This window comes from Gastrolobium bilobum, unplaced genomic scaffold, assembly GCF_033153095.1.
Source record: "Gastrolobium bilobum isolate Gb01-03AN ecotype WA unplaced genomic scaffold, APGP_CSIRO_Gbil_v1 utg13468, whole genome shotgun sequence".
NCBI lineage: Eukaryota > Viridiplantae > Streptophyta > Magnoliopsida > Fabales > Fabaceae > Gastrolobium > Gastrolobium bilobum.
In genome coordinates this window covers 354-133,250 of record NW_026898617.1, presented here as the reverse complement: position 1 = coordinate 133,250, position 132,897 = coordinate 354, and the positions used below count along the sequence as shown (strand labels likewise).

Sequence of the window (132,897 nt, the reverse complement as noted above, 5' to 3'; positions counted from 1 at the left end):
ATGTCTTAAAGTTGAATAAAAAATGATAAAAACCTTTTTTTTTAAGTTCTCAATGTTTTATCAAAGTTTCTCCTTGATATCAAATGTCTTTTTTTTAATACATTTATATCATAAACGTTATTTTTCGTTTTAATGTCATCCTAACATCGCCTAAATTACTAATGGCAGGTGGCGACATAAGCCTACTTGTCGCATCAACAGCTTTGAGAGAAGCTGCCAAAAGTATCTAAATCAAAGCGACAAAACCAACCAATAATATCTGCTAAAATAATTTCCAAGAAATAATGTCCCGACACTATATTAATAATATAATATTGTATCAAACAAATCAAAAATTATCGAAATATGCATAATCCCATTTATTTTAACATGTGCAAAAAATCTGTTTTTTGATTCCTTTGTTTCCAAGAATTTGAACTTGGGGTTCAAGGTAAAAATAAAACAGGACCAGAATGTGAACTTTCTTCAAACGCAAGCTGTATGCATATTGGACTTGTCATGTTTATGCATACTTTTTCCTTTATTCCTAGTTGATTTTGAAAGCTGCTATCATTGAAGCACAAGTCATTTATATTTGAAGTATAAATAATTTTTATTAGAATATTTTCATTACATTTATTTTTAGTTTAGAACGAGTGATTATAAATTGCCCATTAATATATTGACAAAGTTGTTATTGCAATTGTTATATATTGACAAAATTGTTCTTGCAATTTAAGTGTTAGATCAAGACTGAGTCAGTGATAATTGAACCGTAAAATTACTTTAGAAAAAGGCTCTAGTATACCGTAAATTACTTTGTACCGTTATTTGGTACAAATCGTATTACTCAAGTAGATCGAAACTTTTGTTTTGGCTAGCAATTGATGTTTCGGTGATAAGTTCTATTAAATGACTTGGTCGTTGAAAGAAAAATCTGCAAATTAAACAAGTAGATCACGGATGATCTTAAAATGGTTTTGAAAATAAAATCGCGTGGTTTAAGCCGTTCTTGATGTTGGACTAAGGAGTAACGGATAAAATGGTCCCACTCCCAAGGATTTTGTAGGATTAATATTCAGTTTCTGTAAATTGTAAACAAAGCGCGGGGAATCGTGCTTTTGAATTGCTGACTGTGAAGGTTCGAACTATTTGACGTTTGAACCTTTCAAATGTTGATAGTTCCTCTGCTACCACCAAAAAAAGGTCTGAAGAGTGGCATATTAATTGTTGAATCAATTCCAACAGCATTGAGCCAAGTTAAGACAGAAGAAGAACCCGTAATGGTAGCATGAACGAGTCTATGAAGAAGCAAAATTAAAGTTGGAATTGATGGCTGAAAGAGACTTCCTTTTGCTGTTTTCTTATATTAGCTACCAAATTCCAATCCAAATGGTTAAGCTAAAGAATAATTATACTTTCTACAGTCCTACATAAACTTAAATTCATTTTATTTTTATTATTTTGATTCCATAACCCTAATTATAAGACTAATCACGAGTTGAACAGTATGACAATTATCCAATGCTAGCCTCAAAGTTTCTTTTCAGGATTCAAACCTACTTTTTTTACCGTTCATCTATTATGAGACTCATATTGTGACTTGAGCTAACCCTCGTGTAGTTAAGGTTAATTAGAATTAACAAATTTCACTTATACCCAACAGTTGGGATTGTTTCCAATTGTGTACCTCATATGTATTTACCTTTATGGAATTTATGGAATTGAAATTATCGCAACAATCTGAGAGGTATTGCGGCTCAAAGGCAAAAAAGTATGACCAATTCATAAATAAAAGCAGAAGCCTGGCCTGTCTGGCTGGCCTTCATCAAATAATATCACTTTTAAGATTCTAATCGTCTAATTAAATTCAAATTGAGATTAAAGTCACAAATTGCAGTCTATATTTATTTAGGGGGTGTATTGGATTGAGATTTTAAAAAAATTTAATGGATTATTTTTGGACAAAAAATTCATTGGTATTCGATTAGGATTTTAAAAGACTGAAAAAAGAAGTCACGTGGTATTCGATTAGGATTTTAAAAGATTATTTTCGAGTTCATCTAAATCTGTTGGTATTCAATCAGAATTTTAAACAATGGAAAAACAATCTTGTGGTATTCAAAAATCTGACGATTTTAATGGATTTTCTATTGGTGTGGATTTCGTGAGACTTTTTAGTGAGAAATATAAATAGGATGACTCTCTTACAATTTCACCCTAACCCCTAGGATTTCTTGAGATTTCTCTATTGCAGTGTTTTTTTTTTCCTTTGGTGGGTTGACTCACTCAAAATCAGATTCCGCCGTGGAAGCTTCGTCAAAGCTCAAAAACAGCAGAATTTTGAGTGATTTTTATCACAAATCAACCCAGAAAAAACAAATCAACAAGATTCTAATATAATCCATATCAAAAACATCAGATTTTTGAGAGCTTTTGAAAGTTTAAAAAATAATTTTTCAAGCTATGGGTCGCGATTTTTTTTGGCACAAAAATGTATGATTTTTGTATTAAAAATAACATAAAATTCTCAAACCAATTTTTCGTTTTACATTAATGAAACAAGATCAATTTAAAGAAAGATTGAAACTTTCATAATATAAATCCTATATTTCGTAACAATACATTCATGAACGAAATTTCTTCGCTATAGAAAACGACTTCAAACAATTTTTGTATCAATAGATAACTTAAAATTTATTTTTGAAAAGCCCCAAAACAATTTACGGTTTTAATGTATCGATTGAAAATAATTTGAGAACTTTTCTAAACTTTCATGTAATAAAACTCAGAAATTCAAATTCGAAATTTTCGTAGAATACTCAATGAAAACATGCATATGATATATGGTTAGGAAACTCTCATCACGTTGAACAAAAACCCCAAGGTTTCCAAGATCAATTGCAAAAAATTCTAAATGAAATTTTATCATGAACTTTAGGTTCTATATGTAAATTTAGAATTATTTTAATAAATAAATAAAAATTGAGTCTTATAATCATATTGTATAGCTTTGATACCAAATGAAGAAGATAATTTTTAACTCATTGGTCAAATCCAAGAGCACGAATAAGAAAATGCTAATAATGCATTGAGGACTAGTATAATTTTAGACATGTGAAGAATTGTTGCTAATAAGTAATTTTGAATGTTTGTTAAAAATTATATTATGTTTTATTGATTGAGAAAGTTATATTAGGGTTTACTTTTTTATTAATATAATTATATTTCTTTATTATTTTTTTATTGACTCTTGTAATTTTGAATATTTGTTAAAAATCCATATAGTTTTTTAAAATCTTATAAAATTCATATTGTCCTTTCAAATCTTATAAATTCTATTAAAATCCTTTAAAATCCAAACTTATGAAATCTTGATTGTAAAAAAATGTCTTTTAAAAAAGTCTTTAAAGTCCGTCCAATTCTAAATAGTCTTTTAAAATCTATAAAAAAAAATTATCTCAAAAAGATCTTCCAAAATCCTAATCCAATACACACCCTTAGTAATATATACTAATATCAATTTATAAACATAAAAAGACAAAATATATACTTTATATTATTAAAAAAGTTAAGATTAAGAAAAAAGCTATGAAACTTTTAAAAAAAGGATAAATAAATCTCATGTTGTAAGAATAACCATCTCTCATGTCATTGAGAGCTCGATTTCCGTGTTAATATTTTCTTTCATTTTCTTTTTTTATTTAAACTAGTGGGTCCACTTGATTGTGTGTGTAGGAGAAAAGTTCATCTCATGTTGCATGAGAAAATGCAACCCATTTAAAAAATGCCATATATATGAAATTTAAACAACATTCCCATCTTGAAATTCTTTGTGCAGCTCATGGTGTAAACTGAAATCATCGTGACCTGACTTGAAAACTCAACTTTCAAAATCAATTATATTGACTTATATCCTTTTCCCTTTACTCGTTCTTTGTCGGGAAAATGAATGGTTGAAGCCGTTAGGGCCTCAAACTACGAGGAATTTAATATTTCTTTTTGTTGATTGTATCATTAAACTATTACTTTTACATAAACTCATATCTCATATTCTATCATTTCGAAAATCACACCTTTTTTTTTAGTGGTGGGTCCCACTTGAATTCTCTCTACAGCATGAGAGAATTACTCTCATGTAACATGAGAGTAATATTTTCTCACATTTAATATTAAAATATATCTGTCAAGTGAAAATATCACCTGAAAACAATCTTTCCTTCGAACTCCACCCAAGTTAAATCAGACGCGCCCATTCTGCCATCTAGTTAAAAGGTGTCTGCACTGCAATACACTATATCGTTATCCGCCTATACCAACTCTGACAGTTTTCTACCAAAAACAAAAAACTTGATAGTTACAACTTACAACTCAGGAATGTACCAAAAGAAAATTTAGACGGACCAGTCTTCTATGCAGTGTGCAAACGTGCTACAATCTTATAATATATATCAGATGAATAATAAAACACATTTTAATTTTATCAAGTCATACAAATATAAAACAATGTATGCCAAGCTATATTCATCATCTAAATACTTAATTGATAATGTTGATTTAAAAATAATAGTAATGAAGAGGACAATTAGATGAAGAATACAAGCAACACCTGTATTATCTCACAAGAGGTTTAGCTATAAGCTTGGTGGACCCAGATGACAAGTTAATTTGTCGTCTTTTTTAAAAGCTTCCATCTTAATTAGTTCAAAAATCAGTAGCACATAGTTTACTATATTATTTGAGACGAGTAATATTGCTATATTTTTTAACATAATTTATTAACAGTCTTTTAGTTATTTAAAACAGAAAAACATATTTTCACAACAACAAAAAAGAAAAATATTAAATGATAAAATAAATGTATTTTGCATCCTAAAAACCTAAAAAGCATTTCATTGATATTTTCTTCTTTTATTAATTATTTTTTTAAGAAATAATATAATTCGGGACAAAGATCCCTAGAATTTTAAAATATAGGGGAAAAATATATTATCTAATTAGTACAGTAACCATAACACTTTCATCATTGATTTTTGGCGGGAACTATTTAACACCATTAATTATCAGTTTTTGATTTTAGACCACTTTAATTATCAGTTTTTGATTTTAGACCACTGCTTTGTTGAACATTCTCTATTATTTTCGTATACTCGCATGTAATGTAATAAGGCCACGTAGAAAAATGAAGTGTGTGTGAGAGAGAGAATAGAGTGTAAATGAGTGAGGTCAAACTTTAGCCTAAATGAGTTAGGCATGTATACATTATTTCAAGTTTAGCTTAGCTTATTATATAGTCTCATATAAGCCGTATTATAAATTTGGTCCGATTTATTTTTAAAAAATACAAGATTTGGTCTGACTTATCAATCATACCAAGTCTTCAAAAATAATATATTGTACTTTGTAAATCATATGTTATAATTATTTTGTACAATAGTTGAACATAACCCAAAATATTAACCATTTAACTATGTTATTGAAAATAAAAAATAATTAATTGAATCGAATTGTATTGATTTTTATTACAAAATTAAATTTTAATTTAATTAAAATAAATTAAAATTTTACACATGCACATACACACATATATATATATATATATAATGAGCACAAAAGTATTTATTTTAAGATTAAACAAACATGATATTTTAACATAAGAGAAGCAACTACCAAATAAGGGAAAGCCAATCAAACTAGACTAATAAAAAGAATATCCCACCCAAAAATAGTTAAATAAATAAAGAGAAAGAAATAAAACAAATCACACATACACATATGTGTAACAAATTGAGCTCATTAAAAAGCTTGTTTAAAAATCAAGCCACAAACTTATTTTAGCAGGCTTGACCTCTAATCCTTTAAACATGGCTCGTACTTTTCAATAATTAATATTTTATTTTATTATTAATAAAATAATATCTTGTTATTTTTTAATAAAATAATATCCTATATTTTTTTATTTTTCTAACTTTTTACAATCTTTTATCTTCTCACTCGGCAAACGTATTTTTCTTAACCCTAAATTCCTTCGTTGCCACCGATTTTTTCTCCTCCGCCAAGTTTCGTTACTCTTTTGTCCCCTTTACAAATTCTCATACCTTCCAAATCATCTACCGACTCTCAAGACTTTCACAGTTAATACTTAATACTAAGTCCTTATTCTTTGTACTTTTTCCCTTTTGTTTGTCTCATTGACAAAATTATCTCTTTTCAAAATTTCCATTAAAAAAATAACATATTATTTGACTTATAAGTGTTGTATGCATTTACATATCTTGTTCTTGTTTGTTAAACATGTGTTTTTTTTTAATATTTCAATCGATTCATCGCTTCGAATAGTGACAAGTCCGATTCAGGGCAAACCTTTACTATTTTTAAAATAAGTCAAGCCAAGTCAGGCCAAAGGAAGGCCAAATTATAGGGTCCTGACGATCCACCTATCCAATTTTACACCCCTATTAATGAGTACCAAACTCTTAGGGTGTGCATGACAACCTTCTTAGAATCAGTTTTTTTTTGTTTTAATTTCTTATCTCAGAAACAGAAATAGATAGAAAACTTATTTGGTAAAATCAATTTATTTTTTTTGTTCTCAGGATGAACCGATTTAATTTTTGTGATGAAGAAAAAAGAATAAATTTTTTTTTGCTTTTTTGTTCCTGGGCACAAAATGAGAAACACTTGTCTTTTTCAATCACTTTCCACCACTACCATCATCACATGCAACCACCACCATCGTCGTTATTTAAAATCTCAATTTATCACTACGATTTTATGTTTTTATGATTTTTTTCATCAAAATGATTTTACCAATATTCCAAATGGTTTTACGTTTTTACGATTTTTTTACATTACAATTTTACGTTTTATGATTTCTTATACCCCTTTCGATTTTACGCAAAATCTCAATTTTAACAACCTTACTCGTACACCTATCGCCACCATCATTACCACTATGCCACCATCACCGCCACCACCACCACCATCATCGCAGTCATTGTCATCACCATGCCACCGCCATCACCACGACCACTACCTGTCAGGCGGGTCCAGGGGGAAGCCCGTGGCGGGGAGCCACCACCAATGAGTTAAGGCTACACCAACCGTAGCAAGTGGATCCGACACCATATCTCAACCCAAAACCTTAAGGTATTGGGTTCATGTTCCACTTATATACTCTTCACTTAGCCCATTACCAACCAATGTGTGACTCATCACACTTGAATATCCCAACAATCTCCCCCTCAAGTGTGAAACCCACCATTGGTATGCTCCCCCTCAACCGAGTACCCCAAGCACAAAGTACTCGACCCGCCTCCTAGCCAATCATCAGGCTAGCTCGAGCCCAACCCGACTCTGATACCAATGTCAGGCGGGTCCAGGGGGAAGCCCGTGGCGGGGAGCCACCACCAATGAGCTAAGGCTACACCAAACGTAACAAGTGGATCCGACACCATGTCTCAACCCAAAATCTTAAGGCATTGGGTTCATGGGTCCTTCCACTTATATACTCTTCATTTAGCCCATTACCAACCAATGTGGGACTCATCACACTTGAATATCTCAACACTACCATCTCCGCCACCATCACTATCATCGTCACCAACCACCATTATCATTGTCGCTTCTTTATGGGTATTATACGAACACTATATTCAAATATAAAAAAATATCATATGATATAGAACATGAAAAAGTTTACTAAATTTAAAATATTATATCAAAATTTAAATAAAATATGTATCGTCGACGGTGAGGATATATAGCTAAGCATGTCTCGTTTGAGGGCCCCACGAACCAACCCTTAAATTTCCAACAAAATTGATGACCATGTCAGCGGATGTGTGTCGCCGATCATCGCATGTAGCAATTAAAAAAAAAAAACAGGGACACGCACTTACGTGTTTGAAGGACAAGTACATCAGCTCCAAATATGGTTTCCACAGTGGGTCAGAAAATTCAAACTCTTTTACTCTTTTTGTTCTATGCGTTCTCCATTCAAATACCAAGTATTTTCTTGAGTCCACCATATACCCGCCGGACTTCCCCGTTGAAATTAAAGGCCGAAAGTTTAAAAAATATTGGGTCTTAAATGAAGGCCTTTTTCTCCAAAATTTACATTATATATACGAGTATACACACCCATCTTTGTCCCTCAACAATTAAAAACCCTCCTCCCCCACCACAAAATACACGAAACACAATTAAGAGACAAACAAGTTTCATTTGCAAAATACCAAAAAAAACAAAACAACATTAAGGTAACTTGTTGAAGGAGCCATGCAGCGTTTGCCAGCCATGTTGTGCCGCAAAGTTGTTCGTCCATCATGCGACGTCTTCATAAATCACCGTGGGATCGACACAAAGAGGAACATCGCGGGTTTGCTTTACGATAGTCTAACGAGGATGGGAGTGAGGTCCTTCTTAGACAGCATGAACATGAAACCAGGGGACAGGCTCTTTGACCATATTGACAAGGCCATTCTTGGATGCAAGGTTGGTGTCGCTGTCTTCTCTCCTCGTTATTGTGACTCATATTTCTGTCTCCATGAGCTCGCTCTTCTCATGGAGTCCAACAAGAGGGTTGTCCCTATCTTCTACGATGTGAAGCCGTCACAGCTTCTGGTCAAAGACAACGGAACATGCTCTGCTAAAGAGCTTCAAAGGTTCACTTTAGCACTCCAAGAAGCTAAAAACACTGTGGGATTAACCTTCGATTCCTTGAATGGGTATTCTTCTATTTCTTTTTTGGTTAATGTTTCCTCGTGGTTTAATTATGAACTTTATTTGAATTTAATTTTTATGGTTTTTCAGGGATTGGTCGGAGCTGCTAAGGGATGCTTCGGAAGCAGTGATCGTGAACTTGCTGGAGGTGAAGGAAGAAGAAAAGCGAATGAGGAAGTAACATGCAGTGAATACTTCAATGTTCATCATTGGATAACTATATAACATAAATTAATTCGTTTAATTTTTTATTTATTTTTTCGTATGTGGGATCTAATTGAAGATACCATACGCTCCCTTTAACATCACTCAATTTTTTGGCCTGAATTAGCTTAATCAATCGGTTCAGGCTTCAATTCATTTGTATTACTAGCTAATTAAATTCTCTTTTTTCTGCTTAAATTCAATAAATTGTAATTTATTTACATTCTCCGACATTTATTAATATATTTGTTTGCTGAGTACAATGAGAAATGTTGCAAAGTACAATCACAATTCACAACTAATATATTTGTTCAACATTTAATAGAAGCATATACATACATTTTATAATTGTCTGCTCCGAAGAATATTTCGTAAAATGCTGTATCAATACTGATATAAAAATAGAAACTAAATTATCAATTTAAACCCGTTATTCAAAATCGATTTCAACTGTTAAATTTGATGAATCGCATTTTTTTGCTTGTTCAATTACGAGTTTTTTTTTTTTTTTTTTTGGGGCGGGGGGCGGGGGCAGTTAAAGCTTCAAAACTGTTGCCATTAAAAATGAAAGTATGAAATGCAAACAATCAAACAATCTCTCTGCTGTTGACTGGTGTACGATTACGTGAATGTTTATAATTTATTATAAACGAATAATTATTTTTTAAAACCTTTCTGAAAAATTAAAAAAAAAATTAAAAAAAAAAGGTTTTCGTTTTATCGTTTAACATAACATAACAAATTTTCCTACCCTCACAACATTTTGTGGGGCCCACACTTTTTAAAACAAAAAAATAAATAAAAAATTATGGCACGCAAAACGAATCTCTATAACATTACACAATCACTTTTCCTACAACATAACTCTTATAAAACCCAAAAAAAATAGTCCAAACATGTACTGAGTTGTAAAATAAAAAATAGTTAAAACAGAGGGCGATTCATTAACGACAAATATCACGTATAACTTACGGGATTAATTACTTAACTCACAAGAAACCATCATTTGACGTTGCTTTGGTGAGTTTCTCGTAGTTACGAGTTACTACTTTTGTTACTAAATTCATATTTCTGTTCAGCTAAATCTTGTGGATTCAGATGAATCAAACAATAATTTTTTATTTTTAATTCCTTTTTCTTGTTAACATAGATTTTCAATCAAACTTCAATGTTTTTTTTTGGAATAAAAAAAACACATATTCCCCCCCGCCCATTTAATAAAGTCCAAGAAGTTTAATTTCTTTTAATAAAAAAAACTTGGGAGGTAAAATATATATCAACCAATTAAAGTTTAAAGAATTTCTTTTTCTGCATTTCTTACTCTTAAAAAATTGATTTCTCAATTAAAGAAAGAGTGAGGATATTTTTACTACCAAAAATTCGTATGTGTACTAATAAAGCCCGACATAGTTGGTAGATAGTTGAGTTTTTCAAGCATGCTGACTGACAGGGGTTCGATCCCTGATCGTGTGTATAGAAAAAGCTTTGTTGGGAGAGGCTATATCCACGATCGCGTGACCATTTCAGTTTGAATTTTTTTTCAAATCTGATCCGATCCGATCCAATCCAATTTTTTTGGTTTGGATTGAATCGTTTTTCGGTTTTTTGAAAATCCTAAAATTTGTTTCATAATTATTGTGCAAATAACATCTTTTATATATATTGACATTTGTAAAAAAAAATTGAAATACGAAAGCATCAGTAAATGATAATATAATTTTTTTTTGGCAATAAGATATGAAACTCTACACAAATGAAATTTTGTTAAATGAGATGTGACTAGATTTTTTTTTGGATTTAGTTAATGGGTCTTGGGTTTAGAAATATTTGGGCTATGGTTGGAGAAAGACTCAAGTAGATAGAGGGGAATTAATATATTAGATCGGTTTGGATTGGATCGATTTTCATCAACCAATCCGAAAACCGATCCAATCCAATTAAAATTTGCAATTTTTTTCGGTTTTTGATTTATTCGGTTATCGATTTTTCGGTTCGGTCACCGCGGTTTGAATCGGTTGATAAACATCCCTAATTAGTACTTGACTTTTGGCTAGAGATACCCTTTAAACAATTTCCAAAAAAACAAAAATTCGTATGTGCCTTTTATTTTCTAAGATTAGTGTACCGAATAATTAAAACTCTTCGACTCTTACACATAATTTAGAGGTAGAAAAATGGCAGCCCAAATCTGCAATTTAGAAATGGTTTGAAAATATCAATACACCCTATTTTATCGCAGCTTGGCCGGACAATCTATTTAAATAATAAAAAATCAAAAACTTAAAATAAATCTTATTTTATGAGTTTTATAGTGTTATCTAATTTCAACTCCACTCTCATTCATTTTGTCAATTCCCAATCTAAATATTTGTTAATACTTAGTTTGACAGTTTTTAAGAACTCATTTTTACAGCCATAAATGAATAACATTGATTATAAATCAAGTGTTTTTTTCTTTATCTTTTGTAAAGGAAGATAAAATCTTAAATATCACGGAAGTTTGGCATGACAAAAAAAATGCTACCTTACACTAAAAAAGATTGCGAGTTGCCGCACTTTAATCCGCCTTAATACGAGACAAATTGTTGAGCTTGTGGATCAAAATGGTCAACTCAATCTTTCAAAATAAGTGAGTTAAAAAAATTTCCCGATAAATCAGGCTCGTTTTGCCACTCTTACACAAAGTTTAAAACCGGTTAGGTCAGGCCAAATTTTACCTTAAATGGACCTAACTTATTTTTAAAATATTGATTTACATTTTAAACACAAAATATATAAGCCTTGTCTATTTATTTTATATAGGTATTTTAAGGCTTGACTTAATTTTTTTAAAGGTTCACCTAACCTGAAAGCCTATTTATGTATATTTCATGGTAAAACCTTTAAGAATATGTATGATAATATATTTATATTTTTAATATAGAAAATAAAAATGGTTAAAATTTATATTTGATTAAATTGGTTTTATTTTATTTTAAATAATAAATTGGTTGTCGAGAAATAATTTTTTCTTAAAAAAACAAATTTTTGTAATTTCTTGTTCTGACACTGAAATCACTTGTTTTTTAATATATAAAAATAAAAGTAACCTTTTAAGAAAAACTTCGAAGATGAGCTTCCAATTTTTAACTTTTATCTTCTTCTTTTTTGGGTAAACAATAGGGTCAGGGGCCCAAGCACAAAGCAAACAAGCAATAAAATCAAAAAAAAAAAACTAACACCACCCTAACAAGAGTAAACTACCATACAATCTCTACCCACAGTAGCAAGGTCTGCTAGATATAAGAAATGAATACAATATAAAGGTTCAAGAAAAATGATTTCCTCTCTTTGATCCTTGTCATCTAGAATGAAGTTAGCCATCCAATCTGCACATATATTTCCTTCTCTATATGTGTTCTGAAAATGAACATTCCAGTTCCTGTTTAGCCATGTCCGTATACGAGAGACAAGATGAATCTCACAAACTGTTGCAATGTCAGAAGTGAGTATAGTGATTACACTACAAGAATCACTTTCAATAATTATATTTTTGATACCCTTCATTCAAAGCCAGTTCCAGGCCTTGAAGAATGCCCTAGAGCTTGGCCTTGAAAGACGAACAAACACTAATATGACGGGCAAAGCCTCCAAACTAATTTCCCCTTGAATCACGAAAAACACCCCTACACGTCGCTATTCCGAGATTGCCACGAGTTGCTCAATCAGTGTTGATTTTAATAAATCCCTCCTCCGGAAACTGCCAACAAATATTAGTAAGAATAGTTCCCATACCAGACAACTTACGAACCATACTATCATTCACTTTCCCACTTCCATTGTCAAATCCTTAATCACCTGAACCTTAACTTCCAAAGGAGGAACCCCACCACTACGCTGAACAGCATTCCTCCAATACCATATTTTCTAGCAAGTTAAAATAAACATTGATAGCCAAGAAACCAAAGTTTGTCCTAGAGAAATCTTATAAAGGTTCTCACCTATCCAATGAAATAAGTCTCCTCGGAAGAAACATAACACTTGAAGATTAGGTTTAAGAATCAACAAGATTTAAGACGCTCATTCACAATCTCTTAGAGCATGTACAATGGATTCATCTTCTAGCGCGCAGCATATTTACCCACCGAGAGATCTTTAGTCTTGTTGGCAACCTGTTATGGAGAATTTTTAACATATGTATCTTTGATTTTTGAGGGCCTTTCCAAGCCCACAGCCGATTCCACACATTCCTCGCCTCTACCTCAACGTTTACTTGGCTAGCTAAACAGTGATAGATATGATGCTTACCGAAACATTGGAGGCATCAGTAAAGCACCACATCCTTTTGTCGGGATCATCTTCAGGAGATGGAGGAAGAGTGCTTCGCAATGTTTCGATTACATTCTCAAGCAGCTGCTCCCTGAATACTTCAAAATTCCATGCACCAAATGGAGTGATCATGTCAGCCACCCTAATATTATCATCCAGAACCAGGCCATCCAATATAACTATCTCACCAAGCGAACCAAAACCAAGTAACCACATGTCCTTTCAGAAGCCGATCTCTTTCTCGTTGCCAAGAGCATAGGTTAGATGTCCTTCCAAAGTAGACCATATTTTACATAAGTTTCTCCACAAATTGGAGTCACCTATCCAAGATTCAAAAAGAGAAGAACTGTTTCTACTGTCCAAGTATTTTGTATTCAGAAATTGGGCCCAAAGATGTTTAGGCTCAGAATAAAAATTACATGCTCTCTTGGCTAAGAAGGAGTTATTCATCATATCCAATCTAAGTATACCCATACCTTCAACTGACTTTTGAGAGGTGATAACATCCCAGCTAATTAAATGTTGTTTCCTATGATTTTCATTGTCACCCGAGATGAAACTTCTTTGTATCCTATCAATGTCTTTCCAAACTAACAAAGGAATCTTGCAGCTCTGCATTTGGAAGAACGAGATTGCAGCCATCACCGATTGGGTAAGCATCCTTATGCATATCTTGAACTTGCTTAGGAGCGTTAAGGCAAGCATTCGTGTTATGACCATACATGCCACAACCATAGCAAATGAAATGCAACCCTTCATACTCAACCTGTTTATATTTCCCCTCTACATAATATTTTGCTTTCAAGGGTTGGATAAGATCTAACTCAACACAAGTTATTGCAAACTTACCTATTGTTAGGTTTGTTATGGCAGTATCCAGTTTTATAAACTTTCCCAGCCAGTTTCCTAAGCTCTTGATCATTGGCATATGTACATACTCTATTGGAAAACCAGGCAACCTCACCCAGGCAGTAACTCGAGCAATGGATGATTGTAAGGCCTAAAAATCAGGTTCCCACGTGCAGATCACCAGATAGTGATAAAAAATAATTCACAGAACAGCCAACAATGCAAACTTCATATCATATTTATGTTCGAATCGCACTAGAAAGAAATCATTCTCAATGTCAGTCGCAAAGATCTTACCTTCTCTTCCCCACATATTCTCCAGCCTTTTCTTCATGAAGTTCACCGAAAGTTTCTTGCCCAAGAGTTTAACAATCAAAGATTATTTTCGAGGTTTCCATGTCTTTCTCTTGAAATCATCCGAGAGCTTGAAATTTGTCTTCACATCCTCCTTAGTTTCAAGAGTAACCTCCTCGAGGTACTTTGTATCATCCTGACACCCCTGTTGTTCTCCTTCTACCGTCATTCCATCAACAACCTATATATCATTTTCCTCATCCGAATTCCATTCCTCATTGTGCCTCATCAGAATTTCCTTGAAACTTTTTTGGCCATCTATCTATGGCTCATCTCAGTGCACCAGAGTGTGTTCATTGGAAAAGACAGATTCTCCTCCCTTGTACTTCTTCGTGCTTCTCTGTGAATTATCTATTTCCTCCTCCGACATAGGATCGTGTTCTTCAGGTTCATTCATGGTTAGGACACACAACGTGAAATCCTAGCAGAACTTTTGTCTTATTCTAATAAATACACATGTTATTCATGTGATCATTTTCTCTGTCCACTCTAAATCATTTAGGTATTATGCCCAAGTGGTTAAATATTTTTATTTTTTAATATATTAATTTTTGAAGAATTTTAAGAAGAATTTACTTATATAAATAAGTATTTAATAAATAAAAATTTGATATATTAACATGCAAACATATTCTTTGTTTTTAATATATTAAAAAATAATATTTTTTATTTATTTAAAATTTTATTTTTAAATAATATTTATATTTATATAAATTATTTTACTAAATAACTTATTTATCACTTGAACATTCAAATAATTTTTAAGATAGAAGATAAAAAATCATATAATTATCAAATAACTTTAAATTTATTTTGTAAACTCTTGTTTTTGTTTTTAGTTTTATTTTTAATAATTATTAAGCTAAAAACATAATCAAACACACTCTAAATGAGGTAAAGAGTATTATATATTTTAAAAAAGAGAGTATAATATACATGCTTGCAAAAATATATCTTTAAATAGATCAACAAATAATAATTTATTTATTTATTTGTTTAAATAAACTGACCTATAAAGCAGTCCTTTAATGACTTAAAAGTTAGCTTTTTTTAGAAAAATAATTTTTAAAAAATCTTTGATCTAACTTATATGATAAACAAGTACGCTACGAGGCAAAAAAAAATTAAAAAAATTATTATTTTATTAAAAAAATTATGAAAATATTATTGTTCTGAATCATTTTACGAATTTATTACAGCGGGTCTCGCCCAAATAAGACGAGTTTTCCCCATGGAACTCGCCCAAATAAGGTGAGACCTGGCACACTAAGCTGTCTTTTTTTGACGAGACCAAGCCCCTTAAACTGCCTAATTTGGGAGAGATAGGTCTAGTTGTCCCCCATTTAAATCCCTCCACTCTCCACACTCTTCATAACTCTTCTTCATCACAAACACTCACTACAAGATACATTATCACTTGCTTATTCATACTTTCTTTTGTATTTTTTTATTTATATACTTAAAAATAAGTTCACATTTTGATTCTGTTCATGTTGTTCTATAGTATAATTATAGGAAAGTGGAAGGCCGACATGGTGTAGTTTTTGAAGGCGTGAAAAAGCCAACAAGTATCAAGCACAACTGAACTATTGACGAACTGTATCAAAAAATTCGTCAAAAATTAGCACTTGAAGGTAAGTAATGTATCACTCTAGTCACAACAAGAATATGGTGCGAAGAACAATACATTAGTGTGCAAGTTGTGGATGATGAAGACATAGATATGGTAATAGGAGATTTCTTCATTCAGACAAGGAAAGATTTCTCAGAGTTGTACGTGGATATTGCCGGAGCAGAGGATGTTATTTTACCCATAAGGTCAGTTGCTTTCAATTCTCCACATGATGCATCATCATCTGCTGCTCCAGTTGTTAATCTGTCTATGGAAGATGAACATGACCCTACTTGGGCTATAGATAACAATGATAATGATGACAATAATGAAAATATTGCAATGGTAGATCGTTTTCTTGCCAAGAATGCTAGTGCTTGGGATAATGACGAGGAACATGGTGTGCCCGCAACTCAAATAGAAAAATATCATGATGAGGGGGAGTCTCATTTCCTGGAACATCATGCATGACATGGCCTCGACTCAATTACCATAACATTTCGAACGTAAATTAGTATACATATGATCTGGCATGTGTTCCTACTGAGGGGGCTCATAATACATGGGCTGAGTGTCGTATGTATGATCTATCGCCGGAGGCCTGTAATATCTAGTCGTGCGTGGACCAGGTCATTGAATAGGCTCTGGAACTGGTTGCATAGGTTGCCGACGAAGACCTAACCCGTGTCCCTTCTGTTTACCACGCGGAATGTCAAGAGACAACTGAGGCTCATCCTAAAGCTGGGATGGGGGTGCATGCGGTCCTGCCTCCTCCACCCTAGATGTCTTTCTGAAAATTGCCAATATCTGACCAATCTCCTCATGGATCCAGTCAATAGAGTACCCTGAGAGGTTCTCAGGAGCGGCCACGTAGTACAACATCTCCATCCCATCAATCTATATAACTCACAACATAAATACATAAGGCAAACAAAACAAATAAAAAACAAATAATAATATAAACTTAAATAACTTACATCGTGTCCCAGCCTCGTTGCCCTCTTTGACACGTAGTGCTTGCCTCTCATCTTGTACCAATCCATATATTCATGGTTGGGTGACAGCAAACCCAAAAGTAGAGGGGGAAAATCTATGTATCGATCTCTAATCTGCCATCTATGTATAAAAGGGCCTCAGCTTACGAACCCAATCATCATCTTTTTTTACCTCTAAGAGTATGATCATGTACACATCTGAGCTTCCTAGGCCTTTTTGGTATCGACCGATCCCTCCCAAACTATCGCATGCATCTATCGGGTTGTCAATACTCAACTGTGTGAAAACAGATGAACAGAGTCATAGCCATCCACAAATGTTGTTCACGATTAGATGCATGTAAGAAGTGGTAATCTTTGTATGGTTGCCAAACCACCTACAAAAAAAAATAACCACACAGTCAATACTTACTATCGTATGTAAATAATTTTTGAAATTTAAAAAATAAATAACATACCTCAACCTTACACAGCGAATCTAATATGTACCGATACCATAACTGCTCATGAGGTATGAAACGGGCTAAAGCATTAAACCTGATTTCCAAATGTGCACATAAATATTAATTATAATACTCATAAGAAGATACTAAAAATGTCTAGTACAAAACGCACATGTCGTTGTCCGTAGTGCCACTCCAACTATATAGGAAGAAGAATATGGGGAGCAATGAGTGGGAATCTGATTCATGCCCAGATCTGAAGCAAAACGTGACACCCACTAATGTCACATTTGCTCGGGTCTGTACACTCGCACATCTGTCTAAACAAATGTGCTAGAATAGCAGAACCCCAACTATAGCTGTCAATCTCCTCAAAGCCACCTACGAGCAATGGAATGTAGCGACATACAATAGTGCTATCCTCGATCTATCGCACATTAGCATGACCATAATATATGCCCAATGTGCACCCTAGTGTAAAAAATCACTTGCTCGGGAAGCGCAGCTACCGGACCCATTGCGCATACATTCTATCAAAATAATCAAGTCATAGATTGCCACCCTTGAGCTTAATGACCTCGTCAAGCAAATGACCAAAAACCTATTCACAGGCGGCCGCCCAATCCAAGGAGGTAGAATCAGTAACCACTTGCCCGTCAGTAGCCAATCCTAGGATACCAGCCAAATCCAGCAAGGTAATAATCATCTCGCCCTGCGTCATGTGAAATATGTGAGTATCTGGTCTTCACCCTCGACCAAAGCACTGATAAGGGCAGCATCAATCTGAAATACATAAGATAATTATCTGTTCATTTATAAGCAATACACTAATTTACAAAGATTATAATCGCTAACAAAATAATATATTACATTCTAAAATACATACCTAAAGATGTCGCATGCATGCGACATGTATGAATTCGGCCTGAGTAAGATAGTATGCGACCATATCTCGAATGTCATAAGGAGTTGATCCCCCTGTAGTCTACATCGTCGAGTCTTCAGCCCTCGAATCTTGTTCTCATTCCACACTGCCTGTGAAATGTGTGTGCTATGTCCGCCTACGCAGGATGTCCCAATCGTATGGTGTGGGAAGAACGTGTGTGGTCGATAAACTCACACTCGTGGTCAAATGAAGACCGAGGAGACTCAAATGATGACGACTCAGCCATATTAATAAACTATACAAAAATTATAAATTCATTGCTATAATTAATTTAAATTCAAATAATTTACATGTCTAGTACAATATTTACAAAAATTATTAAATTACATTTATTTTTTTAATTTTAATTTATTCGTCATGTATACCCTAAGTTACTACACAAAATAAATTAGACTAACTACGATCATAATTAATAGCCATCTTAAAAGTATGTGTGCATAATCTAATTTATTAACCATGGATAAAAATTCTGGTGCATATATTATAAGTTACTATAATTCTCCTAAGTCACTAATTATAACCTAAATCACTAAGGATGTTATAACCTACGTCATTAAAGATTGAATAAGTCACTAACAATTTCCTAGGTCACTAATAACTTCCTAAGTCACTAACAATTTCCTAGGTTATTAACAATTTTCTAAGTCACTAGCAATGTCCTAGGTCACTAGTATAACATATCTATTGTTGTAATTAAATAATATAGAAAGCAGATATAAGGACTTACTTGACTGACAGAACTTCGCTGCAAAAAACACTCAAGAAGAAATCTAGAGAAAAGTCTTAGAGAGATGATGTGAAATGATAAAAAGTTAACAAATATGGTAAATATAGACCAACCAGGTCTTGCCTTATTTGGGTCAGTTCCAGGGGGAAAACTCGCCTTATTTAGGTGAGAGTGGTCTCGCCTAATTTAGACGAGACCCACTGCAATAGATTTGTAAAATGATTCAAAACGATAATATTTTTTTAATTTTTATTAAAATAATAATATTTTAATTTTTTTGCAATGGCTTTGACATGACAATTTTTGTCTTTCCTTTTTGTACCTTAGGTTTTTTTTAATAAATCACATATATTCTTCATAACAGACATTTCTGATCGAATAGAAAATATCTACAACATTATGGTGGGCCAACTCTCTTAAATGAAATTTTTTGCATTCACAATAATTTGAACCCAAAATCTTATTCAAGCGGAATCAAATATATATCACTTGAAATAACCTCCTTTTTCACAAACAATTATGATAACTAAATGTGGGTATGATACGGCTATGGGAATCCATAAACATAGCCAAACCAAAAGGAAAGTTTCAACCAATTTTCCTAAAATGTTGCGAGTTTGTATATGGTATAGCATTAGGAAGATTTAACACCGTCCTCTGAGTCTCTGACAAGTGACAACAAGGATATCAATGTCACGAAGTTCACTTTGTATATTCTGGGCTACTTCTTAAAGATAATTTAATTAAAAAGAAAAGTGGTTTTTTTTTTGAAAACGGAAAGTGGGTTTCTAATTCTATATTGGGGATGAGATTTAATATTATTTAAGGTTGCAGAAACACGCTAACACATGGGCAAGTTCAGCTGATTCGCATGTCATTATGAGAAAAAAGAAATCTACAACCAAACATATGATATGCGCGATAATAACATTTGTTATTGAACGAGCACAATGATTTTGTTTTGGCCAATTGGATGTGTGTTGAGGTAAGTTGAAATTTCGATAAAAATCATAGATTTTTTTATTTAGATTAGATATCCTTTCGCAACTAAAAACGTTTTAATTGTAATAATATAGTATTAGGGCCGGTAATCGTTTTTCGCACAACACGAAATAAAGTTAATTTAAAAAAAATTACGAAGTATTTTAAAAAAATTTATAATATAAAAATAAAATAAATTTTTTTTAAAATGTTAAAAAAAATTTCCTAAACCTCAAAATGACGGCATTTTGTATCATAGGAAATAACTTTATCTTCTGTTACAAGAGAAATAATTTTCCTTAGTATTATTACAATAATATTTAGGGTTCACTTTTTTTTGCAGTAAATGTAAATAAGTTATTTACATTAAACTCAAAACGATGTCTTTTTGAGATAAAAATTATGGTATTTTTATAATTATAATTTATTTCAGGGTTATAATAATCTTTCTCATTATAATTTTTTAACCTTTCAACCCAAAAGAACGTGATTTTAGGAGTGAATGTAGATAATTTATCTATATTCTCTGTAGAACCATTAAAGCCTAATATTTATTTATCTGAAAGGCCTAATAATTAACAAAAAAATTAATAATAAATTTGATGTATATTAAAAAGAAAATAATTAATTTTTATTATTTTAGTTACTATTTATCTAATAATATCATCTAATATCTTTTTATTTTTATGTACCAAGTACGCTGTTGTTCTCACACCAAACAGGCCCTTATAGTTTATGCAACATTCTAGGTGAGTGGGGAAATTGTCGATTCATATATATATATATATATATATATATATATATATATATATGAGTTTACATTTCTGCAGCTGCTGTACGTGCAACAATCAAATACTTGTCATATATATGTTTTAAAGCATTAAATGCGGGGAATCATAACCATACGAAGAATGAAAGCATTAAATGTGGGAAATCATAACCATACACCTATTGTTGTTGTACGTAAAGCGGTTGCAGAAATAATTTTACCATATATATATATATATATGGGTAAATATTTTTACAGCCACTTTAGATAAAGTTATCTACGGCTACCCCTAAAACAACGTCGTTTTGATTAATGAATGGTGTTTCTATAATTTTAGGTGAATTAATGAAGGGTATTTTTGTAATTTTTTATTTTTTTTATAATATACATTTTACTAAAATACCCTTCATTAATTCACCTAAAATTACAGAAATACCCTTCATTAATCAAAATGATGTAGATAACCTTATATAAAGTGATTGTATAAATATTTTTTCTATATATATATATATATATTTAAAAAAACAGAAACTTCCAAATCTTGCATATATCACTAACGGACTGATGATTATCTATAGTCATAAAAGCATTTCATTGCATAAAACTATAGTTACCATATAGTTGATAATTTGTTTTTTTTTTTTTTATAAAATACAACTTTTTGATATATATTAATAGGTGTTCAAGAATGATTAATTCGATCTTGGGTTTAAAGTTTAAACTTTTGTTATAAAAAAAAAAAAAGTTTAAACTTTGGGAAAAAGTATTTCTGAACTCAAAATAACATCATCTTTGAGTTATAAGATTAAAAAATTATAATGATAAAGACTAATATAATCATGTAATATATTAGAATTATAAAAATACATTGATTTTTGTCCCAAAATGATGTCATTTTGAATTAATCGGAGATAACTTATCTCTATTAAATTGGAGAAATCATTTACCCTTAAACTTTTCCTCCTTCCGCAAGAATTGTCTCAATAATCAACCTATTAGGTTAAGATTGTTTACGATTTTCAGAGAACTGTAAATAATTTGAATTCATATTAAACATAAAACGCATAGAAAAGTTGACTTATAAGATTATTGTCTATTAAAATTTTATCTTTAATTAGATGTGTCGAGTTGAAATTTTGAAAAACGAGAAATTGTGGTGGACGAGGGTTTGGGTTCCCTTATGGGAATTTGATAATGTTCAAACCGGTTGTGAAAAAAAAAATCATATTATCTTGCATAATAATTTATTGTTAGATGTTTAACTTTTAAATTTCTATTGCTATAGATAAGCAATTTAAGATGAGTTTTCATTAATATATAATAATGGAATTCAAGTTTTAATTTTTATTTTATGTTCAAAATTTTAATTCTTTTTATATTTCCATACATGGCACAAGTGTTAACTATTTATTTTATAAAACGAAGTTAATATAAGTAAGATTAATGTCATATGTTAATCATTTAAGAATTTTTTCTCTCTCTAAATTCACCCTTTAATATAATCCTATTCTTTTTTATATGTATTTTGACTAAAATATGCTCAAATTAATTTTAAATTTCACCCCTGTAAAGAACCTTGAGGTCACCACCCCAAAAGCTAGCTCAAAGGGTAGGAGTGCCCAAGACCTTATAAACTTCACATTAGTTGCACATACAACCAATGTGGGACTATATATCTCAACACGCCCCCTCACACGAGAGCCCTTTGGGCTTGAAGCGTGGATTATGCACAGACCCAATTTTTGGTTTAGCTTTTGTGCTTTTTTTTTTTTTTAATTCCACTTTAAAGTGGGGGACGGTGAGACTCTGATACCATGTAAAGAACCTCGAGGTCACCACCCCAAAAGCTAGCTCAAAGGGTGGGAGTGCTCAAGACTTTATAAACTTCACATTAGTTGCACATAGGACTATATATCTCAACAACCCCCATAACTTATTTGATTTAACTTAAGTAATTAAATACACGATAGAAACTCAACGTATTGAACGAAATATATTAGAGAACCTACTTCTCTAGCCGATAAGATTCTCAATCTTGTTTAACAAAATGAATAATCTCATGAGTATAGTTGTTAAAATCATGATTTATCAGTACGATTTTACGTTTTTACGATTTTTTTTCACCAAAACGATTTCATCAATATTTCAAACGCTTTTACGTTTTATAATTTTTTTATATTATAATTTTATATTTTACGATTTTTTAATCTCTCTCTGATTTGACTTAAAATTTCAATTTTAACAACATTGCTCATGAGTTATTCGGGACTCAAGTTTATTTATACAAGTAGTCAATATTAATTACCGACTAGCACCCTAACTAATAATAAGTTAATAACTATTCATGAATAACCACACACACACAAAAACAAGTCAACAACAACTATTGAACCAATACTAAGTACTTACAAATTACAATCATATGAATATTTTTTTGTTATCTCCCTAATATAATTGAATATTAATTACATTCACTTTTTAAATTTTGAAATAATTCAAATATGAATTGGACTGATTAATTTTTTATTTATTTCTTATTTTTTCATATGAATACTAATTTACTATCTATTTATATTCATTATAATTATGATTAATGAATAATAATTCTGCCAAAAAGTAAAATTTTCAGTTAATATTTCAGCCATATTAATTTTATATAAGTGATAAAATATTTCTGAATCTCATTTATAATACATCATTTAATTATTTTGATTTTTAAAATTTAAAATCAAAACCCAATAATAAATTGGCGTAATAGTATGACAAAAATGAGAAACATAAAATTTAGTCCTATATAATTGTTATTTGTGTTTTTTTTTTTTTGGCAAGCTGTGTTTCTTTTATTATTACACTAACAATTACAAATATTTTAATTCAATGATATTATAAAATAAAATAAAAAATTGGGCACACAAATATTAAATATTTCTCCTATAAAATCTATCTCTCACAAATTAACCTTATATATAAGCTAAGGGTGATAGTGCTAAGAGAGAAAAAAATTATAATACTATTTTTTCTCTACCTTATTTAAAAATTTGTTGAATTTAAAGTTGATATATAACCAAATTAAGATACATCCATGATTAATAAAACATACAAATATTATACAAAGACAATTTTTTAAAATTTTATCATTTATTTATTATTTATTTACTTTTGCATATTATTTAGTGCCCGGTAAGGATATTAATTACGCAATTTATCATAAAAATTAAAGTACACTGAGTAACTAAATATAGTCAATTAATTTGATATATACTAAAAATAGTTTTACAAATGATGGAGTGAAATTAGATAGTTAAAAATAAAAAAATTATATAAATTACTGTCTTTTTTCGACATACAAAAGTGAACAATTGTGGAGTAATATTTGAGCATGAAATTAAATATGTAGACCATATAATGTTTAAAATTAATTGTAACATTTTTTTTATAAATGTAATAAATTGTCTCTCCGTGTTTTTTCATAATAATATTAAGATTGTGAGGTACACGAATGGAAGTATACGCGCAAAGAAACCACGGTAGGTAGTGCTATAACCACAACTGCGATGTATTGAATTGAGTGTATATATGTGTTGGTGATTGACATTTTGTTATGATTATTGATTAGTGACTTGGATGGGTTGAAAATTCCGTGGTTTTTTCGGTTTAATCCATGATATCACCCCGACCGACCAGCCATTAACCAACAGGAAAACGCATCCATAATTTCACTTTTCAATCAATTTGTTCTTGAATAACTCACAGACACTGGTTGTGTACACAAAAGAAGAGAAACTTTATGGTTAAAAGGCAGTTCGGCATATTTACAAAAAAAAAAAAAAAAAAAGGCAGTTCGGCATAATTATTAAAATTAGGGATTAAATAATAACTTAATCTTTCTTTCCATAAACTATATACTAAGTTTTTAAGTGGCATAATTATTAAAATTAGGGATTAAATAATAACTTAATCTTTCTTTCCATGAACTATATACTAAGTTTTTAAGTGAAACTTTGAAGCAAAACAAACGAACATAACACTCCTAATTTTGACAAAGCTAAAAGGGCGGTACTTAGTGACTAGATCAATAATCATATTATATAGTTTAATTTTTTCACTTTTCTATATTTATAACAATCTCGTAAGATGTGAAAGGACCATGTAGAGGCTTCCATAAAATAATAATGTAGTAATAACTTAAAACTGCATCAACCGATAAAATTGTTTATTAGAAGAGAATACAATTATTTTATTTATTTATTTTTTTTGTAGATGAGGGGAAAACAATTTAAACTCATATAAATCATGCTCAGTAATTATATGCAGTTGAAGTTTGTTATTAACTATAGAGTTGTCCCGGTAATTGATAGTTGATACCAATTGTTTGATATACCTATTTCATCACAGTTTTATGATTGCTTTATGCAAGTAGCATGAAAGTTTAAATAAATAATTGTACAGAAGCTTGAGTCCCGCGAACTAAGTCAGCTGTGCCTATATAAGTTAGGTTGGACTTTAGCTTAAATAATGTAAGTCTATATAAAATATTTTAGGTCTAGCCTGGCCTGTTAGTCTCATATAAGCTCAAATTATAATTTTAATTTTATCTATATTTAAGAAATAAAAGTCTTGGCCTATATCTGTTAGTCTGTTTAAATTTAAAATAATTTAAATAATATTACTTTATTATTCAAAATTATTAAGATAATAATTTTTATTATTTTTTTAAAAACAAATGATATGAAATAGGCTGACCTGTAGGCTTATAGTCACGACATATAAAAGAAAGCTTATGACATGTTTTTTAAATAACTTTTTTAAAAGTCTAGGTTTGCTTTATTTGACATATTGAATAGGCTGAGCCTGACCTGATATATATTAGGTCGTAAACCTCTGTAGATCGGTCTAATCCATTTATACCCCTAGTTATTTTTGCTTTATCATTTGATAGAGATCAGAGTAACCCAATTCTAAGATAAGATAATAAGATTATAATAGAATATGAATTTATATTCTTTTTACAGATGAATTTTTATAAAAGGGTAAACCAATTATTTTGGTGCATAAAAAGTTAGAGAAAAGATAACAAATTCTATTTTAAAATAAGATATATCTTTTTAATAAATATTTATATTTAATATTTGAAACCGTTTAAGTTTTAACAAAGATTTTGATTAATTTGAGCAGAACAAATTTTTTTATAAAGATTTTGAAAGTAAATTATTTAAAATATAAAATAAATTCATTCAAAACATTAACTATTAGCTCTAAATATTTTAAGTGAATTATTTTAATTTTTACTGTCGAATTTAACAATTATACTATAAAATGAAGTCTCAATTTACTGAACTAAAATATTCATAAAAAATTTCGTATGAATTTCGTATTCAAAATATCCTTTTGATAGAATATAATAAATATATTACATTTCAGAGCTCCATCAAAACCTAAACATATCCTTATGAATCCATCTCCTTCTCTTGAACAGTTTAGCAATCATCAAAATTCTCCTTCATAGAGAATGTCTGCCAGGCATACTTAAGTTCCTCTAAGCATTGGTACAATTCGAAACTCCATTCCAATTTCTCTGCAATGCAAATTTGAGAAAAAGGGGTTTGCCTAATTTTGTTGATTTTTATTTTGCTTTCAAGATTTTGCAGCTCGAATCATTCTTAATACAATACAAGACTGTGGGCCCATGATTTTTCCTCCTCAAATGCTTATGGGTCTGTGTTTTCTTTTCTTTTTTTGTAAATATATGGGTCTGTGTTTTCAATGCAATGTGAATAATGCCGAAGGTGTTATTAAGTACCTACATGACATGACACTTCTATCAACTTCATTTTTGTCTGTTGTTTCCCTGTGTCCAATTCAGTAGTAAAAGTTCAGAGTAGCATTCCTGATCTAAGTAACCTTTAAAAAAGGGAAGAAAACTTCTATGGCATTTCTTCCCTATTGTGGTCAGTCCACATTCACATATTGGACCTTGAATCTTTGAGGAGGTGATTTTTATTTGGTTATGCAAGCTGAGTCTAATTCAACACATACATTACCTCTTAACCGTCTTTTACTTAAGCAGAGACTACCCACGGAACTTCCCCATTAGGTTCCTTTTCAAACAATTAGTCAAACTGGATGTAAGAATAGTATCCTCTTATTATATTTACGATCCCAAGAACATGACCGGATATGTCATATGCATAAATATTTTGCTCATGCCCATGGACAAGTTCCCACATTCACATAAACCTTTGATATTTGTTTTATGTTTTCAACGTGTTTGTGAAACTTGTGCATGATGGGTCTATATTATTAATCTATGTTTAGAATATAAGCAAGTCCTAATTGGGCCGTCACAACTGGCTTGCAATTGTTGCTCACCGGGCCAGCCATCAATGTGACCCAATCCAAATCCAACCAGAGAAAGAGGAGTGCTTAGGTGCAGCCAAGGCCCAAGAAGGATGTCTATATCCTCTGCTTATCTACATTTCAAAGGCATTCTTGTCCAAATGTTCCATAAGTCAGCAGATCTAAACAAACTAGTATTTTAAGTAATATAGCCTAATCGTGGACATGATCTGAGCAGGGATATATATGTGCATACATCGACATATAGTCCCAACTTTAATTTCAATGGTTGACATCTATCAAATTCAACCTGTTTTAAATTACACTTGCAATTGAGTTACGGCTCATGCGACCCAATTACGACTTGTACGATCCGCAATCATAGTCTGAATGATGCAGTTGCGGGCCACCACAACTCAGATGTGATTCAATCCTAAAATTGGACTAATTTTAGCCATATGTGATTAAAGGGAGGTGGTTGGGATGGATAAGGATTTGGTCGAACTTATATATGTAAATTAAAATAATGACTTCTGAATTCTGGTATACCAAACAACAAAAAAGACTAACGCTTATATTTTAAGTTTTGTGATTGAAATTCTTCATTATCTAATCTCGTCCACTTTGCCACTTTCTCAAAACCAACAGGAGAAAAAAAAAATTAAATATAAGACACTATTAACCCATAGAAGTATTGATACGACTTTACACATAAATTTTAAATATAATCAAATGATGTAAAAGGAATTTATTTATTTTTTAATTGTTTTGTTTTGGTGTGTGGATAAAATTAATTTTATATACATAAGAGATAGAGGCAGCTGCCTCATTGTCAAACAATCACAATTAATCTAATAATTTTATACAATTGTCGTCTCTTTTAGGGATGGCAAAAACGAGCCAACCCGTCAGGTTGGCTCGCAACCCGTCTTAAATGAGTCGGGTTAGGTTGGCTTAAATGAGCTGCCAACCTGACTCAACCCGAACCGATACAACCCAGACCCAAACGAGTCAGCCCGCGGGTCAAACGGGCCAGCTCGCGGGTTGGGTATTTATTTTTTAATTAAAAAAATAATAATATGACTGTATTAAAAAAATAATAATAATAATATGAAAACTCCAAAACTGTCATACGCTCACATCGTCGTCACTCGTCACTTTCCTTAACTCTAAGATTTTTCTGCCCTCTTAGATAGCTTGTTCACCCTGTTACCATTAACCTTGCATCTTCAGGTCTATTGGCCTATTCTCTTGACAAACGCAATCCACTACTCCCAAGGTGCAATACCCTTTTCTCTATATTTCTCATCTTTCTTTTTTATTTTTTCCCAATATATATATGAAAATGGATTCATTGTTCTTATTCGATGTTGTTGACATTATAAGATTTGTTACTTCAATCTTTTTTCTTTTTCCAATCTGGGTACCTTTGAAGAGATCAAAGTTGGAACCTTTTGGCAGTGTTGATAATTTTAGCAGTGTTGGAGAACAAATAAGACTAGTTCCACAAAAATCAATTTTTTTGAGCCAACCCGTGAACCAACCCGTGAGCCAACCCGCGAGCTGATTATCGAGCCAACCCTAACCCGGCTCGGGTCAGGCTGGGTTGGGTTTTCTGGCTCGTTTATTTTTTCGGGTCAACCCTAACCCAATCCGTTTTTTACGGGTTAGACCGGGTCGAGCCGGGTTGGCCCGTTTTGCCAACCTAGTCTCTTTGATACAGTTTTTAAGTATTTCCAGACATTTATTATATGAACGATGTTATCTAGTGGACTGCCGCTCTGTAAACATACAAGAATTGAAGATTAATATATAATATTAAACTACCATATCTTTAAACATTCTAGCAAGATTCGGATTATATTAATCAGAGATCAGAAATGCATAATAAATGCTTGTGGTATAGTGCTTTATGGCAAACCAGTTGCGTAATGACACGGGACGAATGGTGTAGAGGGATTCCACATGGGCAATGATGGATAACGTCAGCCCCCTTTTGGAGTTTTGTTAGATCGTTAAGACATGCCAAGTAGACTAGGGGTGGCAATTTGGGTTGACCCGCCCCGACCTGCCCCGCCCCGCAACTAACCCGCCAAAAACGGGGCGGGGCGGGTTGACCCGCCAAAAAATATAGGTTGTAAAAATGAACCCATCCCGTTTTATGGTGGGTTGGCGGGTCAACCCACCAACCCGCCAATTAAAAAAAAATTAATTAAAATTCAAAAATAAATTATATTTTATGAATTTTTTTAATATTATTTTATTTTATTTTATTTCACACTTCTCTATATTTTTTTTAGTCTCAATCTTAAATGTATACTAATATTTGTCAAACATTCTTTAGGAATTTATAAATAGATAACATTTGTTATAAATAAAATTGTTATTCTTTATTTTTTCTAGAAAGTACTAAGATAAAAAAAAATTGAATATCACAAGAATTTAAGTACTAATGAAATATTACTTAATTGTAAAAAAATAATAAAAATAATAAAAAAATTTAAAACCCGGCGGGTCAACCCGCCCCGCGACGGGTTGAACCCGTTTTGACCCACTTCTAGGCGGGGCGGGTTGAGGTGGGTTGGTGGGTTGAAAATCTCAACCCAACCCGCCCCGTTTTGGCGGGTTGGCGGGTTGACCCGCCGGGCTCAACCCATATTGCCACCCCTACACATAGTGCAATGCAGAAAGCACTAGGAAGAAATCGAACTGTCTATGTGCGCATGCAATTTAATTGTATTGATTCTGCATACTCAATGGCCTCCTTTTAATTTGTTTTGTTGATCGTGATGGTTCTACAATCATATAGCTAAAGGAAGGGATGAAAATGGATGGAGGAAAATAGAAGTCAAACTGGTTGTATATTTAGTTAGGCTTTCAGCATTTGCATTATACGTTTGGCAAATTGGCATGTGTTTGTTGAGGTAGGATATTTTTAATGTTAAATATTTTTACTACAAATCTATTATCATTTAATTACCGTTCAATATCACTTTTCAATTCACAATTTCTGAAAAATTTATGAAGAAAAAAAAATAGTTTTTAATGTATTTCTCGATATTAAAGTGATAATAAATTGATAGTAAAAATATAGTAAAAATATTCTACCTCATGTTTGTAGTAGTATTTATGCTGCTTTATGCAATCAAAATATATAACTTATCACATGTAGAAAATAATGTCAAAAACTAAATAAACTAGCGCACAATAGGTCATCTGATTTTTCATTGTCTATCCTAAACGGAAATGGATCCTCTCATGTGGAAAAAAAACATGATATGGTCATGTGGAAGATTACAACCATACAAAGGTAAATCAACGGTTATGATTTCGTAACTATCTATTTTAACAAATTGTACTTATCATGTATAATTATATAATTAATTATAATTTGACCCAGTCTAAAATTATAATTTGGCCTGGGCTAACATTTGTAATTTGGCCCTATCAAAAAAAAAATATTTGGTGAAAGATTTGGATAAGTTGTATTAAGTTATGTGTTCCATTTCTATTTATATAAAAAAAATTAAAATATAGGAAAAATTTCAAAAAAAACCCTTATAATTTTTTTCATAATCATTTACCCTCTCTCCAAAATTTTGAATCATTTATTCCCTTAATTTAAAGTTTTTTTATCATTTAGCCCCTAACTTAGTGAGGTACGTGATAAAAAAATTTAAATAAGGATGTAAATATTTTAAAAAAATTGTGAGGGAGTAAGTGATAATTAAAAAAATCAATAAGATTTTTTTGAAGTTTTCCCTAAAATATATTCAATAAAATTCAAAAATATTTAATAAAATTATAATTCTTTTTCATGCTTCCTGCTCAAGTAAAAAAATAAATACACATATTATTTTTTAGCCCGGACTCCGCCACTGGAGAACATAGAGTACTTTATAAGAATTTGTAAACAAAAAAATTTGTAAATATATTACTAAAAACATATTGATTTAAAATAAAAAGAAAACAAACTAAATACGTCGCTTTCGTTCAAAGTGGCAGAGTTACTTAATTAGTGGGCATATTTACCTTTTCGAAAAAATATATTATGTTGACAAGCCGAAACAATAGAACCCCCCACATGTTTTCTGTCTGTTTCCTCGCTATGCAACTTTTGATGTTCTATGCGATAGAGCTGCTGCAAGCCTGCAAGCGCTTGCGTAATCATCAAATTCGCAGTATGTGCTTATTTAACCGTCGTTTATTGTATAAATTAAAAAGAAATTAATAAAAGCAAAATATTTTAGTTTCGAATTTTCTTTACAACAAATTTGCATTAACATCAAGAAATAATCAGAATCACTTGCTATCAAGTGGGTAAGATATTTGAACCAAACAATATAAAAATGGCAGAGATGTGAGAAAATTAGGGACTTAGGTTTAGAGAAGGAAGAAAAATGATGACAGCATGTGTGAGTTTTGTCCATTTTTATATATTATATTTTGTATTTTTTATATAAAAAAAAACTCAACCCGCCCCGTTTGACCTGCAAGTTGGCTCATTTGACCTGCAAGTTTACTTATTTTTTCACCAGCTAGCTCGGGTTGACAACTCATTTTTGATAACTCAACCCGACTCATTTTTGATAGGTTATGAGTCAACTCGACGAACTGACTCATTTTTGCCGACCCTAGACAATATTTCCGGTTGCACTTGTAAAGTCTAAACCTTCATGACTAGAGGACAAATTAGGAGCACAAACTAATTGTACTTCCTTTCGTTTCCCCTCCCTTTTTGAGTAAAACTATTAATGGCTAGTTAGGTATGATGAAGCACATATGTTAAAGTTTGAAACAGATTATGAAACCAGAGTTATACCTTTAACAAACTTCCAGTTTTTTCTGGCTTATTTTCATAAAGCACATGGATTACCCGTTAATTTAAGCTTTCGTGATCTTGACAACTGGATGTAGTTAAAAAGCATCATCTTCTGCCCTGTAAGATAAGGGCTGATCGAATACCATGGTTGCCACTTTCCAAAATGATTGAAGATTCTTCAAGGATTTGAACTTGTTTTGTCTGCAACCCCTTGTTTTGCACAAGGTCTATTGAAATAATAATAACAAACTCCTTTTAACATTTTCTATATTTTTAAGTAAAACTTTATGTTGATTATAGTCTTTATTAGTGAGGTCAGTATAAAATTTACGTAAGAATAATAAAAATATCAAAAAGTATATTATTAATGACTTAAACTTTATTAAAAAATTTGTTTCAGGTGCAATTATGAAAGGTGATAATTATATATATGCCCTGATTTTATTTCCTTCTGTGGGGACTTATGTTACTGCACTTTACTTTTTAAAAGGTTTCAACTCACAAATTAGTCCTTAAACTTTAGAATCCGAAATGATAGAACTCTAACGTAATTTACTTTTTTTTGGATATTTTATAAAAATATAAAACTGTTTTTATTTAATGACTTAAACTTTTGGTATAATTAGATTTATGACAAAATATTGAAGCTGTTATGGCCATGTGCCCATGTGATTTAAAGCTTGCTTGATTAATTCTTTTTTGAAAGATAATGGAAATGAAAAAGGCCTAAGTACAGAATCTAGCCCAGCGAACACTTACAGTGTCGCTGTATAAACTTTGAAGACAGCCAGGAGGAGGGTCATCAAAGACTTGCACATCCCATGGAAAGCTATACGCATGTGAAGCTAAGAAATCAGCTACTTTGTTTCCATCACGATGGACATGAGAAATCTGCACCTGCCAACATCTTTGCAACATTCCTCTAATACGTTGCACCAAGCTCGACGAAGGGTGATCCTGATGACACCCATTAGATATAATCTGTTGGGCTGACAGGGAATATCCTTCCAGCCACACTTTTCTAAATCCTTTATCCCAAGCTAAACGCAAACCTTCCAATCAAGCCTATAATTCTACATGCAAAACACAGCTACTTTGCTTGATTAATTCTTATTGCTTCTATTTGTCGCAGTTATATATTGTTAAAGCTTCACTTCCGAAATCCAAACTACTTTTAAGTAAGGGAATTCTAATAAAGCAATTAATTAATATTTAAGATTTAATATATTTATTAAAATAAAAAGGTAAATATCCATTCTTTATTAAAACACTTTAATTACTTAAAAATATAAAAAAAATTAAATATTAATTACTAATATAAAATTTCATTTTAATATTTTTTAAAGTATAAGAAAGCATATGTTAACAAAATCTTATTAAAAAATGACATAGCCATTAATATTAGTAAAAACGAGTCAATTTTATCCGAAAATTATCTTTAAATTATGCGTTGTATCCAAACATTCCGAATCAAATTGTTTTTGGGCTAATAGCTTTGTGATAATCGTTTCTGTTTTTTTGTTTCCTGCGATTGATGTTGGCTACATGCACTAATACAATATGAACCATAAAATCGGAGTGTGCTTCCCACGACCTTATATGCCAATGAATTAAAAACAGAACGACTAAATTCTTTCAAGTCGCTATCATGGCATTATCTTTTATGTGCACAAGCTGTGAATGATAAATAATCTTGGTGTTTCTACAAAATATTCAGATAAAACCAAACAGCGACGAAAGGCATCTAATGAACTTATTGACATCATACTATTCGTACTTATGCACAAATTAAATATATATATATATATAGGAGGGTTTCCATAGTATCCAATTTTTTTTCCTTTAGTGAGTGTCCACTAATTATTTTTATGGTTAGTTATTAGTATTTCTTTGTATATATAACTCACTTGAAATATAAATATAATAAAATATTTTGGTATCAATATTTTAATTAAATAAAATATATGATTAAATATTTAATCTGCTGGCCATTGGAAACCTTACGTCATCTACCACATTCTCACTCTCCCAAGTCCAAACAAGTATTTTATGGAAAGCCATAATCTACACCACAATACAATTACCCAAGAGTAGAAGAACAAATGAAGACAACCTAAGTATTGCAATATGTAATCAAAGCAGAAAAGCACGTGCACACGTGCCATACAGTCTCTCTCTCTCTCTTGATTTTTGGTTGGGACCATGTCTGTTTGTGTGAGCAGTGTGGGTCATGAGGTTCCTTTGTCTGCATAAGAAAAGCATGACATCAAAAAATGTATTGGCAGTTCCAAACTCCCTCCTCACAAAACCAGCCCTCCATCCTCATTCTCGTGTCGTTGTTGTCCCTACACGTGTCGAACCATCTCTCCCTCGTGTCCACGTGTCACATAACAATGGGATCGGTTTGGTACATTTATCTTACCCAACTCTACTCTTCTCTCTCAATTAAAACCCAAATCCTCACCATATGTTTGTTCATACCCCTCTCTCTCTCTCTCTCTCTCTCTCTCTCTGAAATGCTTCAATCTTAGTGCCTTCTACTCTTTTCAACGTTTATACATCAAATAAAAAAAAAAAAAAAAAAGAACGAGAAGCAAAAGAAAAGGCTAAAAAAGTTGTAGTGTGTATGCATGTGTGAGAAGAGAAGGAGGGTAATTGAAGACTTGTGAACATGTACAGCATGGATTCATCTTCAGGCTCTCACTCTCAGCAACCACAGCTTCCTCCAGGGTTTCGGTTCCACCCCACAGATGAAGAACTACTCGTTCATTACCTCAAGAGAAAAACAGATTCTGCTCCTCTTCCTGTTGCAATCATCGCAGAGGTTGATCTCTACAAGTTCGATCCCTGGGAGCTCCCAAGTATATATGCAACCTAACTCATCATCATCATCATAGTTCCATCTTTTCTTTTCCTTATGTTATGTATGAACATGTTATGAGCTGCAATTTTTTTACTTTTATTTTTTTGTTTGGGTGTGATTTTTAGGTAAAGCAACGTTTGGTGAGCAAGAGTGGTACTTTTTCAGCCCAAGGGATAGGAAATACCCAAATGGGGCAAGGCCAAACAGGGCAGCAACTTCTGGGTATTGGAAAGCAACTGGAACTGACAAGCCTATATTGGCATCTGATGGACACCACAAAGTTGGAGTCAAGAAAGCCCTTGTCTTTTATGGTGGGAAGCCTCCCAAAGGTGTTAAAACCGATTGGATCATGCACGAGTATAGGCTTCTTGACAAGTCCTTCAATTCTATCTCAAAGCCTCCTGATCCTCCAAATACTACCAATAAGAAGAACAACTCTCTCAGGGTATGCATAATCCGGAACGGTGACCATTTTGTCACATTTGGACAAAAAAATTACCAGACTGTCACGCCAACACAGTAAATTTTGTCAAAATGTCACGTGGCATAATTCGCTACACAGTGTAGCGAATTATGCATGCAAGTAATTCGCTACACAGTGTAGCGAAATATGCTATCTCAGAACTCCAAATTTTGATAAATTCGCTGCATGTGTAACAAATTTCTCAAAATTTGACACGTGACGTTATTTTTGGTTCTGACGTGGTATATTTCGCTACACTGTGTAGCGAATTACTTGCATGCATAATTTGTTACATTGTGTAGCGAATTACGCTGCGTGACATTTTGGCAAAATTTACTGTTGGTGTGACAGTCTGATAATTTTTTTGTCCAAACGTGTCATTTTATAACTGTCCCGCATAATCCCATCTATATTCATTTTTGTTTAATATTTTTATTTTTATTTTATTGAATTTGGCTTTTTTATTTATTTTTTTTGGGTATTAGCTTGACGATTGGGTTTTGTGCCGAATATACAAGAAAAGCAACAATACTAGCCTGCCAAGGCTACCTTTGATGGAACAGGATAAGGAGCTTTCTACAGAGAGTATGCTACCAACGATGTCAACTTTGTCAATGGCTAATACGTATCAGAATTCCCAACCCGCATCTTCGAGAAGCGCGAGTTATGGACCGCTGGGACTCGAAAATGACGACAACTTCTTCGATGGAATCTTAGCATCTGATCAGAGCATGCAAAATGGTTCTGATTCTCACCAACTCTCTTCGAACTCTAAGGGAAACGCTAACTTCCCTATGATACGAGCACTGCCTTCACAGTTTTGGAATGACAGTACTGGATCTTCTTCATCTGCCAGGAGATTCCATTGTGACCTTAATAGTGGAAGCGCTACCGCTGAGGAAAACAATTCCTTTGTTTCTCTGCTTAGCCAGCTTCCGCAGAACACGAGTTTACAACCAAATGGGCATCTTGGCCCTGTTGCTGATGGTGTATTGAGGCAACAGTTTCAACTTCCAAACATAAATTGGAACGCTTAGTGTGGTTTGGCTTTGGTTAGATACCGTCTGTGATAATGTAGCTGCCATTTTAGGTCTATTAAGTTTAATAATTAGGTCTTATTATTTTGCTCTTCATGCTGTAACCATAAAGTAACCAACCACGAGAGAGATCATAACAATACGCCTGTATTAATTTGTGACTTTGGTATTTGAAGCTTATACTAAATTGAATACAAAATAGAATATTTTATATATATGGGAAGAAAATTAGATAGACTGATGGGGGAGAAGAAAAGAGGAATACAAAGGAGACCCAGTTCATGGATAGTTTGTTAGCTTATTTTGAATATAAGAGAAATTGGGTGACCACGGTGCCTCTAATGTTTCTCGATCCTTTTGTTTACAACCATGCACTGATCAAAGCCACATGAAATGTATGCAGTGGAAAAAGTATGCATTTATGTAACATCTGATATATGTAACCGCCTCACTTCGTAATCTTCTCGTCATTTAATACTTTAAGAAAAATATATATAGGAAAGAAAGAAAGAAAAGATTCTTATAAATACTCAACACGTTGATAGACGATATTCGATAGCATCTCCAAAAGTTAAAATTAAGTCAACTGCTTAAAGTTGTTGGGATCATTATGACAATATATATTCCAATGATGAGATTAAATTCCTACTTCAAAGAGTGTTGAATAAATAGTTTTTTGACACGAAAGTTACAATTTGACGTATTTTTATAATTAAACTTATTCAAGTTATATATAAGTGAAGTTTATTATTCTGGCCATTAGATCGTATTGAACTCTTCAATTTTTATGAAACAGCACAAAAGTTTTTACAAAAACACTGCATGGACCGTGACTTCGCATAAATTGTGTTTTAAGTGGGAATCTTGACATAGCTTTGCTACACTGATGCCGCGGCCACCAAATCAAGTCGAGAAATACTTTTTAGTTAGTGGATTGATTGACGAGTTAAATTAGTCATATTCGTGTCATTAGTTTCAGACAATCATGTCAGATACGACATCGCATGGTACTTTAAATCTTGATGAATTTAACTATTCAAATTTTGTTGCGTTGTGTACATATTATGTCTCAAGTTTGTATCAAATAACAATGCATTTCTTGTAGTTTTTATTTGTTTGGTGAAATATCATAAGACTTTTTAAATTTGACTAATTATTATATGAATTAAAAACCAACAATAATTAAACCAACTCTTAAATTAATAGCTAGGGAACTCAAAAAGTGATTGTATATTATGCATGATAATTCTGTCAGGTGGGTCCAAAGAAAGCCCGTAGCCGGGAATCACATACCAATGGGTTAAGTGGATCAAATACATCAAGGGAGTCCGACACCACATCTCAACCCAAAACCTTAAGGCATCGGGTTCATGGATCCTCTTATTTATATACACTTTATTTAACCCATTATCAACCAAGGTAGGATTTATCACACTTGAATATTCCAACAATTTCTCTCTCAAGTGTGAAACTCACAATTGATATACTCTCCTTCAACCGAGTATTCCAGGATCCAGGTACTTAACCCGCCTTCTAGCCAAACATCTGGCTAGCTTGAGTCCAACCCAACTTTAATTTGTTACTACTGTCAGGTGGGTCTAGAAGAAGCCCGTGGCCGGGGACCACAACCTATGGGCTAAGTGGATCAAAAACACCAAGTGGGTCCGACACCACTTCTCAACCAAAAACCTTAAGGCATTGAGTTCATGGATCCTCTCACTTATACACACTTTACTCAGCCCATTATAAACCAACATGGGAATCATCACACTTGAATAACCCAACAAATTCAAGTTATTGTCTCATATTTACAATGGCGGGAAATTTTGTAAAAAGTGGTGAAGGAAGCAAAATTTACGATAATTTAGCCAAGATAACATGACAGGGGCTCAATACATAGCTAAATTTTAAGAACTCTCCAAATTTTCTTCATACCTAAGAAATAATAAAGACAAAAGCTCAAAGACTGAGCTTGAGGGGTGGGGCGAATTTATATTAAACTATTTTTCTAGTCAGTCTGAATAAAGTAATATAAAGGTTTGCACCAACTTGAAAGGGGTGATTGCCCTTCCTAATCCTAACCGCTTCCTGACTCTATCATTCAGTGGGATACATTCAGCAGGTGCCTTGACACTTATTTGTTTTAAAAATTTTTACTTATTATATATAATTATATAATTAATTATAATTAACTAAGGTTGAAATTATAATTTGGCACCACCTAAATAGAAAATCAAATACTCAATACAAAGTAACAACAAATCATCTAAACGCAAACAAATGATAAGGAACGTGTACAGTATGGTTATTTTTTGTGTTTCATCTTTTTTTTTATCTTGTATATTTATTTATTTTTTTCACTTTATTCTAATCAATTATGTTATTTCTTCTTATTCTTATTATTTAAAAAAAAAGACTTTTAAACTTAACCGCAAAAATAATTAGTTGACCAATTTCAAAATTTGACCCAACTAAACCAAATAAGCCCATTTAAAAGTAACAATCATGAAACCAAATGTATAACAGGTCTATAGTTATAGAATATGAAAGTCCATTTAACTATTGTGTTTTGGGTTATTTCACATACAAAGAATAGTGAAAAATCTAATTCTCAAATGTGAAAACTTTCCATTGTGCGTATGGCCGTTGAAATGCTTATCAGCAAGGTTAGTACCTTTTTATAGTTTGCTTTATATATAATCATTGGCAATTATTTATGTGACATTATTTAGTACATAATTTAGATAACTATGCTAGAATTCATAGTAAACTTTTTTTCTGATAAATTTGTGTAATTATGATAAATATTTTAATAATTTGTTATGTCAAATTTTTGATACCATCTAAATTTTTGGACCGACTCTGCCGCTGCTATCATTATGTATTTATCTTTATCATTATCTTAACTTTATATTCTATCATTAATTGTTTAGGGTGAAGTGTAAGATTTTTTTCTCTCGTGTGTATTGATAATTTACTTTAATCCGAGTTAAATAAGTAGAATATTATTCAAGACTGAGCAACTTATTTCACACCTTATTCAATAACAATATTTGAAAACAAAATATGTGGCCAACTCAAAAAAAAAACGAAAAACAAAAATGTGGAGAGTATATATGCAGCCAAATATCTAAACAGGATTTTAAAATATGACAGAAGAAAATCATTTGTGCCTCACTTTTCTATCTGATGACGTCTCATTATTCCAAGTCAATTTGATTTAATTGATTGTATGCAAAGGTTCGATATTTTGATTAAAGCCAAATCTTCACTATGAAATGTTGTGCATCATTTTTCCTGTTTAGCTCTAATGTATCGCCATGGCATTGGCTCCTCAGAAAGCACCAAACTTAGTTGTCATGTTATCCCTTTCGTTGAAATTTAAGTATAACCACGATGTATCAACTTGTTATTGGCTACTACAAAAGCACCAAATTTATATTTAATGGTGCAGTATAACACTATATATAGAGAGAGAACCAATTTACAGATCAATACTATCAACTTAGAAACCAATTATTATTGAGTTCAAATTAATTATTGGACGATATATGAACTTAATTAATCAAAATCACAAAGATTATTTTATCAAAAAATTATAAAAAACTATGGCACATCAAATTTTTTTAAAAAACCAAGTAGCTCCCTAGGCTTTACTCAAGATCATGACCGAAAGACATTCACTAGAATTGATTTTTCTAAAGTTTGAACTTTTGATTGGGAAAAAGACTCGTTTATCATCGCACTTAATCTTTGTTCATATTCACAATGTTTTCATTAAAATTTAAATTATGTTCATATTCACAAAGTTAAATAATGGGCGTTAGAAGATTCTGTCTTATGACAATGTTGGCGGAAATATCTTGACGCAGACAAAATAATAATAATAATAATAATAATAATAATAATAATAATAGTTAAGTTAAATGTTTGCTCAACGAATATTTTATTTTATTCTATTTAAATCAAGTTCACTCATTAATTGTTATGTATATGTCGATCCTCATTTAAGTTGATTTGGCGAAAACAAGCTGATTACGTTTTTTTATTATTGTTATTATTATTTTTTACCGATTACGTTAATTCAAAATTCATTCTTAATAAAGAATGACAATAAAAAATTTTTATATACATAAGGCTTACAAGTATAATAATCCAAACAATTAAATTGTGAATTTTGAAATTAATTATGGGTTAAAAGAGGATGGTTGTGCAAAAGCTTTTAGCATGACTATGTCCTATTATTGGTATCCATCCTAAAGTATGTGGTGGTATGTGCTAGGCATAAAGTAAGGATAAACATTGTACTTGATATATGAATAGTATGCAAAGTAAGAGTAAAGAAATGAGTATGCATAGGCATACGTTTTGTCTGAAGACTATGGGAAAACTCAGAAGGTTGTTATCTCAGAATACAACTAGAGTTATAGGATAGATCTTAACTCACTTTTACTAGTGTCTGAAGTATGGTAAAGAGTGATATGTTTAATGAATGCTATGTGCCATGTGTGATAAGGGTTATTTAAGTTAATTCGAAGACAGTGGAATGTACTACTTAATGATCAATTGATGTTGAGATCCTAAGGTATTCCAGCTGCAAAAGGTGGGATCTCACAGGGAAAAAAGTTTGTGTAGAGCTGGATGACTCATATACTTAGGAGATTTGTTGATATATGTATACGTAATTAGATTTTGGAGGAACAACATATGATGTGATGTAGTTTTGAGGAGATTGCAATATGGCCATGTATTTTGTAAAAACTTGATGTTTATTTGATTAGAAGATTATGCACGCATATGTAATCTTAAAGCTCCCATGATGTAAATGTATAATTTGTGAGATTGAACAATCTTGTTTATGTATGAGAAGTACAATTGCATATACCATGACGGTAATGTGTATGTGATCACATTTGTAAATCAAAGTACTTGAGTTATAAGCATAAGTATCATGATGTTGTATAATGAGACTTTTTGATGTAGTTACATAAGAGACTATCTAGGTAATGCAAATATGAGACCAAGATGGTTGAACATTATTAATTGTCTGTGGAGGGTATAAGTCGACACCAAACCTTGAATGGATATTTATGTATGGAAGATGTCATATTGTCAAGTTATTATAGTTGATAAACAAATAACTATGAATATGTATATGATTGGAAAAATGATTGTGTAATTAGGATAGAGAATGAAGAATGAATGTATGTAAACATTTGAAGTATCATGAAAACGACCAAATGATTCATTATGTGGAGGAGTGGAGAAAAGGTCTATGGTTTAGGCTTAAAATACAAAATGGATGCATGTTGTTGTTGTTCTGGCACATTAAAACGCACTATATGGACGTTTTAACGCCCAAAATAGCGGAAAACGAGAATTGGCTACTGCCTTAGCGCATTAAAACACAAGATATCTAGCTTAACATAGTAAAATATTGGTGTTTTAACGCATGATATCTAATCTCGATTCTAATTTGAAGTTGCTGCCCTGTTTTCGGAACTCTGATTTGTAAACAGATGGCTTGTGACATATGTAACTTGAGTTATACAAATCCAATTGAGCCTTATAATATGTCGTTGAAAAGCTCAAGATATTTAGTTTAACATATTAAAATATTAGAATTAATGGTAAGGTGGTGTAGTACCAATTTTAAAAATGATGAGGATGGTTCAGTGCCGAGCATGTCAATAGATGTCGTTTCTTGGATTGTTCTTCAATATAAGGACTTATGAACTCTATTGTGCTAGCAAATGATGTTTTAAGGGTATGAGACCCTAAGGGATATAGATAGTCTCTCCCATTATGATTTAGAGTATTAATGTGAATACACTCATCATCTATGAGTTAGTAAGCTTTAAGCAGTTATATGATTATTTAAAGTATGAAAAATTTGAATTGAGTTTAGTGCCATATCTAAGAAAAGAAAAAGTTAACCCACATTTCTACATATAATAAGGAATTGTTTAAATTACAAGTATAGATACACAAGCGTTGAGGTAATTCATTTGTTGTTTTCTTTAGTATTTGTGTTATGTTTAATACCATAATTGAGTTAATACATTGATGTACACGGGGTGTTACAACAAGAATTTGGGTAAATTGATCGGTGGTTTGAACGGATTAGGAATTACCTTAAAATAAGTTTGTACTTTTAGAATCGTTAACATAAAAAATTGTTTTAATTATGTTATATATATAAATAATTATTTGAAAATAATCAAAGTTAGAAAAATTATTAAGTTTATAGAATATTAGCCTGGTTATATTTATATTTGTAATTGATTAATAAAATATTTTTATAATTCTATATTTAGTTATAAATTAATAAATAAGTAATTACTGTGGATTTTTTTAAAAATGGAATATCAAAGAAAAAAATTTCTTTATAATTGTACATAACTACCACTACAGCAAAACCGGTTTTTTACGTCGGTTTAATAATGGTGGTTCAATTAACCGCCTCGGATACTTTAATTTTCTGCATTCGCTCCGGTTATAGCTTGGTCTTACTTTCTACTCAATATACATCATCTCATTACTGTGATCTTTCTCGTCTAACTTCTCATCTTTCCATTTTCATTAAATGTTCCCTTAAATAAAAACTTCTTTGGTTTCCTCACATTTTTAGATCAGATCTCACTCTCTTTCTCTCAACCTTAAAGATACCTAGCTTTCTCTCTCTAGAATTCGTCAATGGTGGCATCTCCCTAGCTACAACAATGGCAACGATGGACTCTCATCCCTGTCATTCTCCACACACTCTCAACTGTCATCATCTTCTATTTCTAGGTACTTTATATCCACCCTTTAGAGAGGGCAACACCTTAAAGTTAATTTTTCTGTATAAATTATCTTTGCACCTTTGATTTCTCACTTGTTTTCCGTTAATTTCTCTGTTCCAAACAGATCAATATCTTTGATTCTTTGTTTTTTCTTTTTTTAATTGGATTTGCTCGAGATTTATACTTTAGTTGAAACCCCAATTTCATTTAGAACTTTTTGTGTATTTTAGATTTTACTCCTATTTGTTTCAATATCAGCACAGATGGATTTTGAGGTAACTTGTATTCTCATTTTGGCATAAATGAAATGTAGCGTTGAGTACATTTAATTTGCTTTAATTAGGCTTATTTCAAATCCGACGTTGAGTGTATTTAATATGCTTATGTCAGTTTGTACAAGCTCCCAAGATTCAGAAGGTAAGTTGATCTGGGTTACCCTCCAGGATGTTTTTTCTCTGTCATCTTTTCAGTTCATGATATTTGTGTTATGTATTCAGGGGCTTTCCAAGTTTTGCAGCTTCTTAAGGAGGCTCGACTTGAACCTGATTGCAAACTTTATACTACTCTGATATCAACTTGTGCTAAGAGTGGGAAAGTTGATCTGATGTTTGAAGTACAATAGTTCTCTTCTTGGATTTGTCAATTGAATTGTTATAGCATGATATTATTATGTTTAATATATTTTTCTCTATATTCCATATCTAGTAAAAATGTTAATCTGTTTGCTTAGGTGTTCCATAAGATGGTTAATTCTGGAGTGGAACTGAATGTTCTTACCTATGGGGCACTTATTGATGGTTGTGCTAGAGTTGGGCAAGTAGCTAAAGCATTTGGTGTTTATGGGATAATGAGGTCCAAGGTACAATAATTGAAACATGTCTTTCTAGAGAATTATATTGTCCATAGTGTTATGTGTTTCCTGTCTCTTTTCATTAAGCTTTGTTTGAAATCTATTTAATGCTTAAAAATGATGTGTTTTCCACAGGTTGAACGAGCACGAGAGGTGTATAAGATGATACAAAAGTATAACATAAAGGGATCTCCAGAAGTTTATACCATTGCCATTAATTATTGCAGCCGCCAAACTGGAGATTGAGATTTTGCACTTAGTGTATACAATGACATGACCAGGAAAGGGGTGCTCCCTGATGAGATTTTTTTTTATATAATTTTCTTGGTGATATGAATTATTAAAATACGCGGTTTTTGTGGATTTTAAAACATAAAAATACCTCTTCTGTTTGTATAGTGGTTTCTAGAATTGATTCTTGCATTTAAAGTTCCGTCCTTTTTTACCATTGTTTGCTTACAGAAGTTATTGACTTAATATGCAGATGTTTCTTAGTGCACTAATAGACGTTGCTGGACATGCTAAAAAGCTGGATGATGCCTTTGATGTCCTTCAAGAAGCCCGTAAAGGAGGAATACGTGTTGGGATAATGTCATATAGCTCATTGATGGGTGCTTGTAGCAATGTATGTGAGGTCAAGTAATATGATTTAAAGGGGAAAAAATTTGGCATGCTTGAAAATGAAGACAACAATGAATCTAGTTTTACCCATAGCAATTTTTTAGTCATGCAACCCAAAAAATTGGGTAATGGATTTTTCAGAGTTAAATTATGGGTTGTATGGAAGGTAATGGAATTGAAATGGATTGAATAGAGTGGATTTGAATTATGTATTTAAAAACAGTTAATAAGAAAATATTTTATGTTTTGAATAATTAGTCATTAATTTAGGAAAATTTAATTCAGTTAAATGGCTGTTATTAAGTTTTGTACTTGGGGATGTATTACAACTATTATGGTTTTCACTTTAATTATCAGGTTTTTCTAGCATTCTTGCTATTGATTTTAGATAAGAATGTATGATATTATCGTCTTATTGTAATATCTAAGGATTTTGTGTTCTAGTAGATGATCTTGAATCTAAAAACCAAAAATAATGAATCTAAACTTATTACATCTGAGAACCCTAAACTAAATACTTAGATAAATTAATATAGAATATGAAAGTACAAGTATGACCTAAGACTTATGTCATGGTTTATGTTTCTTTTCCATTTAAGTTATGTTTTTCCAATTCTTTTGCGGCCTGCACTGAGTTCACCATTCTGAAAAATGTTTTACTAACTAGTGGCAAATGCTTGTTTTAGGCAAGAAATTGGCAGAAAGCATTGGAGCTATACGATTATCTTAAGTCTCGTAACTTTGACCTTGGACTAGTCAAAGTTAGGGGACCAAGAGTCCACAAGTGAAGGCAAGGGAACTAGCTACTATTTACACAAATAAATAACCCCCAACAAAGTACTAATAAAACCCCAAATCCAAAGCTTATACATAGACTCTAAATACTTAAATTCAAAACCTGATTGTAAAGTACTAAAATACCCTGTGATAATGTACTTTTAACCAAGGCAATAACTCTAATAAATTGTCAAATATGATGACTATAATTCAGAACTGAGAAAAGTAGAGAGAGAATAAGAACGTAGAGATGGAAAGAAAGTGTGAGAGAAACAGAGAGAAGAGAGATAAATTTTATAAAATTGGTAATGTGCCTGAACTCCTTTACATTAGTTTTACCTGAAATATGTATACTTCCAACTTCGTTTTCAATTTTATGGCTGCTGTAATTTTTTTCCCCACTGATCCATGGAGTTGCATCCATTAAGTATAGCTGTTTAATGGGAAAATTGGAGTTCAAAACATTGTAAGAGTTCTATACATATGATGGAGATCAATTTCAGAAGGCTTTGGAGGTTCTATCTGAAATGAAAGGATTAGGATTGTCCCCTAACAGTATCACATTCTCAATACTTATAGTGGCAAGTGAGAAGTATGTGAACTAAGAAGATTTTGTTGTTGATTTAATGATTTAGTTTACGTTCTTTCTTGACCAGTTTTCTATTTTGCCTGCCTTTGTATAAAGGATGATATGGAAGCAGCTCAAATGCTCCTTTCTCAAGCCAAAAAGGATGGTGATGCCCCTAATCTCATCATGTGCTGATGCATAATTGGTGTGTCATTGGATTTTGTTAGTTTTTAATTCTTTATGTTGCTATCTTTTCTTTCATACTGCTTTGAAAAATACCTTTTGGTTATATATATTGTCACAATGCAAGAAGAAATTTAATTTCAAGCTCAAGTTTTATGAATAATTGTAATATCTTATAATAACGGAGGCTTTCTTTGATCTTCCTTGGAAACTTGTCTTGTATTCATGTTAAAAATATTGAAGATACTATTATCTTTAGAATAAAAAACACCCCTTAAGCTTTTTTTTAATCAGTAATATCTCTATGGTATGAGTGTTTAATCAAAAATACTATTTTAGAGAAAAAAAAATACCCCTTCACTTCATAGTCATCTACATCAGATTCAAGCGACGACATAAACTCTTATACGTAAACTTAGGTACCCAAAAGGTTCGTAGCGTTTGCTAGCATACTCATGCATGCTTATTGCATTGGCTCACCTTAATATGGTTTTTATAGTACTGCTTGACCAAAGGGATTGTAAAGAAGTCTTCTTCGTCGCTAACATACTGGCCATCTTCCTTTGCCAATTCCACATACTGATTTTTACCACCAAAATCTTTCCAGTTGTTCACTAAGCTCAGTATCAGCCGCACACCATATTTTCCTGCTTCAGATATCACAAAATCCAATCCCTACGCCAATAAAGAACCAACATAACGTGTTAAATATAAACATAGATAGGTTAAATATAAAAAAAATAACTTTGTCATATCGTAATAATACAAAATAATATTATTAAATATTGAAGATGCAATACCCTGAAGACTTTCTCATCATAGATACCGGGAGAAACCTGAAGGGCTCTATAACCTCCATCACTGAAAGCCCAAGTTCTTGCAACACTTAAACCATGTTGGGAAGCTTGTTGTAAAGTGGTAGTGACCTTGGACCTTGTGGATGGGTCAGATGCCGTATACATTAACCAGTAGGCGTTGAATCCTTCGAAAGATATTTTAACATGCTACTCCTGAACTATTTTGCATATGTACTTTTCAAAGTTAATATTACCTGCTGTCTCACAACTCACTCATCAATATTTTTACTCATCTTTAATCAATGTGTTGCTATTCGGGAGGAGGATAAGACAAGATTGGTGCAGGAAATGGGTTTGCAATTAAAACAGATCAATAATTGGTTTATCAATCAAAGGAAGAGGAACTGGTACAGCAATCCTTCAACTTCTACTGTCTTGAAGAGCAAGCGCAAAAGGTATTAATATTAAAAGATGTCCTTTAATGTGCATGAGCTTAGCACCAATCCTAATTTAAAAAGAAGCAGTGCAGGTGATAATAGTATTGATCGTTACATGTAAATGGTGGAAAACTCGAGAACCAATCCCTGATTTAAATCCTGTCGAGACTAATTATTGGTACGAGACTCTGTCGTCATGAGTAGTCTCCTCTAATTTAAATCCTTGCATGTCCCCGAATATAAATTTGATTAGTTGACATTGAATAATCATTGAGATTGGTCATTCTCTTGATTGTACTATTGGAGAGGTGTCTGCCTTAAAATATGAATGAATTTTTTTCCTAATCATTTTGTTATTATTATAAGCTTAAAAATTGTATATGTATCTTGTAATATTGGCCAAAACGGTTCTGTCACCACTAGTATCTCTTGTTCTGTTTGTGGATGAAGGAAAATTTTTGGTTGCATTGAAAAATCTGTTGCTTTTACTATATATATATATATACATATATACACACACACATATATATATATATACACACATATATATATATATATAATTTTTAATGCATTTACTAAAAATGTTATTATTTTTTTTAATGCAGGCAGCGGAGTTCAATCCTCGTGATCAACCTTCTTCACATTCTGCAACTCATCAACCCTAATAAATTGTTTAGGTTTAAATTTTTGTAGTTTTATTGTTACTTTGATTCTGGTTAGGTTTAATTTGCAAGATTACTCAGGTTTAAACATTTGTAGTATTATTGATACCTTGATTTCATTTATGTTATTTTTGCAAAGCACATTTACATTAATTTATCATGTATTTGGATCTATTAATTTTTAATGGTGAGAAATTTTTAATTTGTTATCACAATTTGTATTTATTTTAGATTATATTTAATTATGTATAAATTTATTGATAATAGAATCAGAGGTTTAAATGTTTAATGAGTTAATAATATGTTTTTTATAATAATATAAATAATTATAAGATAAAAGGTGAGGGAGTGAATATTCCAAAAAAAAAAAAAAAACAACAGCAAATAAAAAAAAGGCAATGTAGATTAGCGGGGGTTCACAACCGCCGCTAAAATATTACAATTTTATTAAATTATTTATTTTAACGTCGGTTATTTCTAACGTCGGTTATTTCGTTGGTTGTGTTAAACCGACGCTGAAATATTTAATGGCGGAAATTTCCACGTCAGTTTTATAAAGGCCATGATTTTTTTTTGCGGCGGTTGAAACCGGCGCTAAGACTAAGAAATACCGCCGCTAAAACATGTTTTTGTTGTAGTGTACATATTGTTAATATCTATATATATTATAAAAGTCCTTCACTAAAGTTGTTATATGGAAAAAAAATATAGATTTTAATATTGGTTTTCTTTTGTTTATATTTTGCTTTATTATTTTTATTATTTTCAATATTTTTAAATTTTTACTTTTAAAAAAAATTAAATCATATATATTTTAATAAATTAAAAATATACATACTTTATTATAAAAATATACATCATTAAAATATCATACAAATTATTTTGCATATTTATAAATCTCTTCTTTCAATCTCAATCGTGCAAGTTTTAACGGCAGAATAAGATCCTCTGAGACAACTTTTGGTGACTGTGAGAAAATGCAAACAATTTTAAATCTTCTTCTAATACAATTTATCCTTTTCCATCATATTACTCCTTCCCCTCTGTGGGCTTTCTCAAGACCCGGGTATATACGACGGATTATTTTTATAAATAAAAAAAAATATTTGAATACTATATATATATATATATATATATATATATATATATATATATATATATATATCATTAATGCTATATTTTTGTTCGATTTATATTTGATACATTTGCATAAGACATGCCAAAGATTTTGTAACGATTATGTGTTTATGCAGTTACAAGATGAAGTTAAAAAATTATTTTATAAAATAAAAAAGATATAAAGTAATAATTATAAATATTTTATATCCATAAAATTAAATTAACAAGTCAAAATAAATGTAATACATTTTTTATTTAAATTATGTATAAAAATAAAAATACGTGTAAATATAATTGCAAAAAATAAAACAAAATCAACTCATATAACAATCAAATTTTAAATATGAATTGTCATATTAGATTTTATGAAAAAATATTCTTAACTAATTATTACCTCCAAATAATTTTATTTTATTGGGTAAAATAAAACTATTTGATCATCAACGAGATGATTACGACTTTGGCAATCTTCGCCCCTATAACCATATATAAACGACAAATTTCTTAGTCCAATAAATTATGGAAACATCTTCTCATTGGATCAATGGTTCAAACCTAAACATTTGAGTCAAATACTGTTTGATCTTACCATTACCTCATCCAATCTCTTCGGCCCAATAATTACTTGAAATCTTACTTCAAAGCAGTGAGCTATAGTAATGGCACATCTTGAAAGGATGGGCCCATATGAGGTTAAGTGTGGACTGTGGACATTGTAAGAGTCTGGGTAAAGCATATAGGCCCAACAAATATGTGCAGCTGCAAACATCATAACCTTTTATTGAATGAAGGGAGAAGACAATTCCACACTGCTTGAATCTCATCGGAAGTTATGCCACTATATATGGAAAATTGGATTGTCGTATCACATCATATAATTTCTTTTTCCTACATATTTAAAAAGGTACGAGACCCACTCAAATTTTTTTCTCTTTTTTTTTTATATAGTGGGACCCACAATATTTATGTATCTATGATATGACACAAAAAGTGAGGTGTAATATTATATTCATAAAATCCTCTATATATATATATATATATATATATAGGACTTATCATTTCTCACGTTGCTTGAGATAATTTTATCTTCGGCTACTAAATCATAACCGTACAAAAATCAATCAATGGTGTTAAAAGATGAGAGAGAAAAAGAGAATCATAACCATTCAAAGGTAAATCAATTAATATAAGAAAATAAATAAATAAAACGACGTAGTTTAATATTTTATATTTATTTTCACCTTTGTATAGTTATGATTGCTCATATTTAATGCTTTCACATTAAATATGATGAATCATAACCATACAAAGATGAAAATAAATATAACCGTTGGATCAACATAATCGATCTAACGGTGAAATTGATTGGTAGTAACATTGGTAGTAATACTAATTGATTGTTACAATATCCTATGGAACCAATGCTCTCTACGTAACGAATATAAAGGTTCAACGATTTTGATGATAACAAACAAGCATGGAAAGAAAGATTCAAAGTGCAACCATCAAAAAGAAGTCTAAAGAATATCAAGACTAGTGGCGGAGCCACATACCTCCTGGGTGTGGCCTCGGCCCGGGCTAAATTTTAACAAATTATACGTATTATATATAATTATATAATTAATTATAATTTAGTCCGGGTTAAAATTATAATTTGGCCCGGGCTACAATTTTTAATTTGGCCCTATCTAAAACTTAAAATATTTTTGGTAAGAGATTTGGGTAAGTTGTATTAGGTTATGTGTTCAATTTTTTAGTAAAATTATAATTTTTCTTGGTACGGCCTACTCAGGTGCTCTGTATTTAATCTAATTTAAATGGGAACTACACTATGTACTTTCCAGAAAAGTTACACTATGTACTTCCGGGAGTATATAATATAATTTGCAAAAAAATTTAAAAAATATTTGTAAACGGATCCTTTCCCAATTTAAATATATTATGATATGAACTAATTAAAATTTAAAAAAAAAAAATCGTATAATTTTTTTGGCCCGGGCTCAATTTTGAGCCCCGCTCCGCCACTGATCAAGACTCAAGCTTTAAGAGAAGACTCTAAGTCCAAGCAATCTCAAAGTAACATATCATAGGACTTGGGATTATTTAAAAGGGCAATTGATTCCTTGTGTGAACGAAGCTCAAAGTATTTTTCAAACACATGCATTAAATCATCGTTTAACATTCAAATACATTCCTAGCATGAAAATATATTTTTCAATGTTTATCAAATGTTTAAAAAATATTTGAAACTGATTTGGATCAAGAGAAAACTATTTTGGGTTGAAATCCAACCTTTCAACAGGTTGGTAATCGATTACCTAAGTAATGGTAATCGATTACCCTTCATGGTAATCGATTACTCACACAATGGTAATTGATTACCTACTGTGCAGAAGACAAAATAACAGATATAAAACGGTTAGTTTGCTAAAATGAGTAGAAAAACACCCATGAGGGCCATCTATAAACAGAGACTACTGTTCCGTTCATTAGACTACACTTCTTGATCATTATTACTCATTTATATCATACTACTTGTATTATTCTTGTCTTTTTTTTATCTTAAATCCTCTTTGAGCTTTATTCTTGTGAGAGTGTCATCCACCATTGTTCTTCAACTTGTATTATTTGTACTTTAAGAGTACTTAGCCATTATTAAACACCTCCATTTAATTTCTTGAATAGTTAGGGGAGTGAACCATATACACTAGAGAGGTCACCAAATTCCTAAGAAAAATTTAGAGTGAAAAATTGTAAGGCATCAAAAGCCCAAAGTCTTGAAAGGTTGTAGTGATTTGTCAAGCACCCTCAAACTTGATAGTTAGTGAAAAAGTTTGATCGAACGATTTCAGTCTGGACGTAGGTCACGGTGGTGGTGACCGAACCATGATACATCTAATTTGCAATTTCTCCAACCTTAAACTCTTTAATTTAGTATTGAAATTGCTATTTTTGATTGTGTCTATCTATTTGTTTGCTTACTTTATTGATCACACACTTTCTCTCACACTTAGACTTTTCCTTATTAAATCATTTTATTGAAGAAACAAACACTCGTTAAAATATCAAAGGAGACACTTTGTGAAAATTTTTTGTAAAACTCAATTCACCCCCTCTTAAGTATTGAAGTCATTTGTCCAACATACCCTACCCCTTATTTTTATATGTTGGATATTTAGTTTTTGACTTTAATGTTTCTACCGTGAATGTTAATAAGTTATCTATATTTGCTTTCGAAACGACTTCGTTTTGCATTGAAAAATTAAAAAATTATAATGAAAAAGACTATTATAACCCTGAAATAAATTTTAATTACAAAAATATTTTTATTTTCGCCTCAAAATAACGTCATTTTGAACTTAATATAGATAAATTATCTATATTACTTTAAAAAAAACGAACCCTTAGTTTTTATTAGTATGAAATAGACTTTTATGTTTTATTTACGTTTTTACAATTTTGTTCATCCCTATCATTTCTACATAGATTCATTCTACGTTTTAACAACAATGAACATGTACATCATCAGTTATACCTTATTTTAATTTATAGGATTAATATTTCTTATATATTACAAAATAAAATTATTTTCTATACACATATAAAAATATATAAAACTTATATTAAAAAAAAATATATAAAACTATGTAAAGAGAAAAAAAATATAAATTATGTACACTTTTATATATGTATATAAAATAAAATTATCGTTGTAACATTAAATTCACTTATCCCTTAATTTATTTGAATAATTAAAGACATGAATATATATTTTTTTTCCTAATATTATTGACGAGGTAATTTGTTTGTCCCCTAGATAAAAGGGAAAAACAGAACATAAACACACAAGCTGTCAGCCAGTTGAATCGGAGATTTGTGGATAAAAAAAAAAAAATGTGCAGCCTGGAGAAGCGTGGCAACCTGTGGGTATTGACCCTCACCGGCGACAACCAGCACCGCCTCAGCCCCACCCTCATCGACTCCCTCCTCTCAACCCTTAACCAAGTCGCCTCTCAAGCCACCCCTGGCTCCGTCCTCCTCACCACCGCTAACGGCAGATTCTTCTCCAACGGCTTTGACCTAGCCTATGCCCGTGCCGCCGGCTCCGAATCCGCCGCCGCGGATCGGCTTCACTTCATGGTCGAGTCCCTCAAGCCAGTCGTGGCAGCGCTCATGTCCCTCCACATGCCCACCATCGCCGCCGTCAACGGTCACGTCGCCGCCGCCGGGTTCATACTGGCGATCAGCCACGATTACGTCCTCATGAGGAGTGACCGCGGAGTGCTGTACATGCCGGAGGTGGACCTCGGGCTGCCGCTGCCGGATTACTTCGCCGCCGCGATGAGGGAGAAGATCAGGTCTCCGGCGGCGCTGCGGGACGTGTTGCTGGGCGGCGTGAAGGCAAAGGCGGCGGATGGGGTGAAGATGGGCATCGTGGATTCGGCGCACGATAGCGCGGAGAGTACAGTGGAGGCTGCGATGCGCCTGGGGGAACAGCTGGCACGGAGGAAGTGGAATGGCGAAGTGTACGCAGATATAAGGAAGAGTTTGTACCCACAACTGTGTGGCGTTTTGGGATTGACTCAGAAAGTTATCATATCCAAGATCTGAATCTCATCACTTGTTTTTATTTCTGTTTTCTATATCCTTTGTAAAGGATACTGCTAATAAATAATAAAATAATAGTCTTTTCTTCTACATCGAATGCTTAAAAATAGAAAAGTTATCTTATTTTGACATTGCACCTCTGCATCCTTTGTATCAACCAATCTATTGCACCTCAAGCTTGAAAAAATAAAAAATAAAAATGAAACATCTACGAAGTTACTTGTCCAGGATATCTTTGGTACAAAGACAATTACGAGGCTTTGATGAAGGGTTAATTTTAAATTTCCGAAAAAACTGATTGAGAATCCTATTTATTCGTATGAATTGTTAAATGTTTTTAAATATTAAAGAAAACAGAGAGAAAGAAAGGATTGAGAAAGAGAAAGAACTGCTCTGAATAATACTTTGTGTATTTTCATATCGAATCAAAGTACACTATGACCACTATTTATACAATACTGAAGTAACTCTTATATCAAAAAACTGAAAATAACTAACATAACTACAATACAGTTGAACCGACAAAATTGATATGATAATACCCTCCCTTCAAGTTGGAAGGTTGATGTCAAGCAATCCCTTGTTAATGAGAGTATGAAATTGTGATGGCTGCAAGGCTTTAGTAAAAGTGTCTGCAAGTTGATGCCTGGTGGAGATAGGAAGGAGATGAATGAGACTAGCTTGAATCTTTTCCCTAGTAATATGACAATCTAACTCTATATGTTTACGTCGCTCATGAAAAGTGGGATTATGAGCTAAATATATAGCCGTCTGATTATCACAAAAGACAGAAGCTGGTTGAGAAATGGAAATGTGGAGGTCATGAAGTATAAATTGAAGTCACTGAAGTTCACACGTAACTTGTGCAATTGCCCGATATTCTGCTTCTGAAGATGATCTAGAAACTGTGGTTTGCTTCTTCAATTTCCAGGATATTAGAGATGATCCTAGAAATATACAGAAACCAGATATCGACCTCCTGGTGTCAAGGCAAGATGCCCAATCTGAATCTGTAAAAGCAGATATGTGAAATTCGTTTGTGGTAGGGAAAAATAGACCTTTTGATGGAGATCCTTTTATATATCGAAGAACATGACAAGCATCATTGTAATGACTATCCATAGGATTAGAAACATATTGGTTGAGTTGTTGAATGGCATGAGAGATATCGGGGCGTGTGATGGCGAGGTATAACAGTCTTCCAATGAGTCTGCGATACTCTGGAATATCATGATAGGGAGTGCCTTGATGTTTTTGAAGTTTGTGAGCTGGATCTAAAGGAGTTGAGGCAGGTTTAGCAGCCAGGAAACCTGTATCAGATAATAACTCCAATGCATATTTTCTTCCCACGTTTGGATCTAGCAATTTCTAAACCAAGGAAAAATATTAAAGGACCCGGATCTTTGATACTGAATTGTTGATGAAGAGAAGATTTAACCATGGAAATTTCAACTTGATCATTTCCAGTTAAAACAATGTCGTCCACATAAACAAGTAAGGCAGTGAATGAGTTTTCTTTGTGTTTAACAAATAGTGAGTAGTCAGCTAAAGATTGAGTATAACCCAAAGCAAGTGGTGCAGATGTAAGCTTGGCATTCCACTGCCTACTAGCCTGCTTTAAACCATATAAAGATTTCTGCAATTTACATACTTGAGATGGAGAGGAAGCATGAAGACCTGGGGGAAACACCATGTAAACTTCTTCATTCAAATCACCATGAAGAAAGGCATTGTTTATATCTAGTTGTTCAATGAGCCAGTTTCGGGAAGTAGCAATTGCAACCAGAGTTCTCACTGTTGTAAGTTTAACAACAAGTGAAAAAGTGTCTAAATAGTCAATACCTTCCAATTGAGTGAAACATTTAGCCACTAGACGAGCTTTGTATCGATCTATATTTCCATCAGCTTTATGTTTTATTTTGTATACCTATTTGCAGCCAATGGGTTGTTTGTTAGCTGGTAAGTCCACAAGAATCCATGTTTTGTTCCTATCTAAAGCCTGTATTTCATCCTTCATTGCTTGCTGCCAATATGGGTTAGATGCAGCTTGTTTGTATGTGTGTGGTTCAGAATAAGATGAGATATTATGACAAAAAGAAGTATGAGAGGGAGAATAATGATCATAAGATAAAACTGAAGTCAAAGGATAAGGGGTTAAATGAGTACCTGAGGATGCAGTCGTTGCAGCATGTGCAGTAGGTAAGTTATAGTGAAAATTATTGAGATATTTTGGTAAATTCTTTTTTCTTGATGATGTCCTTGAAGTGGTCTGAGTTTGAGGATTACTGTTTGTAGCAGAAGGGTGATGGATATCTATATCATATATTGAATTTTGAGGTTGGGATAAGGTTGGTTGAGTTGAATTGGGTATAGGATCATCATATGTAGGTGTATTTTGGTGAGATGAAGTGGTAATATGTAAAGGATTTTGCTGATCTAATTTGGCAAATGGAAAAATGGATTCATAAAAGATAACATTTCTAGAAACAAAAGTGTTATGAGTTGACAGATCATAAAGAAGGTAGCCTTTAGATCTAACTTTATATCCAAGAAAAATAGCTTTTCTGGCTCGATGATCAAATTTTGTGCGACCAACAGAGAGAGTAGAGGCATAACATAGACATCCAAAGACTTTAAGGTGAATTAACAGAGGAAGTTCATTATGTAATAGTTCATAAGGGCTATTGTTTTTGAGATTGGGAGAAGGTAATCTATTTATGATGTGTACTGCATGAGTGATGCAGTAGTTCCAGAAAGTTTTTGGAATTTTTGATTGAAAGAGAAGGGATCTGGCCGCATTGAGAATGTGTTGATGTTTTCTTTCAACAACATCATTCTGATGTGGAGACTCTACACATGTGGTTTGATGTATAATGCCTTTTGAATTGAAGAATGTTGACATTAAAAATTTAGGTCCATTGTCACTGCGAATGGTTTTTATGGTAGTTTGGAATTGATTTTCAATGAGTTTTATGAAACTCTGGAGATGATCACGTGTTTCTGATTTAGTTTTCATTAGAATAACCCAACAAAATCTAGAATAGTCATCAATTAAGGTTAAAAAGTATCAATGACCAGAAGTAGAAGGTATACTATATGGTCCCCAAATGTCAGCATGAACTAAATCAAAAATATCGCAAGATAAAGAACTAGAGGTAAAAGGCAATTTTCTTTGTTTGGAAAAATGACAGGTATCACAAGGAATGACAATATTATTGCTGATAAAAGGGGATTTTGTACATATGGTCTGCATAATAGATTGAGAGCAGTGACCAAGTCTAAAATGCCATAAAGATTGACTAGTTACATTCTTCACAATATTGCAGTGATTGATTTTTGTGGATTTTTGTCTTCTAGGAGATTCTTGATTAAGCACACATAACCCACCCACTTGTTTAGCTGAACCAATTATCCTCTGGTTGATATTCTGCATAATATGACAGGTATGCTCATTAAAAGTGATGGAAAATTTTGAATCACGTAAAAGTTTAGTGATTGATATAAGATTGACACGAAATGATTCTACATACAGAACATCATTTAATATGAGTAAAACAGAAATATGAACTACTCCAGAATAAAAGGCTTGTACTTAGGATCCATTTGGAAGGTTTATGGATATTGGTTTGATGGGTTTAATAGAGATGAACAGGTTAGAATTGTAAGAAATGTGATCAGTGGCACCAGTATCTAATATCCATTGAGTATTTGGATTACCTGTCTGAGAGGAATTTGTACTGAATATGTTGGTATGTACGGGATTTGAAGCATGATTGGAACTGATTTTTTGTTTGCTGCAGCAAGTCTAAAAGACTATTATATTGTTCTTTAGAGAAGGTATAACCTTGTTGATGAGGTTTCTGAGATTGTTCTTCAAAAAATTCATCAAGATTTGCATCATTTTCTTCTTGTGACACTGCATTTGCCTTACGAGAGAAACCTTGTTTGTAACCAGGTGGGTAGCCATGTTTCTTGTAGCAAGTCTCTATAGTGTGGTTAGTTCTACCACAGTGAGTACATATCTTGTTTATGTTTCCACGTCCTCTTCCAGCAAAAGTACGACCTCTTCCTCTTGTAAATTGTCCACCTCCTCGTGTGTATTGATGAGTGGTGACATTTAACAAAGCCTTGGGCTCATTTTCAATTTCATTTTCAACATTATCTGCATTCAATTGACGTTCTTGCTGAATGATTAGTGAGAAAACTTGATTCATGCCTGGCAAAGGTTGCATGAGCATTATCTGGGATCTTGCTTGTGAATATCTCTCATTGAGTCCTCTCAAGAAATGAATTATATGATTTCTTTCTTTGGTGGCCTTTATTTGTACTGAAGCTCCACAAGAATAATCGAGTGAAGGCTCAAGACTGTCAAGCTCGTCCCATAGGATCTTTAACTTAGTGAAATATTTTGATATTGGCCTTGTCCCTTGTTGCAATCGAAAGATGTCTTCTTGAAGATCAACAATGCGAAAAGTATTTGATTGGGAGAGTCTCTCACGTAAATCTTTCAAAACTTGTGAAGCCTGCTCCATACAAAGAACAAATTGGGCTATATTTTTTGTAATTGAATGACTGATCCATGAAAGAACCATCATGTTGCATCGCTCCCATGCATAATGCAAAGTATCTGTTTCAGCTGGAATGGGTATACTGCCATCCACAAAACCAAGCTTGTTCTTGGATCGTAATGCTCTTGTCATTGTTCGAAACAACGAGTGATAATTTTTGCCATTAAGAAGAGTAGGAACAAGAACCAAAGAGGGATTCTCATTTGGGTGAAGAAAGAAAGGACTCATTTGATTATCTGGTGATGAACTCTGGTTCGCCATTGTAGAAAATTAGAGAAAGTAAGAAGAAATTGAGTAAAGAAGACAACAACGAATACCCGAGCTCAATAGAGCTCTGATACCATGTTATCAAAGAAAACAGAGAGAAAGAAAGTATTGAGAAAGAGAAAGAAATGCTCTGAATAATACTTTATGTATTTTCATATCGAATCAAAGTACACTATGACTACTATTTATACAATACAGAATTAACTGTTATATCAAGAAACTAAAAATAACTAACATAACTACAATACAGTTAAGCTGATAAAACTGATATGATAATATAGATTATCGGGATTTTATTTTGTGAAGCAAAATTTTAATTTAAAATATCATTGCTGGATGAGTGGTATTTTTGGATTCTCACATGTATCCTTCTAGAAATTAATATTTTTTTAGATATTTCAATCGGTTCATCTTTTAATAACTTGTTCGATTCAGAACAGGTTTCAGATTAAAACTTTAAATCTCTTGTAAGAAGTTCATTTTGTGAATAGTCCTCCTGTGAGCAAAGGATGTCATCGAATTGCAAGTGGAAATTTTACATTTTGGTCGAGTAAAGCCTAACCTGGCTTTGTAGCCCAAGCAAGCCCCAGCTAGATTGAGATTGGTTTATAACATTTTGTCCTTTTTAATAGTTTTATATCTTTAAGTGAAATAAATTCAAGGGTTTAATATTTTTCCTACTATTAAATAATGGTAGCTTAATTGGTATTAGAGAATTGAGTAGGTGGGGGTAAGAGCATATGTTTGATCCTCTCCAATACCATATTTGGAAGGAATTTAAAGTCTTAATCTCAGGACCTGCTTCGATTCGGACTAATCACGAAGCAATATACCGAATGATATATCCACAAAAAAATATTTTTCCCATTTATTTCTTATTATCCCAAAATGATAATATTTTAGAGTATGGAGAAAAGTATTTTTATAATTTTTATATATTTTAATATTATATTAACTTTTTATTATATATTTCTCTCTCAATCCTAAAGTGCTATTAATTTGAAGTAACAGAAAATACTACAGGATAAACATTACGTCAAACTTAAAATTTATAAAAAAAAAATCATATATAGAAATTAGTTATGTAATTTTATTCAACCGGCTTGGAGCGAAATTTATAATTAGAAAAAAGGGTCAAATATATTGGCAGTTGAAAAGTCTTGAAATTCATATATATTTTTTTTTTTGGAAATTCTATTCAACCGCACTAGGGCGTGGCTTATCACAAACGCAGACAAAACCCCTAACCACAATACTTTGCCATTTCAACTCGTCCTCGTCGTTTCCTGTAATATCGAAGTTAGCTTCAGTTTGATAAGCCTCATCCAAGACTTTCACACTGGTATAACATGAAGAAGACGACGCCACCACCGGGTCTACCCAACTTCGTGCCAAGAAGCGTTCTTTAGTTCGAACAGCCGCCATTAGTCAACAGTTTATCCACAAGTCCAACCTGGGAGCGAGAAATACAAAGTCAAACACCAAACACTTCAACCGACGCCAGGCAGGCCACACAAAATCAAAACCCATACCTCCAAACCACCCAACGCCTACACTCTGAACCACCAAAATTCCCTCACCAATAACTTAACCAAAAACATTTCAAAACACAAGAACTTACCACCAGATCAAAAGATTCTGAAGAGCTGGATGTATAAAAATCTGAATAGCTTAAGGGAGAAGGCCACCAAGCAGGCGGTAACTTATACAACGCTAAATTTTCGTAAATGGTGTCCCATACACCATACGTTATAAGGCGAGCGCCCTCCGGATGGTACCTACCTAATCAGTTATCAATGGACTCGTCATATTTACGGCGATGGAAAGATTGGGAAATTTTAGGAAGATGGCCAACAGACGTGCATAAGGCAACTGGACGGCTGATAGTAATGCTCTAATGGGCGATGTTGAGGCAGGCGATTAATGGAAGATAAAGGACAAATAAGTCGCCCCACTCTAAGATCCGAACGCCGTGAAGTATGACGACGGAAACCTGCCCTATGACCACAGAACGGTCAGAAAGACCCGTTTCGACTCCTTTGGGGAAGGTGTGATCCCACACCTTCGCTTTGTTCACCTAATTCACGCCCCCTAGACCCAGTGAGCCGATGCCTATCAGATCTGGCAATCCTCCCACCGGTCACAGCTTGGCGCCCACTATGGCTGCGAGAACCAGAAGACTCACCAGAATAAGGGACCACGGGCCCCAAAGCCCTCTCTGGCAAGAGAGTTTGAATCTTGCTCACTAAAACCAAGAAGTTCTGGTACCCTCCCGTGGTGAGTGAGCGAAAAGGAGGGACACTGCTACCTTCCCCACCACGACTAGCAAGAAACTCTCGCATAGCCGGGCCAACTGTACAATCTTCTCCCAGATCAAATGCTTCGTCGAATTCCTCCTTTTTAATGTCAACCTCAGGCAAGACCAAACCAGGCAAACCCCTCAACCCGACCATCACGAGAAAGAAGGAAAGAGAAGCAAAGCTAAAGGAAAGTAAAGAAAGGAGAAGTTACAAGCTAGAAATACTATACCTGAGATAACAAAAATTGTAGAGGAGCGAAGAATGGGAGCAAAGAAGACCAGTGTGTAACCACTCACGCGGAAGAGAGAAAACCAGAGAGAATGAAGCAAGAATGCAAAGGGCCAAGACAGTGGCGTGGAGGGAAAATGCCCCCTTTAAATAAGAGGAGAGAGATGGGAGTAGCGTACACATGTATCAAATCCACGACCCTAACCGTAGGATGATACAACCGTCAAATAGTAGGCGGTTGCGATCGAGGGCCCTATGGTAATTGCAGGGGGACAAGACACCTTTCGTATCACATAAATGCGCCACACGTCTTGATGCTTGATTTCCTGCAGGTAATGATGCGGGGACCCATCATTACTGCATCTCGAAAACTGAACATCCACCTTTGCCTGTCAGAGACAGGTGAGTGGCTGAATAAGTGCATCACAAGCCAATGAGGTCGCCCACTAAAAAGAACCCGCTCCAAAAGCCAAACTCGCATGATTCCAAACCCACACTAAAAAGCTAGGCGACATAGAACGATAACCTTGGCGCCAGCCCAAGGTTAGGACCCAAACCTTTTCCACGTTACCCCCATCAGCCTGTCGTGACAGGGAACCCATCATAATGGTGCTCCCCAATGAAGACACCAAAACGTCTCATCTAGGGACCATGACCCTAAAACAGACCGCCCCAAGTGCCGTAAGAGGCGACTGCTATTAGCCCCATCCTGGCAATCGCCAAGCACTGGGAATTCATCACGGCTATCAAGGCAGTGCCTACCACCCTTAGCAGTGTCTGTTGCCCTCGACGGAAACCAAGATGGCCCAACGCCTTTTTACCTTGCCAACCACACAGATCGCTAGCAAGGTGTCGCCTAAGACATTTACCTTGGCACCAACCTATGCTTGCTACCAAGCTGGGGGGCTCCTGTTCCGGATGGCCCAACAATTGACGGCCCAATGGTTCAGGCCCAACTTTAGCCTCCTGCCCACGTCAGCCCTAAGAGCTGTTAAAGATCCCCCCCAATCCCCAACGCAACGGTTGACCCTAGGAGAAGCACCAAAATATCCTGTCTTGGGACCCTAACCCCCAAAGGTGACTGCCGCAGATACCATAAAGGGAAACTGCCCTTTGTCCCACGCTGACACCGCCAGACGCTGAGGGGGCACCGCTGCTATCATAGCAGCGCCTGCCACGCCCCAACGCTGCCACCGGTTGTGAATCTCAAGGAGGGTTGACCCCCTCGTCACCAACCCATACCAAGTGCACACCACCTTCCCTTATAAAGAGCCCCTTGGGCATACCATAATCTTATCTTATGTATCGTTATTCTGCCCATTTACATTGAGTCACACATACAAACACCAAACCTCATTATTGATTGCTATCTTGTACTTGGAACAATGCCTTTTAGCTTGGTCGTTACCTGTGCTAAGGGTATCATCCATACAGTGACTCCATCCCCTAAGGGAACATAGTGGGCTTATAGATTTCAACGGTACAGAAATTTTTCAATCGGTTTATTGCTTCACAATTAATCTGATTCGGGGCGGCTCCAGGATTAAGACTTTAAACCTCTCCCAATGATGGTACTGAGAGATTCGAACACATACTCTCATTCCCACCTGCTTAGTATATGAAAAAGGAAAAGTTGAATAAAAATCTAAATAAACGATTTGATATAATAAATTCTAAAGTAAATTGAGTCTGAAGCAATAATCAAATCGGCTGTACGTAATTACCGTTTAATCCACTAAGTTAGAGGACATTAATGCAAATGGTAATGTTCCTTGCATCTTTTTTCTTTCTTATAATTCTTGTGACATTATTTATGTTATATGTTCTTTTCTTTATTTACTATCAATGGCCCACTTTATTTATTTTTTTGGTACACTCAATGGCCCACTTTAATTTATGTACCAAGTATCATTTCGGTAAATACAAGGACGCCAACAAGGACTTTGATTTGTAGTCTGTAGAAGTGTCCGGATTAAATTAGCCTATGGTTCACATTACAAAAACAAATTAAAAAAAATAGTCTCTGGATCAACATCATTGAAGTAGCTGGACAAAAGAAAAGAAATTGCCCAATAATGCCATGCCTTAAGCAGAAGTTCAGTTAACCTGCACAAACAAAGAGCCTTCTTGATTTCTCTGTCCCTACATTCACATCACTAAACTAGTCACTCTGTTGACGGAAGTCGTCTTGTTCAAAACTGTACACCAGCTGTAAAATATAATTTAAAATATTGAATGGACCGATCGGTTTAGCTGAAAATTTAATAATAATATTAAGGGCTTGAATTTATAATATTAACTGAATTTATAACCAAAAAAAAAAAAAAATCATGTGTGAATAACGCCTTCGACAAAGGGCGAGTCATATATAATACGTGCAAAGGAAAAAAAATCTTAATTGTATGGAGTGTACTCTAATATCTATAAGTTAAAATATTAATCGTATGGATGAGTGTTTAAAAATTCGGTCCCAATTATAACTACAAGTCAATATTATACAACCTAATTAAAGTATTAAGATACCAAAATACAAAACTCATGTTCTAATGGAGTTAATAAAAAGTACCATCAAATTCAGGCTCTTCTGTCCTTTTCCACTATTGCCATCCAAACCTTGAGGAACATTACTTCCATTTTGGGGTACAACGGTCATATGAGATTCATCCTCTACATCATCCTCATCTAAATTCAATTCATCTACAATAACATATTATATGTAAGTTAATAAATAATATAACGTGATCAAATTATCAAATTAAACAATAGAATTATAATCATAAAGAAACATACCAATACTATCTATAATTGGTTCAATGGTATTATTCCTTAAAGATCAATGGTATTATTCCTTAAATATCTTGCCTCTTCATTGGTTAATAATGGTGGTGACTTCTCAAAAACTCAACTAGTAGAATGATCATCCTTTGTTTTCAAATTAATTGGGTCATAATTTTGGTACTTCAATTGATTCCTCTTTTTTCCAATATTCAACATCAACAAATATAGACATATGCTTGTCTAAAAGAAAATAAATAATTAATGTATGTATAAATTATAGGAAAATCATACTCTTATGTTGCATGAGATTGATCTCCCATGTTACTTTCACTTCGAAAAATATGTCTTTTTTTTTTCCTAAAAATTAGTGGGACTCACTTTATTTGTCTCTTAACATGAGATAACTTCTCTCATACTACATGAGATAAGTAATCCCCTAAATTATAATAACTTTTGAGAAGGTCCCTGATAAAGAAAAATTTAAAGAAAGTAAGAATGGATTTTTGTTTTCCATCGACGACCGTAAAGATTTCATTTGAATAGGTAAAATTCTTACCTTTTCTAGAGATTCACGGCAGCGAGGTGAAGATTGAAGACGTCTAGTTAGCTGAGAGAGAAGAGAACGATTAGATTTAGGTTTGCAAGCATTTTTATTTTATTTTTTTAATAAAATGATGTTATTTCATGGATTTTTTTTTTAAAAAAAAAAAACATGCAATGACCCTTCTGATTCGGAAGTCACTAAAATCCGACCAAATTTTGAGAGTTGGATAGGCCCATATACATATAAAGTCCAACTTGCGACCCTAACTCTCAGAGTAAAAATCAAAATTGACGTGAATCAACCCGAAAGATCTGATGAAGTTTTAAAATACTGGTACGGAGTTGTTTCACTTTAATCCCCTCGTGCAACTTGCTAGCCACTGTAGTCATTAGAATCGGTGGAAGTCCTCTAAGCCAGAATGCCCACCAGCTATATATGTGGAATGTGTGATGGTGAATCTGACCATGTCATAAATTGCACAAATCATTTAGAACACGCAAGCACGCAGGCAATGACACAGGAAGTACTTGGAACAGTCCTACGTCTTTCATGCCCAAGTATGGACATGCATAAAGTCTACATAGACATTCAAATTAATCTGCTCAAACAACAGTCGTTTGAGGGGTTTTTGACCACTATAGCTTTTTTTTAATAATTAATTACTAAATTAACCTTATTTATAAACTATTTCAAAAATTTAACCTCTCCAGAAAACATAACACCAATTTGCCCCTGTTTGACCGTTGACCATGAAGCCTACCCGGGTACACCCCTACCTACCCGGGTAAATTTTAAAATTTTTTACCTACCCGGGTACACCCCTCCCTACCCGGGTATATTTCTTGAATCTGGAAAATGTTTGAATTATTTATCCGGGTAGGGAGGGGTGTACCCGGGTAAATAATCATAAACTGGTTGTGTGCGCCCATCCTCTTTGTGTGAACAGCAAATGAAAATCTCTAAATTGAAGGACTAACGCATGGAGAACAAAATCTGAAAACAGGTTATTGATGAAAGATATTCCACTGGATCATATGCCTGAGATTAGTGAAGCAAATAATCAAGGTTCTGCTCCAACAAAGGATGCTATTACATGTCACCAGTCAGACAATTCAAAAAAATGTTCAGAATTAGAGGTGAAGGAATTGGGCGTTGACAAGCTTGAGTTGTGGAAAACTGTAAAAGAGACAACTGAAGATGGCAAGAGGAAGATGTTGGAGAGGGTTGTCTCAGATGCTCAGAAATTGGCCATTCTTAAAATGACTCTGCAAGGTTTGAAAAAGAAACCAGAAACAAAGAAGAAAAGCAAGAAGAGAAAAGCTTGAGTTATGATTATTTACCCGGGTACACCCCTCTCTACCCGGGTAAATAATTCAAACATTTTCCAGATTCAAGAAATATACCCGGGTAGGTAAAAAATTTTAAAATTTACCCGGGTAGGTAGGGGTGTACCCGGGTAGGCTTCATGGTCAACGGTCAAACAGGGGTAGATTGGTGTTATGTTTTCTGGAGAGGTTAAATTTTTGAAATAGTTTATAAATAAGGTCAATTTGGTAATTAATTATTAAAAAAAGGCTATAGTGGTCAAAAAGCCGTCGTTTGAGAGCTTAAAGGAGATTTTGTCATTGTTTTTGTTTTTGTTTTTATAAAAGATTTTGTCATTGTTTTTATATATGTTGGCAAGGAAAAAATTTATAATGCACTAAAACTTGATTCTTGATTTAAAAATATTTTATTTTATTTTCTCTCTTCTATCTTATCAGTTTTTTCTGTCTCTTATTCTTTTGCTACACTGAATATTATATGCTCCAGGAACATTAGATATGGTCTCGTTGGCAAGTGTGAAAATATATAAGAAAAATCAAGGAGGCGTAATGTAATTTTAAAAAATTGGTTAAAACGGGAGAGGATCTACAGAAGAGCAGCTTCCCCCACACCACAAAAACAACATATTTCAATATTTTTACTAATATATCATTTACAATTTTGTCTAATATATGTTTGAAACTCAAACTTTCACTCAGGCCCTCTTACATTTTTTAAGTAAATAGTTTTTCCCTTGGTTGTTAAATTTGTGATATAAAAAAATAAAATAACTAGTGCCCCGAATTATTTGAGGAAAAAATATTATAAATTCAAATTTGAGGTATATATAAAAGTGTATTTTCTGAAATTTTCAGATATGTCTTGAAACTAATTTGTTTTATGACACACACACATACAAAAACCAATTAAGAGGATATATACTTAAAATTTTGTTAAATATTTTATTTAAACTCATTAGAAAATTGCACCTTTTAAATGAACTAAAAGTTCTTACTAGAGTTTTCTATCTTAATTTAAACAAAAAGGGGTTTGTCTTTTACAATGGCTGAAACTTCATTTTACTACTAAACAAGAAGTAACCTTTTGCGAACTTGCGCTACGTCCACTGATGGGAGTCAGAGGATTTTTTTATTTTTTTTATTTTTTGATTTGATGGATTCTTTTAGTTTATATTTTTCTTGTAACGTGAAATTCAGTTAAATATATTTTTATAAAGGTTTTATTATAATTTTTTTGTATAAATAAAAAGAAAAGAAAAAGAAAATAGAATCTCCCATCTTTTTTTCAAGTTCTTCTTTTTTCTTCTAATTATGCTCTTATTTTAAAATTGTATTTACAAATTTTTTATTCTAACGACAAATAATTTGATCTCCTCCAACCCTCCAAAATCTGAAGATGTCACCAATAAGAAGGAATAAATTATATTATTCATCCTTGGATCATTTTTCCCTTTAAAGTCTCCGCTTTTAAAATTTTTCTTTTATTTCTTATCGTATTTATTTTTATATAAATAATAGAGGTTTCTACTGCCCTTTATGATAATTTTAAATAGAAACAGAGTTATGAAAATTATTACCAAATTAATAATTTATTTTGAACTTGAGCTTTAATGTAATTTGTAAGCAAATTTTTTTACATAATCACAAATAATTTTTAGTTTTATTTTTTAAATTATTATTTTTAACTTTAGCTCAAAATAACTTTTATTTAAAAAAAAAGATATGTGTAAAAATATTTTATGCATAAAAAAGATGTGAAAATATATTTATTACTATGTGATAATGAAAACTCATGCAACATTTATGAGAAGTATGTTTACGGAGGTGAAGGTTGTTGAATCGCAATACGTATGGTATATTATTTGATCCAATGTTTATATCATGTAATATGAATCGTAAAATACAAAAATATAATAAAAAACAATTTAAAAATATATATTAAAATATTTATTTAATTATTTCTTTATTTAATACATATTTTTAATATTGATTTTTGAGTTTAAATTCTAAATCAAATATTTTTTTTTATTAATAATAATTTTTATATATTTTTTAATTTAAATCATAAATAAAAATTTATATATTTTTATATTAAAAATTAAAAATTTAATTTTTATTTCGTATCATGTGATACACAATAGATATTGTATCATAAAATATAATATCGTATCGTTTGATATAAACTTATTTTTAATACTTCTCATGATATATATGGTTGTACTTGTTAATCATATTGTATCGTATGAATATATCATATGCTATACGATTCAAATAACTATGATGGAAGCAGCTTTCGAGATAATGGAAATATATTTAGATAGATGTTTAAAATCTAACAAATGCATGAAAATTTCAATATTATAACTCATCAGGACATCAACATGCTAAAAATGTCTTACGTTCCAATTTTTATTGGGTTGAGTTCTGTTGAAAGGTACTGCAGTTTGCAGCATTGGATTTTTAAAAGACCCTGAGCTAGGGGCTGACCTAGGGCTAGGGCTAGGGCCAGGACATCGACATGCTAAAAATGACTTACGTTCCAATCATGTCGCGTCATATTTGCTGATGGGAGTTATCCCTTTGAATGACATCTTTGAATACTTCTTTTTTTTATAATAAAATTTTTAAGTGAAGTTAGATATGAGTATCCTACTAAGGTTAAGGAAGATCTCTAACTTTTTTGAGAATTTCTGAAAGGAATTAAATACTATCCATCAACAAAATTCTCACATCGGTCATCGAAATTTGAACTCACGCCCTGTAAAAATCAAATCATTAGCCAACTGTGCCCACCTTTATTAGCAAATCTTTGAATACTTTACTATAGGATAACTTCTCTAAGATGCCTTGAACATGACAACTTTTTGAAAAAAGTTCTAGTACAGTGCTTTTGTCATAATTTTTTTTGGAGGAAAGCATCATTTTAAAATTTTTGAGCAAAAGAATTGTTCAGTTAAAGTTGATTGGATAAGTTTTTCTAAAGTAATGCAGTCAAACATGTCACATATGCTGACGGTACTAGTCCCGTCACTGACACTGACGGGACTCGTGCCACGTCAGCGCCACGTAGGCAGTCCCATTATCGTAAAACTTCGGAAGGTCATAACTTGGGACTCGGGTATCCAAATCAGATAATGTTTTTTTTATTTTACATAAATTTTCGAGATCTACTCAATAACACCTAATTTGACATATTTTATCTCCCACAAACATAGTTTGAAGATCTTCTGAATTTAAACGCGTGATTGTGGTACAATTGTTACCAATTCAAATTATGTTCGTGTGTGATAAAATATGTCAAATGAGATGTCATTGCGTAGATTTCAAAAATTTATATGAAATCAAAAAAAAATCATCTGATTTGGATACCCGAGTCACAAGTTATGGTCTTCTGAAGTTTTATGGTAACAAAACTGCCTACGTGGCTCTGACGTGGCACGAGTCCCGTCAGTGTCAGTGACGAGACTAGTCCCGTCAGCATATGTGACATGTTTGACTGCATTACTTTAGAAAAACTTATCCAATCAACTTTAACTGAGCGATTCTTTTGCTCAAAAATTTTAAAATGGTACTTTTCCCTAATTTTTTGTAAAGGGTTTGTTTTCTTCGTGTATAAGATAACAATCTCTTTCTATATATATTATAAAAAGGTGTGTTATTTTTTTTTATATTTTATTTTTGTAAAATAGATAGGTTCCATATTTGATGTATTTATGATATAAGATTAGGATTTTTTTACAACATAAGATTTATTTTCCCTTTTTTGTAATTCATAAAATTTCTATGGATGTTTATTTTTTAATAAGGGTCATTATTTTTAAGACTTGAAATATGATCCATACTTTTTAAAATTAAAAATAGCCCTAAAAGAAAAAATATATATTATAACAATGATAATTATATTTGCCGAGTACGAGTTAAAAGTAATAAAATGAAATAAAACAATAATATAGACCGTGCAATAGCAAATGACATTTTTTGTGATTATATATTTAAAAATAATTTTAATTAAAATTCTTTCAATAGTTACTCTGGAAAAGTAACTATTCACCTAAGAATTTTTAAACATAAGTTATGTCGATTGAAATTCATTTCTTGTCAAAATCAAGATCGTAATCATTCCGTCGTGTATAAATGGAATTTGCCATTGGAATGAACGTCGTCCGTATTAATAACGAATTCCAAATGGGACTCAGAATAACGTGGGCTCTTTATCTAACGGGCCAAATAGCAGCATTTAATATGAGAAATGAACATCGTCCGTGTTACCAAGGGTAGACCCAAGGTAGGTGTTGGTGGGCCTAGGGTGAGCCCCCCCAAGTTAAGGTTATGGGGGAGACAAAAAAACGATAGTCAAGGAAATTGGAAGAGTCTTCAACAGATTATGTTTGAATCCTCCTCTGATTAAGGAGAATATTTTTATTCCTTAGTAACCGAATTTTTAATGTATCTTTCACTCACAATATGATAAGTGTCTTATTTTTATCAAATTATTAATAAATAATTTATTTAAAAATCAAGTAAGAGAATAATTTGATATTAAGTAAGACATCTGTCACTAGGGGTGAAACTGGGCCGGGCTGGCTTACAGGGGCCTACGACTCGGCCTACATCAGGCCAGACCTGACCTAGTATATTTTGTATAATAGGTCGGGCTTGGGCCTTAAAAAAGCATGTTTAATAAAAAGGTCGTAGGCCCACTTTCAAAAGGCCGGGCGTATAATCTTACAGGCCGGCCTATATTGTACTATTTATTTTAAATAAAATAGAGTAAGTATTGAAGAAAAAACAAAAGATATAAATTTAATCAATTACAATTATTTATAACTTAATTATATTCGATTATATTTTAATAGAAATCTTACTTTATTTCTTATATAATAGGAACCAACATCTCAACATGTTAGATTATGTATATGAATATATTAAAAGATTTTTGGGAGAAGTTATACTTACTACAAACATCATGATGTGTTTGTTGGATTCATGTAGTTATTTTAATTCATGTAGTTATTTTAATTTACGTAATATGGATTTGTTTGTTGGATCTGATGAAATATATGTTATTTAGTTTGAACATTTTGCTTTTGAAAATGACTTAAATGCATATTGTATGAGTTTTGTTATAATTCAAGATTCTGTTTGGACGTTGAAATTATGATTTTTGGTGTATCAACAGAATTTGAATACTTTGTAAAGTTGATTCATGGTTCTGCTTGGAAGTTAAAAATTAACAGGCTAACAGACCAAGCTAGGCCATTTGTTTTTTTTATAAACGGGTCAAGCCAGGCTAACCGTTATACTCATACTAGACTTGGATCAGGTCAAATTGAAATTTTTTGACGTAGGCTTGGGTTTTTCGGAGCAAAGCTTGACCCAGCCCAGCCCACTCTCATCACTGTGTGTCACATTATGAATGAAAGATGCACCGAAAACTCGGTGCACCCATATAACTAAAGAAATTTTCTTGATTAAAGTAGTATTAGGCACAATTATCTCCTCAAAATGGAAGTTTTACCTGAAGCTTGTGACTTTATTGCTACCATGTGCCTTTTCCTTTAGGCTACTGTCTCAATTATTTGTTCTTTTATCAGTTTCTTGCTTTATTTGATACGCGGTACATAAGAAAAAGAAAACAAGCAGTCCCTCTTTTTACTTTTATTAATAGCAATAATAAATAAAAGATTTGATGTTTGTCATTTTAAATGACATAAGTTATATCATTTTAGGAGAGAGATACACACAGAAAAGTGAAAATCATGAGAGAGAGAGAAAGTGAGTGATTTTTTTAAATTTTAAAATGTAAATAATTTTTTTTTATGTCTATCTCTCTCTTAAAATGACATAACTTTATGTCATTTAAAATGACAAACATTTTTTCCATAAATAAAACTTTAGAAAGTGTGATCATGTGGTTAATAAAACTATAAAGGAAATGTAAACTTGGCCTTAGAGTCACTTATCAGAAGAGAATATAAGCAGAAAAAAATAGTTCAGATTACAAACCAAAAAAGCTTATTCATCCAATAATGATGGGCATAGAAGTTAATATTCACCCAATAATCAGCATATAAGTGATGGGAAACTTGTAACTAAGCACCCCAGCTCTATCCAATCTCTAAAAGAGGCGTTTGGTTCAAGACTTTGGAATAGTTTCTTGTGCATATGATATTGGCAATCTATGACATCCATATTTGGTACATAGTTTCAAAATATTTTCCCATCCATTGTATTTGCATAGCAATTTAGAAAATGTTGTGAAAGGCAAGCATAATTAACTGTTGTGAAAGACAAGTTGGGCATGATATTGTGTATTTAGCCGGCTAAATGAAAACATGGGCGATCAAAAGTAGACCAAAATTATTATGAGATTACTTTTGTGTTGTGTTGTCATGTGCATGGCCACTTGTTTTAATATTAAAAATTTATTATGGGGTTACTTTTGTAATTTTATATCATTTACCTATCAATATTTTATTCACAACCAAATATAAATTTCAAGAACTTTAATCAATTTGCCTAGTAATATTTGGCCCAACTAAATAACTTTTTTTTTAACTTTTTCACCTAACTAACTTTTCTTGCACGTTCCTGATAATTACATTTCTATGGTAAGAAAATTTTTCACCTGAAACAAACGGCCCTTTGATAAAATGGTGAGACTAAAAAACTAGTTTGGAAATACAATTATGTTATTTTTAAAGGGAAACAATACCCAACTAACTTTTATACTCGAATGAATTTTTATGCAAAATTCTGTGTAGGAAAACTAGTATTTTCCTTTGGTTTGGATCAAAATTCTTTCAACTTTTATTTAATTTATCAAATCTCAAATTTCTCCTGATACCATCTTATAACAAGAAACCAGAACCAAAGAACTGAACGAGTCTTCAATTGATTCAAATAGTAAATTCGTACATCACGTTTATTAAAGAGAGCAATACGGAGATCAGAAAAATCATCAAGAAGTGGAGAAAAGGTCAAGTAAGTCTGCCACCTATCAACCTAACTATAGTTACAATCAGTAAAACAAATTCACTAACCAAGGTTACTACTAACTGTAGTTAGTACAAAAACTAATTAAATAATAATATGCTTATTAGCATATACAAAAGCCACAGCTTTGAGAGAGAGGTACTGGATCAGGCTATTTTCTCAACTCTGCAGGAAAGTGAGGAAACTGTTGAGAGATTTGCTGGCTTTGGAATAATTACATTGCTTCATGCTTTCAAGCAAACAAATCCCAAAATCTGCTAAACCTCATACTTGCTTTTATTCTCTTCTCAAATTTTACAAATATTTGATTTTTTGTCTTTTATAAAAAAAATTTCTTGAATCTGCCACTGCGATGCTACACTAGTCTCCATATGAGAAATTAATAAATTTATATATTTGTCATTTACTTATTTAGTGGGAAATTTGTAGTTCAATTTTTTTTTGCCATTCCTTTAAATTCTGGGATAGACAAAACATGTCTTTAAAATAAAAATAATAATAAATAAAGTTAGAATTCTTTTGTCATAAGTCACTAATATTGGTCTAGTAGTATGGAGTTTGAGTATGTTAATATTAGATTATGTGAGGGGTTTATTTAAAAAAAAAAAATCTTTTGTCATGATGTAATTAGTGACATCATCACATAATTAATGATCTGAGTAAGCCAAAATATGACTTGTTGAGTGCTCCCCCCGAGTCCTAAGTTCATATTCGAGTAAAGAGACATGTGATGACTTTTTTTTTTTTTTTTTTGATAGACCTGTGACGACTTTCTGCATGTAGAGTTATGAAGCCAACGTGCAACACGAGACAAAACAAAATTCATGCATTGCAAATCATTATAAATACAACATTTTGCTTAAAAATATTACTCAAACTATAGATTAGCGAGCAAAACTTCGGCTTTCTAATTCCTTATACTCCTATGTCTTTGAATATTTGAAATGGAATTTCCTTTATCCTCCATTGAGAGTGGAGTTCAAAAGATCAAGAGAAACATATTCTCCTCGGACTTTGATCTCTACTCCTTTGTATGTCCTTCTGCTTATGATACTGCATGGTTAGCGTTAATACCTAACCCCCAATATCCTTCCCAACCTATGTTTAAGAATTTCTTGGAGTGGTTGCTGAACAACCAGAAACCGGAAGGGTTTTGGGGAGAGAGTGACACCTTTGGTAAACCCACCATTGAATCCCTTCCTGCAACCCTTGTTTCCATGGTTGCACTCACAAATTGGAAAACTGGCGCGTCAATGGTAGAGAAAGGTATATATATATAACAATCCAAAATAAAAGGATCTGGAAAAAAAAAAATACAAGATATTTTAAAAAAAATTTATTTTTCTTTTTATATTATAGATTTTACTAAAATTCTTGTATTTTTTTTTCAAATTCTAAAATTACGTTATTTTAGAGTTGTAGAAAAAATGTTAACTTATTTATATTATTTCAGCTTCCCAAAATATATTATTATTTTATTAATATTCTAAATTAGTAGTATAGTTATCAATAGCGATTACTGTTTAAAAGTAACAATGCATGTCCTCCATGCACAAACCTAAAACAATATTTATTTTTCACAAATTCTGATTTTTATACAACTTTTTAATATTAACAATTGATCTTTTGCCCAAGGATCCTTTCACGTAATAAAGATACTTTCAAAAATTTGAGAGGGCTTGCTGTATCTTGTTGGATGTGCATTTTTGTTTGACAGAAATCTCCACGTAATAAAGATACTCTGAAAACAGATTACCAAAAAAAAAAGAAGGGAAAAACTAATATTATGTTGTAGGAAAGTTCTTAGGTCATGTCATAGAGACAAGAGATTGAGGGGTCCACTATTTTTAAAATAAAAGAAAAGTAAAAGAATTGATGGGCCCACTTTTATGTTTGTGTAAGAAGATTGCTTGTGTCATGTAAAAGGAGGAAAACATTACCAAAAAAAAAAATACTCTGAAAACGGTGCGGACTAGAATTAAGAATTTTCGTGGATTTACATACGCATATTTTATTGTTGAAAGATTCCTTCCGTGAGTAACCCCTTTGAAAAACCGTTAATTGATGGCCGTCAATATTTCCGTGAGTATTTTTTATGGACAAAATTCGGTTAAAAACATAGATTGGTAAATACGAATTTTTTTAGAGATTTGCATTTGTCATTTAACATGACACAACAAACTTTCTTACACACACAATATTTTGTGGGGCTCACATTTTTTGAAGAAAAAAGGAAAAAAAAAAATTATAGCACGCAAAACGAATCTCTATAACATTACACAATTACTTTTCCTACAACATAACTTTTATAAAACTCTAGGGGAATATATGTTTCATATCTTATAAGATAACTAATTTATTGGTTATTTATATGGTTATCGCTCGGCGTTACATAACTAACTAATTTAGTTATTTAAGTTGATTAGAATATGGTTTAATTTTTTGAACTTGTAGGACGGTCATTTATTGGTGCAAATGCGGATAAGCTACTCAGTGAAGTCAAAGATGCTTGCCCTCGTTGGTTCGCTATTGTGCTGCCTGCCATGGTTGAACTTGCCGATACAACGGGTTTGGATGTTGTCCTCCCAGAAGCCGCAAAGGATACGATGTCGTACATCATTAGCTGTCGGAAAAGTTTTCTTAACAAGTACATATACATCTATATACTCGTATTTCGAAATGCTTATTAATTAACTTGAAATTTTTAGATAAGAAAATGCACTAAAAATACTGTACAATTAATTGCTTAAACATGTAGGGAGCTGGAAGTAGGGGATTTACATTGTTACCCTCCAATACTCTCGTACCTTGAAGCTTTGCCTCCGTCATATGTTAGCGAAGAGGATATATGTAGCAATTTGAGCAGAGATGGCTCATTGTTCCAATCTCCCTCTGCCACTGCAAAAGCATTCATGGCTACTGGGAAGAAAGAATGCCTCACGTATTTACAGTCCTTAGCACAAAAATGTCCAAACGGAGGTTTATATATAGCTTTAATTATATATATGTTCTATCTAAAGATATTTAATAATTAAATCAAGGAGCTCGGAAAGTAAGAAGTTTTCTTCTTGTTCATTTTGACCTTTTTTAAAATTAAAAAAATTAAAAAAATTCCCCTGCAGTTCCACAAGCTTATCCCATGGATGAGAACCTTATAAAGCTCTGCATCGTCAACCAATTACAGAAGTTGGGGTTGAGCGAGTACTTCGCAGGAGAGATTGAAGTACTTTTGGCACAAGTTTATAGGTAAAACCCATATCAAATTTGACCAGTCCTATTTGCATGAAATTAGAGTAATAATAATTAATTTGATAAGGTCATACAAAAATACTACTTGATTCTTAAACTGAGATAAATTTATCTTAAAAAAATAATTCTATAAAAGGCAATACATATTTTTTTAATAATTTTTCTGACTACCCAAATTAAATTTGTCATTTTTTGCTTTTTTTAGAAATTACAAGGAGCAAAATTCAAGGGAAAAAGCATCCAATTATAATGCGGCGCAGCTTCTTCACAAGGATTCTCTCGCATTTCAGCTCCTGCGCACGCATGGATACAAAGTATCACCATGTATGGCCTTTATATTGGCGTTATTTTTTTAATTTTTTTTTGGATATAAAAAGTTTATCAGTATCTCACCAGGGGCAGAAAAAAATCCTCAATCTCTCTAAGAATAATTTTCAGAAGAGATTACATATCATCTATCAATAAAATTCTGATATCGACCAGGAGAGTTTGAACCCACACCCTTAACCAAACTCTTAGCCAATTGTGATGATTGTGTTGGCTCTGCGTTATTTAATTACAAACGACTAAGCTTTAACTTGTTAGGGTCAATTTGGTATGGAGACAAAATGCGGCCAAACAATTTCTGGTTTAGTTTTTAGGGAAAATTTCAAAAATTCTCTTACAAGTTTTTTCAAAATCATTTAACTCTCTTCTCGAAATTTTTAATCGTTTACCTCCTTACTTAATTTTTTTTAACACTTACCCCTAATTTAATTTTTCATCCAAAATTTTGTTAACAGAGTTAAATTTTTAAAAAAATATCAAATCACCCTTAATAGAAAAAAAGAAAAACATAATATCTTCACTGACACAATTTTAGACGAACTCACGGAATGTTTTCTTTAAGGTAGCCTTGTTAGAATTAGTAATTATTAAAATTATTTTCTACAAATTTCATTCCTATTAAACACCGTACTCACAATTGTTGGTGCCGTTGTTCAAATAAAATGATTAAAGAGGCATCATCTCAGCAGATTTAGATCTTCTCTTTTCTGTTATAAGTTTTTCTGCTATTATATGAACAACAAATATGACTTTAGGCAAATTCTCAATCTGAATCTAGGTTTATGTTCGAATTCCAGGAACCCACAAGCAATACAACTTCCAAAATCGTATTTCATGTATAAAATTAAAAACTTAATAAAACCAGTATGCCAAATTCTTGTAAGTCATTATACATGGGCTAAAAATATCAACGAGTTGATTGCAAAGAAACCAACATGATACTCAATAGAATCGTCCACTAATAACTCCCTAAGATGTAAATCATTCACAATATCAAGTATTATCAAAACGAAAAAAACTTGCCACCGCTTAAAAGTAATAGTTTTAAGGGAAAACTTAAAAAAAACTCCTATAAGTTTACTCAAAATCACTTAACCCCTCCCTTGAAATTTTTAATCATTTTATTTGAACAACAGCACCAACAATTATGAGTACGGTGTTTAATAGCAATGAGATTTGCAGGAAACAATTTTAATAATTACTAATTCTAACAAGGCTATCTTAAAGAAAATATTCCGTGAATTCGTCTAAAATTGTGTTGGAGAAGAAATTATGTTTTTCTTTTTTCTATTAAGGGTAATTTTGGTATTTTTTTTTTTTAAATTCAATCTTTTAACAAAATTTTGGATGAAAAATCAAATTAGGGAAGTAAGTGATAAAAAAAAAATTAAGTAAAGGGGTAAATGATTAAAAATTTTAGGGAGGGGGTTAAGTGATTTTGAGGAAACTTGTAGGGTAGTGTTTGGTTCGGGAGAAATTTTTTTTTACTAGGGAAATGTAATTGATAGAAAAATGGTTGGAAAGTGAGTTTGATAGGAAAATATAAAAAAAGTTGTTTGGTTGACCTAAATATTACCAGGGAAATTTATTTAAATATGCAAAATCTATGTTTGGGAGAAACTTTGCACCTGTTTTTTCACTTCCCCAGTCATCTCACAATACCACATCTCAAGTGGTATTCTGTAACAGTGAATTTCATCCAAAAATCAACTCAAAAGTCATTTTCTCATCTATCCTATTTGTCTGGTATTTCTTGAAAAAACCTGAACCAAACGTGGTATTTTCCAATATCCACCTACACTTTCCCATCAATCCTAAAATAAACCTTCAACCAAACACTACCTAGGGTTTTTTTGAAATTTTCCCCAGTTTTTAATACAAATTTCCTTTAAAAAAAACTTATTTTCAAATATTTGACTCTTATTTTTACCCACATACCAAACTGACTTTAATTAAAAAATTTGTTTTATATGCAGTAAGCTTTTGTTGGTTTCTAAGTCACGATGAAATTCGAGGTCAAGTTGAGAAAGATTATGAGCATTTCTCAAGTACAATGCTTCATGTCTTTAGAGCCTCAAACCTAATGTTCAGTGGAGAATACGAACTCGAGGAAGCTAAAAACTTTTCAAGGAAAATTCTTGAGAAAATCGTTTCAGCAAGAAATGGAGACCGACGACAGGTCAATTTGTTCAACCTTACACAAAATAGTCCAAGTTCTATTTGCTGACCATTTATGTCCGAATTTATAACACCAGTCATTTTATTCGAACTTTGTATACAATTTGGATTTTGTTTCTGTGTGAACCTTTGCATGACTTTTATATAATTTCTGTTGAAGTTTAATGTTTTCTTCGGTAAATAGTTTTAATGGACAAAATTGAAATAGAAGGATGTGGAGAGTTCACCTCTTAAATTTTTGCAGAGACAAAAAAAGAAAAATGGAATATATATGATTATTTTCTTAATTAACGAAACATTAAAGTGATTAGGTTTGCAATAACAAACTCATCATTTTTAATTCTTTAAGAATTGCAACCACTTAGATAGTAGTGGAGCCAGAAAAATTGGAAAGCCAGTGCCAAAAGTCAGTCAACTATGTAAGAAGCTAGTGCCAAAATCAGTAACTATGGAGGAAGCAAATCATTTACAGTCACTGAAGATTAAAAAAGCTTCTGATTTTGAAAACCAATCAGTGCCAAGACACTTGCTGGAACACTTAGACTTCATAGATAGTCATCCTAACGAAATTTTTGTTGAATATCTTGAGATTGATGTTATAAGTCATTCCATTTAAGCTACTTTTGTTAAAAGATTTATTCCTTCACAACCTATACCTTTATAGTAATAATATATGGAGAAGGATCCGTTTACAAACTTTTTTTACAAATACACTATGTTATCCCGGGAGAAAATAGTGTAACCTAGTGTTCTCCTAGAAGAGCATAGTGTTTGTAAATAAAAAAGTTTGTAAATATAACCTTTCTCATAATATATACAGTAATAAAAATTCCAACTTTAAGACAGTCATGCTTGCTTTTGTAGATGGAGCATGAATTGAATCTCCCATGGTTTGCTCGCCTGGATCATTTAGAGCATAGAATGTGGATAGAAGAAAAAGAAGCCAATGCTCTGTGGAAAGGAAAGGCATCATATAATAGGTATGCATATAAATGCATATATACAGTTCCACTTCTACTTATTTATTTCCCACTTTAACATATTGGGATGAGACAATTCTCTATTTGTAGGGTATCATATTTCTATAACAATCAACTGCTACAGCTTGCCACTCAAAACTTTGATTTTAAGCAATCAGTATACAAAAATGAGCTGAAGGAACTGAAGAGGTCTAGTACAATTTCTGTTATTTTATTTTATTTTATCAAGAAATCACTATTTTCAAAATTTGAATATAATTACGTAATTGGCTTTTGGTGGTGCCTTGCATTTGACTTTTGATATATAGGTGGTGTGAAAACTGTGGGATAAGTAATATGGGATTTGGCAGAGAGAAAACCACTTATTGTTACTTTGCTATTGCTGCTAGCACATCCCTCCCTCATGACTCTTACATACGAATGTTTGTAGCTAAGAGTGCAATTATAGTCACAGTGGCAGATGATTTCTATGATATGATCGGGTCTCTCACTGAACTGGAATTTCTCACGGATGCAGTTGGAAGGTACACCAAATTTCTCTCTCTCTATTTTTCTCACACACAACACATTCAAAAACTGATTGCTTGTGATGAAGTCTATTCAACAGAAGATGCATTCTTCAGAATGTTAAAATCTCTTTCATGTAAACACCTTTTTTTTTTAAACTATAGATGGGATTCCAGGGGCTTAAGCAGCCACAGCAAAGTTATATTTGATGCCCTTGATAACCTTGTGAGTGAAGCTACTAGCAAATATCTCCAACAAGGAGGAACAACTGATATGTCAGGCAACTTGAAAGATCTAGTAAGAATTATAAATATATCTAAAGTTTTCAAAATATTGTTATGAACTTCATGCTCAGATTAATAACATTGGACCCTGTATCACCCCTGTGAAGTGGTATGAAACTTTCCTTTCGTGGCTCATAGAAGCAAAGTGGAGCAGAAATGGATACAAACCATCCATTGATTGTTACCTGAAGACCGGCATGATCTCTATTGCCACACATAACTTGGTTCTTCCAGCCTCATGCTTTCTGAAACCAAGCTTACCAACTGAGAAACTTGTGCCAATACAATATGAACCCATAACAAAGCTGCTAATGGTTATTTCTCGTCTATTAAATGATGTACAGAGCTATCAGGTAAACAAACTAGTTCAGTCAACCAACAAACCCCAAGTTATAGTTCACATTATATTATATTTAGGGTGAATTTATATTTATTTGATTGGGTTATCTATTCTTGTTGGAATCTAATGCTTATATGTGCCTCTGCAGAAGGAAAAAGAAGGAGGAAAATTGAATTCTGTTTTAGTCAAGTTGATAGAGAACCCAGAACTTGATGTTGAAGAATCAATTGCTTTTATAAGAGAGGTAATTGAGAAAAAGAAGAAGGAGTTACTTGAACATGTTCTGATTGATGGACTCTGTGATTTTCCTAAGCCTAGCAGGCAGCTCCATCTGTCATGTTTGAAAGTTTTTGAGATGTTTTTCAATTCCAGAAACAGATTTGACTCCAATACAGAGATGGTGGAGGATATAAACAAAGCAATATATCTTCCTGTAAGTAAAACTCCAAATCGTCTCACTCTTCATCCATCTCCAAAGAAGAAATATGCAATAACAAAACTCCAGTTCAATTTCTCATTCAAACATAATAACAGGATAAATTGCACTGCACATCAAGTTTCTGCACTAACCTTAAGTAATGGATATGAAATGGCGTTTACTGCACCTAAAACTGGGCCTCACTTCATTTAAATCAATTGAGGAAGAGGAGAAGGATGGAGAAAAAAAGGGAAAATCTTGTACTGTGTATTCTAGCTACCAATAAATGCTGTGTGTGTTTTGTATGATGTAAACCCAAGATATTTTAGTGTTACTTTAAGTGTGTATTATAGTTATAACTTATAATGTACTATGATCCAAGTCCAACCATTTCATCTTGGGACTATTATCTGTGAATATTGTCAACCTTGTATTGTTATGTTCTCTGTTGTGTACACCTTCCAAGTGCAATGAGCAATTTAATAGATATTCGAATATTAATAAATTCCATTAATATAGTATAATGCGAGTATGATATTTTAAAAATTAAAAAATGGCATCGGTATTATTCAATGACTAATATATTGATAGAAAAAGCTAACATTTCCGTTTCAAATATCAACGACCCATAAGTCTTCTGCAACATTCATTCATTAGGAAATAGATAGCAAAATTCATTGATGTTAATAATAGGACTAGGATCTTATTTAACATTATCATCCAGCTCATTAAACTATATGAATGTATTATTAAATTCAAGCTAAGGTGGAAATTGTTCTGCCAAAAAGAAAAGGAAAAACCAGAGACGCAGAGGAATATTTGACTTCAAATCTCCTAAATATAATATATTTCATTTGCTTATACAAGAATTAACGAAGCACACAATTCGATTTATGCGCGTGAAACAGTGTAAGAGACCTAGATAATAAGATGAGACAATAGCTACTATAGTATGTTGCATTAGAAGATAAAAATAAGATTTAGCTTTGGTCAATCGAAATCAGTATTACTCTTTTATTCATTATAGTATTTGTACTTGCTACTCAACATTTTGATAAAATGGACAACTAGTGTTGCCACGTAAGAGCAAAAATCTTCCTTCAGGGGTTCACAAAGACTACCCAATATCACAGTCTTGATTCTTATTTCGTAGACGGTGGGGATTCTCCAAGAAGGAAGGAGGAGAAGAATTCCAGTGAGTTGCTTGGTTTAAAACTAGGCACTGCATGGCCAGCTCCTCGAAATGTCGCAAATGTAAGGCCCTCATATTCTTGATACCACCCACTAACCTGTTCCAAGGAGAATATATCATTAGAAATTGAATAGATGATAGCAAACCCAATTGAGTTATTTTCTATACAGAAATATTGCCCAACTGAAACCCTCATAATGTTAAAGATAATTATTAATCCTCTTCCTCTTTTGCTAAAGGCATTACAAAATTATCCCCCCTCCCTTATTTTTTTGCTGAGTAAATACTTTTTTCAGTCCTCAGTTAATCCGTTTTAGTCCCTAGCAAATAAAAAAAATATTAGTGATCCCTAAGAAATTCAAAGTGGACCCATTTAGTCCTTTTGAAGGACTAATGTGGGTATTTTTTAAATTTGTGAGGTACCACAATTTAAACTAAATGGATTCATTTTGAATTTCTTAGGGACCACAAATAACCTTTTAATTTGCTAGGGACTAAAGCGGGCATCGTGAAATTTGTTGAGGACCAAAAAGAGTATTTACTCTCTCTTTTTTTGTAGAAATGTTTTTCAGTTTAACAACTTTTAATCATTAAAATTAAGCTAAGTACATAGTTATACTCCTCAATTAGGTACTCTTTTAACATCATTAGTTAGTTGAGTGTGAAGTGTTCTTACCCTGCAAATATTTTTACTAAATGTTTATATTTTTTGTTATTTTCATGAGACTTACTACAACATTTAACACCTTCGGTGAAGCATGTCTTTAAAAGGTGTTAAATTAATGGCTTTTTATACTATAATCCAAGATAAGGACAAGATATTTTCCGCAAAAGAAAATGAAGCAATATGCCTTCAATTCATGATCCCTTACCTCCTTTTTATGGTACCAAGGCCTCCATCGCTTAGTGATAGGCAAATCTAGAATTTTTAAGCTGTATCTTGTGGACAGCACTGGCACCCTACCATCAGTGTCTCCACTGAACGGTCAAAAATGAAAAGACAAAGAAACCATGAGAAAATGTTAATGTTGCACCACAGGGCCTAGAATGTGTGCAGGTTGACATTAACTAGAATTTACCTGTAAACCCAAATCCTAAGTCCTGCTGAAATAAGCTTCCTGTAAATTGGGATAACAGAAGGCTTTGATTGTGCCCAGCCCTCAAATATGTCGTTGCTGTTTTAAATTAACAAGTGTAAATTTAGAGAAAAGACAACCAAATATTCTACTACTTTTTCACATCATAAACAAATAAAGATATTTAAACTTTATACACTTCTGACATCGGGAACAGTTACCAAAATGTCATTTTTTGGCAAAAATTTTATCCAAATGTCACGCGAACAATATTTTTTATCAGACTGTCACGTGTCATAATTCGACGACCGGTAGCAAATTACGTTCGCTAATGATTTTGTGATATGTGGCACACTTTCGCAAGAAAAAGCTGACGTGTCATAATTCGCTACCAGTGGTAGCGAATTTGGTCTGCAACATGACCACGTGTCATGAAATCATTGGCCACGAAATTCGCTACCAGTGGTAGTGAATTATGACACGTGTTCACATGTTAATTGGGTAAAAATTTTGCCAAAAAAATAACATTTTGATCACTCTTACTCTAACATGGCCAAAAGAAAGTGAAAATGGTATAGTATGTACTTGCAAATACTCCAATTCTTCAGATTGTGACCATCACTGACATGGAGGGCCTTCTGAACATCCGGTCTATTATAAAAAACTTTAGCATAGTCATCTAGACATGGATCATAACCACCCATGATCCTAGGCATCTAGTCAACCAAATCCAAAAGAAAGTGTCAGAACAGCACTACACATACACATACACATACACACATATATATGATAAAAAAAAAGTGGATCCAATTTTAAAATATTATGTCATATTTACACTTACTTTTAAATATAATTCTTAATATGAATTTACAAATGTATGAATGCTATGCATGTTGTTAAACTTAATATGTTGTCATATGTGTGAGGATCTGTCTTATAATGTTTTCTTCACACACCATTTTAGATAAACGCTTTGGCGTTTGCATAGATTGATCGTTTGCACGCGCTGTACTGGCAAAGCAGACAGAAGTGTAGAGGCTGTAGATATCAATTTCGTTGTACTGTTTCATTACTTCGGCCACTCCTTCATTACAATCTTTATTACTCCATGGATCATTGCTGTTAAAGTCACAACTTCTTCTGATTGTTTTGTGAGTCTCATCAGATATCACTGCATGACTCCAAGCATAATCAACCAAACCTAACCAATCCTCAGCATCAGATGTTTGAGGATTTCCCAGCTGCAAAAAAAAAAAAAAGGATAATTTTGTGTCCTTCATATTTATGTTATTTCCAATCTATTGTGCCTAGTGCCAAATGAGAAGGATTGAATCCACAAACTACCAGAACTGAAACTCTGAATCGTAATTATTGAGTACAAATACTTAATTTTCTTTGCAAAATGCTCAGTTGGTAGAACATTATGTGACTTTTCAGTAATTGATCTAATTTTCAAATTATACCAATGAAATAAAGTATAGACATGCTATACTACAAGGGGAATATTCTTAGTAAAGCAAGATTCTTTAGGCTTTGATTTTTTTTTTAGCAATTTAAATTATATTTTTAAATTATGTAGGACCATACCAAAATGCCCTTGAGATTAATATGAAGGGAAGGGTCCTTGTTCCTATCGTGGATGAGTTCAGCCAGCTCCGGTACATACTTTCCTGAAAAACATGTTTCATGATCAATTTAGAGGACAAAAAGTGACAGGTTCAATGATCTGTTGTTAATTTCAGTACCTGCATAGCTTTCCCCTGCTATGTAAAATGTCCTAGTTCGATATGATGGAAATTTGAGGAACCAATTGTGCAGAAAAGTGTAAGCATCATTAGCTGTTTCAAACAGTCGATAGAGCACTATTAAATTTTGTATAAGCTCGGAAAAATTAAAAAAAAATGTAACCGGCTTTGAAGATAAAATAGTAAAAGACTCATTATGCAAAAAAGATATTAGGACCTGTGAAGTCATCTCCCAGTTGTGCATATTCACTGGTTGTATTTGAGTAGGAAAAGCCAACTCCAACAGGAGATTCCAGGAATAACATGTTGGCTTCTGCATTATCAAATTTCACATAAATCAAGAATTATAAGCATCATTTAATAATTTCTCTGTAGGGACAAATAATGGAGAATTGATGTATGGTTTCATCAGAATTTTATATATTGGCATAGAAAGCAGTGAGGTGGACTGTGCCAAAAAGTATAATATAATGAGATAGGTTATTTTATTTTTATTTTTTTTCTTATCTACTCATCTTCAATATTATTGGATCAGAATCTCACTCTCTCTTTCTTCTTGAGATTCTGATCCAATAATATTGAAGATGAGTAAAGTAGTCAAGAAAAAAAAAGGTAAAATAACGTATATATAATATGGGTTATATACTTCTTCTGTCACTGCAGATGGGTAAAAGTGCAGCAACACTTATTTTTATCAGGATACGCGTCCGAATCCTGATGTGTTTTTTTTGTTTTTAGGTCAGGATACGACCCGTATCATAGTATTAATAATTTGCTACAACTTTTCTCATCAGCAGCAAAAGGAGAAATGACGAACCATATAATATATATGTTTGTGGTCTTGGTACCTTTGTTCCAAGAGAAATTATTTAATTTAAGGCCCTTGCCATTGGTGTCCACTAAAAATGGGCCAATTTCCTGTGTCGCTCCATATCCCACAGAAGAGCATCCAGGACCTAGAACAAAAAAAAAAGCACGTTATGCCACCTTGGCAGAGAACATATGTCGAAAGAAAAAACAGCAAATGAAATGAGCAGGATCGTTAACTTTTTGAAATGAGTTGAAAATAAAAGTCACCTCATACCCTCCCCCCACCACTCAATTAAGAAAAATCAAAATAAAAATTTTGTTATGAGTTATGACAATGAGGTCCAAAGTCCCAATATATTTTTTTTATTATTTATTTATACTATGTCACACATTGCAAGAAAGACATTATAGTTTATATTCTAATTAACCACCATATATATAGCATGATCATACCTCCATTAAGCCACAGCACCAATGGTTTGTCTTCAGGCTTAGTCATGGCCTCATAGAACCAATAAAAGAGTGCTCTTCCATTGGTTCCATTGACTGTAACATATCCAGCGTAGTGCTGGAAATCTACAGGAGGCTGGCCAGGCAAATTGGTCACAAGATCACCATTATTCACAGAGCCCAATTTCCTCCCAAAACCCCATTGGCTATCTCTAGAAGAAATAGCAGGCTTCAATGATAGAAACAGTATAAAAGCCAAAATGTGGAATATTGTATGCTTCAATATAATATTATCCATATTATGGGAATTAGTTGATGAACAATGAGAACTAGATGCCTATTTATACTGACTCATGAGGACTACTTTGTTCCTGAATGGCCCATGAAGGGTTGAAATTTTAGAAAAGCAGATAGGATGAGAGAGTCCTATCTGGCAACATCTTTGATGGGTTGAACATGATTTGACGTATGTCATGGATGTTAGGTCCCTTCAGGAGCATTCATAGGCATTTTCACCTATGTAATGTCATTAAAAATAAATAAATTCAAATTAATGCAGTTTCCGAATTCATTATCAAGACTACTGGGCGCACTAGCGAGATTGGTGTTGCTAACTCACGTGGCACAAAAAAAATCCTTCAATATCGCTAGTAGGGCAAATTTAGTATTAAAATTTATTCACGTGATTTGATCCTCTGAAAATGGAAAGGAAAAAAATTAATCATTAAGTCGTCATTATTAATAATAAATTTTAATATTTTTTAAATTTGTAAAAATTCTAAAAAATAGGCTAGACAAATTAAAATTATTTAAGATATTAATTTTTATTTATTTATAATAAAATTTAATGCTAATTTTCAGAATCTACATTATTTCGAAACTGAGATTAATTTAGTTAGTGGACGATACAAATTCTACGGCATTAAATTGGAATTTTATTTTTTTAATGACGTTACATAGGTCAAAAAGCCAGTATAATTACATTGAACAAGATTGAGTGTAGCCTCCGATTGTGATAAAACTGATAATATGGGTGGCGGCACTTTAGCATCAGGTAGTCACATGAATATATTTAGGATGAACTCGAGAGAGTTCTTTCTGTTTTGGTAAATATTCGTTCCCGTCCATGTAAAACTAAAGTTTAGAAGGGAAAAATATGCATGATACGATTGATTGTCCTAATCTTTACCAAATAGATTCGATAGATACATTAGGTTTCACTTTTTTTTTTTTTTTGGCAAATATATATATATATATATTTTTTAAAAACGGCAAATATATATTAGAACTAACAGCGCCACGCCCACAGTTTGAGTAATTAAAAGATTATTAAGAAGAAAACAAAACGAATCAATGCGCAAATCGCTTATGCTAAGTATTAATTATTATTATTTTCAATGATGACATATCAAAATATGTGAAGAAAAAGGGAGAAAAGAATGTTGAGAAAACTTCAAACCCAAATCTCATTAATTAAATTTATAATATTAGTATATATCTGATAAAGTGATAATATATCGTTATCATCATCCTCATCGAGATCCTCTGAACTGAGGGTGCACTCATCTTTGTTTCTTAGTTTTATTCTTATTATACTCCGTAATCAACCCCATCATTTGGCAATTGACTCTACGATATATGTAACTTCTGGCAATTTGCAAGGATTAATGACTGTCTCTGAAGGGGAATTTCGTAGAATTAAGAGAAAAGAATAAGAGAGGAGAGAAATTTAGGAAGAAAGAATTGCGATCAAAACATCCAATGACTTTTATTGATCTTTTCCAGGATTTTTATAGTAAAACAAATAACAACCTAATGGCTAAGGAATGCCAGCTACTAACTAACTACTGGAAATAAAAATAACAAATTGAAGATAAGGATAACTTAAGGATTATTCCTATCTGCAACTAACTAACAAACTGATAATTGCATAATTATTAAATAAGAAAAGTAAAGACTCCTAGCTAATAAAGCTTTAAACATAATCTTGGAGATGGGCCGGTGGCTTTGTCATGCGTTTGGACCTCTCATTATCTGGGCCTGCTACACTCCCTTGCCCATCAGGAAAGAGCTTGTCCTCAAGCTCAATGATATCTGTCGCGGGTCTTGCAGTGGGATCGACGGCCCAAGTCCTTTCAGCAGCGACGGGATCAACGTGGTTTGGTGCAGCCTGGATGTGTGAAGGAGCAGGTTGATGTGGCGCTATGGCATTGGTCCGAAATCCCTTGGGAAAAAACTGATTGGCTCCAAAGGGATCAGCCTTATCACTAAGGGCGCCTGCCCCATGTGACTCCTCGGTCAATGTGCGTGACTTATCAATTGCAGCTGAGTGGGTGGATGCATTTATGTGTGGTGCAGCTGAGCGGTTGGAGTCATTAATGGTCGAGCCGTTGCCTGCTATCTCCTTACCCCTTCCAGCGTTGTCATTTAGTTGTGTCTTCTCCCCATGTAGCTCCCCTTCTTGAGTCTCTTTCTTTGCCTTTGAGTTGTGCAGAGCTTCCTCACCGTTCCAAGTTTCCATTTCTTCTTCATCTTCCCAAGTGGTAGCCTCTTGTGGTAAATGAGACCACTGTACCAGAAGTTGTTTTCTGGGTTTGCCTTGACGCCAAATTGTTCGGGTGGCCAATATTGCACTTGGTGTGTGTTCCAACTCACTCTGTTCCACCGCTAATGGAAAGGTGGGGACTGGTTTATCAGTTCGATGATGAAATGGCCGTAGCAGTGAGATGTGGAAAACCGGGTGTAACTTGGCTTCTGGTGGAAGATGTAAACGGTAAGCGACCTTGCCTATCTTTTCTGCAACTGTGTATGGACCAAAGAATTTTGGTGCTAACTTGTGTGATGATCTGTGTCGTAGGGAAAGCTGACGATATGGCTGTAGACGAAGAAGGGCTAAATCTCCTGGTTGAAAGGTAAAGTCTCGCCTCTTTTTGTCAGCGTGTGTTTTCATGGTTTGTTTTGCCTTCATTAAATGCTCACGAAGATTTTTCATGACTACCATTCTTTGGTCAAGTGTGGAGTCCACAGCTTCCAAGGATGACATGCCCAACGAGTACCGCAAGGAGCACGGAGGTGGTTTGCCATACGTTGCTTCGAATGGAGATGTGCCTATGTTGCGGTTGTATGCTGTGTTGTAGTGATATTCTGCCAAGGGTAGGTGCTTTAACCACTCCTTCTGTTTTTCACATGTATAAGCTCTGAGATATTGTTCTAACGTTCTGTTGACCCTCTCTGTTTGACCATCTGTTTGTGAGTGGTATGCAGAACTGTAGCGGAGTTGTGTTCCCTGGAGTTGAAACAGAGATTTCCAGAAAGCACTGACAAAGATTGGGTCACGGTCACTGATAATGGATTTGGGTGGTCCATGCAACTTGCCGACATTATCCCAGAAAGCTTGTGCGACTTTGGTGGCTGTGTAGGAGCTTGGCAGTGGAATAAAATGAGCACCTTTTGTCAATCGATCGACCACAACGAGAATAACAGAGTATCCTTGGACTGGTGGCAAATGGGTGATGAAGTCCATTGTTAGCTCAGACCAGATTTCCTTTGGCGTTTCAAGTGGTTGTAGCAGACCATACGGTGAGTGATTTATGGGCTTTACTATTTGGCATATGTCGCAAAATTTCACAAACTCCTGAACATCTCTCCGTACTGTTTTCCAGGTATAAAACGTGCACACGCAGGATAAGGTGCGACGGACTCCAGCATGTCCTCCTATGGGTGAAGAGTGGAATTCTTGCAGCAAACTGGGGATCAAGGAAGATTTTTCGGGAATAAATATGCGGACTCTATGCAACAGTAGACCATTTTGAATATCCCAGTTCCCCTTTTTTACTTTGGATGACTGTATCTCCCCTATTATTTTTGTAGCATAGGTATCGTTGTGTAGCTCCTTCTGTAATACGGAAACATAGTGAGTTTGTGGTGTGGAGAGTGATGTGAGGTGCGCAGATGGGGACCCAATATCCCCTGGTAGCTGTCTGGATAGACCATCCGCAACTGCATTAGTAATGCCTGATTTAAAAGTGATCGTAAAATTATACCCCAGTAACTTTGCCAGAAATTGTTGTTGTTCTGGTGTCTGTATCACTTGATTCATCAGGTGGTGCAAGCTCTTATGGTCCGTTCGTATGACGAAACTGGATCCTAAGAGGTATTGACGCCGTTTGCTTACTGCCGACGTAATAGCATACATCTCCCTTATATAAGTTGATTGAGTTTGCATGCGTGGGGAGAGTTTCTTACTAAAATACGCTACTGCCTTTCCATCTTGGAGCAATACGGCTCCTATACCTGTTCCTGATGCATCTGCTTTGATTATAAATTGCTTTCTAAAGTCAGGCAAAGTGAGAATCGGTGCTTCAGTAAGGCACTTTTTTAATTCCAGAAAGGCCTTGTTAGCTTCTTATGTCCAATAAAATTTGCCCTTTGTGAGGAGATCAGTGATTGTAGAAGCTATTTTTGCATACCCTTTAATAAATTTTCGATAGTATCCTGAAAGCCCTAGGAATGCTCGAACCAGAGTGACCGCAGTGGGAGTAGGCCATGCTGAAACGACGATGACTTTATCTTGGTCAGGTGCGACACCTGCACTAAAGACAATGTGTCCCAAGAACTGAATAGAGGATGTCGCAAATGAACATTTTGAAAGTTTCGCATACAATTGGTGTTTCCTCAATATATCCAGGACTTGACGTAAATGATTGACGTGTGTTTGTAATGTTGGGCTGAACACTAAGATGTCATCAAAGAATATGACCACAAAACGTCGGAGGAGTGGTGCAAAAACATCATTCATTGTTGCCTGAAAAGTGGAAGGAGCATTTGACAGCCCAAATGGAAGAACCATAAATTCAAAGTGGTTGTGGTGTGTTCTGAATGCTGTCTTATGAATATCCTCGGAGTGCATGCGAATTTGGTGGTAACCAGATCAGAGATCAAGTTTGGAGAAAATTGTTGCCCCGTGAAGTTCGTCCAACAATTCATCTACAGTTGGTATAGGAAATTGATCTCTGACAGTGATTGCATTTAAGGCCCTGTAATCCACACAAAATCGTCAAGTACCGTCTTTCTTTTTCACCAGTAGGACATGAGAACTGAATGAGGATTGGCTAGGGCGAATGATTCCTGCTGATAGCATTTCCTGACATAATTTTTCAATTTCGCTCTTTTGGAAATGTGGGTAGTGGTAGGGTCTAACTTGGATAGGTTTTGTGTTAGGGAGTAAATTGATGTGGTGGTTATATGGACGGTGTGGTGGTAAGGTGTTGGGAATGGTAAACACACCATTGTAGGTGGAGAGTAATTTTTGGATGTCAGGTACAATATGGTGGGGTTTCGTGTCATGTGTTTGTGGGGTATTGGGTGGGGCAGAGTGAGGACGGTTGAAACACATGAGGCATGAAGTGTATGCATCCGTGACCATAAGTTTATTCAACTTTGCAGATGATATAAGGATTGGGTTGTCAGGACGGTGTCCCTGAAGTTGAATGTTGTTGCCCTGGTGGTCAAAGGTCATGAGTAATTGGCTATAATCAGTAAGAATTGGTCCTAAGGTGCTGAGCCATTGAACGCCTAGGACAATATCTGCACCCTTTAGCTCCAAAGCGTATAACTCCACCGAAAATGAATGAGACTGCATCACTAGAGGTACCTCCTTGCAATATGCCAGACATTGAAGTCCCTCACCATTGCCTACCTGCACAATAAATGGCTCTAAAGTCTGCAAAACCAATCCCAAATAAGTAGCCATTTTATGCGTGATAAAATTATGAGTGCTGCCTCCGTCGATTAAAACCTGAACTTGTTTGCCAAATATCGTTCCTGTTAAACGAAAGGATCGTGGAGAATAATGGCCAAATAAGGCGTTCAAACTGATCTCAGAAAAGGAATTAGGAATCTTATCTGTAATTGGAGATTCTGTTTGTTCTTCAGAGTCAGACGGGGGTGGATCATCTTCTATGCCATCAAAATAGAGCAAGGTGGCTTTCCCTTTGCATTTGTGGCCAAACACGTATTTTTCATCACAACTGTAGCAAAGCCCTTTTTCCCTTTTACGTTGCATTTCTTCTGGTGAAAGTCGTTTAATAGGAAGTGAGGATGTTGTGGATGGATATTTGGTGGTGTTTGATTGATTGGCTGATGTATTTGGTGTGAACGGTGGATGTGGTGTCCACTGTCGTTGGGCTTTGTACCCTGTATTTGAGTCTGTGTGCTGGTCCTCATATATTTTTTCCAGTGAGAATGCAGCATGGATATCTTGAGGGCGTTGAATTAGTACTTGGTTCCTAATGTTCGGTTTGAGACCGGCTACAAATAGTGCTCTTTTGAGTGTAGGAGAAAGGCCTGGTACTCTGCTAGCTATGACTTCAAAACTAGCTTGGAACTCACTAACCGTGGTTTGTTGTCGAAGGTTGGCAAGGCATACTGCCGGATCTTCAAACTTCGATGGTCCAAAACGCCTTTGCGCCGCCACCACGAACGCTGGCCAATTGGGAATAAACCCATCATTAAAAAGTCCTTGGAACCAAGAATTCGCTGGTTTGTCAAGGTTGAAAGATGCAATTAACACACGTTCTGCCTCTGGTATCTGATAGAATTCAAAATATCTATTGGCCTGAAAAATCCAATCAGTGGGATCGCCGTCTGCAAACCTCGGAAAAGTGATTTTCGTTGGTTGTGTGCGATTAATGCCTGTGTTATTTGGCTAAGATTTGTAGGGACCTGAGCCGAGAACTCCAGATCTGTTGGACTGATTTTCGAGAATTCGATTGATGTCCTGCCGGAGTATCGCAAAATGTTGATTCTGCTGTGTTTGCGATTGCAACAATTGTGCTTGCGAGTCCTGTAATGCTAATTGTTGTTGTTCACGTACGAGTTCTGCTGTCTCGAGTTGTTTTTCCAGCATTTCTATGTGCTGAGTCATTTCGCGCATGCGTGTGTACTCCGCCAGGTGGGAGGGAGATCAGATGAAAGCACCAATGAAGGGGAATTTCTTAGAATTAAGAGAAAAGAATAAGAGAGGAGAGAAATTGAGGAAGAAAGAATTGCGATCAAAACATCCAATGACTTTTATTGATCTTTTCCAGGATTTTTATAGTAAAACAAATAACAACCTAATGGCTAAGGAATGCCAGCTACTAACTAACTACTGGAAATAAAAATAACAAATTGAAGATAAGGATAACTTAAGGATTATTCCTATCTGCAACTAACTAACAAACTGATAATTGCATAATTATTAAATAAGAAAAGTAAAGACTCTTAGCTAATAAAGCTTTAAACATAATCTTGGAGATGGGCTAGTGGCTTTGTCATGCGTTTGGGCCTCTCATTATCTGGGCCTGCTACAGTCTCCACACACTAACATGAGACTTTTCAGCATGTTTTGTCCTCACTCGCAAATTTTCAGGGAAAATTTTTCAAGAGGTCACCCAACCCAGAATTGCCTCAAGTCAAGCACGTTTAACTATGGAGTTCTTTCGCACCGGGCTACCGAAAAGTAGATGCATCTTGTTAGTATAACTAGTACCAATTAATTTTTATAAGCTATTTTCATCTGTACCGTCTCATACCAGCACAGTCTCTGAAATTTCTTTCTTTCGGGTGTTGATTCAATTCATTCATGTACCCGTCACTCGAAGCCTACCAGAAGCCGTTTTTTGTCCATGTTCTTTCGCACCAATGATTACTCCCCGCCCTAAGCGCCCGGGATGTTACAATGTAAGAAGAACGCATTACAATAGACAAACCTGGTCAACATGAGCGAAGGGACCATGTCATATATATATATATATTTTATTTTTTTTATTTTTTTTCTGATTCATTTCCGTTTTTTATATCTCCAAGATAAGCATTGATGAAAAGAAATTTATCTTTGTTAAATTAAGCATCCCCGCATTTAATAGAGATTATGTTATCATACTGATTTTGATTTGATATTTAAAAGTAAATTGTCAGAAATATGCATTTTTATGCAATTTAATATTTGGACTTATTGAAAGTTTACTTTATATATAAATTAATATCTATTTTTTAGAGTGATTTAATCTCTTAGTTTACTTTTTGACTGATTTAATTACTTAATTAGTAATAACTATATATTCATCATAATTTTTTACGAATAACTTTAGCGTTTAAATAAGGGAGATGTTATACTTATTATCTCTTACTATTAAATCTTAACCGTTAATTTCTGTTAATCTAACTGTTGTAATTTATTTGGTCATACTTATTAATTAATTATTAATTTCTAATAAATTATAATCATTAGATTAGTAAAAATCAACGATTAAGATTTGGTAATAAGAGGTAGTAAGAAAAATAGGTAATAAATATAACTTTTTCCTTTAAAAATTTTGTAGTATGATATCACTCACAAAACTTAAATTTAAATGATATTAAATATTTGAATTTTTCACACAAAAAAGAAAAGAAAAGAAAATCAATGATTATGTTTGATGCGATCTGTTATGGATATATATCATATCCTAAGTACCTACTTAAGAGATCATCAAAGGATAGATTTTCTATTATTCGAACAATATCAAACAACAAAGATACTCACGATGGAATCCTTATCTCAACAGCAAGGAAGTTGAATCCTACTGCAACTGGAAGATCTTGACAAACCCTAGAGGTAACCCTTATAAATAAAATGCTAAAGATCTCAGTTACACACTTTTAACCTATTTACAATTACTGACAACACTGTGCACACACCCACGTCTTGGCTATAAGCCTATTGCTTGTGCGCAGTGATTGGGATATTGGCTCTAAGCCAAATACATACCTAATTCTACGGTATCTCTGAGCGCATATCATACGGTTAGCAATATGGTCTTTCCCGGACCGAACACGATCTTTTTGGACTTATTTATCAAACACGATTATTGTTAATGATTATATCTTAATAATTACTAAAGGATCTAAATATTTATTAAATAACATAAAATATTTAAATTTATCTGCCAAAAATAAAAATAAAAATCAATTATTAAATTGGTAATAATGATAATAAATCTATATTTTTAAATTTGCAATGATTCTAAAAATTACATCTATGAATTATTTATGATATTAATTATTATTTGATTAAATTAATCTAATGTTAAATTTTAAAATAATAATAGTTACATTATTTATGATCTTAATTATTGGCTTTAATGTTTCTACAGTGAATGTAGATAAGTTATCTACATTCGCTCCCAAAACGATATTGTTTTGAGTTAAAAATTAAAAAATTATAATGAAAATGCATGACTATTTTACAAAATTACCTTAATTTCTGCCTCAAAACGATGTCGTTTGAATTCAATATAAATAAGTTATCTTTATCGATCGTAAAAAAAGTGAATCCTAATTATTATATAATAATGATTATTTATGACGATAATCAATATTTATATTGAGTGATGAGATAACTATGTTAGAGGTAGTAAAACTTGGCATGAGGGCGGGTGGGGCTTTTTGACCCTTTTGCCCCTCATTAATTAATTAATAACCAATTTGCCCCTGATCCAGAACTATCCACCAACCTGCCCCCTTTTAGTCGACTACCTTGCTTTTTTAGTCGAGCAAATGGTCAAACTTCAGAAAGTGGACTACCGCATATTTAGTCGACTAGAAAAGCATCTTAATTGACTACATTTTTGGGATATGTAGTCGACTAAGTAACGATATTTAGTCGACTAAATGTCGACTGAAACCCTATATTTTCCATGTTTTCGGTCTCATTTCGATTGTTGTTGTTGTGTAAACCTAAATACCTCCCTTTGTTCATGTGTAATTCTCTCAATCCGATTGTATTTCGTCCCACCATCTCTACAGACCTAATATTGTGAAATCATTGTCATTGCCCAATTCCAAACCCCAAAATCCGAACCCAAACCCCCAATTTCAGAACCCAAGTCCCAATTTCGTGAGGAAGATGAGCACAAGTCCAAACATGTATGTGACAATGATCTACTATGATGGAAAGCATTATGAAGGCCCCAATGGTGTTCAATTTGAAGGAAAAACGAAAATGTTGAAAATCAAACGGGGCACTACATACAATGAGTTAAAGGAGAGAATTCAGCAAAAATTGGGTCTGCAAGGCAGCCAATGCGTTCAACGGATGATTGCCAGGGTAGAGACAACAGTTGGTAAGGATGCTATTTACTACATTGGTAACGATATATGTGATGATGAAGATGTCGAATGTGTCATAGATGCAATTGGTGACCGAAAATTTCAAAATTTTATTGATATATATGTTGAATTAGATTGTGGTCAATCTTCATCTGCACCCATGCATACAAGAAGTGAACCGTATTTTGGTCACGAAGAAAGAGTAGTCGATTTATCTGCACCTGCACATGTCATAAGTCAGATAACACTGCGGGAAATAGATGAGGATGAACAGGATGCCGATATGGACAACGATGAGGACGGTGAACCTGAGAGTGTTATTCCGCTAGGTGACATGTCAGATACTGACGTAGAGGGTGATTTCGACGCTGACACAAGCTCACCATCCCCGGGTTCGCAGGTTACGAGACCACTTTGTGTTGACCCTGTTAGCAGTGGTAAGATTTTTTTTTTAAAGATTTAATTTAGCAATTATTTTTTTTGTTATGAATGGTATTGACGGTGGCATTATAATGCATCCGTAGGTTCTGAGGTCGAGCCATTTTGGAATGAAAGCTCACATTATTCCTTCATTAATTGGGTCCACCCTAATGATGAGACGGAGATATTGTATGGTGACGATGATGATCACGGTGGCTGGCAATTAGGGGATCCTTTATATTTGTATCAGGAGTTTTGTAGCAAATCTGAAATGCAACATGCAGTCAAATTATATTGTATGAAGGCTCACCGTACTGCCGTTGTGGCAAAAAGTGATGACCAAAGATTTTGGAGCACATAACGGCTGGTTCAAATGGTCACGTACGAATGAAGCGTGGACGGCAGGGTCGTCCTCAAACAGATACCCATACGGGAGGTCAACAGTATCAGGCTCTTCGTCTTGTCGCCTTGACGAAGAATGCCGCTCTTGCCTATGCTTGGTGCGTCTCTCAAGTGACTCATTGCCCTCATCGCTTGGTCTTCTGCGGCTCGTCATTTGTTTAGGGTACCTACAATGAAACATGTCAGCATTTAACTATATGAAACATGTCATGATGGTAATAAAAACTTGCAACATAAGGGTTGTAAACCAAAAGCAAACTTTTGCCACATACAAACTTTTCAAACAAAAAAATTCACACAATGCAAAAAAATAAACCTTAGTATATTAGGGTTACAAAACCTACAACAAACGCTTTGATTAGAGTTCACAAATTCGGACAGCAAACAAATAAAAAAAATTCCTAAACCTAAAACACAATGCAAGTTAAGAAACCTTACCTATCCTTCAGATTTAACGATTTGGACCGTATTTGGGGGCAATCCACATGCCTGAGGGAAGGGTTTGGGGCGTTCTTCAGCTGCTCCTGCGGATTTGGGGTTTGGGTCGCCTCCTTAGTCGATTAGGTTTGCTACTCCCCCTCTGCCGAATGAGGGGTTTTTAAAAAACAAATCAGTCGACATTTAGTCGACTAAATATCGTTACTTAGTCGACTACATATCCCAAAAATGTAGTCGATTAAGATGCTTTTCTAGTCGACTAAATATGCGGTAGTCCACTTTCTGAAGTTTGACCATTTGCTCGACTAAAAAAGCAAGGTAGTCGACTAAAAGGGGGCAGGTTGGTGGATAGTTCTGGATCAGGGGCAAATTAATTATTAATTAATTAATGAGGGGCAAAAGGGTCAAAAAGACGGGCGGGTGGCGTAATCTCGTCAAACGCAAACCGCATATGCTGCTCATTTTATGTCTCGCATCCACGATGAGAGACTAATGTCTCACCCATGTTACCGTGGTTGTATTAATGGTCGTTTAGATGAAGCTTTTTAAAGAAAAACTTTTTATAATGATAAAAGCAAAACCCATTTTCATAATCTCAATATTTTAAAAGAATTAATTTTCGATTATCGATCGAAAATATCTTGAGAAAATTAAAAAATAAAATAACTAAATATATTATTTTTTTAAAACTGACTTTTCTTTAAAAAGCTAAAATTATTTTACAATTGGATGTAGTAATTGAAAAACACTTTTTACTAAAAGAATTGTTTGTATACCAAAATTAAAATCATTTTTTATATGTAAAATTATTGAAAAAGGCATGTAAAAGCAAATCATGGAAGCAATATTTGACATTAGGACAATAATAATTATCATTATTATCGTGGAAGTAAGATTTAGAAATGATAGACAATAATTTACAAGGGTAACTCAATTGGTAATTGAATGCTCAAGAATTTGCTTTAGTCGGATTCAAATCTTGTTCAAACAATTTCTTGAAATTCTTTGAGAGTCATATTAAAATCGTTTCTCCCTCAAAAATAGGATTAATCTTACCATTTTTCTAGTGATAGTGATCTAATACTCTGTGTGTTTCAATAAGGAACTAATCTTAAGAGCTATACTTTGAAAACAAAGTGGTTGAAAGAGATTGTGAGAGAATACTTCTAGATTATTTACCTAAATAAAATAACGATAGTCGTGATAGTGGTAAAGATGACCATGGTGATGGCACCGGTAGCTATTATGATATAGTTGATTAAAATTGGGGTTGGGTTGGAAAACATTCGAATTTTCGGGGAGAAAAAAATACTGAATTCAAATTCTTGATTAGAGTGAGAAGTTCTTAAAAAATTAAAATTAAAAGGAAAAAAAAAACCATACAAAACTGGCTTGGGTTGGATTTGGGACATATGAGTGATAGATTTCAAAAGTATACTAAAGCAACATTTTTTAAGCAAATTTACAGTACAAAAAGGTAACATATTTTGTTAAGAGTAAATATCTTTTTTGATCCCTAACAAAAAATACGGTCTCCATTTTAGTTCCTTACAAAAATAAATTAGTCAATTAGTCCCTGACAAATTCAAAGTGGACCTATTTAGTTGAAATCGTAGTCCCTCATAAATTCAAAAAAGACTCATATTAGTCCCTCAAAAGGATAAAATGGGTCCACTTTGAATTTGTTAAGGACTAACTGACTAATTTATTTTTGTAAGGGACTAAAGTGGGCACCGTGTTTTTTGTTAGGGACCAAAAAGGGGTGTTTACTTTTTTGTTAAACAAAGACGCCAGGTCACATGAATAGTTTTCTTATAACATATTAAATATGAGAAAAAGTGTTTGTCATTTTAATGACAGAAAGTTATGTCATTTTAAGAGAGATACAAACACAGAAAATTTGAATTTTAAATTAAGAAAAACCATCCACTTTCTCTCTCCCATGATTTTCGTTTTTCTGTGTCTATCTCTCTCCTAAAATGACATAACTTATGTCATTTAAAATGACAAACACCAAACCCTTAAATATGTGTTTGGGTTTATTTTTAAAAAAAAAATCATTTCCATTTAACTTTATAAGGTAGTTTTTGAAAAAAAAGAAAAAAAATTCTCTAAAATTAATTTTTCCAAACATTCACGATAATTGAATGGGTATTTCTTAACCCACATTAAGAGGTATAATTAAGCATGCTCGCAACTCTATATTCATAAATCAGTCCCTCTATTTATTTAAGATCAACATCAACATTATTATCACATTTATTCCAAATTAGTTAAGGTTAGTGACAGATAAATCCAAATAAAAAGTACAAAAAATTAAGAAAAAAAAGGATAAAAATAAAATAAAAAGAACTATAAATAAAATTAGAAATGAAAACATAACCATAAATAATTTCGGAAAAAATAAAATAGAATAAAATAAAAATAAAGATACATAAAATGAAAAAAAATAAGAAAGTTAATAGGGGAAACTATATTAATGAAAAAAAAAAGTATTGTTGCAAAGTCTTTATTCTGTGTATAGTCATATCGAAAAGACTATACAATTTCAAAGTCACAGCGCATACAGTATATATATCTTTCTACATATTGACCAATGACCATATTCTTGCTGGCTGATGAACATGAAGGGAAATTGCATTTTGGTATATATTCGTTTCCCTCTAAAATATGTAATGAAAAGCTAACTATTTTCAAGAATCTCGTCATCACAAAATAGAAAGGTTGAGTTTTGTGGCGAACCTTGTGCGTTATGACTTGAACTCGGGGAACCATACGTAAATGCCGATAGGGATGGAAGAAGTAATCAAGTTGATTGTTGAAAAATGACTTGGATTCCAACTTTATTAAGTTGAATACAAGGGATGAATATCACCTTTAAATTATTCTTTTTGTAATAAATTTCTTACTCTACCCTTCTAATTCACTTTCTGAAAGTAGTTTCTCAATCTTAATTATATATAGTCAGAAAAAATAATAATTATAACATGCGAATACATGCATATATATATAAGCTTATTCTGTCTGATCTGATAACATTTAGAACAATCTCATGTGACACAATCTTGATTTTTAACACCATACTCAGTTAAGTTATAAAAGTATCAAACCTACCAGAAAAAAGTTTCCACAACAAAGCATTTGCCGCGCGTAACTTCAACTTAACATTTATTAGTCAATAGATATGTCCATCTGTTGAGATATATAGTCCCACATTGATTGTATGAGCAATCTTTGAGCCAGCTTTTGGAGTGGTGTAACCCAAAGTTCTTTACATGATATCAGAGCTTCGTTGCCCTCCACTTTCTCTTGTAGAATTTCTTAGCACAGGTAGGCTGAGCCTGTTGCATCATCCACTCTTCAAGTCCAATGGGCTCTCGTGTGAGGGGGCGTGTTGAGATATTTAGTCCCACGTTGATTGTATGAGCAACAACTAATGTGGAGTTTATAAGGCCTTAGGCACTCCCACCCTTTGAGCTAGCTTTTGGGTGGTGTAACCCAAGGTTCTTTACACCACCTGTTCAACAGTAAATTCATTTTTTTCATATATTGTTGTTATTTTATATTGTTTATTGGGGTTAGGTTATTACTCTATAGTATAGTTTGTAAGAGTTGGTAAACAAAAAATTTGTAAATATAAATGTGGGTTTTTTGTTTTTATTGATTCAGATCCACCAAGCAATACTTCGATCATTGTTGTTGAGATATATAGTCTCACATTGGTTGTATGAGCAACTAATGTGTGGTTTATAAGACCTTGGGCACTCCTACCCTTCGAGCTAGTTTTTGGAGTGATGTATCCCAAGGTTCTTTATAAGGTCACAAGTTCGATCCTCACCGCCCCCACTTCAAAGTGGAATTAAAATAAAAAGCACAAAAAGGTAAACCAACGTGGGATTATATATCTCAATAATTGTAAAATGCAATCAGTGTTCAGCTCTATGTGCTTATACAGCTCCACTCATAATTTAATATTTCAAGGAAAATGCAGCACGATTAGAGAGCAGATTTCCACCTCTTGTATGCGGAAATTGCTGTATGGCCATTTAACTTGATCCAGAAGGATACACCTCTTCATATGGCAATTATACACTAAACATATAAGTGTTCACTTTGTCAAGAGTCAGAGTCAGAGTACATTTAGATTTAGGGATAAGCATCAGCTTCTTTTCCATTCCTAATTTGCAAAATGTTTCACAGGTTTAACGTTATAAACCAATAACTGGAGTAATGTTAAGATAAGACGCACTTTCTAATGAGAGATTGGGTTAAGATCACACAGGAATGATATATCTGGAGTCAAATCATTGTCAAATCAATAAGAATTTGTTACTGGTTAAGGGCCAAGCAGAAGAGGGGTAGTGCTGCATGCATGAGGGAATTAACAAGAGAGTGGGGATCGAGGAATAAACTCTTGTACAATTTACATGACCAATGCAAGAGACATGTAATTCACTAGTAACCTTTATATCTTTTTGTTACAGTAAATTTTTTCTTCCTCAACTAGGATTTAGAGCACATGCAAGTTTTTCACCCAACTATTTATATCGGAAAAGCATTAAAACTACATCAAATGAGTGCTGATTTCAGTTGTTTGTTTTTTAATCAAAAGAATCCTTCGCTCAGGCTAGTTACTCCAAAGGTGGAACTTTGCCTAAAAGTTTTTTAGTACATATACAATTCTGGCACACACACACACACACACAAAAAGGTGTGCATGCATGCGCAATACATAAAGCAAAAAATTGAACTTAGGTGTAAACAGCGAACAGTCAACTGATATGGTGGATAGTTCTGGACTTATTATAAACAGCAGTTTTTATTTATTTTTTATTATTCTTCACACCTTTTGTTATGTCTAAAATTTCAAAAGTTTAAACAATAAATTCCAATAATTTAATATGATCGAGGACGGGATACATCCTATCATATTGGAGGATCATCAAGAAAATTAAAAAAATTAAAGAATACCTTATTTGGCTATCTAACTTATTCGACACGTGAGAAAGTTATTTCTTGATGGGAAAAAGAAAACTATCTAACTGATTTGATATACTAATTAAGGATCATAATTCTTTTCCAGATTCCTTATCATTTGATCCACCAGGCTCCTATTATATCATATTGAGCCAATGTAGGTATCCATTTATTTAACTCATACTTATTGTAAAAATTTAATTGTATTCCTTAATAAATCATAAAATTTAATTGTATTCCTTAATAAATCACATAATTTATCCAATAATTAAATAATATAATATAATTGATAATTAAATATATAGTCCATTATAGCATGGACCCAACCTTCTTCAGTGGCCTCGTTTCTCTCGTTTGTGGTGGAGAAACCTATTCATTTTGGTTTTATAAGGTACCTATTGGCTTCTTGATCCATCTAAACCAAAAGGAACATTCCAATAAAAATAAAAACCCATTCAGGTTTTAACTATTCTCAACCCTGTGATCCCCACAATCTATATATTAAGTTTCGGGTACTTATTTTTAATTGAACTAACTTTAGTTCATAGAAGGAGCTCATGATCATTTCAAAGAATTAGGCAATCAAATAAGATAACTTCATTATCTGCCAAAAAATAATAATAATAAGATAACTTTATTGAACAGAGACAGTTTTTTTTTTTTTTCCTTGTTCATCTATGGTTGGAAATGAGTAAAGTGTTGCAAGTTACTTAAGTTCGATTTGTTAATAACTTAATAGTTCAAAATTAGAGTAAATTGAGCTAAATATTTGACTTATTTACCAAACTCAAACAATTCGCCAGTTAAGAATGAATTAAGTTTGACTTAAGATAATAAACTTATATATTTTCTTAACAAACTAAACTTATTTTCGTCAAATGAAATTTAAATTTAACTGAAGCTTACTTCACTTCTAATTAAATTTTTACTCTGAAACAAGCGAGTATAAGAATTTGTGGATACAACTTAGTTAATTAGTTAATTTGTGGATAAAGTAAAGCTAGCTCAATGTAGCATGTGGTGTAAACGGCAAAATAAAATTAATCAACGTCTTCTTTGCTATCATGAGTGGGTACCTAACCACTAATAAGATCACACATTTTAAAAGTAACGTTAGTGTCTCTTTTTAATTGGTTGTCTGACCAATCAAAAAGACACATTAGCAATTTAGAACATATGTGGGACAAACTGTGCACGAGGATTTGCATTGACCCGATAGTGGAAAATCAGATAAGCCTCGCTTTCACACCAACTATTCTTACATCTATAAATCTATATACATGTATTTAATTACACATAAGAATAAAGCTGCCATTAAAGCACAACATTTACGACCCCCTTTCATCAACTTGAAGATCAACAAAGAAGGGTCTACTAAGGTGCTTGTAGCCAACTGTGTTACACTTGTGAACATAGGCTCCATTTGACCTCAAAAGGACCCTGCTTAAATTATTTTTTCTATTAAACTCGCAAAAGCAATAATGTTAATTTGCATAGTTGTGACTCTAAGAATTGTATAAAAACATTATTCAACGAAGAACTAGAAACAAGAAACTATAGTAAATGGGGAGGTAGATCATCTCAAAAATGAACACTATATCATCTGTATATGCTGACTCAAGAAATTCTAGAAACAAATAGTGAAAAAAACGATTTTCTGAAGACTGAGAACTTTGCAGAGAACCAAACACTTCAAGTTTTTTTTTTTTTGGAGAGTCTCTTCATGATTAAGGCTTTAAATTTCTCCCCAAAATGGTACTAGAGAGAATCGGACACATCATTTCATCTTCAACTGCTCAACTCTCATGCGTCAACTGAACTATCATTATTTGGTCACTACAAGCTTGTTATACCTGTCTGCAACGTTATTATACTAGACTAGTACTAACATACATAAAACTCTATTTTCCACCCTATATAGGAAAGCTAATGGAATTATTGCAATCCTTCTATGACTACTAGGTGTCATTAGTGATATCTAATGGATAAGCCTAATAGTCAATTTCTGCTGGCTCTTTTGGTATTAAATTACGGTCCTATAGTGCAATTGTTAAATTACTATATGCCCTCTACTTCCTGGAGGGAAGGTATGAAATTGAAGTGTAATGGCTTAAATATGTTTAGAGTCCTTTTAAACATTTCAGTCACTCGTTTTTAAAACTTTATAAATGAATATATAGGTGTAGTCCTATGATATTGTTGAAGAACGAACTCGAGATGCAATTGGGGCATTGTATTGCATGGGAGTGCTGATGCATTCTTTGCCTTTGTGGCAAAATGATGAGAATGCAAGTAGAGACTTTTCGCAATGATATTTTGTCATAGTTGAATGGTTAATCATGTCAAAAAAGTTCAATAGCACGACATTAAGGCTGTCTAAAAATGGTTAAATAGTCTTATTGTTAATTTAATGATTATGGGGTGTAATAAAATGTGCATTTTATAAAATTTCTGGTTTATACTTTATACGAAGTTTATTCATGGAAAATTTGATGCTGGAAACGACATGAGATACTTTCTGTACGAAGTTGGCGTGCATATATTTTAAGATGGAGAACAAAAGTGGCATGTTGTGTGCTCATGTTCCTACGATATGGACAAGGGATATGTTCTGTGCTTTACTGTCCTATGGAATAGCAGAAAGAATCAGAAGTTCTCATAATAGTAATGTTAGTTATGCACAAATATTTTCTCACACAACTCATCATCAGCCATTTACTTTCTTTCTCTCTCTCTCTCTCTCTAGATCTTCTTCCTTTTTCTTATTCACAATCCATGGTCCCTTTTGTTATGTGACATATGTGACTTGCACAGCTACACTTTATATGCAAGTATCCTTTCCGTTCTCATTATTCGGTGTTTCATGTTCTTAGGTTCTCAGCCACGAGGCCTCGTGGTTGTCATGAGATGCAGTCTATAATTTTCTTTTGAAGAACCGAATGCCGTGTGGAGAAACAAAAAGACATTAGCTGTAACATTACAAAAAGGTCCCACCGAGATTTGAACTCGGGTTACTGGATTCAGAGTCCAATGTCCTGACCACTAGACCATGGGACCCTGCTGGTCATTTTATGGACAATATTTTTATAGTTAATATTTTTTAGTGAATATTGCATTTTATATAATAACTATCACTCTTTCATAAATTAAAATAAATGAAAGCGTAAATTTACAATATTCAAAATTATCATAAATTAAAAAAATAACTACTTGTTATAACATAAATGAAAGCGTAAATTTACAATGACTATATTATAAAGGAATGTATGTGAATATATGGATATATAAATGTAAATAATATCATACAACAAAATTATGTAAGTAATATTTCTCTAAACAAAATGGGGTGAACAATATACCAAAAAGTGACCCTCTTATTACAAAATTTAGATTAATAGAAACATTATCAGTTTTGTAAGGAAACAAAAAATCATCATAATGTTTTATTAATTAAATTTAAATGCATTTTCAGGCTAGTAAAACTTTATACTTACATTTAATGATGTGTTACCACAATAAAATGTAAACAAAAATCAATTTAATATTTATTATTGTGTACCAAAATCAAACTTATGATCTTTACTGTGTTTATTATAATATTTATTATTCATATTTAACGAGACAAAAGCCCAATACAAAATTAAAATAACAAGTTTATCCTCCCATTCTAATTGTAATTAAAGCAAAATATTGGACATCTAACATCGAATTGAAAATCTCCGTACACTTTTTTCTTGGATAATAAGACTCTAGAAACTATATTATTAACATTTTTTAGTGTATCTTGCATAGTTAGTTTCGGGTCAATAAGGACCATAACAAAATTAAACCTAACAAGCTTCAATGACCAGCCCAGGTAAACTTGCAAACTTAACATCTTTTTGAGGTGCTAACTTGAGAAAATAATTCTATTAAACCATTTCGATGAAGTTCTTTATTTTATGGTTGTTAAGATGTTCTAGTTGGACTCGTGCTATGGAGAACACCTTGGGCCTGTAATAAAAGCCAATGTACAGAGTTATTTCCTCAGATACGGGGTACAAAGCCAACTTCCAAATCGAACAGTTTCAACAAGTTAACACTAGTTAGTATTTAATCAACCGATGGATTATTATACCTCGAGGATTTGAAGAATTTAAACAATTAAATGGTTCTCGAAAGCCATAAGTCCAACCCTGCGGCATCACCGGAGACCTTACATTCTCTTCGTCTCATTATAACATAGTAGCATATTCCTCCATATAAAACCAAAAAGAATAAAACTAAAAATCATGCCATACCAGTATCATAAATGTATGCACATACATACATAACTTCAACAGAAAGTTGACTTTCAAAAATGCCAAACCAAAATCACCATCCCCCCCAAACCTCTCGGATAGTCAAATATAATTATCATATCCTTCCAACGTTGCATTTAAAATTAAAAGAAACAAAATAGAGCGAGAAAGAATCGAAAGGGAAAAAGATACTATCTATATTATTTACAATGAGAACAACAATTTCTATGTTGCTGTCTATATGCTACTGCTCTCTGCAACCTATACAAATGTCAAAGACTAAACCAAAATTCCAAGGTATACGAATGAATAATCTCACTCTAACTATAAAGACAATTCACATAAACTTCATGTCAAGTGTCAACAGAGGTCATGTTAGAAAATTTTCTGCTTACTGTTTCTTCTGCTGCCACCAAAAAAGAACCTACAATGACGCCTGCTCCAGGGGAAAAAATTACCAATCCAAAAAATTAAAATTATATCTGTAAGGATGTATGTCTAATCACATCATAAACAAGTATTTTAAATCATCTACTGTAAGGCGACTTTGACGACCACCAGTTCCATCCTCGCCAAATGCAGATGAAACCATCTTTCGCTTCTTTTGCTGCAAGTGTACAGAAAAGAATAGATTTCCTGGCGTGAGCAACCATCAATATTGCATAGATACGAGTACTACACAGATAAATATTTTAGAAAATCAGGAACACATGTACAAATGTGTAATCAACAGAGAAGCAAGATAACCCAATGCCATGTAACTTTACGTACGGAAGCATCACTGAAAGGTAAACACTAGGAATATATTGTGCACCACACAAAGCTACACGTTTTGGAATGAAGTTACAAGTATAATTGGTTGAGTTCCATATTCTCCGTTAATTACTAGATTGTGTTCAGGATAATTGCAATTTATTTTTTTATCAATAAATTATATATATGAACAAATTTGATAGAAACGAATCATCTTCAACCACAAAATGTTACTTAAAAAAAAAAATTGTAAATTTTGCACCAGAAAAAATGTACATAATTTGTCCCTCAATAAATCATAGAGTAATGGAGTTAATAAACCAGTGATTGTCTTTATAACCATACCACCAGTCCACCATGCAGCCGATAAGAGTTCCATTGATTGAGAGTCCTTTCTATTTTCCTACTTAAATAAGTGTACACATTAAATCTGTTGAACTCAAAAGATGTGCCCAAGTACAGCACTCCCATCCAAGAATGAGTGTTATGCATAAAACCATACTACCATAAACCAATTATTCAGCAAACAACCCAATAAATAAAGGGAACCAGAGAAGGCTAAACAGAAAAATATTTCAAGCAGTTCAACCCAAAAGTCACCAAGTCACTGTATGAACTCATTGTGATCTAAGCATTTTGATAATATGCCATTGTCCAGTGAGTGTTCATGTATTCCAATCTCCTTCCAAGAACATCATTTTTGTCATTAAATTGTCCCTCAAAATAATGGTTTTAAGTCAATAGACCAACCATATAAAATTTTCAAATTATCTGCTACTATTAAGAGTGTCACCCTATTAACTACAACAATATAAAACCCACTTCCTCGACAAAAATGTAAAAAGAAGCTTTACAGGGCACAAAAAAATACCTGCAGAGCTAAAATACGGTCTTCAACTGTATCTCTCACAGTTAACCGCAAAACTGTAACAGGACGTGTCTGCCCAATTCGATGCGCTCTGTCTATTGCTTGATCTTCAGTTGTAGGATTCCACCATAGATCTAGCATAAGAACATGGCAGGCTGCCACCATGTTCAGACCAAGACTGGCAGCCTTCAAAGACATTATCATAACTGATACCTGCAAGACAACAGATCAAACTTTACAAATATTTTGAAGAAAGCAGAAATAGAAACAGATATTATAACTTAACGTAACTCACTCTCAATATTCACATAACAACAAAAACCAAACCCTTTTCCGACTAGGTGGGGTTGGCAATCACTCGGAATATTCATGACATGGGAAATCTAGAACTTAAGTTATTGGTATTAACTTCTATGACTTTACGAACCTCAGGGCGTGTGTTAAAATCTTTAACAGCTTTATCTCTTGCAATGACTGACATTGTTCCATCAAGTCTTCTATACTGAATTGAAGAATTCTTAAGACACACTTCAAGCAAATCTAGCATCCTGGTCCACTGAGAAAACACTATAGCTTTCTCCCCTACAGCACCAACTGCATCATTAGAGCTTCTCTCCACAAACACACTTTGATTCTCAGGACAATCATCAAAGGATTTCCCATTGTCAGCATTACAGGAGCTCCCATGGCATTCAGTACTTCCCCCCAAAAAGCTCTGCACAGAATTTTTTTTGGAAATATGGCATTGTGGTTTAGACAGTGAGAGCAACACCTCAAGTGCAGCCTTAATTTTTGAAGAATCAGATGGCTGAGCCTGAGAACATGGCTCAGATTCCACCACTTCAGAACTAGAGTAACCAGGCAAATTATCACAAGCATCGTCCGAAAGAGAACTGTTCAGCGTGGCTTTGGAAAACACTGAAGACATGCTTAGTCGAGTTTTGCAATTTGATACAGGGCACTGATTGTCATCACCAGTACGATGTTCGCAAATGCACTGATTACAGAAAACGTGACCACAGACTGAAACAACAGCATCTTCAGGAGGATCCTGAATGGAAATTAAGTGACAAGAATGTTAGAGAGAGATGTCAAGGAGGGGAAATATACTACGCAATATGATCAATGCTGATGATATGGTAATTATAGAATATAATTTCACTACTCTCAAGTCCACATCAGCTCCTGTTAAGCAAGAGGGTTAAAAAATAAATCCCAATCAACCTTCTACCTATCCTGGCAAACACCAAAAAGCAAAAACAAGTCTGTCTCCCTCACTTTTGGTCCACCCTCTAGTTTTCCACCACCCTTTTCAATTATTCCCACTCAAAGTAAATTTGCAAGAGTAGTAGTGTAGCCACAGTATTAGAAGAAACAGAAGAACAGCTAAGGTATTGATTTCTGAATAATTAGTGGAATATTGTGTTCTATCAAAAGCATTTTTCTCAACATAAAAATACCCATGCACACACGTGATGTCAACTGAATGCATATTAATTTACAAATAATAAAATATGGTCAAACATACATTACAGATACCACAGAGGGCCAAGGAAGCCTCTAAAAATTTTAAAAGCGATAATCGTTTTTCCTGAGGAAGCTTCTTTGCCATCTCAACTGAAGATTTCCAGAGAGTTTTAGAATTGTAATGCTTGACAAGCAGAGGGTGATCACAAGCTTGTCTAAGGCGCAGAAGCATCAATAAAATGTTGACATAGTTTTGCTTCACCGTTCCAGCATCAGCATATTCCTGTGACATGCATGCCAAAAAAGGACTTTAATACTACCAGGAGCAATCATCTTGATTTGGGATGGAATAAAACGCACAACCACATAAATAAATATAGAGATTTTGATTGTCCAAATCCTTCAAAACCTTTCTAATAATGAGTAAGGACACAAGACCATACCTGAAACTGTGCACGTGAATCAGCCTCTAGTCTGGAATAGAAATCACGTTCCTCCTGTGAAAAATCCACTTTTTTCAACTCTACAAATTTAGGTGGCAAGGAAATAATAGGTTCCCCATCAAGAAGTGTGCCTACAGAAAATGAACACCATTGCATGGTTAAAAACAAATTAAAACCTAATGCAAATGACAATCATTTAATTGAATGAACTCATGTATAATGAAATTGCTCAGAGTGAAATACTATTCAAACCCGTTCCCAATATGATTCCTACCACACAGATGGAGTATAGAATATAAAATTAAAGAGTGAATGATATTGGATTACAAAATGGACTATACTATTGGACATATAGGACAAACTAAGATAATAACTAACCTACTGAAATGATGATGTGAAATTCTTGCATGTAAATCTTACCTTTAGTCCGACGTAACATTATCGTTTTTAAGACAGCTTGTAGCTTTCTATAACCTTTTGATGGATTTCTGTTGATTGGAGTCTTAATTGTAGAACAAAATGATGTGTACACAGCATAAGGGTCATATCTTAGAAATCTAAAGTAGCTGTAGAGATCATCAATTGCATTTTGGATCGGAGTCCCCGACAGGCACCATCTACGCTTAGCTCGAAGACCCCAACAGGCTCTTGCAACTTGAGTTCTGTGATTCTTTATACTCTGGGCCTCATCCAGTACAACTCTAAACCAAGCCACCTTTGCAAGAGGACGAGCAACGGCCTCAAGCACTACGTTGTCATTTCCCTTCTTTCTACTTCTACTAGAACTGGAAGGGCATTTCCTTTTCCTACTTGGTACAGTATGATCTTCATAAATTCCTTTTTCACCATCATCTTTGTCAACCAGAGGCTGCTTAGGGACCTCCATGCCGACAATTGCATAAGTCGTCAGAACAACATCATACTTGGCAAGCTCATAAGGATCTTTTGTTCGATTGCTTCCATGGTACACTAGCACAGAGAGATTTGCTTTGCAGGTTACCTTATTATGCAACTCATCAGCCCATTGTCGCAGGACACTAGTTGGACAAACAATAAGGGTTCCAGCAGATGGCCTTCCCTTTGCATGCACCAACAAATTCAAGCTCTTGATTGGATTTTTACTAGACAAGTCCTGGCACATACTAGATTCTTTCTTCACTCCACCATTCTCAGGAAGCAGGTCATCATCCGCATCCAAATTCAAAGTTTCTAATTCACTTTTTTGAATATTGTTGCATGTATTAAGCAACTGAGGTCTTTCCTTTAATATTAAAGCAATGGTCGACACTGTTTTTCCAAGACCCTACAAGAGAATAATTTTCAAATCAATTAAGTCACAAGGAAATCACATACTTGTTGACATCGCAGATTAAAAGGGCAGGGCACTGACCTGATCATCTGCAAGAATTCCTCCGGAGCAGTATAAACTCGATGTTTCCTTCTGAACCATCCATGATAAAGCAATTCTCTGACCAAAAAAAACGCTATTAGTTGGATGAGCAGGTAATGAAGACATCTCAAAAGGAAGAATTGGGTTGAACTTTATAAAGAAAAATGACCGAATCAGGAGTGGAGTCAATAACACATCACACCACTTTACAGGATATTTAAAATGAAAGAAAATATCTGATGCAACAATATACTACCGTGGGGAAAAAACACCTTTGCTTGTCAGATAAAAGAATGGTTGAAATTTGGAATGAAATGATAATACACAAAGGAAAAATCTTTAAGCTAATGCCACCTTCCTACTTCCCTGTATTCAAAAACAAGGGTGTGCTAAAGCTAGCAGAAGTCACAACCAACTGAAGTCCAAAACAGTTCACTAATTATTAATACAATTTATTCATTCATTTACAAGATAAATCATTAAAATGTTCCTTTTTCTGTTTGACTAGCATATTCCAGACCCAGACACCAAGACCCTCATCCAGTTTGAGATTTGCTCTACAAGTAATATAAACCATTAAAAAGGCCCTCACCTAACACCTTAAGGTTTTGGGTTGAAATGGTTCTTTTCATGGTATCAGAACTTCAGTGACCACGAGGTCACGAGTTCAATTCTCACCGCCCACACTTTCTAGTGGAATTAAATAAACACCAAAAATTGGACCTGTGTAATATCCACGCTTCAAGCCCAAAGGCTTTGGGTGAGGGGTGTGTTAGAGAATGATATAAACCATTAAAAAGACCCTCACCTTAACACCTATAATAGCATTTTTAAAAGGAGAGAAAACATCAAAGAAATTGAAAGATCGAGCTAGCTAAGTAACCTGATGTCGTAAAAGAGGAACTGCCAGAAGTCCATCAGGTGGACTAACTTCTGACTTTGGCTGAGATAGATCCTGCAATGAATAGAAGTTAGTTCTCTTCAGTCTCAGACAGAGAGGACATTATGAACAAGTATATTACAATATGTCAAACATGGAAAAAGCTGAAAATATAGGCAAGAAAAAATAGCAATTACAACACCGTTCAAATTTTAAGACCCCAAACCCTACCCCAATAAAGGCCGTATCTTATGGAGAGGCCATATAAACAATTATATCCCAAAGCAAATGAGAAAACAATATTTCAAATCATTCATGCATTTCGTTCTCCATCAAATTTAATCAACCTACATTCCGCCAATAACTGTTTGAAATCATGACTGACACAAAAAGGGGGAACAAGGTATGTGCATGCACAAAAAATACTCCTACAACAGCCAATATAAAAGTGCCAACCTGCAATGCAGCTCGTAATATGTATTGCTCATCACGTGCCTTTGGCCTTGTGCCTCCCCCCATATAAGGCCGCGTATAACCACATCTAGAAGTCTGTGACATATTAAGGGAATTCCCAAGTTCTGCAGACCGACGCATTAGTGCAGGATGACTGATGTCTTCGATAATACAAACATCAGAGTCATCCTCAACATTGGATCTCTCACTACTTCCTTTTGAAAGTTGTGAATCAATACTATGTTGAATTGATTTGCCCTCTCCTTCACTCGTAACACAATTAAACTGCTTCTCACAAGCAATTGACGCCTGGGCATCGGATAAAGATTTGTCTACGGATTTTAAATTTGAATTTGCCATGTTTCCTAGAAATTTATCAGCAGTTCCATCCATAATATCTTGATAATAATTGGATTTCTCAGTCGCTATAACTGTATCACTATCCTCACGCTTGAAAAAATCATAACTCTGACATCCAACAGAACGGAAAATACCAGGTAATTGTTTCACATCTTGACCTGCATTGAGCTCAGCATCATCACTGTGAAAAGAATTTTGGTAAGGCATAATCAGTTCACCTCTTTCAGCTTTGAGATGTAATGATTGGCCTTCACTTGAAATATATGAAGCGCAAGTTGACAGTTCCACTGATGATTTGTCTTCTAAGAGAACATTACCAGGAAAAAAAGAAGGATATTTACTATCTTCTAACATGAATTGACCATCTTGAAAAGAAATCCCACCAGTAATGCTGGAATGCATGCCACTACTCACATGTGCTGTATTAGCAAAGAACTCCATTTTTGCCAGCTTCATGTTCCTCGTCATTTCTTCATTTTTAAATATTTGAGGATAAACACCGTTAGGCAAACAACCAGAGGTGTCAACAACAACAGATCTATCATCTGTACCCTGGTAACAGTCCAACGATGGATTGTATTCACTAAAATCACTAGGAACATTGGAACCTTGACAAATAGAAGAATCAGTTGAAGTTGCAACGTGCAAAGGTATATCAGTATCCACAAATGACATTTGAAAAGATGTACACGAGTCATTCTCCTGTTGCCCAGAAACTCCAACAATGTCTTTAAAAAAAGTTCCATAGTCTTCAAAATTTACATCAACATTCTCAACTATAGAGCTGTGTGAAGCATCTGCAAGCAGAAAAATGAATCAGACTGCTATCCAAGTTTCAGAGTTTCAGAAATGAATATGAACTAAAGTAAAGTTTTGAATAAAATAAATTCAAATGTCTTAGTCTATGATAACCCAGTGAAGATTTCACGTACGCTCAGATTCTACATCATCTCCCACATGCTTGATTTCGCTATCATTTTCACCCTTCCACAGACTCAGATTCAAATTATCTCCACAAACGGCTATGTTGTTTGAATTTGCTTCAGGGAAACTTGTGTCCACACTGTAAGCAGGTATCTCACATTTAGAAACTCCCCTCCTTTCTGTGTAGCAAATCTCATCACTTTCAACCACAGAGAACGAACCCCTGTAACCAACAGGAAAAGCATTTGGAGAAGACCAAGTCTGTGATGAAGGTCCTTGGTTTTCATGTTCATAGTCAAGCACGTAATTTCCTGCAGAATCAGATAAACCAATTGAGCCCTTGGTCCCAGAATCTGACCTATCTGAGCAGAATTGGGGACCGACTAAAACTGAACCCACTGAAGTCATACTCTTTTTTCTTTTTCTTTTTTGTTTTTTTTTTTTTTTGGGGGGGGGGGGGGGGGGGGGGGGGGGGGGGGGGGGGGGGGGGGGGGGGGGGGGGGGGGGGGGGGGGGGGTTCAAATACTTGAGACCCTAATAAATAGGCGATCTAGTGTAAAATATTAACAACTATACTACATATTACATCAAATATTCAGATTTAAATAAAGAAAATGTCTATTTCTCATTATTGACAGACCAATTACAGTCAACAAGGACAATGAGCAATGACAAGAAAAAGGCACAAAAAGTTTATATACCATTTTGAAGCAGAAAATTATCATGGATACCAGATTCACCAGGTGAAACGTTTTGCAATGAAGAATCCGCAGGTCTACTCTGCAACATGATGTCCAGAAAATTAATATAAAAGGTCATAGCACACATGGAATCTGGGAATTCAAAGAGGTATAATGGATTGGATTCAAGTTAGACAATCCTTTTAAAGATATGTTCAAACAAAATATTTAAAAAGATTTTATCATATTTTACGAGAACATGAAGCAACAGAAGTTGTGACTTCCCAGCCTCCATGCAAAATGTTAACCCTATTTCTGTATAAGAACCAACACAATAAACATGGGAAATAAGGAATGATACCACACAAACTAGTTATAAAATATCCTTCAACATTACGATAAGGAATTAAAAAATGAAAGATGCAGAAAACTGTAACAATTTTCTTCATACAAATGGTACAAAAAAAAAAGGCATACAAATGTTCTAACTTTAAATGCCGAACTTTTTAAATCATACACAATCCTATGACAAAGACTCTCTGACTCGTTAAGTCACCAGCAGCAGTAGTTCCATGGAATTGTTCATCTTTTAAATATCAAAGATGGTTCTGGGGATGCGGGATTTAAAACTCAGGACCATCCAATTTTAGTGAAACTAGGGGGCTAGACTGATATGTCATTGTCATTTCCCAGTGAAAATAACTTGCAGAAGAAAAATTGAATGGATAAACAAAAATTTTCTTTAAAATAATGGCATTCGGTGTTCTACTTTAAAAAATAAATAAATAAATCACTTCAAAGCAGCGTACTCAATGTCCAAACCTTGGCATGAATTAATGTTCCTGAAATTTTAACAGAGTTGTAAATCTAGTGGTGAATTGCTTACTTAATAAAGATAGAAGTAGATAATACGCAAATTAACCAATAGTTTCTCCTATCTTTCTTCTAAACCGAAAAAAGTGTAACAAAAATAACATTGCAAGTACCACCTCACACCCTACATAATCAATGAAGAAAAGCATACAACGACCACCGAAGCATTACAAAGGTTAAATACTTGAATTCCACCACCCGATCGGAATTCACAATAACCTCCACTCACAGCATTGCAAATTTGGGAAGACAAATTCCAGTTTTCAACGAAGAAGAAGAAGCCGTACCTCGGAAGGATCGCGATCCTCATCAAGAACGCTCATAACCGTATCGAAATCAATAAAGAGGTTATCGTTATCATCAGCGTCCCCGACGTCCGCCAACAGTCTCTGGTAGTCGAATACCTCATCCGCCATCATCACAGAGAACCTAACAAGCTCAAACGCGTCAAAACCCTAACTCGCTTTTTTCTGAAGCCCAAAACGAAAACCTTCGGTTCTGATTCTCGAAATCGAAGAGCAATTCGTACAATCGCATTCTCTGCAGAGAACGGTACAAAAAGGTAGAGGGCGTGCGGTGCGAGCTCTTGAAGAATCAACGGAGGTTTCTAAGAAGGTTCGTGATGCGATTTTTCTTCGTCCCTTATTCGAAGGGAAAAAGAGAAAAAAGATAGAGATAGAAAGAGAAAGAGAGGACAGAGTCGTACGTACATCATGGAGTACGTTTAAATAGGGTTTGGGGTTCGTTATTGGGTAGGAGGTGTGCATCTTAAGAAACCGTGCGCCTCTTCCATGATTGGGTTGATATCCTGAATCAAGTTGTAGTGCGCGCGCGCGGATAACGGAGAATGAATACGTCACGTCTCTACGACGCCGTATTTATTCCCATGCCTTTTCGGTTTCCTACACCACTTAAGTTACCTATTGTTGACCTTTGCTGTGACTGACAGCTACTTGGAGTTGGATTCCTCACGCGACCTGCCACTGCATGCCTGCGTTACAAAATAAAATAAAAATAAGTTTCAAACCTTCAATTTGCAATTTTCTAATCTTTCGGTTTTATTACGAAGATATGTTTCACACTGAATTTTACCTGAATTTTTAATTCCATTATTGTATATTAAAGAACATTTAGATTAGGGTAAAGATTATGGGATCTCACCTTAATTTGTGTTTTAGTAATTATTGATCATTTACTATTTTATTTTCAGTTTTTAATTTAAATTATAAGAATTAATAGAAGATATCTGAGTGATTAATTTTTAATATAAAATTGTTAATTGATTGCTTGTTGAGTATATTTTTATTATTTAAATATATTTGTACTTGGGAATGTTTTGATTATGAAAATGAGATATGAGACGGTATTTTGTAAATACATAATTATCTTGAATATATTAACTATTTCTTTCTTTTCCGATCGCCTGGAAAGAACAAAAGAAACATCTTGTTCTTTCTTCAACAATTTCTGATCTCTAGTGGACCTCTCAGTAGGATTCGACCCCAGATGACGTTCTGACCATCTGTCAGAGAAAAAAGAACGGTTGGCTCTGTATCAATGGAATCTCATCATCCATACATAACGAATTGGTGTGGTAGGGCGCCCTCAAGATATGTTTTCGGATACCGCTATACAATTACAACCTATCTTTGCTCAATGGATACAAAATACACTACAAAAAAATAGGTATTTTGTGGAGGTCATATTTATAAATTGTGGCGGTCTTTGACCCCCACAAAAGATATTAGTGGCATCCAAAGTAACCTCCAGTTTTGCATGCGCCACAACACATTTGTGGGGGTTTTGTGTGCAACGCCACAATTTCTTGGAATATTTTCTGGAGGTTCCAGACCCCCACATATGTTACATTTTCTAGAGGTTACAAACCCTTCAGACTCCCACAAATATTGCACTTTCTGGAGGTTCCAGACCCCCACAAATATTATATTTCTAGGGGTTTATTGACCCCCATAATATTTATTGTGATTCACTAATTAAACATTATTTAATAATTTATAATTTTATTTGTCAAAAAGCACACGCTAATTAAACTTTTATTAATCACACGTTAACGAAGAAAAAGCCAACAAAAGTCGTGATTCCTGTGCATATCTAGAAGACAAGAACTTGACACCTTTCATAGATATATTTTATTGAAACTGATTGTACAAATACACACATTAGTTTACCTCAATGTGGATAGAGGAAAGAAGCTTTTCAATATAAATAGACCAAAAATTGCCTCTAAAGTCATAGCCACATTAGTTTTTCTTACAAAGTAATGGGATCGACGAGGAGAATCATCAAACAGAAACATTCATGACAGGTCATTAGTGAATCAAAAATAATATAGGTTGCTTCCTCATTTAAGGAGAGTCTTCACAATTGAGTCCACATTGCGTTTCTTGAGGTCAGTATAGGACTGTCCGCAGCCAACAAACATGACTGGAGCTCCAAATATGTAAACCATTGAAAGTGCAGCTCCCACCTGACAAAAGGAAACATCGACAGACCAATAAATATTCATCAAGAAGACCCAAATGCTCAGCCAAAATTTCAACTCTTTACAATTTTAGAACTTGCATACCTTATCATCAATAATGTCAAATTTAGTGAACAAGATATCCCATCTATCAATCTGGGTGTAGGAGATGTTGAGAGGTCAGCTAATTTCTGCAACAAAATAGATCGGTTCAATAACTGTGATATAGGGAAAGCAAGAGACAAAAAAAGACAAACTCTAATGCCCAAGGCTTCCCGACTAGTTAGGGTTAGTGAGGGTCAATTGTATGCAACCTGTAGAAAATCAGAATTCAAACATGTTTCCGTTTTTTTTTCCTATTAATTAGGATTGATTAGTCATCGCTTAGTCATTCTTAGCGATTTTTCCTTGTATAAATACTCACTCGTGTAATTTATTCAATATCAATATACAGAAACTTCTTTTCAATATAGTATCAGAGCGGGTTCGTTCCTACCCTAATTCAAAGCTGAAATAACCATCCAAACACTTCCATCACCGTCAAACACCTCCTAAACACCTCCTTGAATCTGTCCAACACAGAAACCTAGTCTACTGACCTCTGATCAAGAAAGTGAGGTGACCATTCGACTCAGAAGGATCCGAAGAGTCGACCGCCACTGGACCCATCGCCGTCAACCGCCGCACGCGCCGTCACACGCGCCGTCAGCCTCCGGTGCGTGAGCTCCACGCGCCGCCTTCCCGACGTCTTTTTCCGCCGCGACTTGCACAGACTTTCTCGCCGGCTTCTCCCCTTCCTGTTCCAGAGGTCAGATCAAAAATTTAAAAAAACTTGATTTTTCATCCACGGTCAACCCTTCTTTATCTATTCATGGCTTCCCCAAAACACTCTTCCGCCTCCTCATCTGCCCCAAATTCTCAGTCCTCTGGAGACAACTTAGGTTTGCAGATCACCAATCACCGGTTGAACGGTAAGAATTTTCTACACAACCATACCCTTGTACTTTTGCAAAGTGACCATTTCTCAGACTCGAACCCATGACCTACCAGTTACAAGAAACAACCTTACAGATACTCTTAGGGTCGCCCTTATATAAAGAAAGCAGAAATAAAAACACATGACATATTTATGATGATCAAGCAGTAAAAAAGGGGAAGAAATGCCCTTACTTGAAAAGGGTTTCAACAGATTTGGATGGACCAGCAAATAACCTTACGGATACTCTTAGGGTCGCCCTTATATAAAGAAAGCAGAAATAAAAACACAGGACATATTTATGATGATCGAGCAGTAAAAAAGGGGAAGAAATGCCCTTACTTGAAAAGGGTTTCAGCAGATTTGGATGGACCAGCAAATACAAATTTGCTCTTTGTCCTTTTCCTCTGTGTCAGGAAAGCACTGATCATCCTAGAAAAGGCAAGGTACCACCAAGGAACATTGACAAAATATCTGCGGAAACAAAAACCAAGAAATCACTTTTGAGAATACAAAGTTGCCAAAATTCCATCATCAAAATTAGAGTACAAGAAAATTGAAAAGGGGGTTAAGTTAGAAATAAGGGAACAAGTATGAACCTGCTTGGCAACGAACTCAGGGTAGTTATCCTGAAGCAATTGAAGGGCCTGATTGGTAGCCTGCCTCAGCTCCCTCTTGCCAAGTCCAGGAGAATTTCTAAGATCATTGACCTGGACAATGGTAGAGATACCAGTTGGACTGTATTCAAGATTTCTTACTTTCTTCTCCACCTGATGAACTTGTTGCGCTTCTCCTCATCAGAAAAGGTGTTGTTATACACCTTGGAGTTAAAATACGAACAAGTGCTTCTTCCATTGCCGCCTACATTCATGTCAATAGAACGCCTACATCAAATGTTAATAGGGTTAGGTGATAGAAACAAACATGCACACAACATATTTATTACCTTCCTTTCTCACAAATGCTGTTATAAAATTTTGAAAAAAGTGGGAAGGAAAATTATTAAAGGAATATATTGTCTTCTTTGTATCGTATCATTTAGATTTTTTAACCCTTAAAGAAAGAGCAAAATTCAAAATCAATTTTCTCAGTGACAATTTTATTTTTATAAAGTCAAGTGTACCATACATCACCCTGCGGATTGTAAAACACTGTATATGGAAAGATAATGAGAAGGATATAATAGTAGGAAATGCAATTTGGTTATAACTTTAGGTAAATTTGAATGGCAAATAAGAATTTGAGCATAAAAATTGGGAGAAACTTCCAAATGTATGACTTCCTAAAATTTTGACGGACAATTGAAAACCCATGATCCAATTTAATCCATTTAGCACACGGATAACAAAATATGAATACAATTTTGGTTAATATGTAATATATAAAACAGACAATGCTATTGAAACTTGAAATAATATCTGATTCATAAGGGGCTGCTTCCATAAAGACCCCGGAAGAAGCAAGCTTCCCCAAGATTGAATTATCCCTCAAAATCATACTTTATTGCATGATCCCCACTTCACCAAAACCCAAATCAAGTCAAAGTTGCTCCAAACCTATAGGTGCTACTGCTGCCATCAACCAATAGCAAGAAATACTCACTTTCAAGAGCCTAACCACTATAATCTTCATTCTTCATATTCATGCTACATTAAGAAGTATATTTTAAACAGAGCATGAAAAAAGTTAACTATTTATTCAAGTGTAGGCTACTGCATACAGTGAAAAAAAATGCAAGTACTTGCACTGATTAATATGATATAATAGCAAAAATTATATCATAGGCTCTAAATTGGAAGACAGAATTAGACTGCAAATCTATTTGATAGAATAGTTGTAAGGATTAATATGATATACCAAGAACCTTTTTGATGTGTAGTATATCTCGATAAATGTGATCCCCAACATACAAAATCTACATATAAAGCGTTTAGATTTTTAGAGGAAGCTTCAGTATAGCTAAAACAACATAAGGAAGGACCAAAGTAAACAGTTGGAAAGTCTCTTAATTCCATGCACCAGAATTTGTGCATTAAAGAAATCAAAGGGTCATAATTTGACAATATATGGGAATATTCACATTAGGTAGAATAATGAAGCCAAACAAATATAACTAGGCGTATACACTAAGAGAAGAACATCAGAGATGTAAGAAATGTAAGAAGAACAACACAATAATGATCCAGGTCCACAGAACACTGCAAAAAAATATACAGTTTCCTGCCTCGGATCACTTTCTTCAAGTAAGAAATGTAAGAAGCTAATGATCTAATATGGAGCAATTGGTTATTTGAAGAAACTTACAGAGATGGACATTCCAGTAGCTAAAAAGCTACATGAGCGATTGGAAAGAGGGAAACTGAGAAGTTTATTTAGCCGAGGTGAAGCCTCATACCCAACCCAATCCTCATGCACTACTATTTGTGCGCTAATATCAGTTATTGTTTGTTGCCATTTTGTGCTCTTAGGAAGCTAATGTTAGTGCCATCATAGATCTGTTGATTTCGAGCTATCTCTGGCAGGAGATTTCCTGAGACATTCTAACGGAAATTTCGTCAAACAGTTGATGTGCAAAAATAGAGCCAGCCTCCAAAGCAAAATCTTACCAAGGGAAAATGGAAGTTGAATTCAGTAGTGAGTAGAGAACAAAGAAAGTGGCGATGGCTTTGAATTTAGAAGTAACAAACCTTTCTCCAAGCATATCGTGATCAAAACAAAAGGTTTTGAATTGCAACTTCAACAAAGTCACGATCGCAGCGACTAAGACGTACCAAGCTTGAACCGAAGAAAATAGGAACAAGAAAGCATTAGAAATTAATCTGAGCTCTGAAGCTTCACTTATAACAGTTTAAGAATTAGGAAAGCTAACAAAAACTGGAAACACAACGTGGCGGTCTCTGAAAACGCCACAATATACATAATTAGTGGAGGTTTTATTAATCTCCAGAAAATAACCTCCACAAATAGCATATTTTTTTGTAGTGATACACACACCTTAGCGCCAGGCACAACTGCCCCTGGTGCAACAACAAGCACCAGTTTGACTTGGGGGGGGGGTGGTGATTTAGTGGCAGTAGGCGGCAAAGTTGCTTTGTTACCTATTCCATTAGGAACTGCGGATTTTTTGGTCCATCATATTCATGCATTTACAATTCATGTGACGGTATTGATACTACTAAAGGGTGTTCTATTTGCTCGTAGCTCGCGATTGATACCGGATAAAGCAAATCTTGGTTTTCGTTTCCCTTGTGATGGACCCGGAAGAGGGGGGACATGTCAAGTCGTAGCTTAGAATGTACATGTAGGAGTGTTAACGCATCGAGTCGAGTCGAGCTTTACTCTTAAAATGTTAAGTCTGTGTTTAAATGTGTCAACCTGATCAAGCCTGTTACCTGTTATAAATATAATTATTGGCCTGTGACCTGGTTATTTACAAAAAAAGTAAAGTCTGACTTAGCCTGTTAGCCTGTTTTAAAATAACGACAATAAAAATTAATCCAAACATAATATATAATCAACAATACTAGTAATTCCATAAATATTCATAAATTCAAGGTATATCCAAACAGCATAATATAGAACAAAATCATTCAAAAACTCTGTTTAACCAATAAAATTGGATGAAATGGATTGAGGAGAAAGAGAAGGCTATTACAAGTAGTATAAAAAAATAATAATAATATAATATGCCGGCCTGAGAGGCTCTAAGGCCGAGCTTTTGAATTAGAGCCTGAGAACTTTTCATTAAACGAGCTTTTATACAAGTTCAAGTCTGGTGCCAACAACCAATTTTAGACATGTAAGCTCAGGTCTTCACGAGCCGAGCCAAAGGCCCCTGGCTCATTTAGCACCCCTAGGAGCAAGTCAAGGATAAAAATATCTAAACTCATCCCAAATGTGGCGTGTAAGGATTAAATCGAAGCTCTTTCATTTTCACTTACACGGATCTTTTACTACTAATTAAGTTACCACAATTTGGCAGAATTCACATTTTTATTGGTGAAATAGAAGTTGACCTTTTCTTTTAATTGGTTAATGAATTGTGTTATGGGCCTATATAAGAAGCCTATGATATAACTGAAGGAAATTAATAATGGGAAATAGAAAGGGAAAATTAATAATGGACAATAGAAAGAGGAAATTAATATAACTAAAAATCTAATATATTAATCTTAATACGACAGCAATGAAATTGGATATAAGTTTATTAAGAATGCATCAAAGGTTCAGAATTTTATTATCCAAAGATAAATCTTTTAAACAAGAGATAAAATCTATAACTATGGACACTTATTACTATTATACTTTCGCTGTACACATACTACTATACAATTAGCTGACAAAAGATAATCCAGAAAGGATGGAGGATAGATGATGACGTCCAAGTGAGTAGGTGATAACTCAATTTTGGCAAGGAAAAAAAAGTAATACATATATTGAATTTAGGATGTGGTTTGTTAAAAATATTTTCTTGTTTATAAATATTTATAAAGCTAAGTGAAGAAAGAAATACCATCCACCGACTTTTATCAAGGTAGTGAACCGTCGTTTTCCCATTAAGATTCCAAAACTTTGGCATGTCTTACACGTTTTGCTTCGCATCTTGTCAATTGTTTGAAATATTCATGAAAACAACACGAGCTAATTGAATAGTGTAAAAAAAACACTATAATTAAATAGAAACCAGATTTAATTTGATTACAATTATTAACTTGTATGTACTACCCTTGGAAGCATTGATTGTATTTTTTAAGACGATTTTGAGGTTTTGGTATGGTAGTCAGCTGAGGACAGGACGAGTTATGATAGTTTCCACCATATATACAATTGAAAAATGTGGTGTGTGATCTACTAGGCTTGTTGAGAGGAGAAGATTATATGAATGCAATTTCATGACAATGCATGCTGGTGTTTTAATATGTGGAGAAGTGGAGAAATTGTTTAATAATGGAGATTAGTATCTCCAGCTTCGAGTTATATATACAAGTGTAGGTGCTACTTACCTTATTTTCCCACTTGTAACTCAGTAGTTGTTTCCAGGAAGACCAATGACGTGTGACAGATGTTAACCGCGTTCGTATCTGGGGGATTCAGTAGCTATTTAGTTTGGGCATCAGTTTTAAATGGTGCAAGACAATGAAAATGTAATATAAGATACACATGTCACAGGAAATTTTGGATGTCACTGTCATATTTTGTCATTCTGGAACACATTCTAGTGGGATTTCTGGAACAAATTTTCTTCAGCGACAACAGAAATACATTTGCTAATAACTAAATGTTTTACATTAAACATAGGGCTTAACATCTCTCTTGTTGCACGAGATATTGAAATTTTCTAGGAGAAACAAAATTTGGTGGAACCCACAAACTTTTGAAAATAAAAAAAATAAAAAATAAAAGCACGAAATTCGAGCTAACACAACAGGAGAAGTGCACTTAACCATATGGCTAAGGTGTAAGATAAAACATGATTTTTCCACTAATTCCGCAGCCCCTTTTATCTTGATAATGTACACAGTTCAATTATTCTCTTTGTTAGTTAGGTTTGAAGGCCGGTCTAATTTTAAAAATAGGAATAATATCTATCCTTTTAAAGGATATAAATTTATATCTTTTTAGATCTTAATCGTTGATTTTCGTCCATCAACGGTTATAATTTATTGGATTAAAATTATTAATCAATTAATAATAAATTTGACCCATTAAGTTTGGCCCAATATATTATAACTGTTGATGTACGGAAATCAACGGTTAGGATCTAAAAGTATAGACTTATATCCTTTAAAAGTATAGATATTTTTCCCTTAAAAAATATGACTTTATTATATGGGTTTTATAATTCTCATTCAGCATGAGAATTTAAATCTTCATACACACCCTTAGATTTTCGTGCTAATGTGAGTCTTAGGGGTACTAAACAAACCACAGGACTTTGGCTCGGCTCGTGAAAGCATGAACTTACATGTCTAAAATTAGTTGTTGGCACCAAGCTTGAACTTGTATAAAAGCTCGTTTCATAAAAAGGCCTCAGGCTCCAATTCAAAAGCTCAGCCTTAGAGCCTCTCAAGCTGGCCTAATATATTATTTTTAATTTATATTTTATATTTTTTATACTACTTGTAATAACCTTCTCTTTCTTCTCAATCAATTTCACCTTATTTTATTGGCTAAACAGACTTTTTGAATGATTTTGTTCAATATTATGTTGTTTGGATATACATTGAATTTATTAATATTTAAGAAATTACTAGTATTGTTGATTGTATATTCGGTTTAGATAAATTTTTCTTGTCTTATTTTCTAAAACATGCTAAATCAGACTTTTATTTTTTGTAAATAAGTTAGACTACAAGTCGATAATTATATTGGCTTGGTCGGGCTGACATATTTAAACACATGCTTAGTCTTGGCTCGGCCCATTAACATCCCTAGTGGGTCTTACAAATAATTTTTCTAACATATAGATCTCACATGCTATTTGTCTCTATAACATAAGATTTCAATTCTCATATAACTTGAGAATTATAAAACCCTTATTATATACATAAAAACATATATCTGTTTTTAAGAAAATAAACCACGTGCAACTTAATTCTTGATATTCATATATAAAAAATTAAGAAAAAATGTTTGTCATTTTTAATGACATAAAGTTATGTCATTTTAAGAGAGATAGACACATTAATTTTTTTTCCACAATTTAAATTAAAAAAAAAATTACCCATTTTCTCTCTCCTATGATTTTCATTTGTTGTGTCTATCTCTCTATTAAAATGACATAACTTATGTCATTTAAAATGACAAACACCAAACCCATAAAATTAATAGCTATCTCGTGTGTGTTTCTAAATTTAGGTTAAATTTAAAAAAAAAATTAAATAAAAATATTCAATAAACATTTAAAATTATAAAAGATGTATACATGATTAATTTAAGGAAAATCTATAAGTTATTGATTAAAGGAGAAAAATCAAAATTGCAAAGAACATATACATCACTAACTGAAATTAAGGTTATGGATTTAAAATTTGAAATAAAAGAAGTTAATACTTAATTGTTTTTGACTTAATGAATATGTTTCAAATATAAAATAATTTATTTTATTATTTCTTGTGCAAATTATTACGTTAATTAATAACATTAATAAAGTCAATCTCATAAAATCAAGGGGCATTCCTCACGTTAGCTTAACATATTTAAAAATGAAAGGAAATAACCAAAGTTTAACAAGAGAATGAAAAAAGGGCAGTTTTCTTTTTCACGCATAAAATCAATTTTCATGGCATATATTTTATATAATTTTACTATATATATAATTTTATAAATAATAAGTTCACATCATTGTTATTAAAATATTAAGTATCCATGAAATTTATAATTAATAACATAATTAATTATATCTTAAATAATATGACAGTTACCAGAAGCTTAATCCTCAGCTTTAAGATTGGTGAGCGATGAGTGAGAGAGAGAAAGGTGATCATGGGAAGAATCCTGGCAAATCAAGTGAAGAACTTGACATTCTTCAAAGAAGTAATAAGAGGAATAAAGGTGAGGGAGATCAGTTTTCAAATGATGTATCTATGATACCTAGACATGAAGGTTGGATGGAAGATGAGAATGGCCAACGTTCAACCTGGAGGGAAATTCTGATGCGTCATAATGGAGAAGATGATGAATGGGAAGGAGAGGCGTCTGCCGAGGAAGACTTAGATGGGGAGGAACCTGCTGAGGAAGAGGATGTCAACCATGGAGGAATTAAGATGTGGGAGGAAGATGATGGGCGTACTTATTTTAGTTGCACCAAAAGAGCAAGGAAGAGAATGAGGAAACCTTGGGAGAAAGCTCTGATTGTTAAACTCCTTGGGAAGAAAATTGGGGTGGAGTTTATGAAGAAAAAAATAAATGTCTTATGGGCTAGAAAAGGCAAAATCAATGTCACTGATATTGGTAATGACTTTTTCGTAGTCCAGTTTAGTGAGAAGGATGATCTCAATTTTGCGTTGAACGGTGGTCCATGGATTGTTTTGGGTCATTATTTATCGTTGAGGAAGTGGGAACCAACTTTCATACCTAATAATGCTGGAATTGCTAAGATTGCTGCTTGGATTCGTCTACCGGATATTCCCATTGAATTCTATGATGAAGCTTTTTTTAGAAGGATTGGAAACTGGTTAGGCAAGATGATCAAGGTAGACAGCAATACAAATGCTCATGTAAGAGGACGGTTTGCAAGAATATGTGTGGAACTGGACCTATCTCAGCCATTAAAGGGTGATTATGTGCTGGAAGGATTTACCAAACAAATTGAGTATGAAGGATTAGGGCTCATTTGTTTTGGTTGTGGGAAATATGGACATAGCACCGAGAATTGTTCAGCTGCTCCAAAGCAACGCAGTTCATCCGATATTCATAATGACGATCAAATTCATCAAGAGGAACCTGACAACTCAGAATTCCATCGAAGCAAAGGATTGGGACCTTGGATGGTTGTTAACCGTCAACGCAGGAGCCGGCAACCTCCTCAGACGGCCGGTGCAGTCCAGCCAGGCGCTGGTTCAAAAAAGTTACAAAGGAATAATGATAAGGGAGTTATGACCAGCGATAATCATGGAGATAATCATGGTGATAAGAGAGTTATGACCAGCGATAATCATGGTAATCATGGTAATAAGGGAGTTATGACCAGCGATAATCATGGTAATCATGGTAATAAGGGAGTTATGACCAGCGATAATCATGGAGATAATCATGGTGATAAGGAGGAAATTACGCAATCACGGTTTGCAATCTTAACAGCTGGACCTATTAATGATGAGGATCATAATCAAATAATTAATTCTGTTACTCCTCATATGGGGGCCCCTCAGTTTGAAATTCCTCAGAAAATATGGACTAAATCCAAAAAGTCCAAAGATACCCCTAGGACTAAATCAACGGTTCCTACTATGCATGCGGCTCATTCTTCAAGCACGGGTAAGAGGTGTCCAGTCCAGAGTGAAAATCGTGAAGATCATACTCCCGTTCCACCATCTCCATCAATTGCTACTCCCATGGCGGTTAGTCCTATGCAAGCAAATCAACATGATCAGGAAAATGGGATGAAAGCAGATAGCACTTTGAACCAGAATCAAGAGCAGTTATATGACACATTTCATAAAACTGGTCCTGATATATCAGTTGACAACAGCAGCGACATCCAAAATCCTGAAACCTCAACCATCTCTACGTGCATGGAGGTGGACAGAGTTCACCAGGAAGATATTTCAAGAATGAAGGATGCAAGAACCTTGGAGTCTTGCGTTCAACATAGTTTTTAATGAATTTATTCTTCTGGAACTGTAGGGGAGCAGTGAAACCCCAGTTTCAAAAATCGCTTTTTCTGTTTACTAGGAAATATAAGCCTAGTATTGTAGTGATTCTAGAACCTCGGTGTAGTGGTCAAAAAGCTTCTGACATTATCCGAAAATCTGGGTTTAAGCATGCTTTTGTTCAAGAGGCAGAAGGTTACTCAGGGGGTATTTGGATCCTCTGGAATGATGAGACTGGTCTCGTTGAAATTGTTAATCACACAAAACAGTTTGTTCATTTTAAAGTTCAGAATTTTCATGTTCCTTCCTTTTCTTGCACGGCAGTTTATGCGAGTCCTAGGGAAGAAAATAGAAAGGAGCTATGGGATGATCTGCTAAACATTAGTCTCCATTGTAATGGGCCGTGGTTGGTGGCTGGGGATTTTAATGAAATAGCAAATCGGGATGAGAAGAAAGGTGGCTGTAGAGTTAACTTAAACAGATGTTCCAATTTTGCAAATGTTCTTCATAATTGCAAGCTGCTGGATCTTGGAGGATCAGGTCCTTGGTTTACATGGAAGGGTCCGAAGTTTCTTCATCTTGATCGTGTTTTTAAGAGGCTGGACCGAGCCTGTGCTAATGCAAGTTGGAAGACTACCTTTACTGATGCTGGCGTTAAGGTACTTCCACGGATTTATTCTGATCATAGTCCCATTTTGGTCTACTTGTCTAACTTGGACACAGGTTGGAAAAATCGTCCCTTTCGCTTTGAGATTGCTTGGATGGAGCATTATAACTTTACTCAGTTTCTGGCTAGGAGCTGGAATGTTGTGAAAGACACTAGAACGAATCTGCATGATCTGACTCCAAATTTAAAAAGATGGAACAAGATAGTCTTTGGCAACATTTTCAATAGGAAGACTAACCTATTGCATAGTATTGCAGAAATTCAGAATCATGTTGATTATCATACCAACTTATCTCTCCAATCTAGAGAAAAGGAGGTTAGGAAGGACCTTGATGCGGTTCTCATACAAGAAGAGATCTTATGGTTTCAAAAAGCCAGGGTGAAATGGATAAATGATGGGGATAGAAACACCAAATTCTATCACATTAAAACAGCTACTCGAAGAAGTTCGAATAGGATTCTTGAGTTAAAAAATTCTGATGGGATTTGGGTGAAGGAAGCTAGACAACTTCATCAATTGGTAACAGATTTCTATAGCAACTTGTTTAGTGAGGAAGTCCTTAATCGAGATTGGGTGAAATCAAAGACTACTTGGCCCCTTCTGCACGATGATCTGCTATCTAATCTGACTCGTAATCTTTCGGATGACGAAATTTCAAAAGCTGTTTTTAGTATCAATGGGTCAAAAGCTCTAGGGGAAGATGGTTTTCCAGCTGCCTTTTTTCATAAGAATTGGAGTCTTATTAAGACTAATGTTATTAAGGATGTTAACATGATGTTTCAGAATCCCAATCTGATTCACCTTGTGAACTCGACTCTTCTGGTCCTCATTCCAAAAGTAAAGAGACCTGAAAGTGCTAAGCAGCTCAGACCAATCTCTTTGTGCAATGTCATTTATAAAATCCTCAGTAAAATTCTGGTTAACAGAATGAAGCCCCTAATGGAAGAGATGGTGTCTCCCTTCCAAGCTAGTTTTGTTCCTAAACGACATATCCAGGACAACATCATCATCACCCAAGAGCTGATCCATTCAATGCGTAGAATGAGAGGAAGAAAATGTTTCATGGCAATTAAAATCGACTTGGAAAAGGCTTATGATATGTTAAATTGGGAGTTTGTTCGTAAAATTTTGGATGAAATTCAAATCCCACACTGGTTCACAAATATTATAATGAATTGTATCAACTCTGATAAGGTCTCAGTGCTTTGGAATGGAGCCATTGCAGGTGATTTCCTTCCTTCAAGAGGAGTTCGTCAGGGTGATCCTTTATCTCCCTACATTTTTGTTCTAGCCATGGAAAAATTGTCTCATCTCATTCAAGATGCGGTTGACAATAAGAGATGGAAGCCAATCTCCGTGGGATCAAAAGGTCCTAAGATAGCCCATCTGATGTTTGCTGATGATTTGATGTTGTTTGCAGAAGCTTCTCTAGATCAAATCAAAGTTATAGTGGATTGCTTGGAGACTTTTAGTTCAATGTCTGGCCTAAAGGTTAGTATTCCGAAATCTAGTATTTTTTTCTCGAAAAATACAGATGCTCACATTGCAGATGATATCACAAATGTGTGTGGCTTCAAGCAAACTCACAATATAGGGAGATATCTTGGGTCAATGATGAAACATGGTCGAGTAACCAAAGACCATTATGCTGATGTTGTTGCAAGAATTAGGCACAAGTTATCTGGTTGGAGTAACCAGGTCTTATCTTTTGCCGGTCGAATTACACTTTCCAACTCCGTTATTTCAGCAACTCCTATATTTCAAATGCAACACAGTCTGCTTCCTGTAGCCATTTGTGATGAAATAGAGAAGTTGCAGCGTGCCTTTATTTGGGGTGATAAAAATGGTCAACGGAGATCTCATCTGGTTGCATGGGATAATATTTGCAAGCCTAAGAGCATGGGTGGCTTAGGGGTGATTAACTTTCGTGTCCAAAATATGGCTTTCTTTCACAAGCTTGCATGGACGATACTTACTTCGCCCGATTCGTTGTGGGTTCGAGTTGTAACAAGTAAATATAAGAGAGGTTTGGATCTTCGGAGGGAAGTAAATCATAAAGCATATGACTCATACTTCTGGAAAAATCTGTGTAGTGTTTGGCCATCTTTTCTTCAAGCAATGCAATGGGAGATTGGAGACGGTAATGATGCATTATTTTGGACAGACAATTGGTTGGGTTTAACTGAGTGTCTTGCCTCTCTGGCTACTCGTACTCCAACTGGTTTGGAGTTGAATCTCCCTGTTAGTGCCTTTGTGAACAACAATTCTGGTCAATGGAACTTTCCCTATATTCGTCAATATCTCAATGATCAAGCTGTTGCAAGGATCCAAGCTGCTCTCATTCCTAGCGCATCGGATGGAAATGACCGCATTATTTGGAGAAATCAAAAGGTTGGCTGCTCTTTAGTTAAAACCGCGTATTATAACATGCTTGGTTTCCCTCTCATGCCGTTGAAAAATTCTTGGACTACCATATGGAAATGGCATGGGCCTCAACGTGTTAAATCTTGTATGTGGATCATAATGCATGGCCGCCTTCTTACTAAAGACCGCACATCTAGATGGAGTGGGGAATCTGGTCATTGTAAAATATGTCCTGGTGAGTTGGAAACAAACCTCCATGTTCTAAGAGATTGTAAGCATGCTAGAAGTGTTTGGAATTCTCTGGTTTCAGCTAATCGGCAAAGCTTATTCTACAGCTTGGATCTTAGAGATTGGGTTGAAAATAATATCTCAAAAGCTTGGAATCAAAGTAATTCAGATGATTGGCGTGATGTCTTTTTTATCTCTTGTTGGTTCATTTGGGGATGGAGGAACAAAAGTGTCCATGATACTAACTTCAAGCATCCAACCCATGGAACGCACATAATTGCTATGTATATAGAGGAAGTTCGTAACTGCATGGGTAGGAAGGCTATGGTTACTACTAGCATTCATCCAACTCGTATGAGTTTATGGAAACCTCCAAGGTTAAATTGGGTGAAGATTAATATTGATGGGGCAGTTAAAAGGAATACTGAGGTGGCTGCTTGTGGTGGGATTATCAGATCTGATGATGGCTCTTGGTTGGGAGGCTTTGAGTATCATATTGGTGCTTGCACTCCTTTAATGGCGGAGCTTTGGGGAACTCTAAAAGGTCTGGAATTGGTTTGGCAACTGGGATTTAAGAAGGTGGAACTAGAAGGAGATGCTTCTGAAGTATTCTCTTTGCTTGCTGATTGCAATGCAGCTTGTCAGCCTCGTATAGTGGCTAAGATACAAGCACTCATCGGTCAGGATTGGGAGGTAACGCTTTCTCATATTCCAAGAGAAGCTAATTCCTGTGCTGATTGGTTAG

The 132,897-nt window shown here is 33.7% G+C and overlaps 6 protein-coding genes, 1 long non-coding RNA gene and 1 other non-coding gene across 11 annotated transcripts; 4 read left to right on the top strand and 4 right to left on the bottom strand.

Annotated features, from left to right (window-relative positions):
- Positions 1-8,259: 8,259 nt before the first annotated feature.
- On the top strand, positions 8,260-8,884 carry LOC133317702 (probable 2' cyclic ADP-D-ribose synthase BdTIR). The gene is made up of 2 exons (XM_061519582.1): positions 8,260-8,708; positions 8,794-8,884. The coding sequence occupies exons 1-2, from the start codon at positions 8,260-8,262 to the stop codon at positions 8,882-8,884; spliced, it is 540 nt and encodes a 179-aa protein (XP_061375566.1).
- Positions 8,885-34,572: 25,688 nt separating this feature from the next.
- Positions 34,573-36,585, top strand: LOC133317696 (NAC transcription factor 25-like). Its single transcript, XM_061519573.1, has 3 exons — positions 34,573-34,910; positions 35,038-35,357; positions 35,861-36,585. Exons 1-3 carry the CDS (start codon positions 34,721-34,723, stop codon positions 36,410-36,412), a joined length of 1,062 nt encoding a protein of 353 aa, XP_061375557.1. The 5' UTR covers positions 34,573-34,720; the 3' UTR covers positions 36,413-36,585.
- A 16,444-nt stretch (positions 36,586-53,029) lies between these two features.
- Positions 53,030-53,919, top strand: LOC133317726 (enoyl-CoA delta isomerase 2, peroxisomal-like). The gene has a single exon (XM_061519607.1). It carries the CDS (start codon positions 53,106-53,108, stop codon positions 53,820-53,822), a length of 717 nt encoding a protein of 238 aa, XP_061375591.1. The 5' UTR covers positions 53,030-53,105; the 3' UTR covers positions 53,823-53,919.
- Positions 53,920-73,769: 19,850 nt separating this feature from the next.
- Positions 73,770-81,529, top strand: LOC133317731 (S-linalool synthase). The gene is made up of 12 exons (XM_061519613.1): positions 73,770-74,091; positions 75,280-75,472; positions 75,584-75,804; positions 75,948-76,071; positions 76,280-76,398; positions 78,378-78,580; positions 79,444-79,559; positions 79,650-79,748; positions 79,868-80,083; positions 80,231-80,363; positions 80,458-80,703; positions 80,839-81,529. Exons 1-12 carry the CDS (start codon positions 73,770-73,772, stop codon positions 81,319-81,321), a joined length of 2,475 nt encoding a protein of 824 aa, XP_061375597.1. The 3' UTR covers positions 81,322-81,529.
- A 688-nt stretch (positions 81,530-82,217) lies between these two features.
- LOC133317701 (serine carboxypeptidase-like 31) lies at positions 82,218-86,679 on the bottom strand. Its single transcript, XM_061519581.1, has 10 exons — positions 86,385-86,679; positions 85,970-86,077; positions 85,339-85,434; positions 85,122-85,214; positions 84,964-85,046; positions 84,333-84,617; positions 83,962-84,092; positions 83,380-83,475; positions 83,173-83,278; positions 82,218-82,397 (listed from the first exon to the last, which is right to left on the bottom strand). Exons 1-10 carry the CDS (start codon positions 86,677-86,679, stop codon positions 82,251-82,253), a joined length of 1,440 nt encoding a protein of 479 aa, XP_061375565.1. The 3' UTR covers positions 82,218-82,250.
- Positions 86,680-105,734: 19,055 nt separating this feature from the next.
- On the bottom strand, positions 105,735-105,806 carry TRNAQ-CUG (transfer RNA glutamine (anticodon CUG)). Its single transcript has one exon. It is a non-coding gene; the product is annotated as a tRNA-Gln (tRNA).
- Positions 105,807-107,096: 1,290 nt separating this feature from the next.
- On the bottom strand, positions 107,097-116,853 carry LOC133317686 (helicase-like transcription factor CHR28). 2 transcript variants are annotated; one of them, XM_061519557.1, is made up of 12 exons: positions 116,408-116,853; positions 115,269-115,347; positions 114,576-114,878; positions 113,287-114,440; positions 112,834-112,905; positions 111,951-112,028; positions 110,981-111,863; positions 110,561-110,691; positions 110,179-110,400; positions 109,078-109,701; positions 108,654-108,863; positions 107,097-107,636 (listed from the first exon to the last, which is right to left on the bottom strand). In XM_061519557.1, the coding sequence occupies exons 1-12, from the start codon at positions 116,537-116,539 to the stop codon at positions 107,532-107,534; spliced, it is 3,993 nt and encodes a 1,330-aa protein (XP_061375541.1). In that variant the 5' UTR covers positions 116,540-116,853; the 3' UTR covers positions 107,097-107,531. The 2 variants fall into 2 exon arrangements, with proteins under 2 accessions (XP_061375541.1, XP_061375542.1); XM_061519558.1 differs by having other exon boundaries at positions 115,269-115,342; positions 116,408-116,555.
- A 1,404-nt stretch (positions 116,854-118,257) lies between these two features.
- LOC133317730 (uncharacterized) lies at positions 118,258-122,832 on the bottom strand. 3 transcript variants are annotated; one of them, XR_009752358.1, is made up of 9 exons: positions 122,677-122,832; positions 122,266-122,353; positions 121,883-122,179; positions 120,178-120,462; positions 119,921-120,052; positions 119,773-119,838; positions 119,202-119,645; positions 118,708-118,793; positions 118,258-118,608 (listed from the first exon to the last, which is right to left on the bottom strand). It is a non-coding gene; the product is annotated as an uncharacterized LOC133317730 (long non-coding RNA). The 3 variants fall into 3 exon arrangements; XR_009752357.1 differs by having other exon boundaries at positions 119,773-120,052; XR_009752359.1 differs by lacking the exon at positions 119,202-119,645.
- Positions 122,833-132,897: the final 10,065 nt, after the last annotated feature.

Bases quoted from the DNA above. Each gene is read 5' to 3' on its own strand.
- LOC133317696 (XM_061519573.1), top strand. From the start codon at position 34,721: ATGTACAGCATGGATTCATCTTCAGGCTCTCACTCTCAGCAACCACAG. The intron at 34,911-35,037 runs GTATATATGCAA...TGTGATTTTTAG, and splicing joins CGATCCCTGGGAGCTCCCAA to GTAAAGCAACGTTTGGTGAG. The intron at 35,358-35,860 runs GTATGCATAATC...TTTGGGTATTAG, and splicing joins AGAAGAACAACTCTCTCAGG to CTTGACGATTGGGTTTTGTG.
- LOC133317726 (XM_061519607.1), top strand. From the start codon at position 53,106: ATGTGCAGCCTGGAGAAGCGTGGCAACCTGTGGGTATTGACCCTCACC.
- LOC133317701 (XM_061519581.1), bottom strand. From the start codon at position 86,679: ATGGATAATATTATATTGAAGCATACAATATTCCACATTTTGGCTTTT. The intron at 85,435-85,969 runs GTACCAAGACCA...TTGATAATGCAG, and splicing joins TAATTTCTCTTGGAACAAAG to AAGCCAACATGTTATTCCTG. The intron at 85,047-85,121 runs GTACTGAAATTA...CATGTTTTTCAG, and splicing joins AGCAGGGGAAAGCTATGCAG to GAAAGTATGTACCGGAGCTG.
- LOC133317686 (XM_061519557.1), bottom strand. From the start codon at position 116,539: ATGATGGCGGATGAGGTATTCGACTACCAGAGACTGTTGGCGGACGTC. The intron at 115,348-116,407 runs GTACGGCTTCTT...ATCATGTTGCAG, and splicing joins AGGATCGCGATCCTTCCGAG to AGTAGACCTGCGGATTCTTC. The intron at 111,864-111,950 runs GTCAGTGCCCTG...ATTCTCTTGTAG, and splicing joins GAATTCTTGCAGATGATCAG to GGTCTTGGAAAAACAGTGTC.
- LOC133317702 (XM_061519582.1), top strand. From the start codon at position 8,260: ATGCAGCGTTTGCCAGCCATGTTGTGCCGCAAAGTTGTTCGTCCATCA. The intron at 8,709-8,793 runs GTATTCTTCTAT...ATGGTTTTTCAG, and splicing joins ACCTTCGATTCCTTGAATGG to GGATTGGTCGGAGCTGCTAA.
- LOC133317731 (XM_061519613.1), top strand. From the start codon at position 73,770: ATGGAATTTCCTTTATCCTCCATTGAGAGTGGAGTTCAAAAGATCAAG. The intron at 80,084-80,230 runs GTACACCAAATT...TTTAAACTATAG, and splicing joins CTCACGGATGCAGTTGGAAG to ATGGGATTCCAGGGGCTTAA. The intron at 80,704-80,838 runs GTAAACAAACTA...GTGCCTCTGCAG, and splicing joins ATGATGTACAGAGCTATCAG to AAGGAAAAAGAAGGAGGAAA.